The following is a 107,608-nucleotide window of genomic DNA, read 5'->3' as shown; positions in this document are numbered from 1 at the left end:
AGGCCCCCACGAGTTCTAGTGCTGGGGGCAGGTGGGCGCTGCTCTAGGTATCACGCATTGTTGTAGACTCAAACTTCTTCCTCTGGCTTCCCTAGGAAATGGTTAATCCATTTACAACGTCTCTTCTGAAAGCATCCTTCATCCCAGCGGGATGTAAATGGCAATTGGTGCTATTTATATCTCCATCTTCAAGAAATAGCTGCCTTCCTTACATTTTATTGCCCGAGTTAGTGTTTTTGATTGTGTGGAACCATGAGGTGGGCCTAGGAGAATGGGTTAATTAATCTTGTGTTTATCAAGCATCTTTCTTGAGGGTCTATTGGCTCCTGGGACTTTTATCTGTATGTTGTTGAGTTTTAAACTTTTCTTTTTGCTTTGACCTCTATCTTTAACATTAAATTCCTATTTTTAACAAAAAAAGGAGAGGAAGAGAGAGAGATAGAGATAGAGAGAGGGAGAAGAAATAGGATGTAAATGGTAGAGGGTAGCCGATAGAAATCATTCTCTAATACATATTCAGTGATTCTGTTTCCCGGTGCAGAAGTTGAGGCTGGGAGACGTGTTGCGATTTGCCTAAAGTCTCATAGAAAATCAGTGGCAGAATTCAGACCAGGGCTTTCCCCTGGTCTGGATAGACCCTTGAAGTCACGGCATCATAACTGATTCACATCTTTTTGGACCCTATTGTTCTACATGGGAGACTGGTCTCCTCATGGGCAGGGACCTACCGCTTCATCCTCTCTGCATCCCTGCACCTCCCACTCCGGTGCTGGTAGAGCCTGGTGGTTCCAGAGGGATATGAGGAGTTAAACTGAGTGGTTAAATTTGACTTGTGAGACTCAGTGGTAAACAGCATTGAAGTGAGGCAGGCGGGCCCCACCCCATCCTCTCCACTCAGCTATGTCTGAAAAGACTTGGCTCGAACCTCGCCTTGTTTAAGAAGACTGTCTAGACCAACTCCGTCTCTGAATTTTGGAGCAATTCCTGTCTGCGTCTCTCATTTAGGACCCTGTACATCTGGTGGCTCTCACTGGTGAAGAATCTGCCTGCAACGCAGGAGATGAGGGCAGGAGATAAGGTTTGGATCCCTGAGTCGGGAAGATCCCTTGGAGGAAGGAAATGGCAATTCACTCCAGTATTTTTGCCTGGAAAATCCCAACCCATGGTGTCTCAAAAGAGTCACACATGACTGGGCAACTGAACAATAACAAAATATACTGATTTAGGTGAGGAGGAGGCGGCATTGGTTCTAAGTGTGGGCTGTGGCTATCAAGCCTGTGTTTAAGCTCCGCTCCATCATTTTTAACCCTGTGATCTCAGGTGACTCCTCTGAGCCTCCGTTTACCTGTAAGATAGCTCTAGGGACAATTCCTCCCTCCCAGGCTCCTTGTAAGGATTAATTGGGACAAGCCACGAAAAGCATTCAGTGCTGTACCAGACACTCAGCGCATTTTAGCTATTATTGTAAATTTTCACAATGAAATGTTTTGTTTCTCTGCCTTCGTTGAGCATGGTTACCTTACCTGTGAACTGGAGGAAACGATGGGCAATCGTGGTGGATTGTTATGACAACCAAATGAGAGACTCCGTAGGAAAATGCTTTGTAAACTCTTCAGGTTTGGGTGTGAAGTGTGACCGCCCCCAAGATCACACAGCTGCTAAGAGGTGGTGCCCTCCTGGAAAAACCACACCCACCCCCAACACACACACACACACCAACACCACCGCCAGAAAACATCTAGGTGGTCTGATCCCCAAAGGCATTCCTGTTCCTTGGTTATTTCAATGGCCATTCATGGAGAACTCCCAGGCCTTCTGAACCAGCAGCAGTGGGATAGAAAAAGGTGATTAACACGTGGACTTCATCCTCAGGAAGCTTACAATGCAGCAGGGGGGAGTGTGAGCAAATGTATCCTAAACAAGGCCAAGTGACACAGAAGCAGTAGCAACAGAAAGACAGAGGGAGGGGAAGTTTGGGGGTGAGAGGTAGTTTCATGGCAGGCTTGGCCTTGGGGCCAGTCTTTGGTGGATGAGTAGTGTATCGTTTGCTCTGGTTGCCAAAACAAACTGGGTTGCATACACAATGGATATTTATTTTCTCACAGTTCTAGAGGCTAGAAGTCCTAGATCAAGGATTTGGCAGGACTGGTTTCTTCTGAGACCTCCCTCCTTGGCTTGCAGATGGATGCCTTCTCGCTGTGTATTCACATGCTCATTCCACTGTCTCCTTGTAAAGATACAAGTCATATTGGATTACAGCCTACCCGAGTGACCTAACTTGACTTTAATTGTCTCTTTAAAGGCCCTATCTCCAAATACATTCTGAGGTATTGGAGGTTAGGACTTAACCACATTAACTGGGGTGGCAGGGGGCATACAGCCTATAACAAGTAGGACGTTTTCCATTTGCGTGCACCTGTGCTAAGTTGCTTTAGTCATGTCCGACTCTTAGCAGGCAAACCTTTGCCTACGGGCTGTAGCCCTCCAGGCTCCTCTATCCATGGGATTCTCCAGGCAAGAGTACTGGAGTGGGTTGCCATACCCTCCTCTATTTTCTATTTACATTTTTTCAATGATAAAAATATTCATAAAATGTGACCTGCTGAAAAGCCCAAGAAAGAATATAAAACCACTAAGAGATGACCATATCTGTGCCATATATATATATACATACATATATATATAAAACCTTCTAAAGTGGACTTGCACCTTATGGCACCTGTTGTTTTTAAACCTGCAATTTTCACTTGACAAATATCTGATGAGCTTTCCTCCTCATCATTAAATATTCTTCCACAACATCACTTTTAATGGTTGTGTGGTGGTCTATTAGAGGGATGTATCCCACAGAGTCAGCCTATGGATAGTGACATTTTGATGGGCCAAGACTGGGACAGAGACGTGGTCTTATAGGAGGAAATGGTATGAGATTCAAGGGCATAGTAATTGGTTACGTACACTTGAGCAAATCGCGCCAACAGAGTTCTCAGAATCAGGTAGATTATACTTGTAAGAATGTGTCTTTTTTTGGTGGGGATACACTGTGGGTGAGAGGGCATGCTGCTTCTGAGAAGCCCCAAAGGGTCCCAGGAATGAACCAGCTGTACAGTTTATGTCTGACTAGTTAGAATCTCAGTTAGGCCTTACAGGGCAACTGAAATTCAATATTTGACTTTACACCATGAGACTGAGCTTGATGAGCACTTAGTTGTTTTAATTGAGAAGCTGCTTTTTTATGAGTGATTCTTAGTGATTGGTCATGATTACTTTCCCCCTCCCTCACTCCCTTCTTTTTCTGCCTCACTGTCTGTTCCCGATGAGAAGTCTTTGGTAAAACAAAGCCAAGAGTCAGGACTTAGTGATAGAGATGTACTTGTCTTGTTTCATACTGAAGACTCTGAAGGATCTAAACAGGAAGTTCAAGTTGGACCAGGAGGGCTTCTAGGGAGAGAGGAGGTGGGGAGATGATACCATCCTTGTGGGTTTTAAATGATCCAAAGGGTGCTTCAGTAAGGGAAAACACACTTAGGTTTCACTTGCTCTTCCGTGCAGGTGGGAGAAGGGGAAAATTGAATGTTTTTCTTGTGATTTGACAGAGAAAGCCCACAGGACAGTTGAGGGATGCAGAGATGTCAGCTCCAATGTGATTTCTAAGACAACCCATTCTCAAATGAGGAAACCAGTCAGACTTACAGATGTCTTTCAAGGCTCTTTTTATGGTTGTCTTTCGGGTAACCATTTCTAAAGCTTTAGGGATCTCCCCAGACCCTTTTGTTGACTGAATGTGTCCAGGGACAGATTTGTTCAGATCAAGTCCAGCCTGAAAGAGTAATGAAAAATCATGTGAGTCCACACATCACCCTGGAGAGTATGATTTATATTCTTATGAAAATCTTCAACCTGGCACCTTATTAAATCTGATTCTTTGAAGTATTTTTTTGATATAGAGTGGCACCTCTCCCTCCCCAGCTTCGGGGCAGACACGCCATCGTCTGCAGTTCCTTCTTAGATACTGGTGTTTTTGATGCTGGCCTGCTTTGGGGAGGGTGGGGGGTGGGTAGATTGGTGACTTCATCAGTTGGCATTACAAAGAAGAAAGCAGACCCACCGAGCTCAGCTTTACTGGCAGAACTGGGAAAAGGATCAAGAGAATAATACTTATTAATTGTGCCATGCTGAGTGTATATTGCTTTTTATTTGCCATCCTTTGAATTCCCTGTGATTGCAGAAATTGTAAGGCTTTCTTCTGGTGACGGATCGTATTGACACCCCTCCCTTGCGCTGTGGGAGTGAAAAGGGCTATGTAAAGGATTGCTACTTTTAGGAGCTAGCAACCCCTCCACTTTAGTGAGGACACAGGAAAAGTGAATCTGGGAAGGACGTAACTCATGTCAAACCTTTTTCAAATTCACATCATGCCAACTCAGTTAAGATAATCTGCTGTAAAAAAGGATTGATCAGTTTGCAACAATTCACCGCATGATGACTTGAAACAGACAGTTCTTTCGCATTTTATTTGTTTTTCTTTTTCTTTTAACGTGAGTCTTTGTTGAGATGGTACTGCATACCTAGCTCTGTAGGAAAACCACATAGGCCCGGTCTCAAAGGCGGACGCACGCCCCCTCATTTGGTGCAAGTGAGTTTTGGGTGTCTTTCAGCACCCATCTCCAGTGCCTAGCGAGAGAGTCGTGCCACTCGGAAATGCTGCCGAGGAACAGCGCCCACATTCCAGCAGACATTAATCCTGGAGGCTGGCAACCCCTCTCCAAGTGCCTGCAAAACAACACAAGCCAGAGTCTAACAGACTCTCTGCTGGGAACCAGGTAACCAGGGAGGCAAGTCATGCACCTGAGGAGGAAGCCCAGGTCAGTGATGCACCTAAGGCCCGATGCCAAGGTGCCCAGGGCAAGCGTGGTCCTCAGGTCATTTCTGCGCCATTCAATTATGAAAAGCTGACTATTTAATTCATTTTAATTAAGAGGGCTGGTTCCACCCCCTGGCAGAAGACACTGTCAGTGGATGCAGAGTGAGATCTGGGGACCAGGAAGCAAAAGTGCCACCTCCCCTGCATCTGTCACTGATGACTGAAAATGGCACCATGTCACTCCTCTCGTTACGCTTCATGGGTTGCTGTCCGAAGAACGCCAGAGGAAGGGCATTACTGGCACCTTCAAGTGCTAGAGTCGAGGGGCCTGGGTGTGCAAGGAGGAGGTGTGAGGGGAAGGGATGCGTTTACCTGACACAAAGGACAGTGTGTCTCATTCCCTGTTGAATGTACATTTCTTGAGGGCAAAGGGTTTTGTGTCTTGTTCACCCAGAACCCAGCCTGGTACATGGTCAGAGCTCAGTAAATATTTGTTAAATGAGTGATTTTCAAATGTTGAGCTGAGCTAGTGCTTCCAGTGAAGTGGTCGCTTCACTGTGAAACCCTGTGGAGAACAAAAGCGGTGTGAGGTTGGGTGCCTGTCCTAAGGTCATATGCTGTCCTATAACCCCTTGGTACGCATTCATTCACTTAATCATTCATTCATGGAACATCTATTTCTTCTGTAATACACGGTGTGTAATAGTCACTGGGGTACAAAGATGAATGTCAACCAATGTTCTTTAATACCCTCCCTGAGTGGGGCTCTAGGGATACCATGGTGACTCAGGTTGGGACCACATCCTTGGGAGAAGACATAGACTGCAAGCCACAGATGCTGAGCATCTCACTCCACCTGGAAATAGAGGTGCTGGTAAAAGCTTCTCAGAGGCGGGCACATGTGGGCTGCATCTTGATGGCAGGGTAGGCATTTGTGAGGCTGGGGCGAGACCAGGGGGAGGATTCAAGGTGACTGTGTGAAGGTCTGGCATCTCCCAAAAGCAGGCTGAGGCTACTCTGCAGCCATACTTCTCACTCCCAGACTCCTCACCACCCAAACCCACTGATAGCATCTTTTCTTCTTACTAACTCCTTCATCATTCACTCCCAGCCTGACTCACCCTAGAGCCCAACTCCATAGTGAATGTACAGCACACATGTAGTTATTATTAGTAGTAATTTATATTTATTTAAGTTTTTACTTTATATTGGAGTAGAGTTGATTGACAATGTTGTGCTAGTTTCAGATGTACAGTGAAGTGATTTAGTTATACATATACCTATTTCTATTCTTTTTCAGATTCTTTTCCCATATAGGTTATGATATGTGTTATTATTAACCCTAGTAAATGTAGGAACTGTCCCCAGATCTTGGTGACATTATTGGTGCTGGCATGGCTTGGGGACTCTAACTCCCATTGATCTGTCCTTGGTTGGTCTGGCTTACTTGGGGACTTGTGTGAGGGGGAAAAGGCTGGCAGCATTAGGGCATTCTTGGGCTCTCCGTACCCATGACTTCCCACCAGGTCCCACCCAGGACAAGTGGATGGTGAGCCTGTCCACATCATCTAGCATAACGCGGAGCCAATGTCAGTGGGGCTGCCTGGATACACTGACAGCACCCAATCTTCATTTGGAGGCGTCCGAACCTGGGCTGGAGACCCTCTGAGAGAGCAATAGAGTGGTACATCGAACCTATGGGCCCTTCCACCCCCACAGTTTGTTCTGATTTAGCAATTCTTCAGGTCTTGAGTCTGAAACGTCAGAACCCAGTCACGTGGCTGCGACTAGAAGATGCTCTTAAAATGTCACTTGAAGAATGTTGTTTGGGTACTTTTACACATCAGCTGTTAATCTGTACAGGATTTTCCCCTTCCCAGGGTAAAGTGAAAGAAGAGGAAGTGAAAACGGGAGGGGGAGAATTTTCATACAGCATCTCTCGCCTTACAGACAACAACCGAAAACCCCCTAGGCTTTGAACAGAGTCTTGTAATTTCTATAGCTCACCTGCATCCATGGATTGCCTCATTTGGTTCTCAGAGCTCCCCCAGGTGGGAGGCAGGATTCTGAGCCACCTGATTTCACTCTCATTTGCAGAGAGTAAGGTACTTCTTAGGCAGGAGGCAAGGGCTCGGGACTGGCTGTCCTGGTAGTAGTTCTTCAGAGCCATTCTACAGAGGTGCTTCGGGTTTCTGAGTTTCTTCAGGGAATCTGGATGGAAGCTGATCCGTATCTGGTGGAGAAAGGTCTCTGTGACTAGGGATCTGAGCCAACAGTCCTTTGGCCAGAGCTCTTTGGCCAAACAGGACAGAAGCTCTGGTCTTCCCAGTGCTGAGTCACCACCATCTGCTGACCTCTCCAGCCACGGGACTCTCCGGGGTGCTGGGGATTCCCTACCTCAAAGTCCAGGGCCTCTGAGAAATTGTGACTGCATTATCTCCTACTGAGAAAGGGGTGGTCTTACCAGAGTCCAGTAGGCAAGTTTTAACCTGCTTTAATAGTCTCCTGTAACAACTAATTCCTATACCTCCCAGCCAGGAGGACCAAGTGGAGGCTGAAATTCAGCCTGGGTTTGGAATCAGAACACTCCAAAGAGTATCCCCCCTCCACTTAAGCAACTGGCTTATTGTGTGATCAAACCCAGCTTGAATCTGAAGCCAATCTACTGACCCCAGGTTGTGGTGAAGAAAAGTTCAGTGTTTATTGCAGGGCACCAAAAGGAGTACAGGTGGCTAATGCTCAAAAGCCCCAAACTCCACGATGGCTTTCAAGGAAAGATTTTTAAAGACAGGGTGAGGGGGAGGGCTGCGTGGTACATGGTTCACTTGTGGACATTCTTCTGATTGGTTGGTGGTGAGGTAATCAGGGATTAACATCATCAACCTTCTGGTTCCAGCTGGTCTGGGGTTACCTGCTTGTGGTCAGCACGTAGTTAACATCTTCCACTTGGTGGGGGTTTTGGTTGTCTGTGAACTAGCTCAAGGACATGGCTCAGAATATGATCTCTAGCCCTTGAAGAGGGACTAAAGGTCCTTGACTTTGTTTAATTGCTAAGCTACCATTATTTTGTCTTCCTTGACTGTTTTCCTTGATTTTTGCATTTTCTCACTTCTCTAATTAGATTTGCTATTTGGGAAGGTCTAGGAGGCTAAAGTTTTTCTACAACTAAGAGGCAGGTAGAGGACATGTTGTGGGGGGATCTTCCCAGGAAGGCCCCATTGGGTCCTGCTTGGTTATAATCCCCCCTTTTCTTTGATACTCCTCAATCTAGAAGGGTAACAGGTGCGGGACAAGAAAGGGCCGAAATTTTGGATAAGGAGGCTAACCGTGAGCTTGGCAGAAGAACTCAGTTTGAGGGGAACTCAGTTTTAGTTGCTGCTCCTTTCTGTCTCTGCTCCAAACTTTCCACTAGGGCCTCCCTTGCCTCCCACAGCGCCCTCTTTCCATCTCCCACGGCCCTTTCAGAACCAGCTCAGATACCACACTTCTGAAGCCTTCCCTAGTGTCTGTACACAGGAAAGTTTGTTTCCCTCCTCTGACTCATGGGACCATGCATGTGGCCTTTGGCAGAGTCAGTGCATTCCTCTCCTCTTTCTCCAAGGGCCCAGGACCCCCTCATCTCTGAGTGTGCTCCATCACAGGACCCTCAAACCGCCAGTGAGTGTTGAATGAATGGCTGGAGAAGATCTGTCACTGGCTCCTCCACATCTGTCTACCATCTTTTCTGGAGGAAAGGCAATTTTTTCATGTATTTCTGAGTAAGAGGTCAGGAGGGAGCCAGGAAGAAATGTTCAGGGCAAATCCTGTCCCTCCCCCATCCCACCCCAAGATCTAGGAGAGCTGGAATCTTATCAGGGTTAGGGTCAAGGGCACCCAGTCAGGGTTATTTGAAAATGTCAGAGCTGTTCACTGATCTGGGCAGGAGGAAGGGGGCTGAAATCTTTGCCAGCAGGGTATGGACCCTGGAGGAATTTGCTGGCCTGCAGGCATGGGGGAGGGGAGAAGTCGGTTTCCAGATGAGGCCAGGGAGGCTCCATCCAGGTGTATTCCAGCTTCTTCTGGCTTTCTAGGGCCAGAGATGGAGGTAAATACAAGGAGCCAAGGTGCTGGGCAACCTCCAAGGGGGCCCCCTTTGACCCCAGAACCATGTCTCCAAATGGATAAAGCTCAGGGACAGAGTCAGTTCAACCATTAGTCAAATGTCCTAGTTAATTACCTACTTCCTTCTCTTCAAAGGGGAAGCCTAGGGTCCTGGGATGGGCGCTGGCTGGAGACAGTTTGATGGGGATTCATTGGCATCCCTGGAGTCTAGAAACTGGACGAACAGGAAGCATACTGTTTAAAACAGACTTAAACAATCTCACACCTTTTGTGAAGCACCAAGGAGGAGCCTGTGGTATGTGGGAGGAGCTATGAGGTATGGACCCACCGTCCCATCCCCTCACCCTGAGGCCCCCAGCGCCTCTCCGGAGACATCTGCACACCCGCCTCAGGGCTATAGCAAGTTGTCACTCAGCTGAGCTCAGCCCAGCAGCTGAATCTGTCTCTATCTCTTCATTTTGATGGCAGCCTGGGATTGTTACCCTTCAAAGATCATCTCTTGGAAGGACACCAGCTCTCATTACATCTCCCAGCTTGCCTGGAGGCCAGCTCAGCTAATCCAGAATCTTTGGCCATTGGATTCGCTTCTGGCCTGGGTGTTACAGACGCCACCTCTGGCACCAGTTGGGTGGGAAGACGGACAAAATAATTAAGCCCCATGAGTTGAAAGGAGAATTAATTCCCCTGTACAGGCTTTTGTTTCTTCTCTTCCTGGGTAACTTCAGATGTGTTAATCCAGGACTGTTCTTTTTTTTTTTCTCTTTTGTAACAGGTTTAATTTGTAGCAGCACTGTTTTGTTTTTATTTTTTTTTTTTTTTTTTTTTTTTTTTTTTTTTTTTTTTTTTTTTTAAATATTATTTTATTAGTTGGAGGCCAATCACTTTACAACATTTCAGTGGGTTTTGTCATACATTGACATGAATCAGCCATATAGTTACACGTATTCCCCATCCCGATCCCCCCCCCACCTCCCTCCCCACCCGACTCCCCAGGGTCCTCCCAGTGCACCAGGCCCGAGCACCTGACTCATGTATCCCACCTGGGCTGGTGGTCCGTTTCACCATAGATAATATACATGCTGTTCTTTCAAAACATCCCACCCTCATGTTCTCCCCCAGAGTTCAATAGTCTGTTCTGTACTTCTGTGTCTCTTTTTCTGTTTTGCATATAGGGTTATCGCCACCATCTATCTAAATTCCGTATATATGTGTTAGTATACTGTAATGTTCTTTATCTTTCTGGCTTACTTCACTCTGTATAATGGGCTCCAGTTTCATCCATCTCATTAGAACTGATTCAAATGAATTCTTTTTAACGGCTGAGTAATATTCCATGGTGTATATGTACCACAGCTTCCTTATCCATTCATCTGCTGATGGGCATCTGGGTTGCTTCCATGTCCTGGCTATTATAAACAGTGCTGCAATGAACATTGGGGTGCACGTGTCTCTTTCAGATCTGGATTCCTCAGTGTGTATGCCTAGAAGTGGTATTGCTGGGTCATATGGCAGTTCTATTTCCAGTTTTTTAAGAAATTTCCACACTGTTTTCCATAGTGGCTGTACTAGTTTGCATTCCCACCAACAGTGTAAAAGGGTTCCCTTTTCTCCACACCCTCTCCAGCATTTATTGCTTGTAGACTTTTGGATAGCAGCCATCCTGACTGGCGTGTAATGGTACCTCATTGTGGTTTTGATTTGCATTTCTCTGATGATGAGTGATGTTGAGCATCTTTTCATGTGTTTGTTAGCCATCTGTATGTCTTCTTTGGAGAAATGTCTGTTTAGTTCTTTGGCCCATTTTTTGATTGGGTCATTTATTTTTCTGGTATTGAGCTTCAGGAGTTGCTTGTATATTTTTGAGATTAATCCTTTGTCTGTTTCCTCATTTGTTATTATTTTCTCCCAATCTGAGGGCTGTCTTTTCACCTTACTTATAGTTTCCTTTGTTGTGCAAAAGCTTTTAATTTTCATTAGGTCCCATTTGTTTATTTTTGCTTTTATTTCCAATATTCTGGGAGGTGGGTCATAGAAGATCTTGCTGTGATTTATGTCGGAGAGTGTTTTGCCTATGTTCTCCTCTAGGAGTTTTATAGTTTCTGGTCTTACATTTAGATCTTTAATCCATTTTGAGTTTATTTTTGTGTATGGTGTTAGAAAGTGTTCTAGTTTCATTCTTTTACAAGTGGTTGACCAGTTTTCCCAGCACCACTTGTTAAAGAGATTGTCTTTTTTCCATTGTATATCTTTGCCTCCTTTGTCAAAGATGAGGTGTCCATAGGTTCGTGGATTTATCTCTGGGCTTTCTATTCTGTTCCTGTTTTGTTTTTAAACTGTAGTTTTTCATTAGAATGTAGTCCATGTGAACTTTATAACACTAAAGATATTTCCTTTGTTTATGGTGAAAATGACTTAACTATACGAAACCCAGTTTTGCCAAGAGGAATAAAAGATCACCCCTAATCTTACCACAAACTCACTGGATTCGGTTTCTGTGTTTTCCCTTCTAGTTTTTCTCTGGATGCGTATTAAATTGTACAGCAGTATGATCCCAACATACATTTATTTTTTGAAAGAAACTAGTCTGAGAGTCTGGGCTGCCCAGGTGGCTCAGTGGTAAAGAATCCGCTTGTCATTGCAGGAGACTTGGGTTCGATCTCTGGGCTGGGAAGTTCCCCTGGAAGAGGAAATGGCAACCGGCTCCAATATTATTGCCTGAGAAATCCCATGAACAGAGGGGCCTGGCGGGCTACAGTATATGGGGTCACAAAAAGTCAGATGCAACTGAGTGACTGAGACAGCGGAAGCAATCTGAGAGCGTATGTATAGCCCCATCTTGCTACATATTCTTTCTTATCAGCATTAATTTGGAAAATACTTTCAGTAACATGATTTACTTAGCCAGCCTCCTCTGGCTAGAAATTTCCTGGGCTGTGTCAGTCCCTGGGGGTCAGGCAGAGAAGGTGGGCTAGCTTTAGAGCAGAGTTCAAAGGACTCCAATGAGCCGTCTTCTGCTCCTCTGCCCCCTGGCCCCAGGCCTGACTCCTGCCAGTCAGTTCCTGCCATGCTCAAGTACCCACCAAAAGGAGTGCCACACTCATTGCTCTGTAGGGAAAAGGCCTTTCCAGGGCACAGTTTTGCAAAGTCTTTGATTCATGCAGGTGTGCATCCACTGGGCTCTGACCATTTGGACAGACATCTCCTCTACCAGACAAAAGGCAAGGGGCCATGTTGTATTGGATCTTTATTACTGGTGCCTAGGAGGGTTCTTGGAATATAATAGATTTCAGCAGCTGTTTGTCAAGTGAAGGAAAATCAAAGGAATGATTCACAACTCATGAGGAAACATGTAAGTCTCCAGTCCCCCGTTCTTTCCCCAGCCTGGGCTGTAGAATCTGATACATGGTTCTGCTTTGGGGCTGAGAGCTTTGACTCAGGGCAAACAGCCTCACTATTCAACAGCTTATTTCTCCCTGCTCGGTAGCCTCTGCACCTCTTTCCTTAGAATCCCGGTCTGTGTTGTCCCCTCCCCATCCCCGGACTTCAACCATAAAATGATGACGACGATTATGCCCCCACAATCAGATTTAGGCCCCCCTTTATTTAATGGGGTGGCCAGTGTATCTCAGCTTGCCCAGGACCTTCCCAGTTTTAGCCCTGAAATCCCCCCTCAGTCCCAAGTAAAGGGGGCCGGTTTAGCCCTAGTTCCCGGCACCCAGTTCCCAACAATGTCCTGTAGAGGGCGCTGGAGGCACAGCACAGGTGCGCGATGGATGGAGCGTCTGTCTGCTCACCCAGTTGGGAGGAAATATCACTCGGACACCAACGTACAAACGGGTTCTGCCTCCGGCCAGAGTGAGTCAGAAAACAGCCCATCCTCTCTCCTCCTGGAGGGGAGCGCTAACTAAGTGTCAGGGAACCGACTCCTGTTGGAGAAGAGGGAGTTACGTGGTCCACAAGTCCGCTGCTCAGAGCCCTCTCTGTTTCTTGCTCCTGAGAAAGCAAATCATGGATAAATAAACTGCGGTTTAGTTTCAGGCTATCAAGCATCCCTGTGTGTTCCAGCACTAATTTTCTTGATGGCAGGACACCCAGGTTGCTTGGACCAAGAACACTTTCAGCCATAGCAGAACAAATGTCTATCAACTTCCACCTGGTTCATAGACCTACCTCAGGAGGGCTTCCCTGGTGGCTCAGATGGTAAAGAATCTGCCTGCAACTGAGGAGGCCCAGATTCCATCTCTGGGTCAGGAAGATCCCCTGGAGAAGGGAATTGGCAACCCACTCTCTTGCCTGGAGAATTTCATGGAACGAAGAGCCTGGTGCGCTACTGTCCATGGGGTCAGAGAGTCAGATATGACTGAGCGACTAACACTCTCACTTTCACAGGAGCTTAAGTCAGAAATCATAAAATTTACCTTCAAAGTGGGTGGTGACAGTAAAAAAAAAAAAAAATCTTGCTACAATAATTCTAGTATCACTACAAGGGCAGGTCTTCCCTGGTGGCTCAGGGGTAAAGAATCGCCTGCCAACAAGGGTTCACTCCCTGGTCCAGGAAGATCCCATGTACCTTGGAGCAACTGAGCCAGAGAGCCACAACTATCAAGCCTGCGCTCCAGAGCCTGGAAGCTGCAGCTACTGAAGCCCATGCACCCTACAGTCTGTGCTCTGCAACAAGAGAACTGACTGCATTGAGAAACCTGTGCATCACAACTGGAGAGTGGCCCCTGCTCGCTGCAACTAGAGGAAACCCTCTCAGCAATGAAGACCCAGCACAGCCAAAAATTAAATAAACAAATAAGTTATTAAAAAATAATACAAGGGAGACCTGTACAGATCCTCCTTAGTGCATTAGCATGGCTGCAGCCAACCCAAAGTGGCTATTCTGATAAGCACGAGTTTCCTGGTGCCTCGTTTGCATCAGCCCCCTGCTTCCACGTATAATGCCAATTGCTGATGTGTTGGGTTCAGCTGGGTCACAGCCTATTTAGGACAGATTCCATCCTGGTGGGATGTTTTACAAGTTATCTCACTTGCTCCCCGTTTGTTGTTAAGCTATGTACTTTGGGTGATGGTTATGTTTCATTAGGTATGCTGTGAGAACTGTTTTGTAAGGCTGAAAATACCAACAAAATGATTTAAACGCACAGAGCTGCTGTTTTTGACTTGGAATGCTGTATGTGTGGATGTTTCCATCTACACACATATCTGGGAGATGACTAGATTAGCATTCTGTGTGTGTGTGTGTGTGTTAGTTGCTAAGTCATGTCTGACTCTTTGTGACCCCATGGACTGTAGCCCACCAGTCTCCCTCTCCATGGAATTCTCCAGGCAAGGATACTGGAGTAGGTTGCCATTCCCTTCTACAGAAGATCTTCCTGACCCAGGGATCAAACCCTGGTCTGCTGCTTGCAGGCAGATTCTTTACCATCTGTGTTCTTTAAAGAGAAGTTATTTTCTTCTAATCCTTTCTCCTTAAAAAATCATTTTAAGGTTTAAGAGAAAAGTGTTGATGCTTAAAAAGAGTTGAAGAAGGGAGGAGGCCCGCTGGCAATGAGTCTGTATCTCACAGGTGGAATTTTATCGATCACCCATGGTAGTGAAGTCAGACAGATCTAGGTAGGAATCCCGCCTCCACCATAAATTAACTGTATGATCTTGGACAAGTTATTTAACTTCCCTGAACTTCAGAGTCTCCATCTTTAAAATAAGGATGATAAAATAGAATATCCTACAGTTAGGGAGTTTGGGATTGACATGTACAGACTGCTATATTTAAAGTGGATAACTGACAAGGACCTATGGCATAGCAGAAAAAGAAAAAGATATCCTATTATCTTCTCATAAGGCTGTGTGGTTAGCGGACAAACGAAATGATGTGTCCAAAAGTCCTAGCTCTGAGCCTGGCATCTGGTAGGCATTCAACAGTTTGAGTGGCTCATTTTTTCTTAACTCCAAGCTGACTGTGTGGTCTGTTAACCCAGCATTGCTTCAGCTAGAATCCTATTGCAGTTGATCAACTTGTGAGTTTCTTTGGATTTTGATGCACCTATTGAATGGGTTTAGATGTTTCCAAGTTTGCTCAGGTATTCTGTCTTGAATTATCATCATCATCGACACACCAGCTTTTATTGAGTGTTTACTATGTACCAGGCATCAGGCAACATACTTGAACCCAAAACTGCATGAAGGCATGTGTTCTTAGCCACCCCTCCCCACTGCCTTTCAGCATGGCTTTACAGGATGGAATTTAGGAGTTTTCCTAGGTTAGATTTTACAAGTTTTGCTTATGGAGAGCGCATCAAACTCTAGGCTCCTGGTTGCTGGTTACAACTGGTTTTTGGATTTCTGATGACACTGGAAATGATAGGATAAGTAATGGGTTAGCCATGTGAGGTCTACTAAGTCAAGCGGCATAAAGAGAAACATGAAAAAGTACCACGCGGTGGGGATGTCAAACTCTTGGCAGAGTTCAGTCCAACTGGACTGGGAGGGGTTTTTGACTATCCTGAGGATCTGTTGCAAGGAACAATTCTTGTCCTGTTGCTGAGACAGCTGGATCTTAGGTGAGTCATTTACTTCTCTTGGGCCTCAGTTTCCCCTTTTGGAAAATGAGGGGATTAAACCAAATTGCTGGTTCTCAAAACTTTGATGTGCCTGATTCCTAGGCTCCACCCTGGTACACTCTAATTCAGTAGGCTTGGGTGGGGCCTGGCAGCCTCCCTGGGGATAATCTAACCTGAGAAATGTCCACCTAGACTGTGACTGACATTTGATTTTAAAGCTAACGTCCCAGGAAACGTGGAGTGTTTTTCGAGGAGGAGGAAGATCCATTCAAGGCACCCACACAGGGAGAGACAAGTGAAGTTCAGAGAGTCAGTGTGTGTGTGTGCTTAATTGTGTAGCTGTGTCTGATTCTTTGCAATCCTTTGGACCGTAGCCCATCAGGCTCTTCTGTCCACAAGATTTTTTCAGGCAAGAATACTGGAGTGGGTTGCCATTTCCTTCTCCAGGGAATCTTCCTGACCCAGGGACTGAACCCTCACCTTCTGTGTCTCTTGCATTGCAGGCGGATTCTTTACCTGCTGAGCCATCAGTAACTCTGCGTAACAGACATCTGAGGTTGGTTGCGTGCTAAAATTCTGAGACTCAACCAAGGAGGTCTTCTAGAAGGTTCCCCAAGGCTCACAGATTGACAGGAAACCACAACAGGGGTAAAATGCAAACATAACACACCCTATCAGACTTGAGGGCAGTTCTGTATGTAGTACAATAACTCGTATCATCGAAAAGTTTATAAGTCATTTGTTTTAAATCTGTGTATGTATCACTGCTATGTTTAAAATAGACAACCACCGTGGCTCAGAGGTTAAAGCGTCTGCCTGCAATACGGGAGACCTGAGTTGGGACAATCCCCTGGAGAAGGAAATGGCAAACCACTCCAGTATTCTTGCCTGGAGAATCCCATGGACAGAGGAGCCTGGTGGGCTACAGTCCACGGGGTTGCAAAGAGTCAGACACGGCTGAGTGACTTAACTAACTAACTAACCAGGACCTACTGTATAGCACAGGGAACTCTGCTCAACATTCTGTAATACCCTAAATGGGAAAAGAATTTGAAAAAGAACAGATACATGTGTATATATAACTGAATCACTTTACTATACATCTGAAACTAACACAACATTACTAATCAACTAAACGCCAATATAAAGTAGCAATCAGAAAAAAATATGTGTATATGTATGTGTATTTTTTTTAATTTTTGGAGTATGGAGAGTTCTGGAGGAAAAGGAGGTGAGGATTCAAACAAGAATACTTTTTATATGTACATCTCCTTTTATAAGAACACTGATCTCTGACTAGATTCTCTTCTCTTGAGTCTTTTTGATTACCGATCCACAGTGATGAAATCCCTAAGACAAATCTTCAATTTCCATAACATTTACATTTTGTGCTACAACTTGAGGCTAGGTTTTTTTTTTTTTTCACAAGAAACAATATTTGTAGGAGTTGATTGAGTCCAAGATTGTAAATATAGATTTCATTGGTAAAGTGATCAACTCTTATATTGACTTCAGGAACTAGATATAAGATTCAAAAGTATGAAAAGCACAAGGGCTATAGTAAGTGCTCAACAAATATTGGCTTTTATTATGATTCAGCATTAAGTGATCATGGGGTTGACTTTCACTAATTTGCTCTTGAGCTGTAAACTGCTAATGACCCAGGGAGAGTTTCTAAGAAAACAAAGTTCCTGACACTTCAGGGATTATAAGGGAAATATAACTTCATCACTGACTCAATGGACATGATCTGAGCAAACTCTGAGAGACAGTGAAGCACAGGGAAGCCTTGCATACTGCAGTCCATGGGGTCGTAAAGAGTTGGACATGACTTAGGGAGTGAATGACAACAAAGATAACTTCCCTTTATCACAAAGAGCTTTATCCAGACTGCTATGTGGGATCCTTCAGGTGCTTTTATTTTTATTTATTTGTTTGGCCTCTCCATGTGGCATGTGGGATCTTAGTTCCCTGACCAGGGATTGAACCCTCACCCCTCCCCGAACTGGAAGTGTGGAGTCTTAACTACTGAACTGCCAGGGAAGTCCCTTTCAGTTTACTTTAGATGATGCTTTTAAACCATGTTCTTTAAAATACTTTATATTTAAGCATAAACATAACTGTGTTTATGCTTAAATAAATATCTGTGCTTAAATATATTTTTATGACAGGCCATAGTTTTGCATGTATGCTGATATAAAATTTTCTTGTAAAATAAATTATTCAAGTGGAATAAATAAGTTGATTCAAAGAAAGCTGTTAAGTAATCATAGTACAAGCAGTACCCAGAAATGATAAAAATTGTGCAGTGGAATGCAAATGATCAAGCCTTGAGAAGTGTTGTGTGATGAACTGAATCTGCCTGTTCCCTGTTTTGCTACATATGAAAATATTGACCCTCATTTTATAGAGTTTGCATATGTTACACAGTTATAAAATTTTCATTTTGGGCAAGACTGTGAGATCATCACAGAACAACCCTCCTTGCTTCAGACAGGTGGTTTCTGAGGTCTAGAGATGCTGTGCCTTGATTAAGTGCAGTACACAGCAGAGGAACGGGGGTTTGATCCTGTTAGAGAAAACGTTTGTACTTTCTGGTGGTCTAGACCTCAAGAGTAGAAGAGGGATAGTCCTTTACATCCAGGTCATCAAGAGAGACATTGGAAGAGAGAAATTGTGTTCAATGGCAGGACCTCAAGGGACACCAGTCTTGAAATATTCCAAGGTCTTTTGGTACACCTGAAACTAACATGATATTGTCAATCAACTATACTTCAATTTAAAAAAAAAAGGAAAATAAGAACACCAAAAATAAATCATCCTATCAACATAAAGATGCCTAAGTGCCTAAAAGTGTTATCATATGCATTCACTTCATTTTTTTCTTTTTTGTAGATGTATTTTCTCTTTGCTTTATTCATTGAAATCAGTGCTACTTCTCAACCACAACTGTCCACAGAAGTATTGCTAATCATTTGAGATGATTCAGGAAAAAAACAAGCAAACCATAATCCATCTAGACTCAACTGTCTTAAGAAATCCATAGGATCATATATCTATTCAGTTATTTAGGAAGAAAAAAAGAGAAATATTTATAGATCTTTTATTTGGAAGAGGATTACATTTATTCTCTTTGCCTTCAAGGTATAGAAGCAGAACCAGGAGGATGAGATAATGGAAAGACAAGTTTTAGCTCAATGAGAGGAAATACTTTTAGTTAATTCAAGAAGTGAGCTGTCCTGAGAGGATGGACCCCCCCTCTCCCTCCACCCCGCCCCCCGCCCCCCGCCAAGACTAGAGGTGTTCATTTTAGGTGACAATCCTAGAAGACTTGTGGAAGGGAATGGTCTTATCCAAGGGGCTGATGGGTGGGTGAGGTGGCTGACCCAAGGTCTTTGCCACTTCTGAAGGTCAAGTCTGAGGTGGCCTTCCTTGCCTTTCAAATGGCTTATATAGGGAGGTGGCCATGATCTGCAGTCACTGTCTCAGTTCTATGTAAAAAGCAATTAAATCATTTGGGAACTTTCCTTCTCTATATGTTTTGAATACATGCAAAAAATTACATATATTTGTTGCTAAATGGGAAAACATGTGAACATAAGCCAGCTAATTTAACTATGTTATTGTGTTGTATTTTAAAAATCAGGCTGTTAAATACTTGATAGTTTAGGATTTGCATCTTAATCTGGATTTTAATAATAGACAGTAATTTTTAGAGAAGTGTGAGCCTGGAAGTCCAAAGTTTTATCATTTCATACACAGAAAACTGCTATTAAGAGCTTATAATTTAGACTATAAAATGTAGAATTATTACATTAGACCAGGTGAAATTGCCATCTTGTAGATAAAAGCTTACATTGGCAATTTCATACGGTTTAACCAGTCCGTCCTAAAGGAAATCAGTCCTGAATATTCATTGGAAGGACTGATGCTGAAGCTGAAACTCTAATACTTTGGCCACCTGATGCGAAAAACGGACTCATTTGAAAAGACTCTGATGCTGGGAAAGATTGAAGGCAGGAGGAGAAGGGGACGACAGAGGATGAGATGGTTGATCACTGACTCAATGGACATGAGTTTGAGCGAGCTTCAGGAGTTGGTGATGGACAGGGAAACCTGGTGTACTGCAGTCCATGGGGCTGCAGAGTCGGATATGACTGATCGACTGAACTGAACTGAACCTAGTATTAAGATGTTTATAAACAGTTTTATGATTACTAAGACCTGTAGATATTTTTGACTATACTCAGAATTTCCCCTACTGTGTTGATCAAAGAAACATCATTGTAAACCAGATGATAATCCAGCATGATTTCTTCTAAAAAGGCTCAGAGTTCCTTTCAGGTTGTTACACAGTGGGGTGTTTTTTTTTTGTTTTTTTGTTTTTTTTGTAGACACTGAGCCCTCTAATGTGCAAATCATTAAGAAGGTAATTGTTGCTCCAGCAAGTTTCCCCAGCAATGATAAGCAATAGGATAAAATTCCTGCCCTTGTTGAAGCCCGGCAGGGAGACTGCGTGTGGTAGTGCTTCAGGGTAGAAGGGAGTGATTTCCAAAGTGAGGATTTAACACCGTATAATCCCAGCTTCATTGCCTGTTCACAGGAGAAGCCACAGCTTCAATTTAATGGCAGGCAATGAGTTTCACACTGTCAGCACCAATTGTTTAAAACCTAGTCTCTAAAAGGGAAGGATCAAAACTAAAAATTTGGAGGGATTTAAGCTCCAGATTCTCTTTCAAATATAGTGAGTCAAGTATCTTATCTTTTCCATAGGATGTTTCTATGTTAAAATGAGCTTCCTTCTAGTTACTTTCCTGAAAGCTCTGCTTTACAGAGTATGTCATTTTCATGTAATGCAGGAGAGTTACTTAAAAAGTCATGCTTGTTGATAAATGGGGAGATATGACATTTGAAACTCCTGTAAGAAAACCAGGAGACTGTTGGGGATTCCCCTCTGCCATTTGTTGTTAAAAATGAATAAAAATGTAAGCCCTCACCTCAAACTTTATATGCATTCATACTCAAAACAAATGCATTAAAAATAATGACTGTGGGACTTCCCTGGTGGTCCAGAGGCTAAGACCCCGAGTTCTCAATACAAGGGGCTCAGGTTTGATTCCTGGTCAGGGAACTAGATCCTACCTGCTTCAACTAAAGATCCCGCATCCTACAATTAAATATTAAACATTAAAAAAAAAAAAAATTCATGTCTATGTGGTGAAGTAAGGGGACTGAAAGTAGTTCAGCCTATTTTATGTTGAAAGAGGCTCGGAGAGTTTTGGTGACATGCCCAATGCCTACTGGGATATGGAAGACAAGGACCTTGACCATATGCCACCTTCTTAAAGAAACTAGGAAAACAACTCAAACATCAGTGTTTTCTGCATGATCACTCTGACAGGAAAGAATTTTAATTTGATTTTCCTGCCCTGTGGTTAAAAGCTGCCAAACCCCATTTTAGTTTCAGCCTGTTGCTCTAGCATTGCATGGGCAGGCTCAGTCTAGATAGACTTGTTTTCCCTGTCATCTCCAGCTTAGCAAAGGAACCACTTCCATCTTTTTAAGCGACTTCAATACCAGAGCAATCTTGATCTAGCACTGTTTACCACCCACATTAACCACTCCTCTGCCCAGTTTTGACAATGTACTAAAAAGGATAGCCAGTTTGTCGGGGATGAGCTGGTTGAAGTTCTTAGTCCTACAATACCCTACACCCAGAACTAATACATGATTTTTAAAAAAGTTTATTTTTGAAGATTTAGCTGTGCTGGGTCTTCACCGCAGCGCTCAGGCTCTAGAGTACTCGGGCTCAGTGAGGGCTTAGTTGCCCCAGGGCATGTGGGACCTGTTTGCTAACCAGGGATCGAATTTGTGTCCCCTGCTTTGCAAGGTGGATTCTTAACCGCTGGACCATCACCAGAAGTCCCTGATACATTAGTTTTTGATTCAGAAAGCAACAGGAGAAAGATTCCATGTGTTTTTAAGGAAAAAACAGGTACCAAGGGGTGTTCCCAGCTGTTTCCTTTCCTCCTCTCACTCTCAGGAGGCTGGACAGTCATAATCACTGTGGGCTGTGAGCTCAGTTGCAGTGAATTCACTATAAATCAAGTCTTGTCCATATAGACAAGCTATCTACATGTAAGTAAAGGGTTTACCATTATTTGGACATATTTTTTTGTCAGTGTAAAACTTTTTTTCTCATTTGTGAGTGTAGAAACTTACTACTTTTGGGGTTGAAGACCATGTGACCTGACGACAATATAAAGAAACGCATTTTCTCAAGTGTCTTGTACAAATGAACTTACTTACAGCAGTTTATGTACTTTGGTGAGGCAGGCCCTTATCTGGATAAGCAAATTCATTAACAGCTGTGAAAGGCCCCTCCATGTTGTCACTACATCATAGTAACAGAATTATCAGCTTGCCTTGCATGAGAATATTTAGTGCATCAAGAACACTGAGACTCTTTTTTCCATTTTTTTTATTACATTTGGACCTTTAAGAAACATATACCATCAGTTATACCACTATTCAGTAAAAATCTATTCTAGTTTTTAGAACGCATATTTGTCACAAACTATCTTGCTTCTAGTCTCTAAGACTTTACTAAGAGTTTATCAAAAAGGTTGGCTCTGACCTATGGGATCCTGAGCCTTGAGGTTTTAAATGTTTTGATTATTGTAAAATAATTTCCAGTGGATGAACCTTAATTCCCAGCTGTTTTCTTTTCAGAATGGGCTAATCGTTTTGAAGTTACATATTCCATTATGAGAATATTTACTTCCTTCAGTTTTGTGATCTACTCTGTCTTTGGAAAACTCAGGGAAAAAAAGTACTTTTCCCCCCTGTACAATAAAGATGAGTTCTCACCAGAACATATCCAATATTAATTACAACAAAAGGCAGTATAGATAAGTGTATATGTGCCATGTTCACTTTAATGACTATTTTATAAGCCTAACTATGGAGACTATTTCTGGATCAATACAATCCAAGTGTGGTTGTAGGTACACTCAACACATTAACACAACTCTTGATATCTGACACTGATGAAAAATAAAAAAGGGTAAGTGAACAAATACACACTCATACACGATTACGTTCTCAAGAAGCTGCTCTTTGTGGAAGGAAACAGGAAAGCGGACCTTCAGGAAGCTATTGATGGGGACTGGGAAGGCTTAAAGCTATGGCTTTGGTAAGCACCCAAGTGAGCTGTAGGAAGGCATTTGTACAAGTAGATTCTGCAGCATCAAAGGATAATTCTCTAAAAGAGGTGGGCATTTTCTCAGTTAATCTAAATTCTGAGGCTCTCAGCAGTTGAGGGCTAGAAATAAGATCCAAAGAACCATCTTTGCAACTGCTTACAAAAGGTGACTGTGCCATTCAGCTCGTGATGCTAAATGGTCCAAAAGCCTTTGGTGGTGTAAGATATGGACAAGAACAATATTAATACACAAACCACATAACACCATTAAAACTCAAAAAACATTTTTTCATTTAAAAAAGTTATTTAGAACACATAAAACAAGGCAACATTTATTCTTTTTTCTCATCTTCTGGTACGGGATCTGTTGGTGGCTCCTCCACGGTTGCGCTGTTGCTTTCTGAGCCGGTGTTGCTATCACTGGTCCCTTCCTCTGCCAGACTGTCCACCCCTTCCTGCCCACTCTCCTTGTCCTCAGGAGTAGACGTGCCTTCTTCACCATTCTGTTGGCTTTCTGTCGTATCCTCAAGATGTGCCTCCTCTGTAATCACACATTTGTCACTGTTATTTCCCAGACAAAAATTTACTCTTCTAACTGTGCTGACACTCCAGAGCTGCAGCATCCAATGATAAGGCAGCCACTCACTACACATGAATACACATCAAGCACCTGAGATGGAGTAGCGAGACCAAGGAACTTTCGGCATGTTAAAAACAAGTTGGAATTTGGGGAAAAAATCTACTTTTTAACTGTAAATTTTGAATGTAAATACAGGTCAAGTATTTCTGCTGAAAATTTAGCTTCCAAATTTCAATGTGCTCTAAGTCTAAAGTGCATAGTGGTGTTTGAAGATTTATTAAAATTAATTTCATTTAAATTTCATTAAAAAGAGTCGGCAGCAGAACATTTCTAATTACACAGGGACATATTTCTTTGGACAATGCTGTGTGAAGTGCTTGGATTTAATGAGTGAGAAAGCAGGTACAGAAATGGTACAAGACTGATAAAGTATTTTGTTATAAGTCATGGTAGACTGCTTTCTGTTATTGCTCCAATAGCCTGAAACGATTTTCTTCAGTTTTTTTTCTTCAGCTAGGAGGATAAAAACTTGAGTAAAGACCTATGGAGGTCATGGTTTAGTCGCTAAGTTGTGTCTGACTCTGTGACCCCATGTATTGCAGTCTGCCAGTCTCTTCTGTCCATAGGACTTCTCAGGCAAGAATACTGGAATGGGTTGCCATTTCCTTCTCCAGGGGATCTTCCTGACCCAGTGATCGAACCCAGGTCTCCTGCTTGGCAGGAGGATTCTTTACCACTGAGCCACCTGGGAAGCCCAAAGACCTACAGGCATACTCTATTCACAGATGATAAGACAGCGGCAGAGGGCTGAGTGGTGTTCCAGCTGCCAAATGAGTGGAGGAACCATACTTTCACTCTCATGCTCTTGCTTTAACCACAAAACGTGTTCATGCTCCAAATTTGTTAAGATAAAAAACACGTGCACACAAAACAGAAAAAGGTTCAGATAATTAAACTTAAAATCTGACTATCTGAAATGTTAATCTGCTGAATTACATTCTGTAGAAATATCTGGTAAAGACAGTACATTCCACTTAATATTTTCCAGATGTCACATCAGCAGTTGTCAGCAGAGCGCCAAGTGTGACTGTGGCCCCTCTTGCTCTTGTGATGACAGCCCAGGGAGCTTTCGGTTGTTTCCCGTATCTCCAGCTCAGTTCTGTTTACTACACAGCGCGCTGGGCAGGGTCACAACAGCGCGCAGGGCGACCCCAAGATTCCAACCAACAACTGATGTGATCTGTACGTCACATAAGCTTTACACGTTACTGTTTGCCTTGAGGCATGCTTTTAGTCAGGAAAATCAGTAGAACTGGAAGTATGAATTTTTCTAGGATGGAATCAATAAACACTTTCTTTAAAGATGAGTTAGAAAACCTTCAGCTTTTGTGAATCAGGCTGTCTCAGTTGCAACTCCTCAACTACACGGCTGGAGCCCCAAGGCAGCCACGGATAATGTGTAAACAAATAAAACTTTAATAAAATAAAATAGAACTTAATAAAACTTTTCCAATAAAACTTTATTTACAAAAATAGGTGGCAGGCAGGATTTGGCCTGCAGGTTTTATTTGCCCAACTCTGTTCTAGGTCACCAAAGATGACTGATCTTAAGGGCAAGGACCACATGCTGTTTAAACAATTTTAGCAATAAAGGTTAAAATACTGAGTGCCAATATCATGTCAAATCCAGTAATGATGATTTTATGTCCATCTGCTTCTTATCCTTGGTAACTCAATTTCAAGGGGTGGGTGCTAGAATACTTACAAAGGAGGAAACTGGAATTAACTTACCTAGACTGCAGGTCACAGTGCTGGCATGGGGTGAAACAGTCCCCAGATCTGTGGGCCTCCAGGCCAGTACCCTTAACCATTAAACCACTGCATTCAATACTTTATATCCCCAAGTCAGGGAATGACATGACTCAATCTGGGCAAATACCCAAGACCTCAAACAGACTAAAGGCAACACATCACTCCTATTTTGTACCAATATTAACATTTTAAGGGAATCTATTATAAGAGATTAAGATTTGGGAAGAAAAAATGCGTATGTGAGATGAAGAATAATTCAAGAGGCAAGATTAACAGAGTGACCTCCAGAAAGCACTGAGAAAGGAAAATCAGAATTAAAGACAGCTGTAAAAACCCTCAACATTTACTCTGCAACCAACAGGCAGGTTACCTGTCTCCATCGGAATGCTCTCGTCTTCCTTCTTTTCTTCGGTCTTACTCGCTGCTGGCTCCTCCTCAGGAACAATACTGCTCTGGCTGCGCTCAACTTGCTCTGCTGCCTCTTTTTCCCTTTCCTCCTGCCTTTTTCGAGCCTGTTCCTCAGCTTGTGCAATTTCAGCGGCAATTTTTTCCATATCCACTTCTACTTTCAAACCACACAACTAGTAGTCAGAAAACAAAACAATCTCTTAGTAATGTTCTTTTCTTACAATCTCTGAACCAGAGAAATTATTTCATAAGTGGGTTTTCTTGGCTAAGAACTATATTCATATATATGGCAGGAAAAAAAACCAAGCTCTTGTGGTTACAGGAAAGTTGCCCTAGCAGCCATGTAGTATCAAGTGTTACAGAATAGTTGGTGAAGCAATGCTGAAAGCACTGGCTTATATTCAAAGCTTCTATTTTATATTTCAGGCTGCCAACACTATATTAACTTGTTTTCATGTGAAGTGCAAACCGTGAACTACAGCTAATAAAGACATTTGATGAATAAGTTGCAATGAAAATAATTCACAAGTATATGAGAGTTTAAAATATCAGAGGGTTCTACAGCCTCAGGCCTAGTTCACTGAACGTGTATACTATACAATGTTTCAAACCTATTGCAAGGTTGCCAGAAAATGGAAATTATTTTATAAAGTAAAGATCTTACCAGCTATAGCAAAGTTAACCCTGTTTCAAAGTGAATGACACTATATAAGAACACTATTTTGGAAAAAAAAATGAGAAAAAAAAAGTAACAGGCACAGTGATACAAATATAGTTAACATATTAAATCGATACCCTTTTAAGCTCATTGTTAAATGAGTCTGTGCTTTCCAGGAATTTCCTCTTCTTTTCTTGGTGTCGCTCCTCTATTTGAAGAAGTTCAGCTTCTAATTTTCGCTGTAAAAGATAAGATCAGGTTTTGTTATTTACTACTAAATTATCTTCTCTAAAGCTAATGTCAAATACAGAAAATATGTCTCTTTTTTTTTAAGGGTCCACTTTTTCACAGTGTGATAAGTGTTTTGCATTTTTAATTTAAATTACTCATTATATAATGTGCTAAGATTTAAAAAATGTAAAAATGCAGCACAGAGAGAATGACTCATTAACAAGAGTAAGTTAGACAATACTGTCAGCTCTCAGCAATTTTTTGGAAGAAAAACATTTAGTATGCTAGTAAAGGCTGATAGGATGTCTCAAAATTCTTAACAAATACACTTTCCGTCAAAAGGTTCCCTGTTACAGTTTTAATGACAAACTTATTAAATCTCTGGGAAGGGTCTAGTCCCTCCAGCCTCTTCCCGAATCAGGAACAGGTTAGATTGGACATAAATATTTAATAGGCACACTCATGCCTGGAATACAATCAGGTTACCAGGCACCTACGGCACAGGCCCATCTTACTATAACAAATGTTTTCTGTCTTTACCTGATGAACCATTAAGGACTGGACCTGTCGTTTAAGAACCTGCATTCTAGCTGTTGTGACAACCGACCGAACGTCTGGCACCACACTCTCACTAAGGATTTCACTGATGAGGCGGTGGTTTCTCTGGAAACGGGCGGTGGCTGTATGCTTCATTGAAAAGCCATCATCATAATCTGGAATAAACAACATGATCTGGTAATCAGGTCGCCAATTACCATAATCAGGAGAGAGTAACAATGTTAACACTTAGTTACCAAGGAGCCATGGTCCTCACTGGACTAATAAGTGGGTTTAAAGGGCATCAAGGGAGCACCAGGGCAGTCACTTGATAAAAACCATACAGAGGATACAATGTGTTCACCGGCCAAGATGTTGGTTTTTCTCACAAAATCTTTTAAGTGAGGATGTGCATCTGATAATTGGCTGAAACACAAATGAGATATAACCAAGTGTCTTTGGCCTGGAAATCAATGTGAAGGCTGCATGTGACAGCAGTACAGATTCTGCCAAATATTTCACTCTTTGGATAGTAATTCAAAGCTTTTACAACTGATGATACACAGGAACTTTCTGGTGTCTTTGTCACTGTAGCACTTCCAAGTAAGGAAAATGCCCACTGCAGAAAAAACATTACCTCTAGTAAGAGCAGTTTCCCAGGTGGGCATATATATTTTATCATATTAAAATAACACTAAGGCCTTAAAAAAGGTTTAGTTCTAAATTTCATTTTTAATTTTTATCAATTTATACACTTATACATTTGTTATCAGTGTATAAAGGTATCACACATTATTTCTATTCACTCAAGTTCATATACATATAGTATGGGTCTAGTTTACAAGCTTATTTTTAGTAGTTATTACCTTTGCACAAGGGCTTCCCTTGTGGCTCAGCTGGTAAAGAATCCACCTGCAGTGTGGGAGACCTGGGTTCAATCCCTGGGTTGGGAAGATCCCCTGGAGGAGGGAACAGCTACCCACTCCAGTATAATGGCCTGGAGAATTCCATGGACTGTACAGTCCATGGGATCACAAAGAGTCGGACACGACTGAGCGACTTTCACTTCACTTCACTTTCACATTTGCACTTACATTATTACACTTTGCCTAAGTGGGTCTTAAGAAGCATCACTATGAACAAAGCTAGGGAAGGTGGTAGAATTCCAGTTGAGCTCTTTCAAATCCTAAAAGATGATGCTGTGAAAAGTGCTGCACTCAATATGCCAGCAAATTTGGAAAACTCAGCAGTGGCCATAGGACTGTAAAAGGTCCGTTTTCATTCCAATGCCAAAGAAAGGCAACGCCAAAGAATGCTCAAACTACCACACCATTGCAAGCGTCTCACATGCTAGTAAAGTAATGTCCCAAATTTTCCAAGCCAGGTTTCAACAATACGTGAACTGTGAACTCCTAGATGTTCAAGCTGGTTTTAGAAAAGGCAAAGAAACCAGAGATCAAATTGCCAACATCCACTGGATCATCAAAAAAGCAAGAGAGTTCCAGAAAAACATCTATTTCTGCTTTATTGACTATGCCAAAGCCTTTGACTGTGTGGATCACAATAAACTGTGGAAAATTCTTAAAGAGATGGGAATACCAGACCACCTGACCTGCCTCTTGAGAAACCTGTATGCAGGTCAGGAAGCAACAGTTAGAACTGTACATGAAACAAAAGACTGGTTCCAATAGGAAAAGGAGTACGTCAAGGCTGTATATTGTCACTCTGCTTATTTAACTTATATGCAGAGTACATCATGAGAAATGCTGGGCTGGATGAAGCACAAGCTGGAATCAAGACTGCCAGGAGAAATACCAATAACCTCAGATATGCAGATGATACCACCCTTATGGCAGAAAGCAAAGAAGAACTGAACAGCCTCTTGATGAAAGTGAAAGAGGAGAGTGAAAAAGTTGGCTTAAAACTCAACATTCAGAAAACTAAGATCATGGCATTCGGTCCCATCATTTCATGGCAAACAGTGGAAACAGTGGCAGACTTTATTTTTTTGGGCTCCAAAATCACTGCAGTTGATTTAATCTTTAAATTAAAAGATGCTTACTCTTTGGAAGAAAAGTTATGACCAATCTAGACAGCATATTAAAGAGCAGAGACATTACTTTGCCAACAAAGGTCTGTCTAATCAAGGCTATGGTTTTTCCAGTAGTCACGTATGGATGTGAGAGCTGGACTATAAAGAAAGCTGAGCACTGAAGAATTGATGCTTTTGAACTGTGGTGTTAGAGAAGACTCTTAAGAGTCCCTTGGACTGCAAGGAGATCCAACCAGTCCATCCTAAAGGAAATCAGTCCTGAATATTCATTGGAAGGGCTGATGTTGAAGCTGAAACTCCAATACTTTGGCCACCGGATGCCAAGAGCTGACTCGTCTGAAGAGACCCTGATGCTGGGAAAGATTGAAGGCAGGAGGAGAAGGGGATGACAGAGGATGAGATGGTTGGATGGGATCACCTACTCAATGGACATGAGTTTGGGTAAACTCTAGGAGTTAGTGATGGACAGGGAGGCCTGACATGCTGCAGTCCATGGGGTCGCAAAGAGTCAGACCTGACTGAGTGACGGAACTGAACCTTTGCTCTTATCATTACCAGGTTTTGACATATCTGCTAACAATATGTACTATTATTTGTTAATATTTTTATTTAAATCAACTAACTTTTAAAAAAAGCGCTTCCTCCTAAGCAATACACATTAAAACAAAAGTTCCTCTATCAGAGGTGGGGGACCACATTGTACGAAACTCTACTGCAAAGGCCCTAACTCTGCTGCTGTGTCATTTTAGCACGTCCCTTAATATATGGTACTTAAGTAGTTACTGAAACTCTTTATTATCAGAAAATACCACCACTATGAACTGTTGTGCCAATTATTTTTGTTTCAAGTAATTTCTTTAGGATATGTACTTCTGAAATTAAAATTACTGGAACAAAAGATACCATTAAAAAATTCTGTGACGTTTTTACTTCTTAAGGGAGAGTTTTTCATATTCACACTTAGGATTATATACATTTGTGCTAGGTTATCCATCTAGGTTTCCTTCTTCTTATTGTTCTTCTTTCATATGTCCCCAGTGTTGATCACTGGTAAAGTCTTAGCAATACGGGTTTGTCTTTCCTTTTTAAAAAAATTTATTATTTTTTGCCCATGCTGAACAGCACGTGGCATCTTAGTTCCCCAAAAAGGGTTTGAACTCACACCCCTTGCATTGGTAGGGCATAGACTTAACCAAGGAAGTCTGCACCTATCTTTCCTTGCATTTTAGTCGGCTGATTGATTTTTGGGGAAGGGGAGGGTAGGTTTATATTTTCTAATTCACCAGGTATTTACTTTATCTCATGAATATTCTCTTTCTAAAAAAAAAAGCCTTCACTATCTTGTGAGGGTAACTGCCTATGTCCTGTAGGCTTGTAGGTCTTCTCTGCTAGAGTGAGCAGCTGCTGAACTTGTGGACCTTCAGCCTTCCTCTTGGTTTTATGTACATTTCCACCCCCCAAGTCTTCCTCTTTCTACTCTGTTCTGAGGGGTAAAGTCCAAGGCCTAAAGTCATCCTTATCCTGGCATCTTAATTATTCCTGTCCTTTCTTACTGCCAGCTCTAGTTCTAATATCATATTTTAAACTTAAAAAATGTAACGGGCAGGAGTCTGAGGAACAGAGAAAGGTCACTTTTTCAGACTGCTCCTTAGTGAGTCTCCTTGCGCCTCTCCAGGCTCATGCCGTTTCTTACCTTCACCTAGTGAAAACTTCATCTGACTCCTACTTACGGCTTCTACATTGCAAGTCTTTGTTTTCACTTATTACTGACCTCCCATCCTTCCGATTATTTGTAAACTGGATCTTCTTCTATTTTTTGAGTTCTGTGCTTTTTTCTTGTATTAATCATTCAATCTGAGCAATTAAGAGTTTGTATGTGCTCGTGTGTCTGTAGCACTGCTGACTCTGCTTAATATGCTTTATTGTCTTTATTCCCTAATCTAGTCTCTACGTTTATTAGATTTGTATTTATGAGGATATTTGTCAATATTCCAGTCCTTTCTTTTAAAAACTCACTTTTGTTTTTCTCTCCAAGTATTTCAGTTTATTCATGTCTTTAGGTGGTATTAGTGCTTCTTTTCTTAAAGGTCTCTTCTTAAAGGCCTTACAGGCTTCTTCTTTGTTATTACTACTTTAAAATGGGATCTTAAATTATTTTCCTGATGTTTTTGTTGCTTGCAGCTAGAGCTTCCAGCCTCTTCCACATCACAGCAGCACATGAGGAAAATGATTTGTATAGCACGCGTGCTCTGTGGATGCGTATACTCATCGCTGGAGGTGGCTGGCTCTGACGCTCCTTGCGGCCTCAGACCCCACCTGGCTGCAGAGAAGCACAGGCACACCTGCGCACCCTTCACGGAACGCCGACCAGGAAGCTCTGCTACAGGAGCGTGCGTGTGACGTTTGTAGGTATGCACCCTCGCAGGGCTTCCTAAGTGGCTCAGTGGAAAAGAACCTGCCTGCCAAGCAGAGACGTGAGTTTGATCCCTGGGTCAGGAAGATCCCCTGGAGGAAATGGCAACCCACTCCAGTATTCTTGCCTGGGAAATCCCACGGAGAGAGTCTGGTGGGCTACAGTCCATGGGGTTGCAAAAGATCCAATGTGGCTTGGCGACTAAGCAATAAAGCACCTTTGTAAGTCTGGTGACTAGGCAATAAAGCACCCTTATAAGTATCATTATGAGCTGTACTTACAAATTCTAGCTGGATTTCTGAACTAACTAGAGTTCAAAATGTCTCTCCCCACTCATTAACGTTCTCGCTTAAGAGCCTTTAACTCAGCTGATTTAAGGAACCAATAACAATAACTTGAAGGCATTTAACTTTTAAAAGCAGTGAGGTAAAATTCTGATTATGGCTAAAAACATCTTTCATGCATTCTGAGTACAAAGATTTTGATAAACAATAGGTAGTTTTTGCTATTTTCTACGCTAAAAAGGGTGTTTTTCTTTGGGAAATTTACACACAAATCTTAATCAAAATAATTATTTAAAATATTGAAATGGCACTTAAATTATGCTTTGTTTCCCATTTAAGATAGGAAACAAAACTTCAACTTAAGAGATTTCTCATACTTTAATTCTCAGAGAAAGCATAAACAAAACCCCACTATTTTTTTACCGTCTGGGTCTTCAGCAGGCTGAATGCTCATGTAAGGTTCTCCTTTCTCCATGCGAGACTGTCTCTGTCGACTTTCTTCCTCTAAAGCAGCTTCTGCACGACTTTTTGCATTTATGTAAGCAAGGTACGCGGGGGAATTATGGTAGGCCTTCATAGATTCATTGTATTCTATCTGAAATTCAAATGTTTCTCTGTTTTAGAATTAATATTTTGCAGGTTATAATGAATACTTACATTATCTCATTTGAAGATCAAAAGACAGGATAACTATCTCCTTCTTACAGACAAGGAATCTGAAGTCTAGAGAAATTGAGTGACTTGACCCAGGCAGATGAAGCCTCAGCTGTCTGATTAGACTGTATGTTTCTTTTGTAAGTAATAAGCAAGTGTTCATGAACTTTATCTTGTACCTGTCCCACAGTAGTTTCCATCCTACCTTTTCTGCTTCGTATTCATTTAAATATTCTTGTTTTTCTTCATCGGTGAGATCTCGCCACATGCCACCAATAATCTTGCCAATCTCCCACAACTTTAGGTCAGGGTTGGAAGCCTTTACTTGGTCCCAGACCTTGAAAAGGAAACAGTTCAGATTTTAGTATTGATACCTAAAAATACAGACTTTTACAAATACTTTTTAATAATTGAAGTAAAGTAATACTTTACTTCAATCATCAACAAAGGCACAAGGAATAGTATCAAAATCCGTTGTTCCCATCAGCCTGCAGCAACAATTATCAAGGGTCCTCTGCTGGGTTACTTTAAGGCAGATTTCAGAAACCTCCAAACACTGCAGACACTTTGATGCAATAACTCTACACAGTCTATGTCTTTCTAAAAATTCATGAGTTTAGAAGGAATGCAGTTACTGTGCTTAATACAACATACCGTCAAATTACACATATAGTAATTATGACCAAAAATTTCAAAATTTCTAAGTAGTGGTGAAAATAGGTAAATGCTCATCTTTAATAAAGGTATCAGCTATACTTATTATTTGGAGAGTAATGGAGGTTCATCACCCCTTCCCCCTAACAAAAAAAAGAAAAATTCAAGAAAAGTATGAAGAAAATAAAAAGTACCATAAGTTGATTGTTTAGAGATAACCATTGTCTTCTAGGCTTTTCTTAAAAAAACTCAAACTGACATGTACTTCCTATTATTTTTATAAAAATAAGATATCAGTACTTGTAGTCTTGCATTCCTTTTTTTCACCTAACTTGTTTCTCATGTCATTAAATATTCTCCAGAAGACTATACAATGCTGGCTACACAACTTTATCTTAAGTGTTTTAACTGTTTATTATACACACATTTATATTATTTTTGGGGCTATGCTGGGTCTTCATTGCTGTGCAGGCTTCTCCCAGCTGCACCGAGAGGGGACACTCTCCGGTAGCAGTGTGCAGGCCTCTCTGGTTGTGGAGCACAGACTCCAGGCATCTGGGCTGTGGCAGCGGCTGCTCGGCGGCATGTGGGATCTTTCCGGACCAGGGCGTGAACCCTTGTCCCCTGCACTGGTAGGCAGATGCTCAACCACTGGCATACAAGGGAAGCCCTTAGCTGTTTTTTTAACCATTTTCTTGTTGGATTTTAGTTCTGGAATGTTGAGATCAGAACTAATGTCTTTAACAACTGCGATCCTGTATCCTCTCCTCTGACCATGCACAAAATGCCGGCTAAGTCCATCGAACCTTGATGTAAAGCAAAGAACAAAGACTGCAGCCCTCACTCCTTGCTGGCTCCAGGGCACCTACCTTTCTGCTGTACCTCATGTAGGGCATCAGCGGCTTATCTGGTGGCTTTGGGGGTTTTGGAATCGTGATACCAGAGGACGCCTAGAAAAGAGTTAAATACGTTCATTACTCAATTGCGAGAAGTTCACCAGCAAACTGAAAAGAGAGTCCCTTTAAAAATTCTAATGCGCCTTTCTTCTACTCGTCCATGGATACAAGATTCTTATATTTTCTCCACTGAAAATAGCTATCACTGCAAATTCAGAAACGTTCACATCAAAAGAAAATAAAGAAAATGACTTTAACCACAGAGCTTTTTAATATGTTACTTAGCAGTTTATTGCCACTGCTTTGACAACCTGGCTGTAAGAACAAATAAAATATTACACAATTATCAATACAGCAAAAATATATGGTTATACATGAGATGTCCCACATTTAGGACATTACCTGGCATCCTTTCATTTTGCTTAATTTACCATTACATATACAGTCAACACTTGATTATCTCACCAGAAGCTGAACCCGATCAGCACTTACCACATCTCACACTGCCTACTGGGGACTATTTACTATTTGTACCATTTCAGGAACACATTTCCACATGAACAACTACCACCGCCACAAAACCTACTCCCTAGATTCAAAAGTGAAAAACTAACAAACAAAAAACCTTATTACTCCTTTGCTATGACTACAGATTTTATTTTTCTTAAGGTTCTATATCCATATCTAGTTTTTTTTTTTTTTTAATAAAGGAGATTAGGAAGTGTGCATTGAAGTCACGCCTTTTTTGTACTCCTAGTCACAGTGGAGGAGTGAACAAGTTTACCAGGAACAGAGAAATGACAGAAACAGGGTCTGAGTTATTTTGAGAACGTATGTTAAGAAACTCCACTTAAGTTTTCAAAAATGCTGATTTTTGTGGGGGAAGACAGAGAAAAAAGAAATGGCAAACAGAAGGTGAGGAGACTGAAAAAATAGTTTTTAAAAAGGTAAAGACGAAAGTGGGTAAGAGAAAGGCAAAAGGGAAAGAAATAGAGGAGATGAGCTCCTTCTAAAGGCTAAATCCAGGAGATAAGGCAGCCCCATGGGCCCCCCCACACACCTCCAGCACAGGAGAGCTGCTTCTGCACCGACTCACATCTCTGCACACACTGCTGCATCTGATCAAGGGCCCAGCATCAAATCATGGCTGAATTACACTTGTTTCCCCCACATTTCTGGAAGACTCCTGATATTGATTTTCCTGCCAGGCTGGGAAGGAAGAAGGCTTCCTTCTAATTATCAAAAGATAGGAATCAACAAATCTTTACAAGAAAACTAAGGTGGCATTTGTTCCCTCGCCCATATGTTGTTCTTGTGGTAAAACCAGAGGGAACCCCCCCCCCAATTCTCAGCTGAGACCCCCAAGTCTAACCTTATTTTTCATCCAAGGGCTCAGGGAAGAGTGTGTCTGTACCCCTTCTACCACTTTCAAACAACGCTTCTTCTTCCTACGAGAAGGGTCTCCCTCCAGCCCTATATACTTGTCAGTAACTCTGCTTCTTCATACATGAACTTACAAGAAAGCATTTCATCTCTGCAGCAGCATTCCTCTCTTTCCACATCGCCCATGTATTCTTACCACACAGGATGCTGATGCTTGGGTAGACAAACCCTGCTTTTAGCCAGCAGTGGGCAGCAGGGTGAAGTGAGACTGTCAACAGTAGCGGTACGAACAGCCAACAGGAGATCTGTCTTAGGGTGGTAGGAGTTCTCTGGGGGGGGTGGGTGTAGATTTCTACAAAGCTAACCTTCTGTCATGAATTCAGAGCAAGAAACACACAAAAGTCTGATTCTTCATACATAAAGTTACTAGATAGCAGTTCCAACTCACAGCCAACACAAACCTTCAGAATTTCATGAAGTGGGTTACAAATGAATTAGAACACTTTAAAAACAAATTATAGTAATATTTGCTCCTTGAAATTTTTCAAAGAGCTGCATTTTATAACAATGAATTTGCCTCTTTTTTTTCTCCCAAAGGAAGGTACCTGGATCATCTGCATGTTGAGGTCATATTTTCATTACATTGACCAGTCAATTTACAAATACGAACAGAACCAAACCAAAACAATAACAACAAATTTAAATTCTAGCTGGTTTTCAGGACATTAAAGGTTAATATCACTCAATAGTCTTAATTTATTAACCATCTCAAACAGACATCTTTCTAAAATGTCTCAAACATTACTCTTCTAAAAAAAAAAAAAGGCAGTTTGCACTGTACACAATTATAACCACTGCTTTACTATAATCCCCTGGTTTGAGGTATGAAAAACTCTGGTTCCTTTATTAAATGACCTGATAGCTATGATTTTAGAAGGCATGTCCCTTTTTTAGCTATTTCCTTCCTTGTTGCTGTCAGGAAACCTAACTCCAGCAGCAACTGTCCCTCTCTCCAAATGGCAATGAGTTGGGGGAAAACAACTAATTATGCTAGTTAAAACTGCTTACAACAGAGGAAGGTCCCCTATGAATAATAAAGTCTATGGTTTTGTGAGATTTTGGCTACTCAAGAGATTTGTGTTATTTCTTCCCAATTTTCAGCTGCTTCTCTGGTAAGATCTTATCCAAGGTTTTCTTCTGGGATGAAATTCCCATTAAAGCACAGAAATGAACTGTTCTTAACATTCTGTCTCAATCTGTTTTCACATCTGTACTTAAGAGAATGTTAATCAGCATCTGATGAAGAACTGACCAGAAGTGAATTCCACTTCATAGCTACCACAAGCACTCCAAAAGGTTTCAACATGCTTATGTATATAAAGTGTTTATTGTCTGAAAACTCTTCAAGTTTACTGGAGTCAACCGGAAAACCACATGTTCGTAGATCCTATGGGAAGCTACTCCACAGGGTGTCATCAAATCATTCTTTCAAATCAATGACTTAAGGTGATTTGCAGACAATAATACCAGAGAAGCTCCCCGACAAAGTAACACATAAATGGGGTCATATTGAAATAACACTTTTATAAAGGTCAAAATCAGATCTACTGAGTCCTAACAAAGCTTAAATTAGATATACAGACAAAAAAAAAAAGGGAGTATAAAACTTTAGGCATAATTTTTGTAGAGAATGATTACCTGAGAGGTCACTAAAAGTTGAAGGATTAACACAGGCTAAAAGCCTCCACATTTCCTAGGCCCTTTAGTTCAAGTCTACATAGTACCGGGATTACACTTCAATATGGTGTTGAGAGGACAATAATACAAAATAAAACAACTGTAAAGAACCAGAACATCAACATTTCTGTGCCCAACAGCCTTCCCATACTAATCTACCCTAAAGCTAGTGCTTACTCCAAATACTGGGTTCCAACATCCCCAAGAAGGAATGGGGAGAAACTGGCCAAGGTCCTGAGACAGCGACTGTACTTTCCTGTTCCTGCTAAGTCTCCACTGAATGATACCACTTTATTAACAAAGGATTCCCAGATACATCCAAGTTGGGAACAAAATGCTTACAGAAAATAAAATACAAATGATTTTAATATTACCGTTACCACCATTACTTTTCCATCAACATAGATAATCAAGAGCTGACTGTATAGAGCTATTAAAATGTAATCATTCTTTTGATTATTACCCATGAATAATTTTCTGTATTAACATAAATGATCCAAAATTGATTCTGCCCCTTAATTAAATTAAAATGTTCTTTATCATTTGATTACTTTGCTACCCATTACACTTGTCAAACAACACATTCAGGCCAGGGGAAAAACAAGTACCGATGCACATAAAAATTGTATGCATTGTAAAATGCATACATACACACACTTTGTCAGAATTCTTCTCAGATACCATGAAATATGCATGGCACATAAAACTTGATATGCTTATGAAGTACAAATTATGCAGAAACAATGAAATATTTAGACAAACAAAACCTATCAAGCTAAGCAACATGCTTACCAAGATAGACATATAGTTTGGTAGTTACAAGCTTTCTGCTCTAGCTTGACTACAGGGTGAGAGGGCTTTTTAAGTCACACTAATTGAATTATTTTTGAATACAGCAAACAAAAATCAGGTATTAAAAAGTTTACAGCCATTCTGGGTTGTATAAATTCTTACCAATATCACATTCCAATGTATGTAGGCATTTGGCTTTTGGATTTATTTATCTATTTTTGGTAAATCACTGTTACAGTTATTTGTTTTTTGGGTACCTTAAATTTCCTTAAATGAAGTTAAAGATAATTTTAAAGTAAAAAGTCTGAAGTTAAAAAAAAAGTCTGAAGTACATCATCCAATTTTGGTATCTCAGGCTGATTATTTAAGTGAAACAACTAAGTTAAAGAAATCATATCCTTTACCCTCTGAACTATAAATGTACTTCTGGTTGTAGATATGTATAGTCTGGTAACTCAAATCAATTTTGTTCAGCTTTCATTCTGCCATTCTTTGAATTGGCACAAATATCTTTTAAACTAGAAACGAATCTCAGTTACGTCAACTGTTAAATCCAAAAGACAAATAATTGTGTGCAGCAGTTCAAACTGGTAGGATAGCCCGAAAAGGCCAGGTCTATAAGCCCAGCCTTTATTAAGAAAATAGTTCTTGAGCCTAATGCCAATTACCTTAAATGAAAGATACTCTTCGCCTCAAAAAGGGCATCTTAACCATAGGGAATCCTAGGTTTGTCTACAAAGAGTACTAGCATTAAGTACCCACGGCTTTATCTCTACCAATCACCAAACAGAATGGATTCTCCTTTTCTTCTGTATACACATCCAGATCTATTTTTTTTTGTTGTTGTTTTTCAGTATAAGATTGTACAATGAATATTTAAAATAATCTAAAAGCCAGGTTAAAATTTTTTTTTAAATGGCTGTGCTGATGATTCAAAAGGACCTAAATCTGAAGGCATTTCTGGTCAATTCCAGTTGTTTGCTGGATGCTGTAATAGTTGATTCTCCTACCGTGACCCGGCTGTTGGTGCCCGGGTTCCCTCCCAGCCTGTAGTTGTTGTAGGCGAGATGACTGTATGGATTGTATCCCACAAACCCTGGTGTGCTGGGCATTTGCTGATGGAAACAAATGAGACAAAAACACGAATGAGAAATGAGCTCAAACGAGGAAAACACAGAAATGAAAAATGATCTGCATATGGCATGCAAAAGCAACCTGAATTTAAACAAGCAATGATGTGTTGTAATTGTTCTTTTTTTTCATTGAAAAACCAGTCTGCAAGTGGTTTTTTTTTTTTTTTTTTTGTCTCTTTCTGTCTCTTTGCAGGGGCTAGTGGTGTATGAGTGTGAATATGTTTGTCTTTCAGGATAAGCAATACACTGAAGTGTCTCGAACATTCAGGATCACTTTATGGTCAATATATGAAATAACAACTTAGCGATATATGTCTGAGATTGGAAAGCTTGAAATGTGATAAACTAGGAGTCTGAAAACACTTTACATGCAAAACAAAACATGATTTATTTGACAGTCATGTGAATGCCACCAATGCACTTATCTACCAAAAACAAAAACAAGAAATGGACTGCTTCCAAAGACAGCTTTAAATCATTTTATATAGTGTGAGAAATGAGAAGAGATTCAAATCAGGAAGCCAGAAGTCATCAATAGAAAAAAACATATGTGGGATTCAATGGATGTCACATACATGATCTCAAAACAAAGACTTGTAAGAAATGCATGGATTTCATTCTGGGGGTACTGTCTGATCTTTTTAACCCAGTCATTCTTTTAAAGGCTTTCTCTTCCATCTCTTCTTTGATCCATCTTCCACAGGTCAATCACGAACAATTTCTGCATTTAGTTTTAATGTGAACTACTTCTCTAGTAGACAGACTTGAACTTTCTTTTCTCATCTGATTTCCTGAGAGCCCTAGCTCTTTCCAACCACAATTGCTTGTTGGAGCAACAGAATTCTCGGCTTTTGTAAATTATGTGTTGATGTGATCACAAATGGGCTCTTATATAGCAGTGCCCTTTGTGGTTAATAAAATGACATCCAATGTTCATGAGAATCAAAGTATAGTGCATAAAAAGGATGTAGCAAAGAGAGACCAAAAGTAAGGTATTTGACCTAATGAAATTCAATCAAAACAAGTGACAGTAATTTCACTTTAACATGCAATTAATACCAATGCTGAATTGTATAATGTAAAATAAACAACACATCCCAACTAAGCTGTAGCTATCATCAACACAATTTTCTAAAACATGCCACTGCACATATCCTTAGTGTCCAAAAAAAAGGCATTCAAGCAGATCAATCATTTGATATTCTTTACAAGAGAACAAGTGATCAATTTCTAGTCTATGTAGTTACAGAAGACGCAAATCAAGCATATATAAGTAGGCAAAACACAGATGAAGTATCAAAGGCACGAAAGAAGTGTATATTACTTGGAGTGGTGGTACGTTTGGGTGGTAGTGGTGGGTGGAGGTGGAGGTGGTGGTGGTGATGGTGGTGGAAGGAGAAATGGAAATAAAATAAAGGAGGATAACTCATTTAATATCCATTCTGTTGGATGTACTAACTCCTAGTCTTCTGTATATTATGTGTAATGTAAAATTATAATGGTACAGAAGTATGATTAAAGAAAGGTAAAAATATCCCTTTCTACATTTAGGATATCATAGGGTTGGTTTCTGAGCTATTTCTATTATCTCAAAAAAATTAATGTCTTCAAGATAATATATGCTGTTAGAGGCAGTATTTGCGTCAAAATGACACCTTCAAAGGTTGCATACGCAATGATAATCACTGTTCAATATTATGAGGCAATAATGTAAGAAAATTAAGTAAGGGAACTTAAAAAAAATTGAAACTAAAACACTGCAATTATACCATTTCCAAAAATGAAGTACATGGTTAGCTCTTTGAGGTCAGGAATCTCAATTGTTCAAATCCACCTGTATAGCCACTAGCAGAGTGCCAAGGAGATGGTAGTAAGAAATGTTCTTTAAGAAAGGAAATAAACCAAACATAGGACTTTAAGATCTACTGGAAGTAACTTTAGAAACTGTACGTTATATAAAGTTGAGATGTGATACAGTATCCCTTTTTAAAAGCATCTTACTAAGGAAAAACACATTGTTGATAAACAAACATACAGAAGGTTAGTAAATAAAAGTAGTTTATCTAGTGGAGAAAACAAAGTTACACAAGGCCCTAATTAGTAAGCTAGCCTGAAATTCAGGGGTAGGGAGTATGGAAGGAGGGCTAACAGCTTTAGTTAAAGAACTGTTTTTGTAGGATATGGTCAATGTTAACAGTGTTTTGTTTTTGTTTTTAAATAAAAAAAATAACAAGGAATCCATTTCAGCAAGGCCTGAAGAGTTACTGTTAAATCTGTTTTGTGGATTGGGCAATTATTTTACATGCTGACCAAGCTGGGCCAGAGCTTGCTGGGTGAAAAAAACTAGTTCACTATTATTTATATACTTTGAAACATATCAAGTCTCAAACCAATAAACTATTATTTATGGCATAAAACTCAATAGCAGGATCTGACCCACAGATAATGAAATCCTTACTTGAGCAGCTTGAAAATAAAGATTTACAATAAGGTAGTATAGAACTGGAAGCTTTATTGTTTGATTTAATGTGAACATTATATACAGATAGGAAGAGAAAAATGTAACCAATTGAAGGTTAGGTTTAAAAACAATAAATGCCAGAATGAGCATTTATTTCATATTAGCTTTCAAGGTTCTTAACAGAGTGACAAGGAAAGTGTTAAACTTGCCACTTATTTCTAATTAAAAAAAGAACTGAGCATAGGAGGTTGGCATTTCAGTAGTATGTTTCTTTAAATGTTGGGGTTGGTTCAAGGTAAGATGCAGAGTTATTTTATTTGGTAGGAAGTGCTGTTTTTTAGCTGAATTTTTCATCCTGTTGCTGTGATGATTGAGTGACTGTCACTGGAAGACATCTGGGTTTTTGTATCAAGGCCAGACTTGGCTATTACATTAACAAGAAAATTAAAACTTACTGTTGCAGGAGCTGGGGTGGGAGGTGGGGCATAAGATGGTCTTTCTGTTTGAAAGAAAATAAATAACTTCTTGTAAACAACTGAGATATAATACTATGCAACAAAACTACCAATGGTCCTGTTTTGAAGAAAAAAAAATGAGAGTATTTTGGAATTCCCATTTGCTAGGGCATTAGTCTCTTATTAATATAGATTGATAAATATAAAAAATGAAACTTACTTGACATTTTGGAAGATTAAGTTCTCAGTTCCTTAAGAATGAATCTGAGACACTAAAATAAAAAAAAGGAAAAAAAAAAGAAAAATAAAGATAATCAAAACTCAGCAAGCATAAGAGAATGTTTTTCTAAAGAATAGGGTAGCTTGATATTTCTTTGTAAAATTACATTATCTTCTAGTAATCAAGCCTTTTAAATAATTTTACTAGTTCTTTAGGTCACTTAGTTGATCAGAATTAAATGACTAAAACAAATGACAGGGGATATTAAAAAGTAAAATTAGACATGTACTTGTAAGTTTGTTTTGTTTTGTTTTTTGATACTGAGTCACCTTTTGTATGGAAAACGTTTTGCTGATGCCATGTAAACATTTAATCAAACTGGTTAATACAGTAATGAAAGAATATGATGTATTATTGGGGCCTACCTCAACAAGGCCTACCAGACACTGACAGCTCCCTGATCAGCCACAGCTCTGCCTTCCTTTTAGGATACCGATTTCTTTCTAGTAAAACAGCATTTTACTCCTGAAGGCAGTGGAAAAGGTAACTGGTGTGACAATAAACTTCACATTCTCTTATAGTGGTAAACGGAGCTTCCCTGGTGGCTCAGCGGTAAAAGAACCCGCCTGCCAATTCAGAAGACCTGAGTTCAATCCCTGGGTTGGGAAGATCCCCTGGAGAAGGAAATGGGAACCCACTCCAGTATTCTCACTTGGGGAATCCCATGGAGAGAGGAGCCTGGTAGCCTACAGTCCACGGGGTCGCCAGAGTCAGACACAACTGAGGGACTAAAAAACAACAACATAATGGTAAATAGCTTCATAACCGCTGGGAATAAATTTTGAGAGTCTACTGGAAAAAACTCTGATCTTTCTTAGCTCAACTCAAAATATATCTCCTCAATGGAGATTTCTGGACATATCTGTACAAAATTAAATGTTCCCTCATTTGTACTCCAATTTACACAGATCAATGGTATCATATTACATCTGCTAATACGGGGGCTGAATGGAGACAGGGACCATCTAATTCATTATTGCTGTCCCAGTACCTAGCTCAATTCTTACCAACTTTGGTCCTAGTAACACTAGCTCAGGGCATGACCACACATACAGGAACTTGTTCCTTACCTCACTATACATTACACACAACGTGTACAAAGAGACGAACAGTGATTTTTTAGAAAAAAGGTAAATAATTTCTATGACTACTAGAGTATTTTCTTCCAACATTATGAGAAACAAACATGATTTTTTGTTTTTGCTCCTGTTTTGTATTTTAAGGGCATTTCTGGAGCATTATGACTAAGAGGCCTGGTGCGGAAAGAAAGAAATCATTTATTTTCTCAATGGCCCAACCTGGGTCTCCTGTCCCTCCTTAAGGTACAGGCAGGAAACCAGGGTCTGGGGCAGATTTCCTTCCTCCTCAAGCTTGGGTGGGCTGTCAACATCCAGTAGGCCTTGCTGTGGGGGGCCCGGATAATAACTGCCACAAGCTCCCTGGTGTGTCACATTTTATTGTTAATACTTTGAAATGACTGATCTCTTTTGCTATACCATAAATTTCAAGAGTGATCTCGTACATCTGTCCACCACTGTATGCATCCCCGGTGCCTGGCATAAAATCCTGGAGAAGTTATTTGTTGAATACCTTATACGGGACAGGTTTATTACTTTAACATCATCTGGTTTAACAGTCACACTACCAACGAGATATGTACTGCTATTGCCATTTTACGGAGGGAAAAAAGGAGTCTCGTTCAGTATAAGTAACTTGACTCAAGACACACAGTCAGGAAGTGTCAGAGTTGGGTTTCAAACCCAGGCCAAACTGTTGCCGAGCTTTCGCTCTTCACTCCAAGCCACACCGTGAGTCCTCAGATCGCTGCCTGGACAACGGGAAACCACCTTCCTGGGGGTGAGGACCACGGGCTTAGCTTGCCCCAAGGGCTTCCTGAGATCGATTCGTTTAGGTTTGATGTGAAGGTGCACTTTACCAGCGACTCTACTGAAGAGGAGCTAGCTTGCAGAAGCGCTTTGACCACTTCCGCGGGTTTAGTGGAAGGGGCACTTCTGGCCGCCCAAAAGAAGCCCCAAATGGGACTCTATCCCCACCCTCGCTCCGCTAGGCCTCAGAGGCCGCAGCCGGCCCCCGGCCCTGGTCCCGCGGCCAAGTCTGAACCCCAGCAACCCCCAGCAACCCCAGCCAAGCCGGGACCCCACGCCTTTCCACCCTCCCGACCCAGTCGGGCCCAGTCAGAAACACTCACCCGCGGGCAGAAAAAGCGCCCGCAGCTCCGGCCTCGCTTCCCTTTGTCCCGCGCACGCCCCGCCCCTCGCGTCCCGAGCTTCCGCGCTCGCACTTTCAACACTCTTCTTAATTCCTTTCCAGGCCCCAACCGACTATCTTCAGAAAAATAAACGTTCTAGTGGGGACGCGGTGGTGTTTAGTACAGTCAAAGATTTTTTTCAGGCTCCATACGTTCCTCAAAACTCCCCGAATGTCAGTACTTTGCCAGCCGGGCGCCGATTCGTCACTCTGGAGTGGGAGGAGGTGGCCCGACCGCGGGTAGGCCCGGACCGCGCGGCCCCCGAGGAGCCGGAGCGGGGACGGGTGACGCGGCGGGAGGTGCGAGGCTGAGCCGAGGGGAGGTGGGAGCGCGGCCTCAGCTTCCCCGCGCGGGGCCGGGAGTCCCGGAACCACTGTGGCCGCGCGGCCCGCGCACCACCCCGGCCGGACTCAGGCCGCGCACGCCCCCCGTCCCTGCCCCCGAGAGTTTGTTTTTCTCCTTCCGGTCTTTTTCTTTCCTCTTTCTCTGGAAGCTGGAGTGTATATAATTCAGCAAGCCGAGGATAGAGGGCTGGAGAGCCGGCTTTACCGAGCTTCCGTCCTCCTGCGCGCCTCCCAGGGCTTCCTGCCTGAACCGCTGGCAAGAGCTTTGGCGAAAGCAACACAGATCTGTCCAGTTATTCCCAAGCGCAAGTGTGGTGTAATTGTCACAGGTTTCTGAGCCAAGTCCCGGAGATGTAAATCTCCTTGCGCCAGGTTGTGTGTCCTTGCAGCGCCAGGCAGGGGGTCTGTGTCCCAAAGCGCCTTGGCTCATTCGGTTTCCTCTGCCAGGAACGACAGTCCTTCACTTTTGGGCTTAAACTCATCTGTCCTTACGGATCCAGCTCAAATTCTGTCTCTGATGCCTTCTGGGAACTCCCCTCCTCACGCGCCCCCCACCCCCCCGAATTTCTTCTTCTGAACGCCCAAGATTTTTGATAACTATTATGGCCTTTACCTAATACATTGTATCAGATTGTGTTTGTCATTGTCAATACTCTATGAGAACCTTGAAAGCAAAAGTTCAGCCGTTTGCACTGGTCATCTTCCTATAGCCAGTGCCCAGTAAGGCCTTGGACCATTGTTAGAAGCTCAGTAAATGTATATTGAGGCAGGCTACGGTCTAGTCCAGGACTCTTTTCACTAAATCATGACTGTTGATGTACTCGATAGCAGCCTCTCCTTGGATATATAAACACTTGGCCGATGTGGGCCACTGCAGAGGGGGAAGGATCTGAAATTACTTGAAAATGGTGTTGACATTTAGAATGATTCGATTCTTCAGCTACCCTTAGCCACCGTCCTGGGTGTGCCAGCAGGGACTAGGGCATCTCCAGAAGTATGCAAAACCAGGGACAAGTGACCCTCTTCCACCTCCAATATTTTCATGTTCATGATTAGAGATTAGTGAAACTAAAGAGAAACTAAAGGGAAAAGAGGTCATCAAAAGATAATGGGCAGCCTGACTGGGGCTTGAGATAATGTACCAGAAATTGCTTTTTTTAAATATAAAAGCATCAGATACATGGATTAATGTAAAATATACGAAGGCTTCAGCAGGGAATCCCAGTACCTTCTTTCACTGGCTTTTATGGTGGAGGATTGGGCAAGCGCCATGCTGGGGCAGGTGCTTGGTTATGTCATCTCTAGGCAGTCTTCTGCAGAAAAACTGCTAGGTGTTAGCAACAAAGCATACTGTAGTGGGAAAGGGAGGACCCAAAAATAGTAGGAAAGGAAAGGAGTGACATTGATACACTTTCTTATCTCCTGATCTTTACTCAAATGTCACCTGAGTATGTTTTTCCTGATCTATATAAAGCTGTAACTCATTCCCCAACCTCCTCTCTATTCATGGTTTTTTTCTATAGACTGTATTACCACCTAACATACTCTATTTGTTATATTTTTATGTTGTTATCTTTTGCTTCCCATCAAGAATGAAAGCTCCTTGGGCCGGGGATTCAACATCTGGAACAATGCCCATTCTTGTGCCCCTATCTGTGGAGTGAGTAAATGATCAGCTATCTCATCATCTTCCCTTTAGTTCTTTCTCTGCTCTGAAGATTTGCAAAATTAAGAAAGGAAGAATATAGGCAAAATATAATAGAGAAAGTCCCAGAGATTAAGATTGAAGAGTGAAATATCCAACAGGATGGACTCTACTTACACTGAGTTGCTGTTGATTTTTTTTCCCCAAGCAGACAGTAGGACATATGATCTTGCATGGGCAGCGATATTTATGGGGACTGCAGGACAGGTTATTTTGAATGGTGATTATTCCTGGAAGATGTGAGATGAACAGTTAATATGACTGTTCATACTACATGTAAAGATATTGGGAACCCTCACAGGCACCTAATGATAAACCCCAGAGACAGAACCAAGCAGTTTAGTTTTCTTTCTGGCAGCAAGACCCAGGAACTTTGCCTGCATTGCTCTTTGACACTACTCGTACTTCCTTGAGGTTCTTCTTCCTCCCCAAATTAGTAAGTGATTAAGCTGGGATTGAAGTCTCTTTGATTTCTTTTCCTTGTACTGTGGGAAGATGCTGGGAAGGAAAAAACAGGGGTAGAACGAGAACCATGACTGGGAAGGAAGAAAGAGGAGAACATGGAAGAGGACAAAGAAACACCCATAGTCCTTGGACACCTACTAGTCTGTGAATTGGCTCCAGGAGGTTTATTCCTTTATAACCTTTTAAGATTGTACACAATTTTTAGGTGCTTCCTCCCAACCCTCTTCCAAACAGAGGTTTTGGCCTTTAACAGATTTTCAAAGAGGTTTGTGACTCAAAAAGATTTTGAATCCAACACTGAGCCATGCAGGTTGTCTACAGTTTGTTCTAATGAAGCATTTTTCAATGGATTCCCACCCCCACCCTTAAAATAGGGAAAGGAAGGACAGATCTCTGTCTGAACCACTTATAAAAGTCTGACTAATAAAAACAAAAGTGTGGCTATAAGAAACATGGTGAAATAAGCTAGTTTTCTCAGCCCTTTCTGTGAAAGCAGAAGTTATGGCTGTTCAATTGCTATTACTAGAAGTCATTGTGAAATATTGAAGTCCAGTAGATTTCCAGGTCTGAGTGATTCACCATGTTGTGTAGACTTTGACAAACTATGGTTTGCTTTTAGAGTCTTCTGCCTTATGTTCAAAATATCTGGATATTTGGGACATGAACATGAATTCTTCTCTCCCAGTGACTGTCTTCATCCATATATTCTTGTACATTTGAGTAGTGCTTTGCCAAATATTTTTACATGTGTATTATTTCAAACAGCTCTGTGAAGTAGGCAGGGCAGGAATGATGATCAAGTGCCACCTTTCTCTTCATTTTCAGGTGTGAAAACAGACACCTAGAGAATTGAAGTGACTCCTTCCTGATTGCATGGGTCACGAGTGACAGTCCCAGGGCTGGGATTGTGCAGTTGTTGGTAACTGGACTTATTTACTTTTTCCCCCCAGACTTTAAACTTTTGATTTTGTATTGGGTTGTAGCCGGTTAACAATGTTGTGGTAGTTTCGGGTGAACAGCGAAGGGACTCGTAGTATTTACTTTTGTATTTTGTTATTGAAGCATGCATTTGAACCATTTCAGAGAGATTGAAGAATGTTAATTTCTATTCATCCATCAGATGAGGATGATACTGTTCATCTTGTAGGATTGCTGTGAGGATTAGAGATTGAGTTTGAGGATGCTGATTACGGGATCAGGAGCAGAACGAGCCCTCTGCAAATGGTGGCTGCTATTATTATACTTTTCTCAGGACTATGAGATTATTTTTATTCTTTAATTAGAATATATCATATATTAGAATATGCCATTCTTAATTTTTCCGTTGCTAAATAAAAGTATAACAATTGTGCTTTTATGCACCTTCATTGTAATATTCTTCATTCTGCAATGAAGCTAACAATATTGGAATAATTCTACTCAATACAATGTATCAAACTCAAATACAATACAGGTTTGCAAGTTCATGTTTCAGTTTTTTTTTATTGTAGTGGTATCATTTACTTTGGTAAACTCATATCCCAATTTAAAATGCAAATATTGAAGCAAAGAAAGCTGTTATAAATTCAGGTACTGTATTTTAAAATGTACATGTTATACATACAAGAGGTGCATAGTGGAATTACTATCACGAGCAGTTACATTCATGATGCCGGGTACTGTTTTTAACACTGTGTATAGATGACACTAAATATATTCCTTTATTTATGATACTGTTGCTTAGTACAGTAACTTTTAGTACAATAGCTTATATGATTGCATTTCCAAAGCTTTAATAAAGTTAGTAGCATTTAACTAATATTGAATGAAAACACTTTGATGTACAGGATGTATTTTAGATCAGATGCTTATGCAAAAAGAAGTACTTCACATGCTGTTGTGTCCTTGACAAAACAAAATCATCCTTTTCACAAAATAGAATAAGCCAGGCTAAAATAAAGCTGAACTAACTGAAAAACGTTTAAATGTTATTCCCTGCATTATGTTAAAGATTATTTAACATAATTTTCTGGTTAAAATTACTTTTTTTTTTTTTTGGTTGAAAGAAGGAAGAGAGAGAGTTCCAAAGGCTGTATTAATATCCTAACAGCTATAGCCCTTTAGGTGATACTTTAGCTGGGAAAAAAAGTATGGAGAGTTGTACTCAATGTTTTTTCTGCTTAGAAAAAAATTGATAGCCTATAAATTTCTAATGTTTTTAAACAAGTATTTATTATTTAAGGTCTTTAAATATACCTGTATTAAACAAATTAGGCTGTTTAAAAAACTTTGCAACAATACTTGACTTATTCACAAATATATTTTCTTTCCATATTTATTAGGGTTTGAACAACTTACAAACATAAATCCTGCAAATACTCTTTGCTTAGATAACAATACTGTTATCTTAATTCACATGAATGTTTGCAAGACATATTTATAATACTTTATATAGTATCTTTATCTAATGCTCGCATCAGAGACTCAAATTAAATCACATTTAACTTTATACAGATGGAAAAGCTGGAATGATAAGAGGTTGGATCCTGTTCCAGTAATTGTAGTAACTAGCTTTCCTCTTTTGCTTCTGTAGCTGGCCCTCTGATTTTTGTGTGGGAGGATACAAACTTTACAGTTCTTCGAGTAAAGTTACTCTTCAGGAAATCAGATAATGATGACAGAGAACCTTCAGGTGAAGATTAATTTAATCATCAGATGAGCCTGGGAGTGTCTTCTATAGTTAGCTCAAAACATCTTGTAGAAAATAACTCTTATTTTCTACCTGCACAAATTATCTCAAAAGGAAAGAATTCAGTTAAGTGAATAGTGAGTCCTCTTTAAAGGTTTGTTTATAATTGCTTTCTTTTTTAAGTAGAAAAATCCTTTTAGATGTAACCAGTCATGGAATAATGATGACTCAATGTGTTTCTTAACATAATACAATCATATTTAAACAGACTCTTCCCTTTTCCTTAGAATGTTCAGCCATTTAGTGAAATTTTGAAGACTTAGCTAAACCATCTTAATGCTTACAGTTTCTGACAAAAATTTAAGGGAAAAAGAAGACTATTTGGATAATAAATAAAATAGAACCTGTACTAAATTTCTGATTTTAAGCTCCCTTTGTCCAAAAAAAGAAAAAAAAAAAATACACCTATAATTATATCCAGAGACATTTTGTCCCGCCCTCTTTTTTTTCTGATGAGTCATACATTGGTCATAACATACATACTTAATAACTTACATTTTGGAACAGAAGGTGGCCAGCAGGCCTACCCTGGTCCATCCTAATGTCATTTTCACATCAAATCAAGTACTGTCCTTGGATTAATTAGTTGTTGATGGACGTTTGATAGAGGGGATACTGCATGATCTTCTCATGATAAGCCTGACTTCTATATCTGGTAGATTATCCTGCTTGGTCTGTGAACACCCTTCATCAGTGGCTGCTAAATGAAGATCAAATCGAAGAGAAACTGATTTTTTCCTTAATCGAGGGTTATCTTTAAAGAAGGAGCCTTCCCATTCTTTAATAACTTCATCCACTTTCTCTGTCCTGAAATGATAAAATAAATCTTCCTATATGAAGAAGTAAAAAAATGTAATATGTACTGTATATGAAAAATAAATCAAGAAATGTCTATCACTTATATTAGATTTTAAGTTACAATTTATAATTTACATTGTGACAGTTATATGTGTATTCTTTAAAAATCACATGAATAAAATTTATAAGGGATTCTATGGAATTTTCATGTTTTGGCTATGTTTTTTGGGAAAATGATGAATTAAGGATTGAGTACTTCATCTGAGTTTTTATATTTTTATTCATGTCTGATTAAAAATCACAATATATAAAATTATGTTTAGACACATTCAAAGATTACTGAGATTACTCAATTGAAGTTAATTTTTTTTTGCATGTGTTCATTATTATTTCTAAGTCAAAATTGTTTTACTTACTGAATAGTGCCATGAGCTTCAGTGCTTTCTTTCACAATATTTCCATTTAATATTGCCTGTTTGGTCACTGTTTCCACTTTTTCATCCTCATACTTTTGTGGGACTTTTGTTGAAAAAGATATTTCATTTATAATGGCTGTGAAAATATTAATTATGAAATATTAAATTACAACATTCACAGTACTATTCAGTACTATTCACAGTACTATTATATACTAAGTACCAGTCACAGTCAATGTGTATGTCAAACTTTATTCAAATATTGCTTGTTTTTGCTACTTTAGAGAATTTATTTATAATCCCTAGAAATGGCACTTCACTTTTCAGGTTAGTTAAATCAGAAACTCACCTGAAGGTAAAACAAAACCGACTCTACTTGTGGTAGGTTTTTGTTCTTTTTTCCCACCTTGGATACTACCATAATATCTGAAATTGGAAAAAAATTATATTATAGAAGCAACATTGTATTAGCATGTAATTGAAACAAATGCTCTCCAATAAGAGAATGGATAAATTGTAGCTTAGTCAGTAAAGAATCTACCTGCAATGCAGGAGACCCGGGTTTGATCCTGGGTGGGGAAAATCCCCTGGAGAAAGAAATGGCAACCCACTCCAGTATTCTTGCCTGGAGAATTGCATGGACAGAGGAGCCTGCCAAGCTACAATCCATGGGGTCGCAAGAGTCAGACAGGACTTAGAGACTAAACCACAACCAACACAAAGGAAGTCCTACCTAGCAGTGAAAACAAGTGAACTAAAGATTTGCTGTATCTGTAGGGAACACTCTCCCAAGTATAACATTGAGTGGGGGCTGGGGGGGGGGGGGGAGAAAGATTATAGCTAGCTAATTTTACAAAGATTAAAATATATGCAAAACAATTCCCCATTTTGCTTAGGGATATATATAATGAGACTTATAAGCATCAGACCTGGGAGCCAGGTTAGACTGATGGAGGGGAGTAAGATGGGTTGGGGTGTGGTTTAGATGCTGAGGTAGGGATTAGGGGGACTTCAGTAACGTTATAAATGTTTCATGGGCTTCCCTTGTTGCTCAGTCGGTAAAGAATCTGCCTGCAGTGCAGGAGACCCGGGTTTGATCCCTAGGTTGGGAAGATCCCCTGGAGAAGGAAATGGCAACCCTCTCCAGTATCCTTGCCTGGAAAATCTCATAGACAGAGGAGCCTGGTTGGGCTGCAGTCCATGGGGTGGCGAAGAGTTGGGTTCAACTGAGCAGCTAACAGGATAAATGTTTCACTTCTTAAACATAGGAGTTCATTATATTTTTCTTGAAAACTTTTGTAACTTTATCTTAAATAAATTTAAGTGAATGTTGCTCAGTCATGTCTGACTCTTTGCGACCCCATGGACTGTAGCTTGCCAGGCTTGTAGGTCCATGGAATTCTCCAGGTCAGAATACTGGAGTGGGTAGCTGTTCCCTTCTTCAGGGCATCTTACCAACCCAGGGATTGAACCAGGTCTCTTGCCTTGCAGGCGGATTCTTTACCGTCTGAGCAACCAGGGAAACCCAAATACCTGTGTATTTTAAATATAGCATAATAAAACTTTAAAAAATTGTGTTAAAGGAATGTTAAAGACCATTTTATCAACATCTTGAATGATTAGGCATTAAACCAAATCTACAACTATTTTATTTCATAATAAATGAATTATATATATACAGCTATATGATTTATTTACATAGCACTGCTTTAAGCACTTTACAAACATTAATTCATTTAGTCCTCAACAATTCTGAGGTAGGCATTTTATAGATGAGAAACTGAGGCAAAGAGAGATTTAATAATTTGCCCAGCATCTCTTAGCTACTAAATGGTATTTTTAATTCAATTTATGTTTTGCAAGGATTTGGTAAATGTCAAGACTTATTATAGATGATAGTAGTTTCACCCAGTTTTATAGAGGACTCAGAATTCTGAAGCAAGTACAAATAAAGCTTTATTTTTCTGGGAATATGGAAAATTGTAGGTTGTGCTGTGCTCCAAGTCATATGAACTTACAAGTGATTGCAGATTATGAAACTGTGTGTGAACTATTAAGAATCCCTCTTTTGATGCCTTTTTTTGTCAGAGTATCTGGAAGTCTTTCAAACCATGTAATTTGAACAACATTGTTTTCCATGGTTGTAATATAATAATAATAGTAACAACACTATTACTAATAGTATTGTTATTATTTTGGAGTTTGATGTGTGCCTGGAGTGGGCCCTTGTGGGAGGCGGAAAAGCAGTAATGTGTGAATTTTTCAAACTTTCTTCGTGGGTGGTCTATTGGAGGCACTAATTCTATAAGGGGTGAATGGCAGGGAAAGTGAGAATGTTAAAGAAGGTCTTCTTTGTAGTGATAGAGGATCATTTCTATTTTGTTCCGGGCTTGCTTGTACTCTTTCTTGTAACTCAAGTCCCCGACTTTGGCTCGTCTATTCATAATTTGGGGTGTGCTTAGTCGCTCAGCCTTGTCTGACTCTTTGCGACCCCACAGACTATAACTTGCCAGGCTCCTCTGTCCATGAGATTTTTCAGGCAAGGATACTGGAGTGGGTTGCCATTTTCCTCTCCAGGGGATCTTCCCAACCCGGGGATCAAATTCATGTCTCCTGCATTGCAGACAGATTATTTCCCTGACTCAGCCATCGAGAAAGTCCCTCATAATTTGAGGGGGCTGGAACTAGTTCTCCCACTTATTTTTTTGCAGTGCCTATTTTGTGGTAGGAACTCAGTGATCATGTCTTGGTAATGATAGGTTTTTAGATTTAATTTTTCCGACTACATCAGTGACCTAAGTGGCTCTGTATTTCTGGTCATTCACTATATGGAAATTAGGTACCTGATTTCTTCCTTTTCCAGGAGGCGGCGATATGTTGCGATTTCCTGTTCAAGCCTCATCTTGGTGTTGAGGAGCATTTCATGCTCTCGAAGCTGCCTTTCAATGCCACGCCTTACTTCCTGTAACTCTTTTTCTAGTCCTTCAATCACTGTCTCTAGGTCTTGCAGCTGCATCTGGTAATGTTGCTCACTGGCATGTAGGGAGTTTTCAAGGCCCCTTTCCTGTTTTATACAGATCTTCATCAGTGAATCAAGGAAACAAACTGTGTCTCTGAAATCTGATTTGCAATATCTTCACTCAGTTGAGTTCTTTCTTTAAAAGGCTGCAATAATTGTATAGCACTTATGCAAGAGGTATTTCCTTACAGCCTTAGGTATGGCACAACTTTTAAAAAGTTGTATTTTCTATCTGCAGCTAGAGAGTTTTCTATTTCCAAGGAATCCTGTGATCATTCTTATGCCCCACCCCTGCCGCCGCCCACCAAAGGAACCTGCAGTGTGATTAGTTTATTATCACCCTGATTTATTTGATTTCTTAAATATTGAAAAGTATAGAATATTGAATATTAAAGCCAGAGCAGACTCCTTATAAAAGGCATTTTTGGAAAATGTTTAAATATTTTTCTATTAGAAGTCTTTGTAGCATGGATAAAAGAATCCTCCACTGTTAGGACTTTGGATAATGACAAAAGCTCTGTTCCCCCATTCTAACATTTAGAGAACCCAGGGTTCTGCAGTAAGGATTATTTCATTATTGTAAGTGTGAACTAAACCTTCAGTGAACTGATGATAGACATTGCCATGATGGAGGCAGGGCGCGAGTTGAACTAGGTCAAATGGATAGAATTCAGTGCCCCGATTTTTAGTTTTTCACTGTCCAGTAAGGGATGTCAACTCTTCCCCTCTCCTAGTCAGATAACATCTGGGGACCCAGTGGGCCAGCCGCCTTGAGGTCATGCTTACCACAGCATGCAGAGATTCAATTTCCACTTGCAGGTGATGCCACTGGCGTCGGGCTTCCTTGAGTTCTGCTTGAGCTGCCTTTAAAGCCTCTTCATCTTTGTCCATTTTTTTGCTTAGATCTTCTTCCAACTAGAAGAAAGCCAACAACAACAATAGTAGCAACAACAACAACAACAAAAAGAGCACTTTTGAAAATGAGACCTTTAGAAGCAGTTATAGACAAATAGGATAGGAATCAAATCTTTTTTCTTTAGATTACGGATGTATGTTCTGGTTGGTGCTCAGTCACTAATTAAACACATGCATGAGTTAATTGCACTCTTAGCCTCGGTATTCTCAGATGTAAAATAAACCTCGAAAGTCCTTTCCTACCATGACAGTCTATAAAATGCAGAAAAATACATTTTAATGAGAAGTAAGTTTGCAAGGTCTAAGTTTGAGACCTCTGATTCTTAACTTTCCATTATTTACGGCATCATAAAGGAAAAAAGATAGAAAATTAGCTACTTCTTCCCCCCTCCCCCACTTTTTTCTTATAAGCTACTTTATGAATCAATTATTTCTGGGACTGGATATATGGACAGGAAGTAAATACTACTAGAAAATATATTATGAATAATTTAGAGAGTTAAGCTTTCATAGGCATTAGAGATTCTAAAATAGACTTCTATATTAAAAGAATCCACTGTTGATTCACCTTTTTCAAAATGACCTTTTTAGAAGGCATGCTAACTTTGGATATCTAGGGTGGTAGCAAAATGACTTCTTTAAAGACTGCTTTCTAAATGTTCTCATGTTAAATAATGAGTGAATTAGTTTATATTCAACTTTAAGTGTTCTTATGCGGATGTTGGGATTGAATGAAAGTATCTTTTGACAAAATTCTCAACATTTGGCCCCAGGAGCAGTAGGAGCAATGTATGGAATTGATTGTACTATTTTGAAGCAAAAATTAGAACTTTTTAATGTTCATATAAAAATGCATTTTAAAACATACAAAAATTAATTTGGTGGTACGATAGATTTTTTAAAAGGAAATATTGGATTAAATGAAAGTCAATTAAGTATAGTTCAAGGAATTACATGACAAACTTCATTCATTTCTCTTGATTTGTTGGGTCACTTATTCTTAGTGTTAGGTTGGCAAAACAAAGCAGCAACATGTATTAGAGAAACCACAAAAGAGGAGGACAAGAATTTCAGAAAAAGAAGAGCATAAAAATTCTGGTACCTACTGGATTTTGAGTGAGGAGCTGGCAGCTAGGCTTGTGTGGTAGCTAGATTCCGAAGATGGCTCTCAGTGAATCACTCCTCCCCAAATTCATGTCCTTGTTTGGTCCTGTTCCACACTGAATCTGGGATGATTTGTGTCTTGCCTTAGTCAGCAGAATATAGAAGATGTGCCAGTTGTAGGCCTAAGCCTTAGGAAGCCCTGACAACTCCCACTTCTGTGCTTTTGGGAGTCCTGGTATACATTGGGAGCCTCAATGTCTAAGAGGTCCAGGTAGTCTGTTGGAAAGACTGTGTAGAGGCCAGATGGAGAGAAACAGGCCCAGCTGTCTCAGCTGAGCCAGCCTTCCAGAAATGTCCTGCCAAGGTGCCAGACGCAGGAGTAAGCCACGTTGGCTGGCCCAACCTGCTTGTACCCCAAGATGACTGTGGTCCTGGCCAATGTCATGTGTGGTGGAAGAATCACCCCCACTGAACCCAGTTAACCCACAGCAATATGAAAGACAATACAATTGTCTCTTTAATTCACCAAGTTCTAGAGTGGTTTGTTGTATATCTGTAAGTAACTAAAAGTGCTTACATTTATTGTGTAATAATTAAGTAATCATGCTTTCTCAAATTTATTCCAGATGATTTTCTGAATTCTTTGGGAAAAAAAGAAGTCCCCTAAAGTAGTTTTACGTTAAAAGGAAACAAAACTTACTGTAGTCTTGCTTTTTCACTTTAGTCTTTCAGCATTGTGACTTGTAAACTAAGTAACTTATATTTCTATTATTGCAAAATAAAATGTTTATTTGGTTTATAATTTTCAGAAATTGTCATCTATTTATTGTTTTTTCTCTTTGTAAAAGGTGAGTGAATTCTTGCAGTACTTCAAATATCTCAGTGAATTTGCTTCATCTGAGATGCTGATCATTCTTTATGAAGACTGAAAATGTTACCTAGAGATTACATTTATGATGTTACTAAAAATGAATTACTAATAGATAAGGTCCTATGATTTCCCAGCAATATTTTTTTCCCTTTTGGTGATGTTCTTAAGTAAACTCTTTGCTGTGTTTGGGTGCTTGGAATAGAACTTGAACTCAGATATGATAGGTAAACTGAAAAAAAAAAACCACCAAAAAAACAAAACCCTGAATTTCTGAAGCTTTGTTTCTAAAATAGATGTTTGTCCACTTGTTTAGAGATGAGACCTTAATTAATTGCTAAGAGTGATTGTCATTTTAAAACAAAGTGTCTATGAAATGAGGATTTAGCCCTTATTTAATTTGGCTCTCTTTCTAAACAATACTTAAATATTACATGCTTAGTGTTAGAGATAAATGTTTCTCACCTTTTAGTACAAAAGCAAAAAAATCTATAGTCAAAGTGGAAAGTCCTTATTGATTTGGAGAATTTTGAGTGTCCCAATTTATATCATTGTTTCTGAATACCATGTTCACATACTCACATGATTTCTGTTTGTAACAGTCTGGTATAAAATCAAACTCAAGAAAAAATGATAGAAACCTTTTAGAAATATTTCACTTAGTTTTATCTTGCAAAGTGTGCTAGATAATAAATTCACTATAAAGCTTGTCATTTTAAAGGTGTTATTTAAATTATTTCTATAAGTAAATCCATGATATCTTCCAAGGGTATCTGAAATGCTTCCTTCCTATAAGATTCTAAAAGAGATTACTGTGCATCGTTTTATTGTATACTGATCCCATGTTTTGTTAATGACAGTAACCTCATGGTTTATATAAAAATCAAATGCATCAATCAACATTCATTTAATGGTCATTTAACAGTAATACACACAGCCTTTCCCCCTAAAGTCCCTGTCACATTGCAGTAAAACCTAAATTCCTTCCCCAGTATATGCTGCATTGAAAAGGAAATACTGTACCTCAGAGAGGCCGGGACAGGAATTGGATAGACATGGATTGTCTCCTTATCCTGGAAGATGCCTGTCTGTATGAAATCATTACCTGGATCCTTGTTGAGAGCACGGTCTCTATCTGATTTCTGGTGAGGAGCTTTTCATAGTTTGCCCTGATCTCATTGAGTAGCTGGGACAGCTCCATTCTTTTCCCATCCTCCACCTTGGCTAACAGAACCTTATCGATAGGATGAGTCTCTGCGGCAGAACCTGCTCTGTCTGCATCGCGAGCAGAGAGAGCACCATGGAGCCTTAAAGATACAGAGCTCCTTTTTTCAGAAGCCATGGAAACCCCTGGGTTTCTCATCAATTATGCAAATATTTTGTAAACCCTTTTCTCCTATTGTTGTCAATCTGGTAGAAGTGTCAGTCTTTCCATAAAGGAACCAAAAAATGAAGACTGTCTCAGCATTCCTGAATTGGGTCTCTGTAAAACTGAGCACATTTGGCAGAGGGAAGTTAATTTAGGTTGTGGAAAGAAAATGGGGTATAACACGAAGAAAATTGTGTTTTGTTTTCCCAAAATATTAGGTGGAAATAAATCTGGGCTTAAAACATGGTACCTAAGCTTTTCTTTTATGACTTTCCTCACCATTTGGATTATTTAAACAGAAATGCTATAAGAAGGCATTAGAATATGTTGTAAACCTTGAATACTCTGACAGTTACTGGAAAAAGTGACCATTATATTCAGCTGACAGCTGTCATAAGCTGCAGGATTGACTGATTGTATTTCTCTTAAATACATACTGCTTGATTTGTGGTGGGCGGCTGGCCTGATGGCAGAGTTTGATATATTGAGGTGAATTCCTGAAAGCATATTACAGATGAAGCTATGGCTGGAGATAAGTGCTAAGAGAGTATGAGAAGTGACAGTTAACATTTCCAACATTTCAACAAGGTTGAAGAAATACAACAAGACAGCCCCTGTGCTGGGTATATTCACTGAGATAAGATGTATTGTTGGGTTACTCTTTCATGAGTAAACATAGAGTTGATGACAACTCCTACATACTCATATAACATTTGTGCAGCTCTTCTAACTTTATAAAGCACCTTTACATCTGTCATTCTATTTAATTGTCATAACCCCTGTTGTTTTGTAAACTGTAAAGATGATAATTCTGTGCAGGAGGGGTTAAGGTGTCTTTCCCAAGGTCATATGCTGATTGGTGAGGTAATGGCATCCTTGGAACTGGGCTTTGATCCCTTGGCTGTATTCTAGATACTATCCTGTCTGCCTCCGTTACGTCTCTCCCCACCTAAATTCCTTGTTTAGCCTGAAAAGCTGGCTGCTAGATATGACTGAAATATTTTAAAGGCTAGATCTATCACTGTTATTTGTAGAGTGGCTTGGCTGAAATTGTATCTGGAGTGTAGTTCAGGAAATAATCAATCTTTGGCTCTGGTGCTCACAGGGCCTTTGAATATACATTATGCTCTTTTAATTTCTGAATTAACTCACCGCTGGCCAGTCCAGTCTGTGCCAGGCATTCCCACAGTCCCCTCTAAACAAAGCTGGGCACCCCGGACTCCTGCTGAGAGGTGAGGTTCCAGGTCATTCCTGCGCTCTGTTTAATTTGACCCTCACCTCTTCCACCTTCCCCACTGGTCACAGCGGATTGGTCTAGGCGGGGACACTTTACCTAAGGAGAGTCAATCTGTAGGTCAGAGACCTGTGAAGTAGCCTGACCCAAGGCTCTGACTAAAGAGCATTGCTTATGATTATTTAGGCCAAACTGATTTCTTTTTTTGGTAATTGCAACTGAGAAATAGGAAGAGAAACAGGCATTGATAGTGGGAGGAGAATCGGGAAAGAATTACACTCTTATTACTTAATGTAGTTCCTGCTGATCTCTGCCTAAAATACAGAGAGCTGAACTAGATTCCAGGCCTGGCAATCTGCATCTGAGACAAACCTCTCAGGTATTTCTGCATTATAGCAGTGCTTTCCAATAAAGAAACAGAATGTGGCCACAAATGTAAACTGCACATGTAATTTAATACTTTCTAGTCATCATATCAAAAGATAGAAACAAGTGAAATGAATTTTCAGATATTTTCTTTAACCTTAAATATCTAAGATACATCATGTAGTTGTTATTGTTGTTGTTCAGTCACCAAGTCGTGTCCGACTCTTTGCAACCCCATGGACTATAACACGCCAGGCTTCCCTGTCCCTCACCATCTCCCAGAGTTTGCCCAAGTTCATGCCCATTGAATTGGTGATGTCATCCAACCATCTCATCCTCTGTCACCCTCTTCTCATTCTGCCTTCAATTTTTGCCAGCATCAGGGTCTTTTCCATTGAGTTGATTCTTTGTGTCAGGTGCCCGAAGTGTTGGAGCTTCAGTTTCAGCATCAGCCCTTCCAATGAATATTCAGGGTTGATTTCCTTTATACTGACTGGTTTGATCTCCTTGCTGTCCAAGGATGCTCAAGAGTCTCCTCCAGCACCGCAGTTTGAAAGCATCAATTCTTTGGCGCTCTGCCTTCTCATCAGGAAAGCTATGACAAACCTAGACAGTTTGTTAAAAAGTAAAGACATCACTTTGCCAACAAAGGTCTGTATAGTCAAGGCTACGGTCTTTCCAGTAGTCATGTACGGATGTGAGAGCTGGACCATATACCATATAATAAATACAAAGTATTAATGAGATACTTTACATTCTTTATTAGTGATACTGTCTTTGAAATTCAATGCATATTTTTATGCTCATTTCAATTTGGGCAAGCCACTCTTAAAGTGTTTAGAACCCGCATGGCTAGTAGCTACTGTGTTAAACACTGCAGCTTTAATATGTGGGCCCTGCTGGCCCACACAAATAGGAGTTCCATGTCTGGAATATTCCACGTACATACTAGATTAAAAGAAATAGTGCCAGATTTTTTTTTTTTTTTTTTTATGAGAGAGGAGATGTATTTAAAAGTATTCTATAAGCATGTGGATCATGAAGTTATTTAATTCAAGATCTCAAATGTCACTTTTCAAGGAAAATTTTGCTAATTTGCTTGTTAAAAATACTGTCTTTTATTAGAGAAATCAGTAATAATAGCTCATTAAAGACTGTGGCATATATAAAATTGCAGGATCCATGTAATTCTCAGTGCATTAGTTACAGTTACATGCTATTCTTTATGTTCTAGAAATCATAACAGGGCAAGTAAGCAAGGACCTCCTTCCTTCTTATAGGGATCATCTTGAATCTACTCTGGTTATCAGAAAAATAAATCATTTGGAAATGTGTTTTGTTACTAGAAACAAATTAATTATAACATAACTCACAAGAACCAAAATGCTGTGGTTGAGAACACCAGTTGTAGGGACATTCACGAGAGTGAGCCCTCAGACCCTTCAGAATTAGAATTCACGACTGAAGGTCATTCATTCATTCAGTTGGTTATTGGATGAGTACTGTTTGCACAGAAGTGTGTTGGGTAAAGATAAAGTTCTAGAAGAGTTCTGAAGTGGAGAGGTGACCTTTTGGGCCATACTGTGGGGAGAAAATGTGGAGAAGGCATTGTAGAGGAAAGAGAAAAAAAAAAGAGGGGAGTTCAGGGTCAGATCATAGAAAAGGGACGCTACAAAGGCTAGATTTTATTTGGTCGGAAATGGAGAATCATTCCTGGTTTTTGAAATCGGGAGTCACATGGTCAGATTAATTGGGGAGGAGTGCAGAAGATTTCAGAGTAAGGACACCAGTTAGAGAACCAGTGCTCACGAGGAAAGAAGTGAAGCTATTTTCAAAGTTCTGGCTGGACAATCATAGGAAACTGGATGTGAATAATGCCTTGGGCATAGAGTGGGGGGAGCATGCATGAATCAGTGAGTTTTAGCAAGTGGTGACTGATTTTGAAGGGAAGAGGAGGAGAGGGCAAAGATCATACAGATTTACACTCTGCAACTAGAACATGAGTGCTTCTGTCCCAGGTTTCGAGTGAATCCCTGGGACTGGCCACCAATTGAGGGTCCTTGGCTTTGAGCAGGAAAGAATTCAAGAGCGAGCCATAGTTAAGTTGAAAAACAAAGTGAAAGTGTTAGATGCTCAGTCATGCTTACTCTTTGTGATCCCATGGACCGTAGTCCAGCAGGCTCCTCTGTCCATGGGATTTTCCAGGCAAGAATACTGGCGTGGGTAGTCATTTCCTTTTTCAGGGGATCTTCCCGAGCCAGGAATTGAACCCAGGTCTCCCACGTTGTGGGCAGATTCTTTACTGCCTGAGCCACCAGGGAAGCTCATAAAGTAAGATGAAAGCAGGTTTTTTTAGAGAGATACACATTCCATAGACAGAAAGCAGTCTGAGAAAGTGAGAGCAGCTCTGAAATATGGGATGTTTCATTTTTATGTGTGCACGTGTGTTAGTTGCTCAGTCATGTCTGACTCTTTGTGACCCTCATGTGGGATCAGGCGCTTCTGTCCATGAGAATTTCCAGGCAAGAATACTGGAGTGGGTTGCCATTTCCTTCTGCAGGGGATCTTTCCAACCCAGGGAACGAACCGGGATCTCCTGCATTGCAGGGTAGATTCTTTACCATCTGAACCACCAGCGCTGAGTAATTTCATAGGCTAATGAATGGGAGAATTATTCCAACTATTTCGGGGAAGCAGTGGAAATTTCTAGAAACTGGGTCACCACCCACACTTTTGCCTTTGATGGTCGGCTTGAGAACTGTCTTGGCATCTGTGGGTGTGTCACTTAGCACATGCTAATATTTAACAATGAGCCTATAATGAGGCTCATGGTCCACAGGAAATCAAATCGTCCGCCTCTTAGAAGACCTCGTCATTCTAACCAGTTTAGGTATATGTTGTGTCCTCAACAGTTAAGTCATTCTTTTGAAAAGGTTGTGCCCTGCCCCATTCCTGTCTCAGCTCCATGATCAGAAACAGAGGAGGGCAATTAGATTAAATTTGATCCACACACTTGAAAAAGATCTGGGCCAAGCCTCTGCCTGCCAACTACTAGCCAAGTGTGCTTGGGTTAAATACTGTTTAAACGTCAATTTCTTCATCTGTAAAATGAGACTAGTGCTATACCCTTCATATTATTACTACTATGATAGTAGTACTATTATCATCATCCTCATTTTATAGATAAAGATACTGAAGTTCAGTGAAGTGCAGAGTCAAGATCCAAAGCCAGGCAGTCTGACTCCAGAGTCTACCCTTTAGACCATAAGCTGGTAATGTCTTAGTAATTGATGTAAAACACTTGGCACATAAAGTGCATTCATGCTAAATCACTTTAGTCGTGTCCCACTCTTTATGACCGCAGTTCACTAGGCTCCTCTGTCCATGGGATTTTCCAGGCAAGAACACGAGTGGGTTGCCATGGCCTTCTCCCAACCCAGGAAATCTTCCCAACCCAGGTATCGAACCTGCATCTCTTATGTCTCCAGCATTGGCAGGCGGGTTCTTTACCACTGTGCCACCAGGGAGAAGAAGACTTCCTAGTTCTTCACCATCTCCTGGAGTTTGCTCAAACTGATGTCCATTGAGTCGGTGATGCCATCCAGCCATCTCATCTGTTGTCCCCCTCTTCTCCTTCTGCCTTCACTCTTTGCCAGCATCAAGGTCTTTTCCAAGACCTTGGCTCTTTGCATCAGGGGCCAAAGTATTGGAACTTCAGCTTCAGTATCAGTCTTTCCAATGAATCTTCAGGATTGATTTCCTTTAAGACTGGTTTGATTTCCTTGATGTCTAACCTGCAGCAAAGTTTGAGAATCACTTGCGAATCACTGTTACAAATGTTAGGCTTCCTTCCACTCTTTTGCTTCTATGCTTCACCCAGAGGAAATGAGTGTTTAGCACAAATGTCTGAAATAGGACTCCCAAAGTTAAACATTGGCAAGTTCCATTATTTGGTATAGTTGGTATAAATCTGAGTCCATAGGCTAGGGTAGACAGGACATATACGTTGCTATATTTTTCTATAACAAATTAATCTTCACCTTGAGCTTCAATTCTGCACAGGATGTGTAATTAAATTTCATCATATGAACTTCCCACCTTTTCCCCCCAAAATTTTGCGTCTAAGTTTTGGGGAACTTCATAGTTGTGACTATGGGGCCCCTGTACCATGTTTGATGTTGTCTGTGTAAGTCTGGGTTCCCTGAGTCAGTCTCTATCCTTCTGAATGGTTCCATTTGTGTTGTTGGGGGTTGGGGAAAAAATTAACAACAAAATCTCCCAACCCAGAAATCCTCTCCACAAAGATAGTAGAGAAAGAAAACATGTTGCTTTATATTAGAATATGATGCACATCCAAGGAATCACTGAGTGCAAAGACAGAAGGAAATCTTCCCCTTCTAGAACCAAGCAGATACAACCTGTTACACCCCTGTTCTCAAGAGAAGCAGTAGCTAGTCCTCCAGAAAGAGGACTTGACATCGCCATTTGTCACACACAGTTCATCTCATAACTTTACCTGGTAATTCGGGTCACCATCTGTGTTCGCTAAGAGGCTTCTTCACATAAAGGAAAACTACACTTCTTGTAACGGGAGGTAGTTTTGGAGAAAGGCTCCTACTTTCCCACAGGATCTGGGAGACTGGTGTGCTATTTTCCTGGGATGTTTACATTCCAAAGTCAAAGACTTTCATAGGTTGCAAACCTGGACAAAATCTTATTTAGCTTTTAAAAAGATTCACTTACATTGCAAAGAAACAGAGAAAGAATTTACAATGACAAGGGTTCTAAAGTAAATGCTCTAAGAAAACGGTGTGTGTGTGTGTGTATGTCTTACCTTATTTCAACAGGGAAGATTAAGTCTCTTAGTTTGAATTTGTATTTTTGCTTCTAGCTGCTTGCTTCCTGCCTGAGGCCTTGAGAACCCTTCTGCTACATTAGTGTGCCTCTGGCATGGAAATTCCAGGTGGGTTGTTTGTAGCTCCATCTGCCAGACACCCTGTTCAACCATAACCTATTTGGCTCTTGTCCATTTCCTGGGGCCACAGTCCGAGAAGCAGGATGTTGCGCTCCGAAGCCATCAGGTCCCCAAGCTTACCTCCCGTTCTGCTGCTTTGCAGGGGCTCTGACTCAGCAGCAGGGTCTGGGGCTCCTCTCTTGGAGACCCACCACTACCCCTGTCTCTTCCCTCCACCTTTCTCCCCTCTCCCTTCAGTCCCAGGGAAGCTCTTCTATCCTAAGTTTCTGTTCAAGAATATAAGCCCCAAGACCTGTCTGTCCTATTCATGACTCTTTCACCACTTTCTAACTTTGTGCCTGGCAGTGAGAAGACAATAAATACATGTAAAATGAATGATGCTTCTTCTGTTGTTTAGACTCTGAATCCTCTTTATTCCAAGACCAAGGATTTTGCTTTCTTCTTCCCTGAGGCAATGAACAGAGTCACTTATTTGCTTGAAGGAGGTGGGAGTGGGGGATGATGAACTACCAGCAGATGGATACGTAGTTCAAAACCATTACATTCCCCATGTTTTTAGTATTTATGAATCCAAGCAAGTCAGGCACATACCCATCCTCCATCTTGATGGATTTTTACTGAGTGATATATTGGGATTTGGGCCTGAACCTTTGAAGGACACAGTGTCTCTTCTAACCTGCTTGTACTTAAGACTGGATTTTTGCTTTCAGGATGAAAAAAAAATATTGAAAGGAAAATAATAGGTTCATTTATTTTCAAGTAATGTACTTGGGCGCATATGTATGTGCTTTTAATATAACGTATTTGGGCATCTGTTCAAGTGCATAATTTTGTTGCATGTGTGAGTCCTGAATCTTAATCCACTTAGTATTTTGCCTGTCTTACACAGAAATGTTGTGATCAGGTTTTATTCTAAAACTGTACTGTATAGCACAGGGAACTCTGCTATATACACTTTGGTGACCTGGATGAGAAGGAAGTCCAAAGGGAGGTGCTGACTGGTTCACTTTGCTGTGAATTTACAACATTGTGAAGCAACTACACATAAAAATTAATTAAAATAAAAATTAATTTAAAAATTAATTTAAAAATTAATAAAAATTAATTTTAAAAAAGTGAAAACTGTACCAGAGAGAACTGATGGCACACAAGTTTCTATCCAATGGATTTCTCCTCCAGGCAGTTGTAAATATGAATCTCTTTTCTTTAAACAGTCTAACTGATCCTTTAATTAGGGGGATAATCTCATAGAGCTTGGGTATTACTTTGCTTATTAAGAGTAATTTCTTTAGCCACTTAAGATAGTATGAGTTTCTTTTCTTTTCTTTTTTTTGTTATAGCACAACTTATATATTTCAAATGGACAAAAAAATTAGTATCACTTACAGTATCTTAAGATAAACTGCCTTTGAATGGGAGCTTTCTTTCCAGTACTTTGAGGTCTACAAGACGAATCTAGAAAATTTACTACTGTGGAAAATGAAGACTGCTTAAATCGAACGGGGGGCAGGGGAGGGCCTGTGGTTTTTCTTTTTGATCAATTGCTGTAACACTGTCCTTCAGGTGGCTGAGGGAGTTTCATATTTTCTTTAGACATCACTAGGCGCCGAAGCTCTTGCAGGACAACTTTGATGCTATACGAATTCTGCCATTTTGCTAGCACTGATATGGCTCTTGGGTCCACCACTCCATTATAACTATTAACTCCATTCATATTAATTTTTGTTACAAATCTTACAAAGGGGGGGTGCTTCTGGGTATTTAGGTCCACATTCTATTTTAAGGCTGTATATTCGGTTTTCATAAATTATCCGAGCCCGTGGTGGTTGCCATCTTGCGTCGCTGTCGCTCAAAGGCCGGCCGGGTTTCTTTTTTAATCAATCATGCCATTTGATAGATTATAGATGCATAATTCATCAGCAAATAAAAACCTATTTTTTTGTACTGTAAGAAAATTGGCATGTGACAGACCTTCACTTTACTAGTTTGTCCTCCTTCTGTTATTCTGTTGATTTTTCTCACAGGAGCACGCCTCCACACGATCTGGTTTAATCTTGTGTTTCATGTATCAGTTAAGAATATAATTAGACAGATTTGTGCTGGAACATGTTTGTCAGCATTTCACAGCCTGCTTTAAGGTGTGTGAGTGATACTGGCATTCATTTCTGTTTGTCCTGCACATGCATTTCACATGGAGTGATTTATCAGAGCATCGTACACAGGCCAGAGTGTTCTTGGTAAAATTCTTTGCTGTTGTAACTCAAGAGTGAAATGCAGGGCTATTTCTCTAATCAAAGATTTGGCATTTGGGTTCTATTTTTTCTGGCATTTTCCATAGCACTTCGCCTTCCTAACTCATTCATTGTAGCCCAGTACATGGATGTTTCATGCTCCCAAAATGAACATTATTAGAGAGTGAGACCAATTTAGAATACCAATTATGTAGTTTCAGTGTATTAGCAATATAACTCGTGTTATATTGTGAGCATTGCAGACTGTAAGCATTAAACAAAACTCCACAACAATTTGATTTCCTGTTCTCCACTCCCTTTTCGTTAGGAGATCCTAACCTCTGAAGTTATAATTCTTAAGCTAAAACTGTGCACCCATCCATGGCTCCCATTTGAGCCACAATATTAGACTTTCTTTGTCGGGTCCCAGTACATCTCCTTCACCAGTTTGACAGGAATTCTTTTAGCTTCTCTTCCTGCCTTTGAAGAAATGATTTTTCTAAACCTTCTCTCTCTAACTCATGACATTGACCCCGCTGTCTTCTAGTAAGGGTCCCGGGGAGTCGTGTCTTAGTTAACTTCCCTTTATCTTAGTTTATTCTAGACAATTTAATCCTTTTTATTTGCATTCATCCTTTCTTGGATATTACCTTTTTGCCTTCTTTTTGTCTCTCTTTAAACATTATATATATAAATATATATATATATATATGTATATACACACACACACACACACATTCTTTTTCATAATGACTTATCACATGATATTGAATAGAATGCCCTATGCTATATAGTAGGACCTTATTGTTTATCCACTCAATATATAATAGTTTGCCTCTGCTATCCCCAAACTCACAATCCATTTCTCCCTCACCTCACCCGCTTGGCAACCACATGATTAGTCTCTATGTCTGTGTGTATTTCTGGTTCATAGATAAGTTCATTTGTGTTCTATTTTAGATTCCACATATGAGTGCTAGGATATGGTATTTGTCTTTTTCTGACTTACTTAACATAGTATGATAATTTCTAGCTCATCCATGTTGCTAAACATTTTAATTTTGCCAGTTTTTTTTTTTTTTTTTTTTTGACCTAGTCCATTCTCAGAGCTTCCTACTCTGCAGAGCAGTTTTAGCATCCTGGTTGCTAGTCCCCATGGTAACCTAAAGGCATCCCTCAATTCTGCTCAACTCTTCCCCTGAATGCCCCTGTCAATTTTCTTCCCTTCAGTCTAGTCTGTATTTCTCTTTATAGTATTCTGTAACTGTTACTTGACAGTAATTCACATGTGTTTATTCATTCAAGGACATTTAAAAATTTTAATTAAACCTTTGAGGTAATTGTAGATCTAGTTGTAAGAAATAGTACAGTGAAAACTCACATGCCCTTTATTAAAATCTGCCAATGGTAATATCTTTTTTTGCCTTTTCATACTGTTCATGGGGTTCTCAAGGCAATAATACTGAAGTGGTTTGCCATTCCCTTCTCCAGTGAACCACATTTTGTCAGAATTCTTCACCATGACTCATCCGTCTTGAATGGTCATACACGGCATGGCTCATAGTTTCATGGAATTAGACAAGGCTGTGGTTTGATTAGTTTTCTGTGACTGTGGTTTTCATTCTGTGTGCCCTCTTGGATAAGGATAAGAGACTTATGGAAGCTTCCTGGTGGGAGAGGCTGACTGCGACGGAAACTGGGTTTTGTTCTGATGGGCAGGACCATGTTCAGTTCAGTTCACTCAGTCGTGTTTGACTCTTTGCGACCCCATGGGCTGCAGCACGCCAGGCTTCCCTGTCCTTCACCAACTCCCAGAACTTGCTCAAACTCATGTCCATTGAGTCGATGATGCCATCCAACCATCTCATCCTCTGTCATCCCCTTCTCCTCCTGCCTTCAATCTTTCCCAGCATTAGGGTCTTTTCCAATGAGTCAGCTCTTCGCATCAGGTGGCCAAAGTATTGGAGTTTCAGCTTCAGCATCAGTCCTTCCAATGAATATTCAGGACTGATTTCCTTTAGGATTGACTGGTTTGATCTGTAATCCAGTTTTCTGTTGATGGGTGGAGCTGTGTTCCCTTCCTCTTGTTTGACCTGAGACCAAACTATGGTGGAGGTAATGTAGATAATGGCGACCTCCTTCAAAAGGTCCTATGCATGCACTGCCACACTCAGTGCCCCCGACACTGCAGCAGGCCACCGCCAACCCATGCCTCCACCAGAGACTCCTGGACGCTCACAGGCAAGTCTGGGTCAGTCTCTTGTGGGGTCACTGCTCCAAGATTGCCGGGAGAAGTAACAATAACCTCAGACATGCAGATGGCACCACCCTTATGGCAGAAAGCAAAGAAGAACTAAAGAACCTCTTGATGAAAGTGAAAGAGGAGAGTTGAAAAGTTGGCTTAAAACTCAACATTCAGAAAACTAAGATCATGGCATCTGGTCCCATCACTTCATGGCAAATAGATGGGGAAACAATGGAAACAGTTACAGATTATTTTCTTGGGCTCCAAAATCACTGCAGATGGTGGCTGCAGCTATGAAATTAAAAGACTCTTGCTCCTTGAAGAAAAGTTATGACCAACTTAGACAGCATATTAAAAAGCAGAGACATTATTTTGCCAACAGAGATTAGTCTAGTCAAAGCTATGGTTTTTCCTGTAGTCATGTATGGATGTGAGAGCTGGACTATAAAGAAAGCTGAGCACTGAAGAACTGATGCTTTTGAACTGCAGTGTTGGAGAAGACTCCTGAGAGTCTCTTGGACTGCAAGATCAAACCAGTCAATCCTGAAGGAGATCAGTCCTGAATATTCATCAGAAGGACTCATGCTGAAGTTGAAACTCTAATACTTTGGCCACCTGATGCAAAGAACCGACTCACTGGAAAAGACCCTGATGCTGAGACAGATTGAGGGAAGGAGGAGAAGGGGATGACAGAGGATGAGATGGTTGGATGGCATCACCGACTCTATGGACATGAGTTTGAGCAAGCTCTGGGAGTTGGTGATGGCCAGGGAAGCCTGGTGTGCTGCAGTGCATGGGGTTACAAAGAGTCAGACATGACTGAGCAACTGAACTGAACTGATGGTAATATCTCATGAACAATGGGACAAAATGGCAACCAGGATATGAACACTGGTGCAGTCAAGGTTCAGGACATTTCCATCACCACAAGGTTCTCGCCTGTCATCCAGGGTCTTTTCTGAGTGTTGGCTCTGGGCATTGTGCTGGGCACCAGGAGGGGTGCAGAAAGAAAACAGATACTGATCCTGTTGAAATTACTTCAATTCGAAATACTAAGTGGGAAGTGCCATAGAAAGGCACCTTGGAAGAGGGAGTAATTACTTTTTGCTGAGACCAGAGAAAATAAACAAAAGTTAAAAATGAGAGACTTAATTCTCCTTCTTGAAAATAAGGAGAGATACCTCCCCCATCTCTCTTTTCTGGAAACAATTGCTTTAGGAATCTTGTAGATTCTTTCTCTGTCTCGTCAAAACATAAGTGCATATTTTAAAAAGATCAATAAACCATTGGCCAGCTATATGACCCAGGAATGTTTTCCTCAGGTACCTGGGAATCATACTTTGGAATGTAAACATCCAAGGAAAACAACACCCTGGTCTCTTAGTTCCTGAGGGAAGGAAGGAGCCTCTCTCCAAAACTACCTCCTATTACAAGATATGTACTTGTCCTCTATATGAAGTCTGTTAGTGAACACAGATAGTAACCCCAGTCACTAGGTAAAGTCACCCGAATTACTAGGTGAACTATGTGTGACAAATGATGACGTCAGGTCCTCTTATTTGAGGACGAGTTTGCTTGAAAACAAAGATGTAATGGATTTTAACTGCTTGGCTATAAAAGGGTAAGAGATCCTTCTGTCTGTGGTTTTCCTAGTGGAGTGAATGAAATGTCCATCACATTCTGGTTTAATGCTTATTCAGTGCAAAAATGCCTTCTTTCTCTACTACCTTTGTGGAGAGGCTTTCTGAATGAGAATATTTTATTTTTAATTATATTTCCCCAACAAGTTCCAGTGAGTTTCCCTGGTAGCTCAGATGGTAAAGAATCTGCCTTCAGTGGAGACCTGGTTTGATCCCTGGGTTTGATCCCTGGGTCAGGAAGATCCCTTGGAGAAGGGCTTGGCAACCCATTCCAATATTCTTGCCTGGAAAATCCTATGGACAGAAGAGCCTGGTCAGCTATAGGTTGCAGAGAATTGGACACTACTGAGTGACTGACACACACTCACACACCCCCTAAGCTTCAAAAAGCAGGTAGTGTCTGATCTTGGCTTTGAAAGACAACCTACATGTTACAGACAATCTATTTTAAACTATCTTACATTTCTGATTTGTAATTTAGCCCACACATAGGACCCTGATTTAGGCAGGTGGCAGTGGAGGCTTTGACTTGCACTTAAAAAAAATTAATCGAGGAGAAATTCACATAACATAAAATTAACCTTTAAAAAATGTACAGGACTTCCTGGTAGTGCAGTGGTTAAGAATTCTCCTGCTAACACAGGGGACATGGGTTAGATCCCTGGTTCAGGGAAGTTACACACTTAGTTGCCACAGAGCAACTAAGCCCTTGTGTGGCAACTTCTGAAGCCTGCACACCTTGGAGTCTTGCTCTGCCCAAATCAAGAGAAGCCATTGCAATGAAAAGCACCCTGAAACTAGACCGCAACTAGAGAAAAGCCAGTGCAACAATTAAGACCCCGTGCAGCCAAAAATAAATAAATAATAAAACTGTACAGGCCATTTAGTACATTCACAATGTTGGGTAACCAACACATCTATCTAGTTCCAAAGCATTTTCAGAAGAAAAACCGTACCCATTAAGCAATCATTCCCCATTCCTCAACCTCCCAGCCTATGTAACCATCAATTTGCTTTCTGTCTTTATGAAGAGCAGCACTAATCATAACACCCCCAAAATGGAAATAACTCAAGTTTTCAACAACAGATGAATGAACAAACTGTAGTATATCTATTAAATGGAATATTATTCAGCCACAATAAGGAATGAAGTACTGATTCATGATACAACATGGATGAGCCTTGAAAACATCATACAAAGTCAAAGAAGCCAGACCCACAAAAGGACACATATTGTCTGTATTAAACATCCAGAATTGGTTAAAAAGTTTTTTTGGAAGGAGTGCCTTAACACATATGGAAAGACATTATACGCTAGACTTTGAGCTCTTAGCACAGATGATATGCCTTCATGTGAAGTGGTAAATGGTAGCAGTAAAGAGGGAGAGGTGGGAGGTAGGAAAATCAGAGGATGGCTGATGGCAGGGGACACAAAAGTTTACAGAAATTCCTCTGTTTGACTTTGAACATCCATCTTGCCTAAGCAAGCTGTGTCTCTGTATGAACCTTCTCTGACATTAGTGCTGGTTGCTTCCTAGTTCTGGATATATGCCCTGCATCACTATTATAGTTGTAATTGTCTAGTCCTCAGATTTGAGCATGTGTTTCACATGCCTTGAATGCAGGACTCAGCTTTAGTTTTCCTCTTTTGTTGTCTCCAATAGCTTCCCCAGGACAGATTGTGTGGGCAGCAGGAAAAGTGTGGATCACATTCAGTGGTACATCGTTGTTGTTGGTAACCCAGACTTGTATATCTTTGGATATTATTTTGGCTTACTAGTTTTCACATAATAGCTTGAATTACTGAGTGCTGTTTTCAGGCTGAAATGCACTCACACTGCACAAACTGGCTAAATGAACGTGCCTGCTCCAGAAGCAAGCTCTCCATGTCCTATGTCTCCCTCTGCCTTCTTACTTCCCCCTGGTGCTTATCACTTCCTCAGTTCTCTGCTGTCATGACAGAGTCCTCCAACTTTTTCTGGGCTGGACTCTGCTCCCTGACAGCTGCTATCAGATGCATCTGTTTCTGTCCACACCTTCCTTCTCTTCCTCCCTTGCTTTCAACTTTCCAGTCGGTTTCTGAGTGTCTGAGCACCCTTGACTTCTTGGCACTGTTGTATAGCTTTGAAGGATGCAGTGTGCATGGCTGGTAGTGTGGCAGATGGTATTTATACATGAATCCCTTTCTAAGTAAGTTTATATATAAAAACCTGAGTCTCAGGAGTGGTACATTTAGGCTCTTTCTAAAAAAATATTTTACAAAAGAAATCTTTAGCTGTACAGTTTTTTTTGTTTTTTTTTTGAGTGATATTTCCCCACAGGCTTGGAAGAGGTAAACTCTGGCTATTAAATAAATGGAATGTTCATTGCAAGACTCAGGTTTGTTTTGACTTCCTTATTGTATAACCAGGAGGGGAGTTGCTCTCTTAGGGATTACTGTTGTGTGTTTAGGATTGAACGATAATCTTTTCCTCTTGAGCGTGAGACTCTGTTCTGATTAAAGACACTAATACAGCATACTGGCAATTTTTGGTATAATGTGACTTAATTACACCTCTAGATTGTGTCATTTTATGTGAATATAATGCTTCTACTTCTGTGAACAATTTTGAGTGTTTGGAGGAAATAGTGGAGTCTGTAGATTTTAACCCTGAAAAATTATCATCTTTGAAACCCTCTTCAAGCAGCCACAAGACTAACTACCCATGTCTTATAAGAGATGTTTGTTAACTCAGCACTGTTTGAAAATTATTTTCTATTCTCTTTGATAAATTCTCAGTGCTAATCTCAAAGATTGAGTAAAGCAGAACCCACTCTGTTTTCCCCTGTATACTCTTATATGACACTATTGACACTTTAGCTGTGCTACCTTTTCACTTTTAACTTTAACTTGGTATCGTTAACAATAATTTCTGAGCTGTCTTTGGAAGATAATCTGGTATTAAAGTAAAAGTGTTCAAGAATCACTTTCTGATTTTGTGCTTAACACAATGGTTGATTTCTTTTTAAAGATTTATTTGTTTTTATTTTTGGCTGTGCCGGGTCTTCATTGCTGTACGAGGGCTTTTTAGTTTCGGAGGGTGGGGGCTACTCTCCAGTTGTGGTGTGTGGGCTTCTTGTTGCAGTGGCTTCTCTTGTTGCAGAGCTCAGGCTCTAGGCACATGGGCCCAGCAGCTGTGGCCCATGGGCTTAGTTGCCTTGCGGCATGTGGGATCTTCTTGGACCAGAGATCGAACCCATGTCCCTGCATTGGCAGGAGGTGTCTTAACCACTGGCCCACTATGGAAGCCCAGTTGTTGATTTCTGGAAGACTGTAGTCTGCAATACTGTTTGTGATATTTGTGAACATTTGAAAATTTCCTTTCCTTTTTTTTTTTGGCCTCTCAATTTGACTTTTATTTCTCTTCTGGTTCTTACACCACTGGTGCACTCAGCAAAAAAAAAAAAATTTCAATACATTTAAAGATATCTTTTGGCTTAAAATACAAACCATTACATTGGGAAATTAATATACTTTCTGAAAATTTACCCAGCCTATATGAAAACAAAATTATCGGTTGGGCAAGAATAGTTGCTTTTTAGTGATTCCATGTTCTGCTGCACCTCTTAGAAATATTTCCACACTGTTGCCCTCAGAAAGTTCATTATACTAATCCATTAAGCTTTAACTCCTTTGGAATCACTTTTTTCAAATGTCTCATCTTCCCAGAAGCTCACTTCATCTATAATTTCTGACCCCAGAAGTGAAATCAGGGGACATGTGGACCAACAAGTACCACAAGCTCAGTTACCCAAAAAAATCATTATCTTTGAAACCTCTCCAGGTTGTTAGAAAACTGATGACTTTTGCTTTGAAAGAGATGTTCACTGAGGTCAGCACTGATTGTGAATTTGCAAATGTATTCAGTTCTCTTTTGAGAATCCTAAACGTTAATCTTTTAGGATTAACTTTGATCTTTTCTCAACTGTATGATACCTTTAATAGTTTAGTTGTATTACCTTATTACTGTACTTGCCTATTCTGAGCAATCAGTAACTGTTTTTTTAGTTGAGTCGAGTACCTACAAAACAGACATGATTCCATTCTGAATGAGTGTTTGAAAATGTGACTCACTTCCAGAAAGGACCTCTCTCTTGTGGTTCTTGAGTTGAGATATTTCATAGCTCAGAATATATTTAGCTCTGAATTTCTAGAGTTGTGTGAGTTGTAGAGTAGTTTTTAAAATGTACTCTACAAATTTGACTATTTATCAGTTGATTAGGATTTTTGCAGTACATAATAAATTTTGCATAACAATGAAAACACAATTTTTTTCGGGCCCTACAGATTTATCTCAGTGTAGCTTGTAGGCAATGTCCATTTGTATCTCTGGTTTTCTATTGGATATTTCCAGTTGGGTGTTCCATTGTTACAGCAAATTCAATTTAAGTACAACTTGCTCTATTATCTCTTCTTGCGCTCCCTCTCAACTTAGTAATTTTTATTCTACCTGGAAAACTAAAAATTTTTGCTTACCCTGTTTTAGCTATTTAAAGTCTAATAACTGACTAAATCCCAACTTTCAGATTCTTTACTACTCCCAGGATCATCTCCATTCAGAAAAATTTCAATTTATCCTTGAGTTGCTATAGTAACATGCTCACTTTTTCTCTAGTTTCTATCCCCACCACTCCAAACCATCTTGCATGCAGAGGTCATATTAATTTCCTTATGCAAACCTTGATAGGTTACTCCTAAGCTTAAAGCTTCCAAGAAGAGTTCCTTGTGAAATTGATTAGTGTCTTCTCAGAGAAGCTCTTAAGACTCTCCTGTTTTGACCCTGTATGCTGTATCCTATCGTTCTCCTGGTGAATTCTTCACTCTGCCAGATTCAGCGTCATAGTCCCACATAAATAATGGTCAGTTCTATTGCTTTTCCTCCATTCATTTTGGATTCGAGTCTGCCTATTCAAATCTTTCCTTCAAAATTCAAGCCCTGTAACTTCATTGAACTTAAAAACATTGTTGAGTAGATAAAAAGTAATAAACTATGTACAAAGTATTGGGAAAAATAATGCAACAGATACCCATCAACCACACTCACGTTAGAAATGAGACATTGTCGTTACGAGTGTCATCGAGCCTCTTGTGTGCCTCTTCTTCCTGCCCCTGAATTTTGTGTTTTTATTTTATTTGCTATTCTTTTCAGTTTAACCTCTTTTGTTTGCATCACTAAACCATACATCATTTCATAGTGGTACATGTTTTTCAGCTTTACATAAATGGAATAATTCTCACTTATGCAGCATTAATTAGGTAATGATTCTTTGAACATGAAACATTCTTGTAAATAATGATCTTCTATAGTGTTCAGCTAAAATGACCTTTCATTTTTAGGATTTCATTTATTTCTAAACAGACAAATACTCTTCATAACTGATGACTTATAAAAAAAAGTGTGGCTTCACATAGTGTTTCTGTCATTGGCTTGTGTTTTCCATTGTGCCCGATAAAAGTAACCATGTCTTACTTTTGTCTGAAGCCCTTGGCTACTAGTTTTACATTGTCAGCCTGTGGCATCAATCTGGTGTTGTTTACGGTTGCATCTGATATCTGGGGAAGCAGGACCCCCAAAAGTTGTGTTTCTTGCACTCACATTCTGAACTTCTGTGCACTGGTATTTAGCAATGCCAATTTCAGGGTCTTCAAAGAAGTTATATGTATATATGATTCTCTAAAGACAAATACATTAGATAATTGACTAAATATTTCTTTATAGCATTTATCTCTTAAGAAGAAAAAAATTGTATGCAATTTACTTAAAGTTTATTGAAACATTTGGAAACACTTCTATAGCTCTTTCCATAAAATGAACTATATAGAAGTGAACAAATTAGGGAAAAAAAGCTAACATAGTTAAGAGCTAGATTTTGTTGCTTGCTGAATTCCTTAATCTGGCTAAATTGAGAAATGTATAGATATATGTGTAAGATGGTCCCAATCTTTTACTATTTTGTGATTTTTTTAGTGCAGCTCTTTCATCCAGCATTAGCAAAGTTTCTTACTTTGTTTTGAAATTCTTCAATTATCCGATTAATACTTCTTGCAGAACTGTTTTTCTTCTTCTTTGTCCCTTTTTTTTGGCCATGTCATGTGTCTTGAGGGATCTAACTTCTCTGACCAGGGTCCAGACTCTCGACTGTGAAAGTGTGGAGTCCTAACCACTGAACTGCGAGGGAATTCCCATGTAGTCTTGCTTTTCTCCTTGACCATTAGTGCCAGATCCAAAATTTTGTATACAATGCTTTGATTTTATATTCAAGTGTACTGTGTGCCTGCTCCAGAGTCCCACCTGGTCTAGGTAAACTATGAGACGGACATTTAGATTTCTCAACCTGTTGTTCCCTCACTTATTCCCCAGTTGGCACTCCCAAAGTTGGAAAAAGCTCCCAAGAAACCACTTAAACCACATTTCCCCCTACAATTCTTCTTTTCCCTTGGAGAGAGTCTAATTGCCATACACTTGATTTTTGGGCAATGTGTGACATGAAGAAAGGCTTCAACACTACAAAACCCAATGCTCCAAGGGAGTGTTGAGAGAATTATCAATTAGTAACTCCTATTATAGCAGATAAAGTGGATGTTTCATCTCTGATGGAGTTACCTTAAAGATTTTTAATGGCATCTACAATATTAAATTTTTGTTTTGGTAATTATTTGTTAAACTCCATAGAGTTTATTTACTTAAAAGTACAGAAAATACCTTCAGATATCTATTATCTAACATTGGAGAAATGTAGCCGGGAATATTTACATGATATCAACCTAGTTAAACTTGTATTTTCCCTTATGAATTTCTGCCCCCATGCATTTTTTTTTATGACTGTGATTATTATACTTTATTTTGCTTTGGAATTGTGTGATAAGTGCTATCTTTTCAGATGAAGTTATTTGAAATCAACTTTAGGGATTTCTGGTGAAGGAATACAAAGTGGCCGATCCTTAGCTTATGTACCCTGTACAGTATGTAAGAATAAAACGTGGGAAGAAAAAAGGGTTTAATTCATTTTATATTCTCTTGTTATATTTTTCCTGCTGCTGCTGCTAAGTCACTTCAGTCGTGTCTGACTCTGTGCGACTCATAGATGGCAGCCCACCAGGCTCCCCCATCCCTGGGATTCTCCAGGCAAGAATACTGGAGTGGGTTGCCATTTCCTTCTCCAATGTGTGAAAGTGAAAAGTGAAAGTGAAGTTGCTCAGTCGTGTCCCACTCTTAGCCACCCCATGGACCACAGCCCACCAGGCTCCTCCATCCATGTGATTTTCCAGGCAAGAGCACTGGAGTGGGGTGCCATTGCCTTCTCTGATGTTTTTCCTAAATTTTGTCAATTGTAGAAAAACAAAACGTTAAGTTTCAAAATTTTCTTGAAACCTGCCTTGGACTTCTGAAGTGATTAATGCTAATTTTGTGTTCTTATTTTATTAAAGTTTAAGACCGTCAAATAATTAAAGTGGAATAGAGGGACTGATACAATCTAGTGTACTGAGTTAGTATTAAACAGCAAGCTTATAAGTTTCTCCAGGTTCTTATAAACCTCTGCAGTCGCTGCTTCTTATTTCTTTTGCAGTTAAATCATTCTGTGCAGATCCTGAATTGTAGCGGAAATACTCTACTTGGAGGTAAGAACCATGGCAAGCTGCACTTCCAGCCCCTCGCCAATTTCTTACTAACATAGAGAAGTCCCTTCCCCCATGATTTGCATATTACAAAATGTGTTGTTCACGTATTATCATCTATCTTTTTTTTTCAGTTTTTTTAGTTGATTTACAATGTTGAGTTAATTTCTGCTATAAGCAAAGTGATTCAGTTATACATATATGCACATTCTTTTTTCATATTCTTTTCAATTATGGTTTATCATAGGATACTGAATAGGGTTTCCTGTGTATACAGTAGGACCTTGTTCTTTATTCATTCTCTATACATAATAATTTGCATCTGCTAAACTCAAACTCCCAATCCATCCCTCTCCAGCCTGCCTCTCCCTCTTGGCAACCACAAGTCTATTCTCTACGTCTGAGTCTGTTTCTGTTTCGTATGCAGTCTACCTATCTTTAATGAAAGTTATCCCACTAGAAGGACAATGTTTTTGGTCAATAACCTTGGTGTTGCTTGATGCTGTCTCTCTGCATGGCCTTGGCTTCACTGTACTTGAGGTGGAATCTAAGCCTGTTCCTGTGTCTTCGAACATCCCAGTCATCAAATAAACATCCCTTAAAACTTCTGTTAAAGTAGAAACAATTCCATGCAGAATAAAGTTCTCAAATGACATATTCAGGAAACACAGATGTCGAGCTGATAGCTATTATTGGCCAGTGTGGGGCCATGAGGGTGATGAGATCTGCATTTTTAGCTTTCATGGTTGTTACTTTTCTTCAAAATGATCCCAATTATATGTAATATGCTGAGTGAGAGACTTGAAAGTATATTACAAAATCTTTCAGGCTGAAAGGACGATGCCCAACAAATTAGATTTTGTAAAATAAGTGAAGTTTTAAAAGCGAAGTTCTGTAAGTTAAAGACACAAAGAGAACAAAACATCAGGTGAAGGATAAAGTTTCTCTGCAGAAGTTCCCCCTCAACAGACTAGTGGCTGCTAGTGAGAATACAGTAAAAGAATCAGGGTCCAGGGGCCATTCTCCCTCTTCTCTTGAACCAGGTGTTTAGTTCTGGGTGCTGTATTTTAGGATACTATTTAACAGCAAATATGTCCATTATGTCAATAACACGTGATCCAGATAATGAAGAGTGAATGAATGAAACAATGTCAGATGAGGCTAAAGAAACTGGATTTTTTGTTTAGAAAAAAGAGAAGATACACAGCCTATAAAAAACTGCTCCCAAAGCCTGAGCCAGGATCAAATTGCTGGAAGTTACACAGGGAGACAAGTCTGACTCAGCATAAGGAAAACTTTTCCAACATTACATCTGTTTTTAAATTGGATGACCTGCTTTACCAAGGCAGGAACTTCCAAGTTCTGGGCACTTTCAGCTGGAGGCTAGAGGCCTAATCATCTTTCAGGAAGAATTTTGTTCTGGGTTTGAAATTGAAATAAAACTCACTATCCAACTCTTTAAAACTGTGTGATTTTTTTTTTTTTTAATTGAAGCATAGTTAATTTTCAATGTTGTGTAAGATTCTAGCATACAGCAAAGTGGTTTGTGCTCAGTTGCTCAGTCATGTCTGACTGTTTGGGACCCCATGGACTGTAGTCTGCCAGGCTCCTCTGTCCATGGAATTTTCCAGGCAAGAATACTGGGGTGGATTGCCATTTCCTCCTCCAGGGGATCTTCCTGACCCAGGGACTGAACCCGTGTGTCCTGCATTGTCAGGCAGATTATTTACCACTGAGCCACCTGGGAAGCCCATGCTATGATTGTGATAGAAATCACAAGCATCAATATTGGATCTTTACGGAAACTATTAGATGTGGAACACCCAATGGGGAAAGCAAAATGACCTTATTTTGAAATGGTGCAACAGAGTTCTTGATAAAAACATGGAGATTTAACAATCTGACCTTTCGATCTTAGGCAAACTAAGAAAACATTATTTGAAGTAATTTATTTCACAGATAGCTGTCAGCAACAAGTAAAGCTAAAAGTGATATGTCTCTAAAGATGAGGACGCCAGACTTAATTGACAGAAATTGTGAGAGTATGAAAACCTCTTTCCACAAGGTCAGTGAGTTCCAGGTACTAATAATCTCAGTTATGTATTGTACCTATAGATTGTTTTCAAGGATAAGAGGGAATGCTTAGACTATGATTACATCTCTCAAAACGTGTATCAGATCTTTACAAAGTTCTTTGCAGAAGATCTCCTCACCATCTTATTGTAAAATTTTTAGAATGGCTCTTGCTTATAATGCATATCATCTAAACTTTTTTGCATAAAAATTTAGTTTTAATGAAAATATTTGCCTCACCTGTTTCATCCTCCACCTTTGCAGCCAGGGTAAGATTATGAAGCTCACTTCAAGATGCCACACTTGACTTTACCAGGAAACATCTCCTATCCTACTTTGAAAGCTGGTCTTCCCCTTGTTTTGCCCACTATCAGAAATCCAGCTTCAGTTTTAACCGCCAAAGGGGCATTTAGTATCCTGTCTTCTTTCTGAACTCAGGCTGAGGGCCACCTCTGTTAGCACTTCCTGTCTCCAGTTTTGACAATTTCCTCCTGTTGAGGCAGAAGGAGGAGGGTTCTGGGAATTTTAAACCCTGCTTATTTACTTAAGTTGGGAGAAATGTAGTTTTGGAAAAATGGAAATATACATAGTCCTCTTTTGGGTTCTTTTTACAGAATAAGGCTACATCGTGAGTTGAATATAGGAAATGGTAAACGTTCATTTATGTATGGATGTGAGAGTTGGACCATAAAGAAAGCTGAGCGCTGAAGACCCAGAGGGATTGGGTAGAGAGGGAGGTGGGAGGGGGGATCGGGATGGGGAATACATGTAAGTCCATGGCTGATTCATGTCAATGTATGACAAAACCCACTACAATATTGTAAAGTAATTAGCCTCCAACTAATAAGAATAAATGAAAAAAAAAAAAAGAAAGAAAGCTGAGCACTGAAGAATTGATGCTTTTGAACTGGGTGTTGGAGAAGACTCTTGAGAGTCCCTTGGACTGAAAGGAGATCAAACCAGTCAATCCTAAAGGAAATCAGTCCTGAATATTCATTGAAAGGACTGATGCTGAAGCTGAAACTCCAATATTTTAGCCACCTGATGTGAAGAGCTGACTCATTGGAAAAGATTGAAAGACAAAAGAAGAAGGGGGCAGCAGAGGGTGAGATGGTTAGATAGCATCACTTACTCAATGGACATGAATTTGAGCAAACTCCGGGACATAGTGAAGGACAGGTGAGTCTGGTGTGCTGCAGTTCATGGGGTTGCAGAGTCAGACATGACTTAATGACTGAACAGCAACAACAAAGTATTTATACCTATAACAAGTGCTTCAGTTCAGTTCAGTTGCTCAGTCATATCCGACTCTTTGTGACCCCATGAATTGCAGCACGCCAGGCCTCCCTGTCCATCACAAACTCCCGGAGTTTAGGAAATGCAAATTCCTTTTCTTTTATGAATTCATCTTCTTCCCCGCTTTTGGTTGGCTCAAAAAGTTGTTATGCCTTCACAACACTGTTAATTGGCTAAACCCCACTATAAAATAAAAAAAGTTGTTATGCTGCCATGACTTATAAAAACACCTAGCTTTTATAATTATAGACTTATTAGTTCATTGTAATGCTTTTGCATCAACAGAGGGAGCACATACAGTTGCACTTTTTCTAAGTTATTTTTAAATACAAAAGCAGTGCCTACTCCATAGACTCTGTAAAGCCATTAACAGATGTATTAAGAAAAATTGCACATTCTTCTTCCTCTGTCCACTAGTTCCTCATCAGGCCCCACTAGGTAATCACAGCTAACCTTTTGGTGCAAGCACATTTTTCTACGCTCATACAAACACATAAAAATACATAAGGGTTAATCTCTCTTCTCTCCCTTCTATATGTATTACACAAATGAATTATGTGTACTGACTGAGCATTTGTTTTTTATACTTAACAGAATATTATAGATTACTTCAGGTTACCACATGGCTTCCTAGGTGGAAAAGTGAAAGTGAAAGTGAAAGTCACTCAGTGGTGTTGACTACAGTCTATGGAATTTTCCAGGCCAGAATACTGGAGTGGGTAGCCTTTCCCTTCTCCAGGGGATCTGATCAACCCGGGGATTGAACCCAGGTCCTCCACATTGCAGGCAGATTCTTTACCAGCTGGGCTATCAAGGAAGATCCCAGGTGGTGCAGTGGTAAAGAATCTGCCAGCCAGTGCAGGAGACATAAGAGACACAGGTTTAGTCCCTGGCTTGGGAATATCCCCTGGAGAAGGGAATGGCAACCCACTCCAGTATTCTTGCCTGGAGAATCCAGTGAACAGAGGAGGCTAGTGGGCTACATTTCATAGAGTCCCAAAATGTCAGACATGACTGAAGTGACTTAATACTCACACACAGGTTAGTACACAGAAATTTAATGCATTCTTAAAATTTTATTTTTTGTTTCTTTAGGTAGATATACTCCTAAGTATTTTATTCTTTTTGTTGCAATGGTGAATGGTATTGTTTCCTTAATTTCTCTTTCTGTTTTTTCATTGTTAGTGTATAGGAATGCAAGGGATTTCTGTGTGTTAATTTTATATCCTGCAACTTTACTATATTCATTAATTAGCTCTAGTAATTTTCTGGTAGAGTCTTTAGGGTTTTCTATGTAGAGGATCATGTCATCTGCAAACAGCGAGAGTTTCACTTCTTCTTTTCCTATCTGGATTCCTTTTATGTCTTTTTCTGCTCTGATTGCTGTGGCCAAAACAAAAGACCTATACATAGAAAACTATAAAACACTGATGAAAGAAATCAAAGAGGACACAAACAGTTGGAGAAACATACCGTGTTCATGGATTGGAAGAATCAATATTGTCAAAATGGCTATTCTACCCAAAGCAATCTATAGATTCAATGCAATCCCTATCAAGCTACCAACGGTATTTTTCACAGAATTAGAACAAATAATTTCACAATTTGTATGGAAATACAAAAAACCTCGAATAGCCAAAGTAATCTTGAGAAAGAAGAATGGAACTGGAGGAATCAACCTGCCTGACTTCAGACTCTACTACAAAGCCACAGTCATCAAGACAGTATGGTACTGGCACAAAGACAGAAATATAGATCAATGGAACAGAATAGAAAGCCCAGAGATAAATCCACGAACCTATGGACAGCTTATCTTTGACAAAGGAGGCAAGGATATACAATGGAAAAAAGACAATCTCTTTAACAAGTGGTGCTGGGAAAACTGGTTAACCACTTGTAAAAGAATGAAACTAGAACACTTCCTAACACCATACACAAAAATAAACTCAAAATGGATTAAAGATCTAAATGTAAGACCAGAAACTATAAAACTCCTAGAGGAGAACATAGGCAAAACACTCTCCGACATAAATCACAGCAAGATCTTCTATGACCCACCTCCCAGAATATTGGAAATAAAAGCAAAAATAAACAAATGGGACTTAATGAAAATTAAAAGCTTTTGCACAACAAAGGAAACTATAAGTAAGGTGAAAAGACAGCCCTCAGATTGGGAGAAAATAATAACAAATGAGGAAACAGACAAAGGATTAATCTCAAAAATATACAAGCAACTCCTGAAGCTCAATTCCAGAAAAATAAACGACCCAATCAAAAAATGGGCCAAAGAACTAAACAGACATTTCTCCAAAGAAGACATACAGATGGCTAACAAACACATGAAAAGATGCTCAACATCACTCATCATCAGAGAAATGCAAATCAAAACCACAATGAGGTACCATTACACGCCAGTCAGGATGGCTGCTATCCAAAAGTCTACAAGCAATAAATGCTGGAGAGGGTGTGGAGAAAAGGGAACCCTCTTACACTGTTGGTGGGAATGCAAACTAGTACAGCCACTATGGAAAACAGTGTGGAGATTTCTTAAAAAACTGGAAATAGAACTGCCATATGACCCAGCAATACCACTTCTGGGCATACACACTGAGGAATCCAGATCTGAAAGAGACACGTGCACCCCAATGTTCATCGCAGCACTGTTTATAATAGCCAGGACATGGAAGCAACCTAGATGCCCATCAGCAGATGAATGGATAAGGAAGCTGTGGTACATATACACCATGGAATATTACTCAGCCGTTAAAAAGAATTCATTTGAATCAGTTCTAATGAGATGGATGAAACTGGAGCCCATTATACAGAGTGAAGTAAGTCAGAAAGATAAAGAACATTACAGTATACTAACACATATATACGGAATTTAGATAGATGGTGGCGATAACCCTATATGCAAAACAGAAAAAGAGACACAGAAATACAGAACAGACTTTTGAACTCTGGGGGAGAACGTGAGGGTGGGATGTTTTGAAAGAACAGCATGTATATTATCTATGGTGAAACGGACCACCAGCCCAGGTGGGATACATGAGTCAGGTGCTCGGGCCTGGTGCACTGGGAGGACCCTGAGGAGTCGGGTGGGGAGGGAGGTGGGAGGGGGGATCGGGATGGGGAATACATGTAACTATATGGCTGATTCATGTCAATGTATGACAAAACCCACTGAAATGTTGTAAAGTGATTGGCCTCCAACTAATAAAATAATATTAAAAAAAAAAAAAAAAAAAAAAAATTTTATTTTTTATTGAAGCATAGTTGATTTACAGTACTGTATTAACTTCTGCTGTACAGAAAAGTGATTCAGTTATATGTGTATATATATATGTGTATTCTTTGTGATTATGATTTATCATAATAAATAGTGTTTTTGCTATACAGTCATCAAAAACAAGACCAGGAGCTGACTGTGGCTCAGATCATGAACTCCTTATTGCCAAATTCAGACTTAAATTGAAGAAAGTAGGGAAAACCACTGGACAACTCAGATATGACCTAAATCAAATCCCTTATGATTACACAGTGGAAGTGATAAACAGATTCAAGGGATTAGACCTGATAGAGTGCCTGAAGAGCTATGGATGGAGGTTCATGACATTGTACAGGAGGCAATGATCAAGACCATCCCCAAGAAAAAGAAATGTGAAAAAGCAAAATGGTTGTCAAGGAGGCCTTAAAAATAAGTGAGAAAAGAAGCGAAGCTAAAGGTAAAGGAGAAAAGGAAAGATATACTCATCTGAATGGAGAGTTCCAAAGAATAGCAAGGAGATATAAGAAAGCCTTCCTCAGTGATCAATGCAAAGAAATAGAAGAAAACAATAGAATAAGAAAGACTAAAGATCTCTTCCAGAAACTTAGAGACACCAAGGGAAATTTTCATGCAAAGATCTTGGGCACAATAAAGGACAGAAATGGTACAGACCTAACAGAAGAAGAAGATATTAAGAAGAGGTGGCAAGAATACACAGAAGAGCTATGCAAAAAAGATCTTCATGACCCAGATAACCACAATGGTGTGATTACTCACCTAGAGTTAGATATGCTGGAGTCCGAAGTTAGGTGGGCCTTAGGAAACATCACTACTAACAAAGCTAGTGGAGGTGATGAAATTCCAGCTGAGCCATTTCAAGTCCTAAGAGTGCTGCACTCAATATGCCAGCAAATTTGGAAAACTCAGCAGTGGTCACAGGACTGGAAAAGTCAGTTTTCAGTCCAATCCCAAAGAAAGGCAATGCCAAAGAATGTTCAAACTACCACATAATTGCACTCATCTCACATGCTAGCAAACTAATGCTCAAAATTCTCCAAGCCAGGCTTCAACAGTACTTTTCCAGTCCTGTGGCCACTGCTGAGTTTTCAAAATTTGTTGGCATATTGAGTGCAGCACTTTCACAGCATCATCTTTCAGGATTTGAAATAGCTCAACTGGAATTCCATCACCTCCACTAGCTTTGTTCATAGTGATGCTTCCTAAGGCCCACTTGACTTCACATTCCAGGATGTCTGGCTCTAGGTGAGTGATCACAGCATCGTGATTACCTGGGTCATGAAGATCTTTTTTGTACAGTTCTTCTGTGTATTCTTGCCACCTCTTCTTAATATCTTCTGCTTCTGTTAGATCCCTACCATTTCTGTCAGATCCCTACCATTTCCGTCCTTTATTGAGCCCATCTTTGCATGAAATGTTCCTTTGGTATCTTTAATTTTCTTGAAGAGATCTCTAGTCTTTCCCATTCTATTGTTTTCCTCTATTTCTTTGCATTGATCACTGAGGAAGGCTTTCTTATCTCTCCTTGCTATTCTTTGGAACGCTCCATTCAGATGGGTATCTTTTCTTTTCCCGTTTGCCTTTTACGTCTCTTCTTTTCATATCTATTTGTAAAGCCTCCTCAGACAACCATTTTGCCTTTTTGCATTTCTTTTTCTTGGGGATGGTCTTCATCATTGCCTCCTGTACAGTGTCATGAACCTCCATCCATAGTTCTTCAGGCACTCTGTCTATCATATCTAATCCTTGAATCTGTTTGTCACTTCCACTGTCACTTCCATAATCGTAAGGGATTTGATTTAGGTCATATTTGAATGGTCTAGTGGTTTTCCCTACTTTCTTCAATTTAAGTCTGAATTTGGCATTAAGGAGTTCATGATCTGAGCCACAGTCAGCGCCTGGTCTTGTTTTTGCTGACTGGATAGAGCTTCTCCATCTTTGGCTGCAAAGAATATAATCAATCTGACTTTAGTATTGATCATCTGGTGATGTCCATGTGCAGAGTCTTCTCTTGTGTTGTTGGAAGAGGGTGTTTTCTATGACCAGTGCATTCTCTTGGCAAAACTCTGATAGCCTTTACCCTGCTTCATTCTGTAATTCAAGGCCAAATTTGCCTGTTACTCCAGGTATTTCTTGACTTCCTACCTTTGCATTCCAGTCCCCTATAATGAAAAGGACATCTTTTTCGGGCTTCTGCAAGGCTTCAACAGTACGTTAACCATGAACTTCCAGATGTATAAGCTGGATTTAGAAAAGGCAGAGGAACCAGAGATCAAATTGCCAACATCTGTTGGATCATAGAATAAGCACGAGAGTTCCAGAAAAATATCTACTTCTGCTTCATTGACTACATCAAAACCTTTGACTGTGTGGGTCACAACAAACTGTGGAAAATTCTTCAAGAGATGGGAACACCAGACCACCTGACCTGCCTCCTGAGAAATCTGTATGCATGTCAAGAAGCTATAGTTAGAACCAGAAATGGAACAACGAACTAGTTCCAGATTGGGAAACGAGTATGTCAAGGCTGGATATTGTCATCCTACTTATTTAACTTATATGCAGAGTACATCATGTGAAATGCCGGGCTGGATGAACCACAAGCTGGATCAAGATTGCTGGGAGAAATATCAATAACCTCAGATATGCAGGTGCCACCATCCTTATGGCAGAAAGCAAAGAGGAATTTAAGAGCTTCTTGATGAAACTGAAAGAGGAGAGGGAAAAAGTTGGCTTAAAAGTCAACATTCAAAAACTAAAATAATGGCATCTGGTCCCATCACTTCATGGCAAATAGATGGGGAAACAATGGAAACGGTGATAGACTTTCTTTTCTTGGACTCCAAAATCACTGCCGATGGTGACTGCAGCCATGAAATTAACAGATGCTTGCTCCTTGAAGGAAAAGCTGCAACCAACCTAGACAGCATATTAAAAAGCAGAGACATTACTTTGCCGACAAAGATTCATCTAGTCAAAGCTAGGGCTTTTCCAGCAGTCATGTATGGATGTGAGAGTTGGAGCATAAAGAAAGCTGAGCACCGAAGAATTGATGCTTTTGAACTGTGGTGTTGGAGAAGACTCTTGAGAGTCACTTGGACTGCAAGGAGATCAAATTAGTCAATCCTAAAGGAGATCAGTCCTGGGTATTCATTGGAAGGACTGATACTGAAGCTGAAGCGCCAATTCTTTGGCCACCTGATGTGAAGAACTGACTAACTGGAAAAGATTCTGATGCTGGGAAAGATTGAAGGCAGGAGGAGAAGGAGATGACAGAGGATGAGATGGTTGGATGGCATAACCGACTTTATGGACATGAGTTTAAGCAAATTCTGGAAGTTGGTGATGGACAAGGAGGCCTGGCGTGCTGCAGTATGTGGAGCTCTAAAGAGTTGGACATGACTGAGTGACTGAACTGAGCTGAATTATGGTTTATCACACGATATTGAATATAGTTCCCTGTATTGTACTGCAGGACCTTGTTTATCCACTCTATATATAATAGTTTGCATCTGCTAACCCCACACCCCACTTGACCCCTCTCCTCCCCCCCCCCCCCCCGTTTGGCAACCACAAGTCTGTTCTATATGTCTGTGAGTTTATTTCTGTTTAATGCATTATTATTAATGTCTACATTATATTCCATTGTCTGTATGCACATAGTTTATTTTTTACTGATGGCCATTCAGGCTGTTTCCATGCTTTTACTTTGTTAGAAAATAATGTAACAAACATCTTTGCACATACCAGATCTCTGGGTCTAAGCATATTAAAGAATCTGACAGATATTAATTGTCACATTATGAGGAATGGTCAGTCTCTGAGAGAACTCTTCTCCCTATCATTCTGATGAATTAGCTTTCCAAAGGAAGTGGCCTTGTTCTCTTAATTTCTTAGGATATCCACATCATAACTCTTTATTATAACATATTCTAACGTTTTACACTTGATTGCTGCAGTTTCCTTAAACCAGTTTCCAGATCTTTGGATAAGTTTTGTGGTGGGTAGACTGGAATCCATTGGAAAAGACCCTGAGGCTGAGAAAGATTAAGGGCAGGAGGAGAAAGGGACAACAGAGGATGAGATGGTTGGATGGCATCATCGATTCAGTGGATATGAACTTGGGAAAACTCCAGGAGATGGTGAGGGACAGGGAAGCCTGGTGTGCTGCAGTCCACAGGGCTTCAAAGAGTTGGACATGACTTGGTGACTGAACAGCAACAATAGGCTGGAATCCGGTACCTGTCTTTGAAATGTCAAACAATAACATATGAACACCCTGTCCTTAGTATTTTATTCAGCCCTCTAAATAAATTTCACAATCCAAAATAATTCAATAATAATTTCAATTATTTAATTTTTAAAGTTGAATGAGCTCATAACACATCCTACTGCATCTCAGCAAGTTGGCGCTTATGAACCAGACCTTTCTGTATCTGTAAGCCATCATTTAGTACAAATGCAGCATTTCAATGCATGCCAAGGAAACCCAGAATGAGGGTTTCATGTAAAGATAATCTTCAGAGTAGCCACATATTTTTGCCCTGACATGAGGCTAATACTAACCATAAACATAGGTCCCAGGTAGTACAGGACCGGAAGACTGGACCTGGGATGACTCATGGAGAGAGGCTCTGTTGATGAGACCATGATGGCCCAAAGGATGGGAGGCCACATATAAGCTGGTTTCCAAGTCTGTCCTTCTGTCTTTAATCAAGGCTGAATCAGCAAGTTCACATTTCATAACTTTTCAGCAGAGAAGAAACATCCAAGTTTCAACTTGCTGTAATGCTTTGATGGGAAACACATGTTTGACTTGAGACAATGTTGCTCTTTTTCTCTGAATAGTGGTTGATGCTTAGGTACTAACTTCATTCTCTGGTTACAGGGTGCTTTTAGGTTCATTTTTATTTTTTATTCAAAGTGCCTACAAGAAAAAAGCTACATTACTTGATTGTTTTTATTATTAAGGTACCATACGCTCATTCAGCTCCTATTGACTTTATATTTGAAGGTACAATTTACATGAATTACATTCAAGTTTACCCTTTTGTAATATTTAATTTGAGTTTTTGTGCCAAGTTCCATGTTCTTTTCTTGAAGACTGGCTTGTGGGATTGATGATCTAATTTGTGATCTGGTCCTATTAAATTCCTTGAGTGGGAAAGTCCTTATAGAACCTGGCTTTGTCCTTTGCCTGTTTCTTCCTGAGACTGGCCAAATAAACCCTCTACCCTACTTTAACAGGCTTCATTTTCCCAGCAAAGCAAGACAGAGCTCTGAGGACCACCGATGGGGTAAAAGGCTTCAGTCATGGAGAGCAGGGGAAAAGGAAACACCAGCTTGGCTATGTGACAATTTTTGGTTAGAGATGTGGCTAGATTTGACAAGGGAGCAAATGTCTGAGCATCTCTTCTCTTTGGGACTTTGAAGGTTTTCAGAAATTTGGCACCATATCACACATCCCATCTTCTTTCCTAAGATTTTTAGTTTGACCATTCTCCTAAGTGTCCTGCAAACATGAATTGTCAGATTCCTGTGGCTCTTCTGGTGGATACTGTGGAATCAAGCCCTTTAGTAGTAACACCCTGTAATGTCTGCTGTTTTCTTTGTGCTTTTAGCTTTCCTTTCCATCTAAAATGTAAACTTCTTGAAGTAAGAGACATATTTTATGTTTCTTTTTATCTCATGAAATCCCCAGTTCAGTGATGGACAAAAAGAAACTATATATTAAGAATTTGAAAAAGAATAGATATATGTGTATGTATAACTGAATCACTTTGTGTATACCTGAAACTAATAGAACATTGTCAATCAACTATAATATAAAAAGCCCCAGGTGGCTCAGTGGTAAAGAATCCACCTGCCAAGCAGGAGACTGGGGTTCAATCCCTGGGTTGGAAAGATCTCCTGGAGGACGAAATGGCAACCCACTCCAGTATTCTTGCCTGGATGATCCCATGGACAGAGGAGCCTGGTGGGCTACAGTCCGTGGGGCCACAAGAGAGTTGAAAGAGGCTTAGTGACAAAACAACAACATACTCTAATATAAAATAAAACTCAAAAATAAAAGCAGAAAAAATAAATTAGACAGTAATTAATTATAGATTGATTATTCAAATAATCTCATCCTTCTTTGGGCTGAACTGTTAACTGCAGTTGTAGAGACCCTGAGGTCTAATCAACTATCAACATGTTCTAATGTGATGTTGTTAAAATTTCCCACGTACAAAATGGCTATAATTTTGATTCTCATAAAGAAGATACTATATAAATAATATATAATACATATATTATTATTCATGATGATAATGCTGCTAGGTCATAACTGGTAACTTCATTTCTAGGTTAAAGTATTGCATTTCTTAAAAAAATTCAGGAATAATTTAGTTAACTTGCAAAAGTAAGTTTATTGAAGCACAGAAACAATTAGAGCAAAGCTGTCTTTCAAATTTTTCAAGAGCATTCTAATAAGAAAAGAAGAGGATGCAGAAAAATTGGTTCGTCTTCTATTTCTGGATAGATACTTTTCCCTGAAGTGATCCTGAAAGATGGCTAGACTGATGCAATTTCTTCATTGGTGTCCTTTAGAGTTTTTTTTTTTTTCCTCTGAAAGACACGCTTGTTGATCTGGAAATTGCTTATTTCAGTTTCACTTCAGAAACATTGCTGACTTGAGATGAGATGACTTTGCCATCCACCACCTCTTCTATGATGGTCTTAGTCACTCTACTCTTGCTTGGGTCTGAAAATCGCAGAATCACAATGTCAGTCTCACAGAAACTCACAGAAACATAGATCAAGAGAAATCCAAATGTATTCATTGAGTATGTTCTATCTGGGTAAGATGATGTGAACAACAGTACTTATTTTTTGTTTGAGAAGCAAAGCATGTCTTTATGTTTCCATTATAAAATAATCAGAAACATGAAAAAAAAAATCTACCTCTGCCTTGGACAGAAGTTCCAGATCTTGAGCCATCAGACATGGATGAATCCCTGGATCCCATGTTTCTGGATCCTGAACTTCTAAAATCAGATCCTCCAAAACCAGAACCACTGGAGAAAAAAAGAATTTGTTTGTTTTTGCATTTTGCAAAGGCAGGAGAAACCTTCCACGCAGCGGACTCTTTCCCAAGATGGCAGCAGTCTTTTCATCGGACTGTGTCACTCTTACATTATAAATACAAGTCTGCTCCCCATGCCCCCTTTTGGTTGCATAACATAAATACACCAAGGTCTGCATTTAGCATGTTCCTGACTTTCATTTACCCTCCTTCTCCATCAAGCAGGCGGCGGTAGGTCTCAATCTCCATCTCCAGGCGGGTCTTGATGTCCAGCAGCTGCTCATATTCTGCATTCTGGCATTCGGTCTCACCCCGGATCTGGCAGATCTGCTCCTCCAGGCTGCTGATCTGCATCTGAATTTGTGACAGCTGCACCATGTAGTTGGCCTCCGTGTCGGCCAAGGTCCCTTCCAAGGAGCTTTTCTAAGAGAAAAGCAAATAAAAATTTCATCATGAAAACAAATCATTGGATGATTTTAAAAAAATACATTTTATAAGATGCTAAGAGAAATGCATTTTCCATGAGTTACAACTTCTATGGCTCTCTCTGCTTCCTTAATTTTTCTTGCCATTATTTTTTAAACTAAATCTTTCATGGAAATAGATATATTATCTTTAACTGGAATATCTTATGCTTTTGACAACCATAATACAGTCCTCCCTAATCCTGCTTTTATGACATGCCAAGTGGGACATCTTGGCAAAGAAAGGAAACCAACTGCTCAACTTCCCCGTTGGAGAGTTTCGAGAAGTTCTTTGCACAAACCATGGCCAGTTGGGACTGCAGCTCAATTTCCAGGGCTTGCAGAGTGCGTTTCAGTTCTGTGATCTCATTCTTGGCGGAACTGGCTGCCCCGGCATCAGTAGAGATCTGCGCTTGCAGTGAGGCACTCTAAATACAAATAAAATGCAGTTGTTGCAGGCTGGTGCAATGACAGGAAGTGGCTCACACGTGGCCACGGACTCAGAGGCTCAGGGTGACGATCTACCTGCTTGTTGAACTGCTCCTCGGCCTCACGGCGGTTCTGCTCAGCCAGCTCCTCATACTGTGCCCTCATGTCATTCAGTAACTTAGTCAGGTCCGTGCCTGGGGCAGCGTTCATTTCCACAGTCACATCCCCTCCGGAGCTTCCTTGCATACTCTTCATTTCCTAGCACGAAGCAAAAAGGATCATAGTGATGGAAAGCCATGACCTCCCAGACTACCCTGGTGGTCCAGTGGTTAAGAATCCACCTGCCAGTCCAGGGGATGGGTGCCACAACCACTCAAGCCGGTGTGCCCTAGAGCCGGTGCTCTGCAACAAGAGAAGCCACCACAATGAAGAGCAGCCCCTGAACGCCACAACTAGAGAAATCAAGCAATGAAGACCCAGTGCAGCCAACAAAGAAAAGAGAAACTTAAAAGAAAAGCAATGATTTCCTAAGATGTGCATAAGCCAACAAAAAGTTGAAACTAGGACACTGAAAGGAAAAAAAACAACCCACCAAATTCGCATATAATTTTCTCATGATTACTTTTTTCCTCCTGGTTACAGAAGCTGAAAGTCCATCCAGATGGAATTTATTTTATTTTTATAGAATGGATGTGGGGGAACCTCTGTAGGCCAGCATTGTTGATTAATGTGGACCCCGTTCCTACCTCCTCGTGGTTCTTCTTCAGGTAGGCCAGCTCCTCAGTGAGGCTCTCAATCTGCATCTCCAGGTCAGAGCGAGTCATGGTCAGGTCATCCAAGACTTTCCGCAGGCCATTGATGTCAGCCTCCACGGTCTGCCGGAGATGCAGCTCGTTCTCGTATCTGGAAGAGTACAGTACAGCCCATTTCAAAGAGTACAGTCCATTCTCACATATGCAAGAAAACGTTTTGTCCCCTGAGCAATTTGATCAATGAACGATAAGTTTTCTCTTAGGAGTTTTCCCCTTGTAAAGCAAAATCTGAACCGTACATTAACTCTATTGATATCCGATATTTTTGACAGCAAAAATTTCATCCTGAAATTGCTTTCATTCTGCTCTTGTTTGTGGAATGAGGCTTTTGTAAAATGTACCCTTGGGATGTTTGTGAATTTAGGTCTTGATCCCCTAAAAGATTTCTTTAAAATTTAGAATAAACTAAGCCAAGGGATTGAATTTTATTTTTCCTACAATGTTTGTTTTCACGTCTTCACTTTTCTTACTTCAGTCTGAAGTCATCAGCAGCCAGTCTGGCATTATCAATTTGCAGAACGATCCCAGCATTTTCAATGGTGGCAGTAATGATCTAGAAAAGACAATAGTGAATAAATCATGGTTGCTATTTTTTTAAACCTATGTCTACATGCCCGTCTGTGAGAGTAGATGTCTCCTGAGTGAACCTTTAAAAGTGAGTTAAAATTTGCTTAGTAATGACACCTGCATTGATGACCCTAATGTACTTAGACTACATCCTTCTGCAAAAATTAGCAGCCTGTACATTTGCTGGAATGAGCATGGAACATTGTTTCACAGAACACAATCCTCTACATAGTTTTGCTGTTTTGGAAGGTCAGTTATTCTATGAGCTTTTTCAGAAAATAAAAGAGTCTTTAAAAATATATTTCCCATACAACTATATCTAAACATATTAGACTCCATCACATTCTCATACACTATTTGCACCAGGTTTTCAAGGAAGAAAAATAGTTATAAGGCTATTTAAGTCTAGCAGGAGGCTAAAGGACATCAACCTGCCAGAATTAATCATGATGAAAAATTAGAGAAAGCTAGTGTCGATTTATAGCCATCACTCTTAGGTTAATTAGCTACCTGGCATTGTGTAAATTCTACTTTTATGTAGAAATACTCAAATGTGAGATGCAAACAAAATTAATGTGTTTGGATGTCTTGTGACCCCGGTTTACACATACAACAAAACAAATATGTTTTCAAATAATTCTGTGGCTTAAATCCATCATTCATGATCTGACTAAATGGGAAAGATACAGAAATAATAGAAACTCAGCATGGTTGGTGTCTCACCTGATTCCTGAGATCTTCAATGATTGGATAGTATTTGCTGTAATCTCTTCCAGCTCCACCATCCCCAGACCTGGGTCCAAATTTCTCATACCACTCCTTGATTTTGTTCTCTAGGTCAGCGTTGGCTTCTTCCAGGGCCCTGACTTTATCTAGGTAATTGGCCAGCCGGTCATTGAGGTTCTGCATGGTTTGCTTTTCACCTCCAGAGAAAAGCCCCCCGTCACCAAGGCTACCACCCAGGCCAGCACCCACGCCACCACCATAGCTGTAGAAACCTCCGCGAGCGCCTCCGCCGTATCCCGCACTCCCGCCGAAGCCAGAACCCCCGCCGAAGCCAGAACCCCCGCCAAAGCTAGAGCCTCCGCCAAAACCAGAGCCTCCACCAAAGCCAATCCCAGAACCGGAAGCTCCTCCAAAACCGCCCCCTATGGAGGAGCTACCAAAGCCCCCTCCAAAGCCTCCGCTTGCGCCCCCACTCAGGCCACAGCTGCCGGCCCCTCCTCGGAAGCCCCGGGCAGAGCCTCCCCCGAGACCGTATCTGCTTCCGCTGCTGAAGCTGCTGCCACCAGCAGAAACCCTGACGGAGCTGCTGCCTCCAGTCCTGGAGGAGGACATGCGAGATGAGCAAGACATGGTGTTCCTGCGAAGGTCTGGCTTGTCCAGGTGAGTAGGAGAGGTGATCGTGAAGAACCTATTTGCAGGCTGCCTCTTGGGCCCTTATATACACACTTTTAGGGTGTTCCTTGGTTGTGTCACTTCTTAATCCCTGTAACACCTTTGCTAATCTGCAACTGCATACTTTTTCCCCCTCTGAACCCACTCTGCTGGCTCATTCTCTGAAGCTAGGTCAGAGCCTCGGGGCCTCTACTAAATTAAGAAAAGAAATAAGGTGGAGCAAAGCAAAAATTTATTTTTCAGAATTACAGTTTTAATCTTTCAGAGGTTTGGTGACTGATAACTCTTTTCTGAAAGAGTAATTGTGTTAAATTTGCTTCATGATTTCCCAATTGCAGGGCATATCCCCAGATTAACAGGTGTAATGAAAATATACTTAATATGACGAGAATGGAAATTTCCCATCAAACTTCTGACTTTTTGTTCATTTTGTTCTCTGTAAGTTGAAATGAGCTTTAGCATCAGCATTTCTTTTAGGTTTGCTTGTCCTTCTCTGATTGTTTCAATTGCCTATTTCTAAGGTTTTTGAAGTTTGAGACTTTAGACGATTGTCTTTCTTTGTATAATATTTTGAGATTGAATTAGATATTTCTACTGTTACTAAGAAACTCTGAAACAATAGTATTCCACATTTATATGTATGCATTATTAGATCTTAATGACATTTATTTGCTCAGGGAAAGTCTAAGAAAGATTGAGAAAGTGTTCAGGCAGATGGTTTTAGTATCAGATCAGAGTTAGTAGTGTGATGCTGTACTTCAAAGATCCTTTTCTTTCTGACTGAACTGGAGTATGATATAATGATACTGGTGACTTAAAAAAGTCACAACCTAGAAGCTGAGAGTTATGTTTTGTTCCCAGGCTTCAGGTCCTAAAAATTCCCACCAACTAAAGCATGACTCTCTACTTCTAGGTTATGACTATTTTTTTTAAAGTCAACAACATCAACTTCCTTCTTTAGAATCAGATCTTAAGAAATGAAGAGATAATGTTGATTTTGTTGATAACTAGAGAAGAGGATCTGAATCACTCCTTTTAAAATTTATTTATTCATTCATTCATTTATTTTTGGCTGCACCATGAGGCACTCAGGATCTTAATTCCCCAACCAGAGAGTGAACTGTGTCCCTTAACCACTGGACTGCCAGGAAATTCCCTACATTTACTTTATTTTTTATTTTATTAAAAAAAAATTTTATGTGATTCACTTCTGAGAACCAGTGTTAGGCTTGGAGTTGTTTTGCAGATACCCAAACCTGGAGTTTCCAGTCTACTCTCTGCTCAGGTTTTTTCTGTTTTTGTTTGAAAGATATTTAGAAAAGAGGATCTAGATCCACTTCTGATAACTAACGTTATGGTTGAGATCATATTTCATAGATACTGAAATCTAGAATCCTCCCCCGTTGTTCACTTTCTGCTTCCTGTTTTTCTGTCCCTTTGTTCTTTAGATTATTTCCATTTGCCTCTGCTAGTAGTTTCTCTGGTTTGAAAGTTTTTTTTTTTTTTCTTTTTTCTGTTTAGATATACTGCATGATTCTATTTATATGGGGTACCTGGTGTAGTCAAATTCAGAGACCAAAAATAGAATGGTTGTTGCCAGTGACTTGGGGAGGGGAAATTAGTTGTTTAATGGGTACAGGGTTTTAGTTTTGCAAGAGAAAGGAGTTCTGGAGGTTGGTCACATAATAATGTGAATGTACATAACATTCCTGAACTGTACACTGAAAAATCATTTAGATGGTAAATTTTACATTATGGGCATTTTGCAGCAATTTTTAAAAAGTGGGTTTTTTAGGAAGGTATAGATGCTTTCAAAAATATTTCATGGCTTGCTGAGCTTTAGGCCCAAGTCGCTGACTTTTATTTACAACTTTCTTGCTTATCTTGGCAGTCTCTGTTAAACTGTGTGAGCTCTTGAATCTTTATCTTCAATTGTTTGTTGTCCAGTGTTCTGCCTGCTTTGATTTCTTTCTTAGACTGCCTTTGATGGGGACATATTATTAAACAGGTGATTGTTCCTTTTACTGTGTAACTCTTTAGGTTCTTAGCTTTTAGGCTCTACTGCATTGTTTTTGCAGTAATGGTGTGTCACTGTTTTTACTTTTAGTGCGTCAGTGCTTTGAGGATTCAAGGTGTTTCCTAAACTTTAAATCGTTAAACTGGGAGTAGTTCTCATTAGACTGTTCTAAGGTAAGTTAAAAAACGCACCGCCCATTAAAGTACTTCGGTCACCTTGCCTAACCTCTCCCCAAAGCTATGAAACCAAAGAAGTCTAAACAGTAATGGGTAAATTATATGCAAATATTAGGGTTCTGGGAGGAACAGTCCCTTTGTTTTCCTTCTTTTTCAAATGATGGAATGTGATCTTTCCACTTTCATAAAGGCTGGCATTTGGCTAAAAAGTGTAAAGAAAGGCACAGTACCCAAGTGGAAGAAACTTGGTGAAACTTAGAAATTTCAGATCCTGGGTAGAAAGAGCTTTAGGTGAGAAAAATGAGAAGAGACCAAGTTTAGCAGTATCTTTGGCCTCTGAAGTTTTCCTGTGGTTTGTGGAGTTTTTCTATAGTTGTCATCTGAGTTGTAGCAGTTTCAGTTTGGAAACTTTATGTACTGTATATTTTGGGATATTTAGATATTTGAGTCTTCACTGAGGAAGCTTGAGATGACTGAGGTATTCTTGTTTCTTATTTTTAGCTTTCTTCTTGATACAGTTTTAAATGCTGACATCTATCTCTTCTTTGTTTTTAAAATTCAGTTTAAAAATTCACTTATTCTGGAAATTCTCTGGCAGTCCAGTCTTTAGAACTCAGAGCTGTCACGCTGGGACCTGGGTTCGATCCCTGGTTAGGGAACTAAGATCTCTCAGAAAAAAAAACTGAGTGATTCTGAGATGCTTCTCTGATATAATCCTTTTATTCTTTATTCTATACTTTGGAGATGACTGCTGGGAAAGGCATTTAATAAGTAAATGGCCATTGTGTATGTGTGTGTGCTCAGTCTTGTCTGACTGTTTGTGACCCCAGGGACTGTAGCCTGCCAGGATCCTCTGTCTATGGAATTTTCCAGGCAAGAATACTGGGTCAGGTTGCCATTTCTTACTCCAGGGGATCTTCCTGACCCAGGGATCAAACCCATGTCTCCTGCATGTCCTGTGTTGGCAGGTGGATTCTTTACCACGGAGTCACACGGAAAGCCCGGCCTCAAATTCTTTTCTTTCTTTTTTGTTTTGAGATTTCATAGCTTCATTTTAGTTTTTATTTATTTTTCAAATTCTTTACCTAATGAGGCAGTGGGTGAATAAATGTGGAGGTAAACCCATAGGAATTCCCTCTGTTTGGATTTCCTTAAATGCATTTTTATGCTTTCTCTTTCTATGTACCTTTTCTTTTAAATAGTGACTCTATCCAACAGACTAATCTAGATTCCGTGAGTTACAAACTGTCTGGAATGTTGGCATTTCACGAATTAAAGAATTTTAATCACATATGTAAATAAAGTGTTCTTCTTGTTTGAAGTGTTAGAATTCTTTAATAAACCTTAGTCCCTATTGTTCTCAGACATTACTGAATAATTTGTTTACTTAAAATAATGATTTGCCAGAGATTACACATTAGTTCTCGGCATTTCTTTCACCTGTGAAATGAAAGCTTTCAGAATTGGATGAGGCTCCAGTGAAACAGAACATTCAGGAATGCTGGCTTCAGTGCCTGGCATCCAGTAGTTTTTCAATATATATAATTGTTTAAAAGCAATAGACTGAATCCTGGGTGTCCAGGCTCCCAGCTCAATGCTCTGCCTTCAGTTCCAATTGATTTGCCAATAGTAACCACCAGCATTTTTTTTTTTTTTTTTTTTTGTGAGATGGATTTGTATTTTAAAAGATTTCAGAGGAATAAGCTGCATGTTTTTAGATTAGGAGGAAAATGAAACGCTAAAGAATATGGCATGTTGCCCCTGATTAATCTTCTGAGTTAATAATAGAATGATCTCAGGGTATCTACCGTCTGTTCGTTCCAGAGAATACTGAGATAAAAGCACAAGATCAGATTAGCTAAGGGAAGGAAGTGGGCACCAGAGAATTTGTGGAGTGTTGGCAGAAATTTTGGTGGCAGATAGCCGGGGAAAGGGAAAAGCTCCAGTTTGATGTGTGCCCAGTCTCTCTGTAATACGTGACATACTGCAGAGAGTCACTAAGTATTCCTTGAAATGAATGAAATACAGCCTGGCCTGACTTGCTTTGTGAACACTTTGATCACTTTTGTCCCCTACTGTTTGTTCTGCCTTCTAAGTCTTTATTTCTCCATCTTCTGGGTTTGTGATTGTGTGTGTGTGTTGGAAGGGTTATTGGTGAGGAGAGGTGCTATTTGTGGAGGGAGCAGCAAGGACATGCCAGAATGAGCTGGGGCCTCCCCTGTAGAGAATCATTTTTTAGGTTAGTGTCCTAGTGGTGGCCACTGTGAGCCCCACCAGGCTCAACTACTTGGAGGAAAAAAAAATTTTTGCAACAGGAAATATTCTGAGAGGTGGTTCTAGTTGGATCTGGCATCATCCCTAAATCGATTTCAACCTGGTGCTCTTGTCAGACACCAAAGAAGTTACAGATAGAGCAGAAATCCACCAATCTTATCTTATCTTCCTTCTCACCTTCCTCTCCTTTCCTGAATTCTTTCCCTGTTATCTTTCCATTCTTCTCTTGGTAGCTTCAGTTAAGTGGGTCCACTTAAGGCCTTTGCTTCCCCACCTGCATCTGTTCAGTGACATTTTGCCAAATTTTTTTCTGAAAGAAAATGACTTAGCTTTGTACTTGTGTTTGAAGACTTCTAGAATTCCTTTACACAGCTCAGTTCTCTAATTTTCCGAAGATCATTGAGTCAGTTTACGGAGTGTTAGGAGAACAGACAAGTGACTTTGTGTGTGCTAGGTAGCTTCAGTCATGTCCTATATGGACTGTAGCCCGCCAGGTTCCTCTGTTCATGGAATTCTCCAGGCATGAACACTGGAGAGGGTTGCCATTTCCTTCTCCAGGGGATCTTCCCCGACCAGGGAACCGGCCAGCTTCTCCTGTATTGGTAGGTGTGTTCATTATCTCTAGCGCCACCTAGTGACTTAGCAGAGGTGGAGATTTAAGATGGGTTGAAGTAAGAATAGCCAGGAGAGATAGGAAAGCCTTTAGTGATCAATGCAAAGAAATAGAGGAAAACAACAAACATGAAAAACTAGAGATCTCTTCAAGAAAATTAGAGATGCCAAGGGAACGTTTCATGCAAAGATGGGCTCAATAAAGGACAGAAATGGTATAGACCTAACAGAAGCAGAAAATATTAAGAAGAGGTGGCAAGAATACACAGAAGAACTGTACAGAAAAGATCTTCACGACCCAGATAATCGTGATGGTGTGATCACTCACCTAGAACCAGACATCAAGAATGCGAAGTCAAGTGGGCCTTAGGAAGCATCACTACAAACAAAGCTAGTGGAGGTGATGGAATTCCAGTTGAGCTATTTCAGATCCTGAAAGATGATGCTGTGAAAGTGCTGCACTCAATATGCCAGCAAATTTGGAAAACTAAGCAGTGGTCACAGGATTGGAAAAGGTCAGTTTTCATTCCAATTCCAAAGAAAGGCAATGCCAAAGAACGCTTAAACTAGTGCCCAATTTTACTCATCTCACATGCTAGCAAAGTAATGCTCAAAATTCTCCAAGCCAGGCTTCAACAGTTCATGAACTTCCAGATGTTCAAGCTGGTCTTAGAAAAGGCAGAGGAACCTGAGATCAAATTGCCAGCATCAGTTGGATCATTGAAAAAGCAAAAGCAAGAGAGTTCCAGAAAAATATCTATTTCTGCTTTATTGACTATGTCAAAGGCTTTGTGTGGATCACAATAAACTGTGGAAAATCCTGAAAGAGATGGGAATACCAGACTACCTGACCTGCCTCCTGAGAAATCTGTATTCAGGTCAAGAAGCAACGGTTAGGACTGGACATGGAACAACAGACTGGCTCCAAATCGGGAAAGGAGTATGTCAAGGCTGTATATTGTAAAACACCCTGTTTATTTAACTTATATGCAGAGTACATCTTGGGAAATGCTGGACTGGATGAAGCACAAGCTGGAATCAAGATTGCCAGGAGAAATATCAATAACCTCAGATATGCAGATGACACCGTCCTTATGGCAGAAGGTGAAGAAGAACTAAAGAGCCTCTTGATGAAAGTGAAAGAGGAGAGTGAAAAAGTTGGTTTAAAGCTCAGCATTCAGAAAACTAAGATTATGGCCTCTGGTCCCATCACTTCATGGGCAATAGATAGGGAAACAGTGGGAACAGTGGCTGACTTTATTTTTTGGGCTCCAAAATCACTGCAGATGGTGACTGCAGCCATGAAAATAAAAGATGCTTGCTCCTTGGAAGAAAAGTATGATCAACCTATGATTAACCTATGATCAACCTATGATCAACCTATTAAAAAGCAGACACATTACTTTTCCAACAAAGGTCCATCTAGTCAAAGCTTTTTGAGTTGGACTATAAAGAAAGCTGAGCACCGAAGAATTGATGCTTTTGAATTATGGTGTTGGAGAAGTCTTTTGAGAGTCCCTTGAACTGCAAGGAGATCAAATCAGTCCATCCTAAAGGAGATCAGTCCTGGGTGTTCATTGGAAGGACTGAACTGAAGCTGAAACTCCAATACTTTGGTCACCTGATTCGAAGAACTGACTCATTGGAAAAGACTCTGATGCTGGGAATAATTGAAGGTGGGAGGAGAAGGGGACAACAGAGGATGAGATGGTTGGATGGCATCACTCACTCAATGGACCTGAGTTTGAGTAAGCTCCAGGAGTTGGTGATGGACAGGGAAGCCTGGGGTTGCAAAAAGTTGGACATGAGTGAGTGACTAAACTGAACTGAACTGAACTAAGCACAGAGTTGGACTGTTTTTGCTTGAAAGGTCCTTATGGATCTTCCTTCATACAAGGTAGACAGCATCTATTTAGAGGACTCACAGACAGCTGTAACCCTGATGGTAATGTGAGTGGCATGACCCAGGCTCCCATGTCTCTTGCCATTACTAAGTCCGTTTGCTGGGCTGTCTCCTCTCTGTCTCTCTGAGGTTGACCCCTCAGCTGCTTCTGGCTTTTTTTTTCTTTTCGAGCAGGTCACTTTTCTTGAGTCTCCAGAAAGTTGGGGACTCAATCTTCTGAGCTATAAAGTGACCCCATGTAGCCATCCTTCCCCAAAATGGTCACAGTCACCTTTGCTAAGGACTCTCAGGCCCTAACCTCATGGCTTTTTAAGAAAAAATTTATTTATCTGGCTGCATTAGTTGTGAGATCTTTGCATCATGTGCATGGACTCTCTAGCTGTGGCACATGTGCCCTCAAGCTTGAGCAAGTACAAAAAAAGTGGAAATGCCCCCCTTATAACTGCTCCTTGGAATCAGCTGACCTCAAGAGAAGCAGACTCTTTTCCTGTCAGATCCCAGAGGTCTTTTCTCCTTGCTTGCCCTGCTTCCTTTCCAAAGATTCTGTGTATCTCTGCCTGCCTCCTATTTTAGTCTATTAAAAAAAAACTCTTTTCTGCATGATTTTGACATGCTTGTATATTTCTGACATCAGAGCAATCTTCCTACTGCAAGAGTCTTTCTAAGGCAAATCATCCTTATCTAAGTCCAGATTTGTTTTTATTTGACACAATTAGAATTCAGCAATAAAAAGACAACTGGAACAACCTTAATTTGTAAACTCAGACACATTCTCCTAAACTCCTGGACCAAAGATTATCAAACCCCATATTACGAGCCAACTAGAAAATAAAGAAGAAAACTCCAGACCTGGACTTTTGGGTTATAGCTAAATTGTAGAGGAAAATTCATAATCTCAAATAGCTTCATTATTAAAGAGAGACTAACAATGAAGAACCTTACTACAAATTTTTTTTTAAAAGAACAACAAAATAAAATAGATGAAAAATAGATGAATAACAAGAAGAGCTGACATCGAGATAGAAAATAACAAATACATACAGATGGCTCAAAAACTGATTCTTTAAAGAGACCATTAAAATAGATGACATCTTTGTGATTCTGATTTAGGAAAAGAGAGAGAGATTAAGAAGTACAAAATTAGGAATGGGAAAGGAGACATAACTGTGGGTATAGGAAAGGTGAAAATAATAAGAGAATGCCATGTACAAGTTAATGGAACACTTAGAGATCTTCCTAGTACTTAGCCAAATTGTTTTTTGCCTGTGAGTGATCTCGGTGCTCATCTGACCAGTCCCACCAGTGCTCATCCCAGGGACTGGGGCAGGCTCAGGTAGACAGTTTACCTGCACTGGGAGAGAAGAGGCACAGGGCTGATCCTAGGGGAACACGGCTGTTGGGAAACCATTGCAGAGCTGTGGCCTCAGATGGGAAGGGCTCACAGGAAAGGACAAGTCTGAATTGGGAGGTTGTAGATCTGGGCCAGGCTTGGGAGGGTTGAACCTGGGGGCCAGTCTATATGGTTACTATTGCATGAAGGGAACAGGTGGGAATGCTGATTAAGAAGCCAGATCTTTTCAGGAAGGGAGAAAACGAACAAGACTTAGCTCTAATGTGGGGCTTGGCTAGATGAATGAGAAACAGGTCCCGGCAAGCAGTAGTTCTCCTCTGATGCCTGCGCCCTGGAAGGAGGCAGAGAAACCTGGTGTCTGGGAATCTGAGGTTGAAGAGTGCATGGGGGTGAGCCTAGCGTTCTTCCCACAGTGGCGTTCAACAGCAAGTCCAGGGCCTACCATTGCCCTTCTAGGTGCAGAGTAGACACACGTATTGATATTTCTTCTTTAAAAGTCTTTATTGAATCTGTCACAGCACTGCTTCTGTTTTATGTTTTGATTTTTTGGCTGCGAGGCAGGTGGAAGCTTCGTACCCCGGCCAGGGATGGAACCCAGGCCTTCTGCAATGGAAGGCAAAGTCTTAACCACTGCCAGGGAGGTCCCTGATACTTCTAGAAAGGGCAGATGGGTGATGTTTGGACACTGACCTATCACGTCTTCATGGTACATGACTGGGTGTTTCTAGAAGCACTTTGTATGATTCGTCCTGGAGCCAGCCGAGGACCCAAACCATGCCTGGTTCTCTTCTTTCCGTGTGTCCACATTTCACCACCATTCAAACACTGCCTCTTCTAGAACGCTTTTCTTACTCCAGTCACCAGCTCCTAATTTACCAGCTTCTCCTCCCCACAGACAACTTCTTTCTTCATTGTTCTTAAAGTTTCTATGACATTACTTACCACTTGACCACTCTTTTATTTTTCCTTAGAGATTAAAAATAGGAACATGTTCATTGTAAAAACATTTAAACAAACAGATGATTTTTCTTGGAAGATTCAAAAATTTACTGATATTTATCACAGAAAAAATTAGAAAATATATATAAACTTGTAGCAAGAATAAACATCACCCATATTTTCACTACCAGTGAATAATTTATTTCACTGGTAAATAAATTATAAATAAATAAAGAAATAAAAATAAATATACCTAAATAAATTATAAAAATAAATAAATAAAAATAAATATACCTAAAAAATAATTTATAGGTATATTGTTTCCATTTTTTAATGAGCACATATATAATTTGTGTACAATTCTTTTTCTTTTAAAGGTAACTGATAGCGTATTTTCTGTGTTGAAACTCTGCTTTTTGTTTAATTGATGATTGACATCTTTTCAGGTCAGCCCATGAACCTGAATATCCTTAATGGCTGCATGACGCTCCTCTTATGGACTTTTGATGGTCTGTTGATTCTTCATTGTCAGATATTTTATTATGTCTAATTTTTCACTGTGATAAAACACTGCTAGGAGGAATAGACATATAATAAATAACTGATTGTTTAAGAATAAATTTCTAGAAATAGAGCTGTTGGCTCTTTAGGATATATTGTTTTCTTAAATATCTGGTGCTGAGGTGTTCTTATGAAGTTTTTTGCAAATTTACAGTCCACCCAGCGATGTATTAGTGCCTTTTCCCTACACCATGAGTATAATCATTAAACAAACTGGAGCTGTTTTAATGCCTTTCTTGGTTTACTACAGATGTTGGCCCTTGGTCACTTTTTAACACTGGTTGGCCATTCATACTTCATGAATTGCTTATGTATATCATGTACCCATTTCTGATTGGCATGGTTAATTCATAGATATACATTCATGAATTTATATACTGGGGACATCAGTCCTTGAACAGCCATATATAATGCAATGAAAATACCCATGCCCTACTTTCCTGAAGTTAGCGGGTCCCAGAATTCTCTCTTGATTTTAGACATAGAAGACAACTGCCAGAAGGTGGCGCCAAACTGCAGCCGGGACAAGATTAAATTGCGTAGTCAAAATTTGGAGTTACTTGGCTCACTAGCTGCATGTATTCCCCTTGGTGTTGGGATGGATTTCTACCATATTCTATTAAGGTTTAAATGATTTTTAAACTAAATTAAAACTGTACTTCTATTTTCTGTGGTTGATAAAATGAATCTTGAAGAAAATTATTGTTTTGAAGGTGAGGTAGACAAGCATGAGGCATGATTCTATTTTGTGGTAAGTCTCTTTCTTCTATTTGGTTTTCATAGGCCAGCACTCGTCAAAGTTTTCAAGATATCAACTGGGCATTTGACCTCCATTTTGTTCTGTAGATAAACCTTACTTTGATACCAGTGCTTTTGGAAACTGCTTAAAAATTGCTTCAAATAAGACTATTTCTAAAATATTTTCTATTAAATTATATGCATTTTCTGCTGTATAGTCTAAAGATAAGACTAGAAAGGCATGTTTTGAATAATTCTCTCCCACTTAGAAAAGGATGAAGCTTGCATAATAATTTAGATTAATTTATTTCTTTTAAAATAAAAAAATTCAAAACTCAGAGTGATGATTTAAGATCTCAATGTAGTTAATGGTATTGCCTAAATAAAGCTCCAAGGCATCTGCATTTTAATTTGTTTATTTATTCATAAGGTAAAGAATATTCTCCATTACATTGCTTTGTAGATTTTGCTGTTGTGTGCAGAGAGGAAGTTGGACCAAAATGTCTGTTTGAATAAACTGGAATCATGTTTTCCTGCTATACCATAGGATTTTCAAAATTAAATTTGGGAATTTTGATAGCTTCAGATTAATTTATTTTGGGGAAAGGGTAAGTCTAATACCTGCTTTCTTTTTCAAAATTAATTAAACATACCTTGTTTAGTTCTTTATTTAAAATATTTTTGGCTGTCTTGGACCTTCATTGCTGTGTGCAGTCTTCTCTAGTTGTGGCGAGCAGGGGCTCCTGTCTAGTTGAGCTGGGAGGGCTGCTCATTGAGATGGCATCTCTTACAAGCTCTAGAATGCTGGGGCTTCAGTAGTTGCGGGCCCCAGGCCCTAGAGCACAGGCTCAGTAGCTGTGACTCATGGGCTTAGTTGCTCTACGGCATGTGGAATCTTTCTGGTCCAGGGATCAAACTCGTGTCTCTTGCATTGGCAGGGGGATTCTCTGAGCCACCAGGGAAGCCCTTAATTTATTTTTAATTGGAAGACAATTGCTTTACGATGTTGTGTTGGTTTCTGCCATACGACAATGTGTATCAGCCATAAGTATACATATATTCCCTCCCTCTTGAACTTCCCTCCCACCTTCGCCCATCCCACCCCTCTAGGTTGTCACAGAGCACCAGGTTGAGCTCCCTGC

At 40.2% G+C, this 107,608-nt stretch overlaps 4 protein-coding genes and 1 pseudogene across 4 annotated transcripts in view; all 5 read right to left on the bottom strand.

Annotated features, from left to right (window-relative positions):
- Positions 1-23,002: 23,002 nt before the first annotated feature.
- On the bottom strand, positions 23,003-44,786 carry SMARCE1 (SWI/SNF related, matrix associated, actin dependent regulator of chromatin, subfamily e, member 1). Its single transcript, XM_065909152.1, has 11 exons — positions 44,366-44,786; positions 42,097-42,148; positions 41,877-41,920; positions 38,838-38,942; positions 33,889-33,969; positions 32,571-32,702; positions 32,135-32,306; positions 26,965-27,137; positions 26,331-26,432; positions 25,498-25,708; positions 23,003-23,276 (listed from the first exon to the last, which is right to left on the bottom strand). Exons 2-11 carry the CDS (start codon positions 42,101-42,103, stop codon positions 23,068-23,070), a joined length of 1,236 nt encoding a protein of 411 aa, XP_065765224.1. The 5' UTR covers positions 42,104-42,148; positions 44,366-44,786; the 3' UTR covers positions 23,003-23,067.
- Positions 44,787-48,492: 3,706 nt separating this feature from the next.
- Positions 48,493-55,985, bottom strand: KRT222 (keratin 222). The gene is made up of 6 exons (XM_065910290.1): positions 55,922-55,985; positions 54,687-54,815; positions 53,725-53,945; positions 51,231-51,307; positions 50,882-51,017; positions 48,493-50,474 (listed from the first exon to the last, which is right to left on the bottom strand). The coding sequence occupies exons 2-6, from the start codon at positions 54,789-54,791 to the stop codon at positions 50,246-50,248; spliced, it is 768 nt and encodes a 255-aa protein (XP_065766362.1). The 5' UTR covers positions 54,792-54,815; positions 55,922-55,985; the 3' UTR covers positions 48,493-50,245.
- A 10,057-nt stretch (positions 55,986-66,042) lies between these two features.
- LOC136150131 (ubiquitin-conjugating enzyme E2 variant 1 pseudogene) lies at positions 66,043-89,809 on the bottom strand (annotated as a pseudogene).
- Positions 89,810-91,712: 1,903 nt separating this feature from the next.
- On the bottom strand, positions 91,713-95,853 carry KRT24 (keratin 24). The gene is made up of 8 exons (XM_065908987.1): positions 95,221-95,853; positions 94,401-94,483; positions 93,865-94,021; positions 93,215-93,376; positions 92,992-93,117; positions 92,431-92,648; positions 92,105-92,217; positions 91,713-91,904 (listed from the first exon to the last, which is right to left on the bottom strand). The coding sequence occupies exons 1-8, from the start codon at positions 95,851-95,853 to the stop codon at positions 91,801-91,803; spliced, it is 1,596 nt and encodes a 531-aa protein (XP_065765059.1). The 3' UTR covers positions 91,713-91,800.
- A 10,350-nt stretch (positions 95,854-106,203) lies between these two features.
- The window catches only part of LOC136150130 (keratin, type I cytoskeletal 25), a 17,227-nt gene continuing 15,822 nt past the window's right edge, over positions 106,204-107,608 (bottom strand). The window contains exon 8 of the mRNA XM_065910897.1: positions 106,204-106,241. Coding sequence (XP_065766969.1) covers positions 106,204-106,241 — 38 coding nt within the window. The remainder of the gene's footprint in view (positions 106,242-107,608) is intronic.

Source organism: Muntiacus reevesi, chromosome 18 (genome assembly GCF_963930625.1).
Source record: "Muntiacus reevesi chromosome 18, mMunRee1.1, whole genome shotgun sequence".
Classification (NCBI taxonomy): domain Eukaryota; kingdom Metazoa; phylum Chordata; class Mammalia; order Artiodactyla; family Cervidae; genus Muntiacus; species Muntiacus reevesi.
This window is presented reverse-complemented; position numbering and strand designations above follow the sequence as displayed.

Excerpts from the sequence above, each read along its gene's own strand:
- KRT222 (XM_065910290.1), bottom strand. The coding sequence starts at position 54,791 with ATGGACAAAGATGAAGAGGCTTTAAAGGCAGCTCAAGCAGAACTCAAG. Across the intron at positions 53,946-54,686 it reads TTGAATCTCTGCATGCTGTG|GAAAGGGGCCTTGAAAACTC; the intron begins GTAAGCATGACC and ends TGTATAAAACAG. Across the intron at positions 51,018-51,230 it reads CGGTTTTGTTTTACCTTCAG|CCATTATAAATGAAATATCT; the intron begins GTGAGTTTCTGA and ends ATATTTTCACAG.
- KRT24 (XM_065908987.1), bottom strand. The coding sequence starts at position 95,853 with ATGTCTTGCTCATCTCGCATGTCCTCCTCCAGGACTGGAGGCAGCAGC. Across the intron at positions 94,484-95,220 it reads TTGAAGATCTCAGGAATCAG|ATCATTACTGCCACCATTGA; the intron begins GTGAGACACCAA and ends TGTCTTTTCTAG. Across the intron at positions 94,022-94,400 it reads GCTGATGACTTCAGACTGAA|ATACGAGAACGAGCTGCATC; the intron begins GTAAGAAAAGTG and ends GTACTCTTCCAG.
- SMARCE1 (XM_065909152.1), bottom strand. Across the intron at positions 33,970-38,837 it reads GCACCAACAGCCGGGTCACG|GCGTCCTCTGGTATCACGAT; the intron begins GTAGGAGAATCA and ends ACTCTTTTCTAG. Across the intron at positions 23,277-25,497 it reads GAGCATTCCGATGGAGACAG|AGGAGGCACATCTTGAGGAT; the intron begins GTAACCTGCCTG and ends GTGTGATTACAG.